General features: G+C 38.8%; 1 protein-coding gene and 1 pseudogene across 1 annotated transcript; one reads left to right on the top strand and one right to left on the bottom strand.

Annotated features, from left to right (window-relative positions):
* Nucleotides 1-82,628: 82,628 nt before the first annotated feature.
* Nucleotides 82,629-123,683, bottom strand: LOC129029973 (sulfotransferase 1C3-like). The gene is made up of 7 exons (XM_063649021.1): nucleotides 123,611-123,683; nucleotides 92,279-92,407; nucleotides 91,212-91,309; nucleotides 87,599-87,725; nucleotides 84,459-84,553; nucleotides 84,141-84,321; nucleotides 82,629-82,741 (listed from the first exon to the last, which is right to left on the bottom strand). The coding sequence occupies exons 2-7, from the start codon at nucleotides 92,394-92,396 to the stop codon at nucleotides 82,629-82,631; spliced, it is 732 nt and encodes a 243-aa protein (XP_063505091.1). The 5' UTR covers nucleotides 92,397-92,407; nucleotides 123,611-123,683.
* Nucleotides 123,684-129,674: 5,991 nt separating this feature from the next.
* LOC129029972 (small ribosomal subunit protein uS2-like) lies at nucleotides 129,675-130,546 on the top strand (annotated as a pseudogene).
* Nucleotides 130,547-144,179: the final 13,633 nt, after the last annotated feature.

The following is a 144,179-nucleotide window of genomic DNA, read 5'->3' as shown; positions in this document are numbered from 1 at the left end:
CCCCTACTGCCTCCTCTTTCCTCTTTAAATATAGAAGCCCCCAAACTCTCTCTGAAAAAAGCATGGACCACACGGCCAAACATGTTTTCTGTAGTTATGTGTCCATTTTTCTTGGCTTCATCCTTAACCTTGGCAAAATAAACTTCTAAGAAATGATTGAGACATGCCTCAGTCATTTTATTTGATTTACAAAACGTTAATTAGTCCAATTTAGCCATTCCACAATGCATGTATATTTCAAAACATTGCATCATACATGAGAAACATATACACATTTTACTTGTCTATTTAAAAATATAATTTAAAAAACACACTATTTTGCTTATTGATATTAATAGCACAATAGCTATTATTTGCAAAAGACTAATCTGTGATGAAGAGTTTGTAGAAATTCTTATTTTAATTTTTATCACTACAAAGAGTAGGTAGTTGTGTTGGAGATAAGGAATCTGAGGCTAGAGGGCTAAAGTCATTCACCTAGTAAGATACAAAGCTGAGACTTGACTTCTGTCCTGTCACCCTCTGGCGGTGAAGTTTTAACAGCTGTGTGGTGTCCCCTTCCCGTGGGATGCAGCTCCATCCTGCTGCAGCAGCATAACACAGTTGTACACCATAGCCATGCCTTTAGCACATTCCTTTAGCATCTCCTTCATTTTCTCAGGCAATCAGACAAAGATAACCGAGTTAGATTTCTGCTTTAGTGTTACATCAGGATCCAATACCCCCTGAAGAGGCATGAGTCATTCAATTCACAACTTACCTGAGTTTCATTTGGAGCCACCAATTCTGAAGACCTCAAAGCTATTTTGTATATGATTAATGAGGGTTAAATATCTCTCTCATTTTCCAGGTCCTGGTGGTGAGTAGACACTAGGGTGAGACTTTCTAAGCTGGCAAGGGGCTTACCTGGTATCTCAGAGGCCAGAAGGAGCAGCTTGCTGCCCTTAGTCAACGATGGTTCCTGGAAACCCAGAGCCAGTTCCAGGACACTATGCAAGAAAGAACACAGCAGGTGAGGATAGTGCTGACTGTCCAGAGCTTTTAAATCTGAGAGGAGGAGTGGGGTGGGTGTGTCAGGCTGGCATAAGGCCTGCCGTAGGTGGATGCCAGGGCAGGACTTTGCACCTGCTGCTGTGTTCTGCCTCCACTGGATCCTGATGTACCTACCAAGGTACAAATCTAGTCCTGGCTTTGCTCTCTGCAGATATCACAAAGTTGAGGATCCCTGCTCCCCTTCTGATATCAGCTACTCAGAATGTAAATGAACAGGTCAAACGTGAGGGAATAGAAACCAATAATCCATTTATTATCCCAGTGAGCCCATATTTGTACTGAAGGGCTTCCCAGACCAGCTCCCAGGTTGGGAACTTGCACAATTATTTCATCCTGTCCCCTCTAACCCTGTGGAAGACATAATCTACTGTGTCTTCACTGGATCAGTAGTTAACATTGATATAGAAGAAAGTTCGTTTTAGGAAAACACAAGGCCCATAATAATACCATGTATTGGCCGGGTGTGGTGGTTCACGCCTGTAATCCCAGCACTTTGGGAGGCTGAGGTGGGCAGATCATGAGGTCAGGATATCGAGACCATCCTTGCTAACACGGTGAAACCGCATCTCTACTAAAAATACAAAAAATTAGCTGGGTGTGGTGGTGGGTGCCTGTAGTCCCAGCTACTTGGGAAGCTGAGGCAGGAGAATGTCATGAACCTGGGAGGCAGAGGTTGCAGTGAGCCAAGATCATGCCACTGCACTCCAGCCTGGGAGACAGAGTGAGACTCCATCTCAAACTAACTAACTAACTAACTAAATAATAAAAATAATACCACATATCCTCCATGTCCTCCTGTGTGTGTGTGTGTGTGTTATTCTAGGGAAAGAATATTGGAGTTAGTGGACGCAGTGGGACACACTGTAGTTGTCAGTGGGTGTGGGCAGGGGAGAACAGTCTCCAGAGCTTCTGACCTTGCACCCCTCACCTGGTGCTTAATAAAATTTCCATCTGTTGAGCTGAACTAACGACTGGTTTTATTCTTCTCATTATACATACTGCTCAGTACCCTAGATTTAAGTAAATATTGGTACAGAATTCATTATTAAAATTCCATATGTTTGCATTTGTCTGTCCTCTGCTTTGCAAGACTCATAAACCTTTCCTAAACTGTAATTTCAGTTATACTTTTAAGACAAAGTCATGTCTTCTCAATCTCTTTCTAAACTCTTGTTCCTTATGAAGAAGCAATAGAGCATAGCCTTTTAGAGTGTAACTTTGAAGCCATGTGGCTAGGTTCCCTATTCTCTGGCAAGCTGGTTGTAAGGATCAAGTGACATAAATTACATAAGGCATGAGAACATTGCCCAGGACAAAGGATGCCAGGCATATGGTTGTTAACATCATGATTACTTCCAGCTGCTGAGCTGATGTCTTGTTGAAAACATAAAGGAGGTCTGTTTGTTGAAACTCCTGCTGGAGGAGGAAGATTAAGATGTTCCCTTCATAGTTGTCATTGCATATGCATGATTTAGAATATTCTGGCTGTGAAACATGACCACTCATGCTACAGGCCTTCTTTAAGGGGTGAACATATCAAAACAGGAACAATGTGAGTGTGAAAAGAGGTTCTGTTGATTACATCGATTGCCAAGTTACAAAGTGGGACTTTTCCAGCTAAAAGGACAGTCCCAGTCCAATTGGATCATTTGGTCACCCTGACCTGACAGACCTGCAGCCAATAGCAATTTTGATAATTGGCCCAGGGGCTGGTGTAAGCAGAACTGGGAGGTTTTCTTGGATAGAGTCCCCTTGCCTTGAACAGATGCTATAATTGTCACAAAAGCATCTCTGCATGCCCTGTTGTTTTGTGCTGCCTCTGGTCTCCTGTTGGAGGGAAGAACTACATGTGTTAAGACCCAAGACAGAGCACCTGGTCTACTTGCTTCTCTTTGTCCCTCTCTGGGGTTTCTTTTCACTCCACATATTTGACAATTTGATCCAATGTCTGTGTGGTCTCTCTTGTTAGGCTTTGGTCAATTTTAGTTTTTTTCCATTTTAACAACTTGAAAAAGCTGAGAAAAGTACCTGAGGTTTTCCATTCTGCTAGAACTTTTAGTTTAGGGCCCACTATTTAATTTTATGCTAATATAATCGACATCAGCATGTTGCCTTTACTTGAAAAAAATTATTATTTTCTCCATTTGTCCATGTCCTGCAAGCGTTTCTGGCCTCTTTTGTTTTGCTTCTGAACGTAATGAGAATGCATCTAGAGATTCCTATATGCTGCTTGCTATATGATTTTGGTTGAGACTCTTATCTATTCTAAACCAGAACTGAAAATCTAAATGTAAAAAAGAAAAAGGTAAATCTTTACCACTTTTGAACACAATTCAGGAAAATATCTTTATAACTATGAGGCTTGGCAGAACTTATTAAGTAAAATATAAAATTCACTATGTAATAAAATAAAAAATATGTATTTTTCTATATTAGTTTTGATAATCAAAAAACAAATATATTTGGAACATATATAATTCAGTCCCTGATACATAAGAATATTTTAGAAACAAAAAATGAAAATCATGAAAAAACATAAATACATGAACAAGCAATTCACAGAAAAAGAAAACCTGATGTCCAAATTACATATGGGAAAATGTCCAATAGCATGAGTTATCAAGGAAGTGAAAATGCTAAAAATATGAATTCTTCACCAGGCGCGGTGGCTTACTCCTGTAATCCCAGCACTTTGAGAGGCTGAGGCGGGTGGATCACAAGGTCAGGAGCTCAAGATCAGCCTGACCAACATGGTGAAACTCTGTCTCTACTAAAAATAAAAATGTTAGCTGGGCATGGAGGTGTGCTCCTGTAATCCCAGCTACTCAGGAACCTGAGGCAGGAGAATCACTTGAACTCAGAAGGCGTAGGTTGCAGTGAGCTGAGATTGTGCCACTGTACTCCAGCCTGGGCAACAGAGCGAGACTCTTCAAAAAAAAAAAAGTGAATTCTTTTAAATTATTTTAATTGGAAAAATCAACATGCTTATATAACAGCCAGGTATTGGTGAAGATCTCAGCAAGTAGAAACTTCCATAACTTATTATGAGATGATATTTCCTATTTGTTCTTGAGTTAGTTTTTTAATATTATGTGTCCTTGAATATTCCTATTTTACATATATTTTCAAACATACTGGCATGGTTTTCATTATAATAACCTGTCATTACTTTTACTGTTTGCGGGAATTGTATGATATTTGCCCCCTTTCATTGCTCACAATGTTTTATTTGTGCTTGGCATTTATCAGGTAATCTTACAAGACATTTTTCAATTCCATTAGTCATTCCAAGGAATCTGTTTTTTATTTTTGAGGGAAAAAGGGACCTCAAATATATCAATAATATTTCATATGTTTTAACATTTTATTTATATTGAAAGGTCTTTAAGAAATTTGATTCAAATAGTCACAATGGTGTTCTAATGTTAGGCATATTTGTATTACATCTACTTCTGTGCTTTATTTATTATATTTATCTCAAGATTTTTATTTCAGCCATCAGTCATGTGTTAATTAAGTCTCTGTGTGGTTATAACTCTAAGTTAACATGTCTGAAGATATTTCATTGATTTCCTTTCTATTAGAAAAAGCTGAAAGAATTAGCCTTTAACCTCCTTGTAATATTTAACTTTAAAAACAAAAAATTAAATGACTCCAACAGATTAACCTTAAAATACAATGGGGAGTCTTCATTTTTCTCAAACTTTCTGCTCAGTTAATGGTCTACAGAAGGGACTAAGGACTTTTACAGAAGGACTTTTAAGTTAGAAATAGGAATTTGAATCTCTTCATAAAGACAGTGGAAATATGGTGTTCAAATCTAACTATCCATTAGCTTTTGAGAAGGAATAATTTACTGGATCTCCAATACTTCTGTATTGAAAACTCAGATATTTCTCATAGATTCCTAAAACTTTACTCTTAATAATTATGTAATGTTTTGGAGAACAATTCATTATTCTTTCAATTTATTTTTTTCAACAAAATAAATTATGCAGTATAGACAATGTTAATTTTGTTAGAATCTTTGTCAATGTGTTTGACACTTAGAGGCTTACTACATAATCTTGTTATATATATAGATTCATTGTTGTGATGTAATCTGTAGAAATACAAATAATTGAAAAGTAGGCCATTTCAACTAGACTGTCCTCCTATTTTCAAAGGCATAATCTCTCATGAAAGATGGTCTGTGTTGATGGTGTCATCTGTCAAAATTTTCTGTCCCGTTTGAAGGTAGTGTCACCTGATAACATTTTTCAGTTGTTGGAAATGTCCTGAAACAGAACAACATATAAAAATGTACATAGCTCCAAACATTTATGAACCGAACATTGAGAACATACTGCATCTTTATCATACCCAAATAATAAATACACTTTACCCTTCTTTACCACATGGAAAATAGGATCTTTGTTCCATATCAGTGACTTTTTTTCTCCTCTAAATACTGTGAAACATTTTATAGTGTAATAGGGTTTTAGAAAAAATAAATCTAACTTTCATGATTTTTCCCAATGGAATACAATTCTGTAGAACGAGCGTGTGATGTGACATTCCTGATGCCAGTGGGGTGTTGTCATTTGTGTTGCCCCTCCCACCCCAAGCTTCACAATGGCTTTTCCCTCTGGGCCCTCTACTTGTCATTACCATTAGCTTTTTGAGGTATAATTGACAAATAAAAACTGCATATGTCAGATGTATAAAGTTTGATGTCTTGATAGAATATACACTGAAATAATCACCACTATCAAGATAATTAACATATCCATTACATCAGTCAGTTACCATTTTCTTTTTAATCTCCTTGTTGTGTGGTGAGATAAATCTTTTGCAAATTGTGAGTGTATAATACAGTATTATTAACTAAAGTTACCAAAATATACATTGAATTTCCAGAATATATTCATGTTGCATAACTGAAACTTTGTAACCTTTGTCCAAGATCTTCCCCTTTTCCTCTGACCCCTGGGAAACATCATTCCATTCTCTGCTTCTGTGAGTTTGACTATTTTAGAGTCTACTTATAAATTGTTCATGCAGTGTATTTGTCTGTTCTCATGCTGCTAATAAAGACATGCCTGAAACTGGGTAATTTATAAAGGGAAGAGATTTAATGCACTCACAGTTGCATATGGCTTGGGAGTCCTCAAAATCATGGTGGAAGGCAAAGGAGAAGAAAAGACAAGTCTTACAGTGTGGCAGGCAAGACAGCTTGTCCAGGGGAACTCTCATTTATAAAATCATCAGATCTCATGAGACTTATTCACTACCATGGGAACAGTATGGGGGAAACTGTCCCCATGATTTAATTATCTCCACCTGGCCTTGCCCTGGACACCTGAGGATTATTACAATTCAAAGTGAAATTGGGTGGGGAGGGGGAGGGACACAGCCAAACCATATTATTCTGCCCTTACCCTCCCAAATCAAATGTCCTCACAATTCAAGACAAATCCTGGCTTCCTAGCAGTCTCCCAAGCCTTAACTCACTTCATCATTAACTCAGAAGTCCATAGTCCAAGGCAAGTCCCTCCTAGAAGCCTGTAAAATCAAAAGCAAGTTAGTTACTGCCTAGGTACAATGGGGGTACAGGCATTGGGTAAATGCACCCATTCCAAATGGGAGAAATTGGCCAAAACGAAGGGGCCACAAGCCCCACACAAGACAGAAATCCAGCAGGACAATCATATCTTAAAGTTCCAAAATGATCTCCTTTGACTCCATGTCTCATATCCAAGTCACGCTGATGCGTGAGGTGGCTTCCCTTGACCTCTGGCAGCTCTGCCCCTGTGGCTTTGGAGCATACAGCACCTGTCCTGACTGCTTTCACTGGATGATGTTGAGTGTCTGTGACTTTTTCAGGTGCACAGTGCAAGCTGTCGGTGGATCTACCATTCTGGGGTCCGGAGGACAGTGACTCTCTTCTCACAGCTCCACTAGGCAGTGCCACAGTGGGGACTCTGTGTTGGGGCTCTGACCACACATATCTCTTCCACATTGCCCTAGCAGAGCTTCTCCATGAGGGCCCTGCCCCTGCAGCAAACTTCTGCTTGGACATCCAGTTGTTTCCACACATCCTTTGAAATCTAGGTGGAAGTTCTCAAATCTCAGTTCTTGACTTTTGTGCATCTGCAGACTCAACACCATGAAGATGCTTCCAAGGTTTGGGGGCTTGGGGCTTGCAACCCTTGAAGCAACAGCCTGAGCTCTATGATGGCCACTTTTAGCATGGATGGGATACAGGGCACCAAGTCCCAAAACTGCCCAAAGCAGCAAAACCCTGGGCCTGACCTATGAAACCATTTTTTCCTCTGAGGCTTCCCAGCTTGTGATGAGAGGGGCTGCTGTGAAGACCTCTGACAAGCCGTGGAGACATTTTCCCCATTGTATTTGTGGTTAATATTTGGCTCCTTGTTACTTATGCAAATTTCTGCAGCCCACTTGAATTTCTCCTCAGAAAATGGGTTTTTCTTTTCTATCACATCATCAGGCTACAAATTTTCCAAACTTTTGTGCTCTGCTTCCTTTTTAAACATAAGTAATTCCAAACTATATGAATACTTAAAACTATAGGTTATTATATTTGTCCCTGTGTTTGTTGTTACCAGATAACCTTATAGTTTTATACAGCTTCATGGTGCTGTCTACCACTCTTTTGTTTCAATTTCAAGGGCTCCCTTTATTATCTATTTCAGAGCAGGTGTAGTTGTAATAAACTCCCTCAGTTTTTATTTGGAAAAAGCTTTAATTTAGCTCTCATTTTTGAAGGTCAGTTTTGTTAGTCACAGTATTCTTGGTGACAATTTTTCTCTTTCAGGACTTGAAATATATCACCCAACCTCCTTCTGGCCTGGAGAGTTTCTGCTGAGAAATTGGGTGATAATCTTATAGAAGCTCCACTTATGCAACAAATTGTTTTCTCTTCCTACTTCCAAGATTCTCTCTTTTTCAGTTAGCTAGGAGGAATAAGTTCAAAATATCTATTGTACAATATGTTGACTATAGCTAATAACAACATATTGTATTTTTGAAAATCACAGTGAGTAAATCTAAACAGTTCTCAGCATAAAAATAAGTACATGTGGTAATGCACGTATTAACTCAATTTAGCAATTTCACAATGTATGCATTTTAAAAACAATGCTGTACAGAATAAATATATACCTTTTGTAAATTGTAAATAAATTTTAATAATAAAATAAAAACAAAAATTACAAATAAAAAAGATTCTCTCATTGTGTATGATGTTAGACAATTTAATTATAAAGTGTCCTGGTGTGGTTCTCTTTGGACTTACACTTGTTGAATATTCTACTCCTGGTTTGTTCACTGTTTTTACCATGAAGAAGTATTGAGTTCCTCAAATGTATCTTTTGAATTAATCAATATGGTTATATAGACTTTTTCCTCCATCATTCTATTAATGTGGAATATTAAATTGATTGATTTTCATATATTGAACACTGTCAAATCCTGGGATAAATCTCAGTTGGTCATGGTAAATAACTCTTTTTGCTATTTTGCTGGATTCAGTTTTACAGTATTTATAGAGGATTTTCCCACCTCTATTAATAAGAGATGTTAGTCTGTAGTTTTATTTTCTTATGATGTCTTTGTATCTTCAGCTCTGGAACACAGGAACTGAAGAAATATTTGTGTTTCTAGAAGGAAGAACCCTGAAACCTTGTGGTATTCTGGGGTATACAGTTCTTCTACAAAGAGAACATAGAGACATTTACTTGGGTGACTGTACATTAAGGGAAAGAGATTGCCTAGAGGAGGGGTGGCAAACTACAGACTGGGAGCAAAATCAAGCCAGACACCTGTCTTTGGACATAAAATTTTATTGGAACACAGCATTTCCATTCATTTACACATTGTCTATGACTGCCTTAATGCTACATTTGCAGAGTCCATAATTACAACTACAGTCTTATAATTTGAAAAACCTAGAATGTTCACCAACTAACATTTTACAAAATATGTTTGCTGACCCCTGATATTTGAGGACAGTTGGACATGAGTCTAAGCCAATATTGATACCCAAATACCAAAAGCATCATCATGGTCCCATGTTAGAGTGGGAGCTTATAGGGCTACATAATAATTAGAGTCCTGGGTGAATTCCAGCTACTTTGCAGACCCACCCAGCAGTTCTTTCCAAAGTCCCTGACTGTATAATTGGATTAATATACTTGATCATTGGAGTGGCTCCTTCATTGGGCCCTTGGCCTGTGAAGTAAGAGGGTCACGTGGAAGCTGCTGAAATTGCAACCCATATCAGCTACATAACAAATCAACAACAATATTGCATGTTTGCAGGGGGATGGAGTTGGGTGGAAGTGATGAGTGTCATTTTTTTGTTCCTTAAACTTGTGGTGGGATATGGAGTGGAGATGTCCTTATCATGTTTCCTCTTAACTCTTTAGTGCAGCCTCTTCACAAGTAAGCTGGATCCTGGGGGAGGACTGGAGATCACCTCAAGCAACGAATTAGCCACTCTGATGGCAGTGTCAGCTCCAGACACAGGGTTGTTGTTGGAGTTAATTTCATCAGTCGATTAGGCACATGGTGCACAGCACTGAATTTTTGAATATCCTCTTTTCTTTCCTGATCAGAAGTCTTATTGGAATTCATGTGGAAAGGACAATAGTTACTGAGAGTCTTGCCCTAGGATTATGATTACTCTATTTGGTGCTGTTATATAAGAGAACAAAGCCATCTGGTGCATCTGCAGAACACTATGCTGATCCATTTTGTCAAGACGTCATGCTGATGAGGCTGGATAAGTAAGAAGCCATGGAGGTCTTGGGAAGACACATGTACTCCAGAGGGTGGGTGCAGGAGTTAAACTCTGAGAACATTCAGGGACCTGTCACTGAAGTTTTGAGGTGTCCAGAAGTCAGGGGATTTGTAGCATGTTCCTTACAAAGTATTAGGCAAATTGTTGCATCCTGCATCTCCTACCACAAAGAAGGAAGCTGATCACCTGGATAAGTCCTTTGGAATCTGGAGGTGACGCATTCTACACCAGATGACTTAGACCATGGCCAGGTAGGAGCAGGTCCTGGGACACGAAAAGGCTCTGCAACAGGTTCATTCTGCAGTGGATCTTCCCTGCTAGTCAGTCTGTGAAACCTACACTCCCCATGGGGGTGTCAGTAGTGGGTGCACATGCAGTGGGAGAATCACAACACAGGCTCTGGGGATAGAGGTCATCCATGCCATCTGCAGCTAAAAATTCCCTCCCTTGGGACATAGTTCCTGGCATACTACTGGGCTCTGGTAAGGATGGAATGCCTGGCTGTAAGGGGCATGTGTCCATGCATCTGGAATTGAGCACTATGGGTCTGTCACATTCGAGAAGTCACAGTGAATAGACCACCCAGCATTCCTCTGAAAGTTCAAAGTAGTACATTCAAGGTCAGGGCTGTGATGATCCAGAGGTCACTATCTGAACAAAAGAAATCTCGGCTTAGGGCCTGTACTGAAACAGATTATAGAAGGGAGGGGAGGAGGACAGTTGCAACAGGGAGAACCCTAGGCATGAGATTGGCATGTGTCTCTAAGGTCAGCCAGAGTGGGGCTTTTAAGTAATAGAGAGGAGTAAGAAGGCTAGAAAAAATCAGGGGCTCAGGGACTGTGTGTCTTTGAAGTCAGCTAATATTTAAGAGGGTTTAGGAGGGGCCTTTCTGCATTCAGATGCTGTCTCAAGCTGAAGGTGGGCTGAAGTTCAGGGTACTCTGAAGAGAGAGGAGCTTAACTAAAATTTGATCAAGTAAAAGTTTGGTCAAGTATTTTGTACTGATTAATCTGTTGGGGAAAATAGCTCATGTATTCATTAATGAGACAAAGAATGAGAATTTGGAGGGTCTGTTTCTGGCCTTTTCCTAGGTAAACAAGGGGCTTATCCAGGAATTATATCTAAGTTACATGAGGAAGGACGGTTATTCCAGTAAGCCATTTTCCAGATAACAAGAGGTGAAGGGAATTCTTTAAATTTCCTTATACTCAGGATCACAGGGCCTGGTAAATTTCACCACTGTCAGCACACATAAGTAAGCTGCATGAGGAGAAGCCTCACTCTATGTCCATCTTTACGAATGCACCAGCAGCCCTGCCCCAGTGTGCACCTGTGACCATCTGCAAGGTCTGGTGGTGGAGAGGGGTTATGTGCAGCCAGCTGAGGGAGCAGAAAAAGCCCATTCTTGGTTTATGAATTATTCACCTCTGAAAGTAACAGCCAAAATGGTCAGTATCTGCTTAAAGCCACCTCAGAGCAGCCTTTAAGGACTAAACAGGAAAAGTTTCTTCACAATGGTCTAACTTGTCAGTACTGTACCTGTTTACTTACATTTTTTAGAAGGAACAGTGACATTAGATGAGACCATATCCAAATTGTTGGACATGACTTTGCTGGCTGGAATCAATAGTCACAGAAGGTGTGATGGTTTTGCATGGCATGTTAATGCCTACCACAAAACATCCACCACAGAGGAGGCACTGGACTACCCAGGAGACAAATGTCTGGGGTGGTTTACATTACTGAGCATTTGTCATCATCCACCCCATGCCAGAATCAGTGGGATAAGGATCGATGCTATGCTTGGGCCAATACCTTGGATGTCCACTGACCATCGCTGATATAGCTATTGCTTAGTATAAATGGCCAACCTACAAAGATTAGAGACCAATATTCCTGAAAAAGAACAACTGGACACTCGGTGGTCATTTGATTACAGCAGCCTCCTTTTATCCTTAAAGGGTCAGTGGTTCATTCCCACTGGGAAAGTGTCGATTTGTATTTTTTGCCCACAGAGCCTCAAAAAGCACCACTATCCAGGGGCATATGAAATGCCTGATCCACAGTCAGTCATGGATTCCATACAACCCAGCATGTTCCAGAAAATCCCCTAACAGTGACAGAAATATGGGGGATGCACCACTTAGAAGCAACCGGTCTCCTCGAGTCCTGGAATGGCCTGCTGAAGGCACAGCTGAAGCAGCAACTCAGAGGCAATGCCATGCAAGGGTTGGTGCCCTCTTTACTGATGCACTGTGTGCATAACATGAGAGAATTCCTCTTCATACCCAGGAGGAAGAACACCTGGTTTCCAGGAACCCAGGGTGGAAGCCGGAGTGGCCTCATCATCATCATACTCTGTATAAAGAGCATCAGAGTACATGGGTCTACTCCAAAAGCCACATTTGGACACAGCCATCCTAAGGCCTTTCCCCTAACAATGATGGAGCATTATGACAACCACAGATTCTGTGCCCCACTCTCTTATGCAGAATTTTACAGATTGAAGAAACTAAAGCTTAGAAAGGCAATGAACTTGCCAAGTGATATGATTTGGCTCTGTGTGCCCGCCCAAATCTTATCTTGAATTTCACGCCCATAATTCCCATGTGTTGTGGGGAGGGACTAGGTGGAAGATAATGGAATCATGGAGGTGATTTTCCCTGTACTGTTCTTCTGGTAGTGAATAAGTCTCATGAGATCTGATGGTTTTATAAGGAGTTTCCACTTTCACTTCTTTCTCATTCTCTCTTCCTGCCAATTGTAAGAAGTGCCTTTCACCTTCCACCATAATTGTGAGGCCTCCTCAGCCTTACGGAATTGTGAATCCATTAATTTACTTTTGTTTCCAGTCTCAGGTATGTCTTTATCAGCAATGTGAAAACAGACTAATACAGTAAATTTGTACCAGGAGTGGGGTGCTGATGAAAAAGTAACTGAAAATGTGGATACAACTTTCGAACTGGGTAGCAGGCAGAGGTTGGAACAGTTTGGAGAGCTTAGAAGAAGACAGGAAAAATGTGGGAAAGTTTGGAACTCCCTAGAGACTTGTCATTGGCTTTGACAAAAAATGCTGATAATAATATGGACAATGAAATCCAGGCTGAGGTGATCTCAGAAGGAGATGAGGAACTTGTTGGAAACTGGAGCAAAGGTGACTTTTATGTTTTAGCAAAGAGACTGGCAGCATATTGCCCCTGCCCTGGAGATTTGTGGAACTTTGAAATTGAGAAAGCTGACTTATGGTGTCTGGCAGAAGAAATTTCTAAGCAACAAAGCATTCAAGATGTGACTTGGGTGCTGTTAAAGGCATTCAGTTTTAAAAGGGAAACAGAGCATAAAGGTTTGGAAACTTTGCAGCCTGATGGTATAATAGAAAAGAAAATCCCATTATCTGAGGAGAAATTCAGGCTGCAGAAATTTGCATAAATAATGAGGAACTGAATGTTAATCACCAACACAATGGGGAAAGTGTCTCCAGGGCTTGTCAGAAGTCTTCATGGCAATCCCTCCCATCACAGACCCAGAAGCCTAGGAGGAAAAAATGGTTTTATTGGCTGGGCCCAGAGTCCCTCTGCTGTGTGCAGTCTAGGGACTTGGTACCCTATATCCCAGTTGCTCCAGTTATGACTAAAAGGGGCCAAGTTACCGCTCAGGTCATGGCTTTGGAGGGTGCAAGCCCCAAGCCTTGGCAACTTCCAGGCAATGTTGAGCATGTAGGTGCATAGAAGTCAAGAATTGAGGTTTGGGAACCTCCACCTAGATGACTGAGGATGTATGGAAACACCTAAATGCCCAGGCTGAAGTTTGCTGCAGGAGCAGAGCCCTCACGGAGAACCTCCAATAGGGCAGTGTGGAAGGGATATGTGGGGTCAAAATCCCTACACAGAGGAGTCCCACCACCGTCCTCCAGACCCCAGAATGGTAGATCCACCAACAGCTTGCACTGTGCACCTGGAAAAGCTGCAGACACTCAACAGCAGCCCATGAAAGCAGCCAGGAGGGAGGCTATACCCTACAAAGCCACAGGGGCAGAGCTGCTCAAGGCCTTGTGATCCCACCTTTTGTATCACCATGATGTAGATGTGAGACTTGGACTCAAAAGAGATCATTTTGGAGCTTTAAGATTTCACTGGCCCCCTGGATTTTTGATTTGCACGGGTCTATAGTCCTTTTGTTTTGGCCAATTTCTCTCATTTGGAATAGTTGTATTTACCCAATGCTTGCACCCCCATTGAATCTAGGAAGCAACTAACTTGCTTTTGATTTTACAGGCTCATAGGCAGAAGGGAATTGCCTTGTCTCAGAAGGGACTTTGGACTATGGACTTTTCAGTTAATGCTAAAATGAGTTAAGACATTGGGAAACTGTTGGGAAGGCATGATTGGTTTTGAAATGTGAGGACATGAGATTTGACAGGAGCTAGGGAAGGGAAAATATGGTTTGGATCTGTGTCTCCGCCCAAATCTCATCTTGAATTGTACTCCCATAATTCCCACATGTTATAGGATGGACCCAGTGGGAGATCATTGAATCATGGGGGCGGTTTCCCCCATACTGTTCTTGTGGTAGTAAATAAGTCTCACAAAAGCTGATGGTTTTATAAGGGGTTTCCACTTTCACTTCTTTCTCATTCTTTCTTGCTGCTGCCATGTAAGAGATGTCTTTCACCTTCCACCATGATTGTGAGGCCTCCCCAACCACGTGGAACTGTGAATCTATTAAGCCTATTTTTCTTCTCAGTCTCAGGTACGTCTTTATCAGGAGTGTAAAAATACACCAAGGTAACAAGACCAATATGTAACAGAGCCAAAGCTGACTTGGTCTGTCCCTCTCCAGAGTCACAGCTTTAAGTTACTATCAATACCATGTGTAGAACATTAGCAATCAGCTGACCAACTGTCCTGGTATGCTTGGGACTGATGGGTTTTCTGGGATTTAGGATTCTTAGTATTGAAACTGGGAAGGTTCTGCCAACCTTCCCAGGGATGAGTTGAGTCCCCAGCTTATAAAAATAATGTATAAAAATGGTAATAATTATTATCCTTAGTGAGTTTACCTCTACAAATTTTTGACCAGATTTATTAGAAGTAAACCTCAGAAAAGCAATTTCACATCACAGTTGTCATGGACATGACAACTTGGCCACTGAGGTAGGAGGTCCTGCAGAGATGGAGCTGAGAAAGAGATACAGGTTCCAGGTGGGGAGAAGTCCTGAAAACCTTGACAGAGCAGCTCTGGGGGCCATCCTTGGCAGAATCAAGTCAGGTAATGGGATGTTCTTCCTCAGAGGACCTAGGTCCATATGAAACATGAAGAGTGTGTGTCTGGCCTTGTGCTAGGTAAACAAAGGACTTATCCAGGAGTTATATCTAAGTCATATGGGGAAAGGTAGTTCTTTAGTAAGCCACTTCCCAGGTAACAAGAGGTGAGAGGAAAAGGAATGACCTAAAGGAGGTGACCTAGAAAAATAAAGATTTCTCCCCTCTGTGAGAATGGTTGCAGTCACAGCTCCCAGAAGTCCATCTTTCTGGATCAGTTCTATTTGCAAAATGATTTCCCTTCTCCTTCCATCAAATGATAGGAGCTCTTTCTCCATCTCCTGGAGACTGGTCTGGCCTATGGCTTGCTTTAGCTAATAGGATATGCTGGAAGGGGTGTGTGAGTGCTGGAATGGAGGGCTCAAAGGCCTTTTAGCTTTTGCTTAGAACCACTTACAATGCTGACATCAGCTTCCCATCAGCCTACAGGGAAGAAGCCCACAGTCACCTATGGGGGGATGGGATGCCCTAAGAGGAGAACTGAGATGCCATCACAAACAGCTGGCACCAGCATCCTAAAGTCTGAATGAGACCACCGTGGATCCCAGTCAGCTGCATGAGTGACTCCAGGTAGGGCCAACCAAACTGCCCATATTGCTAACTCACAGAATCATGAAAAAAATAGTAAATCATTTTAAGCCACTACATTCTGGGAATAGTTTTTTTAGTTCATGGAAGCCTCACTCGCTGGGGCATGTGAAGTTTCCAGTTATTAACCTACCATTTCTTAGCTTACAACCCACCCATCTGGGCTCTGCTTTGTGAGAGCAGAGCTGGGACGCTGCACTTGACATTATGCTTGCCAGCTGGCTCCCATCAGGCCCTGCCCACATGGGCATAGAGGGATATTGGGAGGATGAAGCAAGGGAGGACAGACTTTTTTCCAAACCTGTGAGTGAGAACCAACAATCTTGGTTACTTCAGCAGGAGTAGGGCCTTCCTGTAGCAGCAGTTGGACTCAGTGTGTGGGTTTTTCTATACATGCATACCTTCTTCCTGACCCTCCTTGGAGACATCAGCACCTTCACAGCCCTGGCTTGCTGTCCCAAGGGATTTTTCCTCTAAGCTTATAAATTTTAATAATTCAGCCCCTTTTTGTTCCAACAACCTTAGGTGCCGCAGGTGCTTCCTGCAGTTGCTACTTCCAGGTTACCCGAGTGCTTCATTTTCTTTTGCCTTCTGGTTCTTCAGTATCTAGTTAATATTTTTTACATTAAAATCCCCTATTAAAATATGGCTGCTGTGGTTTCTGTATCTTGGCTGCTCTGACTGGTACACTGTGTATGGTTAATCCATTATCATTCATGAGGGAGACTCATAACTTCATTAGGAAACTAAGTGAGGCTGGATGTTCAGAACCTTAAGGATGGGGCTCATACCAATTACAGAAACACTATAGGTAACATGGCCCAGGGCAGACAAGTGGCTTTCCTGGCTGCCTGCCTGCCTTCCTTCCACATAATATATTGAGAAAAGATGGGCTTTGGAGTCAGATATATTGGTTAAAAATTTTAAATCACTTACTTACTAGCATTAAGGCCTTGGGAAATTTATTTAACATGTTTACACTCTGTTACTCTCTCTCCCAGAAACTGCCTACTTTATCCCACTACACCCTTGGCAGCTTAGGAGGAGAACTATTAGTTGTATGTAATGTCAAGGAAAAACACACATCTCTGGATTTCCTTAATAAAGGAAAGGCTTTATTGTTTTGTTTTGTTTTGTTTTTGACATGGAGTCTTGCCCTGTCACCTGGGCTGGAGTGCAATGGCGTGATCTCAGCCTACTGCCACCTCCACCTACTGTGTTCAAATGATTCTCATGCCTCATCTCCTGAGTAGCTGGGATTACAGGCATCTGCCAACTTGCACGGCTAATTTTTGTATTTTTAGTAGAGATGGGGTTTCACTATATTGGTCATGCTGATCTTGAACTCCTGACATCAGAAGATCCGCCTGCCTCAGCCTTCTGAAGTGCTGGAATTACAGGCATGAGCTACCAGGCCTGTCCAAGGAAAGACTTCATTAAGGGGAGTTTTTGTAGTAGAGAGATGCTCAGAATCTATACCGGAACATCTCTTGGAATAGGTGGACGAACAAAGCTTTTATATGCCAAGACATGAGATAGTTGACTGTGGGAAGAAAAAAACTAAAATATGCTGAGGGGTCTTGATACTTAAGGAACTGTATCAAATGTTGGAATAACAGGAAAGCTGAGGTAGAGTATTCTTGTTTTCATTTAGGTACATGGGCAGAGGTTTGAATCTGAGACAGAGCAAAAAAAGTTATGAGGGAAGTTCATATAAAACTGAGGGCCAGCCAACATAGTCTAGCCAGTCTCAAGTTATGTCAAATGTAAATTTTGATCAGCCTTGTCAGTCTCTCCTCTGTTTCAATACAAGCTCAGAGAAACTGTCCCTGAACAACCAGGGATAAGGAAAATTTGAAGTTGGGCATGAGTGAGTGCAATAGTCTTCAGGGCCAGTTTCCTCAGTGTTATTCCTGGAATACCAGGGGAAATGTCTGTTGAGCGTCCTGGCAAAGGTGAGCTGTTTTAGGGTCATACAGAATAAGTATCTTAAAAGTGGAATTTCTAAAATGAAAAACATAAATATTAACATAAACGGTTGCATTAAAGTAAACAGCCAGGAGTTGAAGTGCAAGGGTATCCAGTCCAGCAGACTGCAACTGGTTTGCAAATGGAAATCTTTTGATTATGCACATTGCTTGTTGGGTTTCTTGAAGTGAGGAGTCTGCACTACGCTGTCCACAGTCTTGTTTACTTTTTATTTTTTCTGTAAAGCAAGTGTTTTACCAGACAGCCTTTGTAGCTCACACAGTGGTTTGTCTGGGGAGAAATCCAGCCCATGCACAGTCTGCAGTGGTTATGAGTACTTCCAGGTTCATTAAGTTACCAGGTCTCAACTCTCAGGACTTCTTCAGATCCTGGAGAAAAGGCCAGCTTCAAGGTAACCTAGATCCCTGATGGGAATCTGCACAGTCAAGTTTGAGTTCTCAGTGATGCCAAGTCAGGAGGGAGACAGAAAAATTGGAAATAGTGGTTTGGAGGCTTGGAAACAGATATTGAAGGAAACTGGAAAACCTGAAAACTTGGTCATGGTTGACAGTTTGTACAAGGTGACAGCTAGGAAGTAACACTGTTTTTTTGTTTTTGTTTTTCACAGTGGGAGAAGTCAAGACAGAATGTGATTATCCATCAATTATTTACAGTTTATAAAGACATGCAAAGTGGTTTGAAGATAATATGATCAGAATCTGATATCCCTGAAAGATGTTGTATGTTGAATTGTGTGCCCTAAAGACATGTTCAAATAGTAACCTCTGGGATCTGTAAACATCATGTTATTCAGAAGTAGTGTCTGTATTAGTCTGCTCATAAAATACAATAATCTGGGGGGTTTAAACAATAGAAATATATTTCTTACAGTTCTGGAGGCAGGGAAGTCCAAGCCACACTAAAGGTACTGTGCCTGCCTGCTAATGAATTCGGAAAGTTTAAAGATGAGGATGGATATGGAGATGATAAAAGGGAAGAGGGCAGCCCAGAGAGCAAATATATCCCCAAGCTCAAAGCATCATGAAGATACCTTCTTTGAGACAGTGTTCTAGACTCTGCAAAACTTAGGTCACAGACTTAAAAACTGAGCAATATTGGCCAGGTGCGGTGGCTCATGCCTGTAATCCCAGCACTTTGGGAGGCCAACGCGGGTGGATCATGAGGTCAGGAGATCAAGACCATCCTGGTAACATGGTGAAACCCCATCTCTACTAAATATACAAAAAAAATTAGTGGGATGTGGTGGCGGGCGCCTGCAGTCCAAGCTACTTGGGAGACTGAGGCAGGAGAATGGCATGAACCCGGGAGGTGGAGCTTGCAGTGAGCCAAGATCACACCACTGAACTCCAGCCTGGGCAACAGAGTGAGATTTCATCTCAAAATAAATAAATAAATAAATAAATAAAATAAAAATAAAATAAAAACTAAGACTAAAACCAAAACCAAAACCCTGAGCAATATTTACTTAGTAATTAGAAGGTCTATGCCCCACTCAGCTGATGAAATTGGCAAGACTTACAGGTTTGCTATGGTCAGAAGATGATCTTGCATTAGTTATTAGAACTGACTGATTAGCAGGTTCCCTGTTGCCTGAAGGAATGTCAATAAGAACACTATTCTAAGGTGATATTCATATTGATGTTTGAAAAGAAGGAAAATTTGGATCCAAGTCCAAAATCATCAGTGTTTTGTTGATTCTCATGAGGGCTTTCTTCCTGGCTTGCAGATGTCCACCTTCACACTGTGTCCTCACATGGCCTTCCTTGGTGTTTGCTTGTAAAGAGAGAGCACAGGCTCTCTGGTGTCTTTTCTTATAAGGACACTAATCCCATCAGATCAAGGGCCTACCCTTATGACCTCTTTTAACCTTAATCACTTTCTTCCTCCAACTATATCCCCACTGGGATTCAGAGCTTCAAAATATGAATTTGGTGGAAAGACTTGATTTAGTCTACAGTAAGATCTTTGTGGGATGTAATCAAGTTTCAATATAAAAAGAGGATATTTGGACATGAATGAACAGAGGGTCAAACAGGGGACACATACACACACACACACTCACACACACACACACATGCATGGCAGAAGCCCCAGGGACAATGGGCAGAGATGAGAGAGATGCATCTCACAAGCCAAGAAAGCCAAGGGTTGCTGGCAACCACCTAAAGCTAGAAAAAACACTGAAGCATTCTTTGTAAGTCTCATGGGGAGTACAGCCCTGCTGACACTTCAATTCCAGATCTAGCCCTCGCAACTCTGAGGAAATCAATTTAAACCACCAGTTCTGTAGTACCTTTGTTACAGCATCCCTTGGAAACCAATGTGAATGTGTTAGCATTTTTCTGTTAAAACACAACATTTATTTTTATAGTCACCCCACTCTTCCTTTTGATCAAAGGCAATCTTGAAGAAAAATCACTCTTGATCACAAAATAATAACATATGGCTGTTCTCATTAATTTTGCCTAATTATTTACACAGATACAGGAAGAAGGACTATTTGCTATATGGGCCTTTTAAAGTTTTCTTTGTAAAAAGTTTCCATAAGGAATCTTAGATTGAATTTTTAAAACCTTATAGAAAACCAAGCCATCAGAGAACAGGATTGCAACCCCTGCTTTTTTTTGCTTTCCATTTGCTTGGTAAATATTCCTGCACCTCTTTATTTTGAGCCCATGTGTGTCTTTGCACATGAGATGGGAATACAGAACACCAATGGGTTTTAACTTTTTATCTAATTTGCCATTCTGTGTCTTTTAATTGGGGCATTTGGCCCATTTAAATTTAAGGCTAATATTGTTATGTGTGAATTTGATCCTGTCATGATGCTACCTGTTTTTTTTGCCCATCAGTTGATGCAATTTCTTCATAGCCTCAATGGTCTTCACAATTTGGTATATTTTTGCAGTGGCTGGTACTGTTTTTTCCTTTCCATATTTAGTGCTTATTTCAGGAGCTCTTGTAAGGCAGGCCTGGTAGTGACATGATCTCTCAGCATTTGCTTGTCGGTAAAGGATTCTATTACTCCTTTGCTTATAAAGCTTAGTTTGGCTGGATATAAAATTCTGAGTTGAAAATTCTTTTCTTTAAGAATGTTGAATATTGGCCCCTACTCTCTTCTGGCTTATAGAGTTTCTGCAGAGAGATCCACTGTTAATTTGATGGGCTCCCCTTTGTGGGTAACCTGATCTTTCTCTCTGGCTGCCCTTAACATTTTTGCCTTCATTTCAAACTCGGTGAATCTGATGTTTATATTTCTTGGGGTTGCTCTTCTCGAGGAGTATCTTTGTGTTGCTCTCTGTATTTCCTGAATTTGAATGTTGGCCTGTCTTGCTTTGTTGAGGAAGTTCTCCTGGATAATATCCTGAAGAGTGTTTTCCAACTTGGTTCCATTCTCCTTGTCACTTTCAGGTAGAACAATCAAACATAGGTTTGGTCTTTTCACATAGTCCCATATTTCTTGGAGGCTTGTTTGTTCCTTTTCATTCCTTTTTTTCTAATGTTGTCTTCATGCTTTATTTCATTAAATTGATCTTCATTCTGTGACATCCTTTCTTGCACTCAATTGATTCAGCTATTGATACTTGTGTATGCTTCATGAAGTTCTCACGGTGTATTTTTCAGCTCCATCAGGTCATTTATGTTCTTCTCTAAGCTGGTTATTCTGGTTAGCAATTCATCTAACCTTTTTTCAAGGTTCTTAGCTTCCTTGCATTGGGTTAGAGCATGCTCCTTTAGCTCAGAGGAGTTTGTTATTACCCACCTTCTGAAGCTTACTTCTGTCAGTTTGTCAAACTCATTCTCCATCCAGTTTTGTTACCTTTGTGGCAAGGAGTTGTGATCCTTTGGAAGAGAAGAGGTGTTCTGGTTTTTGGAATTTTCAGTCTTTTTGCACTGGTTTTTCCTCATCTTTGTGGATTTATCTACCTTTGTTCTTTGACTTTGGTGACCTCTGGTTGGAGTTTTTGTGTGGATGTCCTTTTTGTTGGTGTTGATGCTATTCCTCTCTGTTTGTTAATTTTCTTTCTAACAATCAGGCCCCTTTGCTGCAGGTCTGCTGGAGTTTGCTGGAGGACCACTCCAGATCTTGTTTGCCTGGGTACCACAAGCACAGCAAACACAACAGAATCTTTGCAGAACAGCAAAGATTGCTGCCTATTCCTTCAGCTGGAAGCTTAATCCCAGAGGGGCACCAGCCAGATGCCAGCAAGAGGTCTCCTGTATGAGGTGTCTGTCAACTCCTGCTGGGAGATGTCTCCCAGTCAGGAGGCATGGGGGTCAGGGACCCACTTAAGAAGGCAGTCTGTCTCTTAGCAGAGCTCAAGCACTGTGCTTGCAGATCCACTGATCTCCTTCTGAGCTGGTAGGCAGGAATGTTTAAGTCTGCTGAAGTTGCATGCACAGCTGCCTTTCCCCCCAGGTGGTCTGTCCCAGGGAGTTGGGGTCTTATCTACAAGCCCCTGACGGGGGCTACTGCCTTTCTTTAAGAGATGCCCTGCCCAGAGAGGAGGAATCTAGAGAGGCAGTCTGGCCACAGCAGCTTTGCCAAGCTGTGATGGGCTCCGCCCAGTTCAACTTCCCAGTGGCTCTGTTTACACTGTAAGGGGAAAACCGCCTACTCAAGCCTCAGTAATGGCGATGTTCCTCCCCCCACCAAGCTCAAGCATCCCAGATTGACTTCAGACTGCTGTGCTGGCAGCGAGAATGTCAAGCCAGTGGATCTTAGCTTGCTGGGCTTTGGCTCCATGGGGGTGGGATCTGCTGAACTAGACCTCTTGGCTCCCTGGCTTCAGCCCCCTTTCAAGGGAAGTGAATGATTCTGTCTCACTGATGTTCCAGGCGCCACTGGAGTGTGTGTGTGTATATACATATTCCTGCAGCTAGCTGGTTGTCTGCCCAAAAGGCCATCCACTTTTGTGCTTGAAACCCAGAGCCCTGGTGGTGTAGGCACCCAGGGGAATCTCCTGGTCTGTGGGTTGTGAAGACCATGGAAAAAGCATAGTATCAGAGCCGGAATGCACCATCCCTCATGACACAGTCCCTCATGGCTTCCATTGGCTAGGGGAGGGAGTTCTCTGACCCCTTGTGCTTCCCGGGTGAGGCAACACCCTGCTTCAGCTCACCCTCCATGGGCTGCACCAACTGTCTAACCAATCCCAATGAGATGAGTCGGGTACCTCAGCTGGAAATGGAGAAATCACCCGCCTTCTGTGCTGATCTTGCTGGGAGCTGCAGACTGGAGCTCTTCCTATTCAGCCATCTTGCTAACCACCCCATTATACCAGACCCCAAACTCCTTGAACTGTTAAGTAACTTCAGCAAAGTGTCAGGATACAAAATCAATGTGCAAAAATCACAAGCATTCCTATACATGAATAATAGACAAACAGAGACCCAAATCATGGGTTAACTCCCATGCACAATTACTACAAAGAGAATAAAATACCTAGAAATATAACTTACAAGGAATGTGAAGAACCTCTTCAGGGAGAGCTACAAACCACTGCTCAAGGAAATAAGAGAAGACACAAACAAATGGGAAAACATTACATGCTCATGGATATGAAGAATCAATATCATGAAAATGCCCATAATGCCCAAAGTAATTTATAGATTCAATGCTATCCCCATCAAGCTACCAATGACTTTCTTCACAGAATTAGAAGAAACTACTTTAAATTTCATATGGAACCAAAAAAGCACTCATAAAGCCAAGACAATCCTAAGCAAAAAGAACAAAGCTGGAGGCATCACACTACCTGATTTCAAACTATGCTACAAGCCTACAGTAACAAAAACAGCATGGTACTGGTACCAAAACAGATATATAGACCAATTGAAAAGAACAGAGACTGCAGAAATAATGCCACACATCTATAACCATCTGATCTTTGACAAACCTGACAAAAACAAGTAATGGGGAAACGATTCCCTACTTAATAAATGGTGTTGGGAAAACTGGCTAGCCATATTCAGAAAACTGAAACTGGATTCCTTCCTTACACCATATACAAAAATTAACTCAAGATGGATTAAAGATGTAAATGTAAGACCTAAAACCATTAAAACTCTAGAAGAAGACCTCAGCAATACCATTCAGGACATAGGCATGGGCAAAGACTTCATGTCTAAAACACCAAAAGCAATGGCAACAAAAGCCAGAATTGACAAATGGGATCTAATTAAACTAAAGAGCTTCTGCAAAGCAAGAGAAACTATCATCAGAGTGGACAGGTAGCCTACAGAATTGTAGAAAATTTTTGCAATCTAACCATCATATTTGCAAAATAACCAAAGGGCTAATATCCAGAATCTACAAGGAACATAAACAAATTTACAAGAAAAAACAAACAACCCCATCAAAAAGTGGGTGAAAGATCTGAACAGACACTTCTCAAAAGAAGACATTTATGTGGCCAATAAACATATGAAAAAAGCTCATCATCTCTGATCATTAGAGCAATGCAAATCAAAACCACAATGAGATACCATGTCACGCCAGTTAGAACGGCAATCATTAAAAAGTCAGGAAACAACAGATGCTAGGGAGGATGTGGAGAAATAGAAACACTTTTTTTAAAAAATTATACTTTAAGTTTTAGGGTACATGTGCACAACGTGCAGGTTTGTTACATATGTATACATGTGCCATGTTGGTGTGCTGCACCCATCAACTTGTCATTTAACATTAGGTATATTTCCTAATGCTATCCCTCCCTCCTCCCCCCACCCCACAACAGGCCCCAGTGTGTAATGTTCCCCTTCCTGTGTCCATGTATTCTCATTGCTCAATTCCCACCTATGAGTGAGAATATGCGGTGTTTGGTGTTTTGTCTTTGGGATAGTTTGCTGAGAATGATGGTTTCGAGCTTCATCCATGTCCCTGCAAAGGACATGAACTCATCACTTTTTGTGGCTGCATAGTATTCCATGGTGTATATGTGCCACATTTTCTTAATGCAGTCTATCATTGTTGGACATTTGGGTTGGTTCCAAGTCTTTGCTATTGTGAATACTGCCGCAATAAACATACGTGTGCATGTGTCTTTATAGCAGCATGTTTTATAATCCTTTGGGTATATACCCAGTAATGGGATGGCTGGGTCAAATGCTATTTCTAGTTCTAGATCCCTGAGGAATCACCACACTGACTTCCACAATGGTTGAACTAGTCTACAGTCCCACCAACAGTGTAAAAGAGAAATAGGAACACTTTTGCACTGCTGGTGGGAGTGTAAATTAGTTCAACCATTGTGGAAGACAGTGTGGTGATTCATCAAGGATCTAGAACCAGAAATACCATTTGACCCAGCAATCCCATTACTGGGTATACACCCAAAGGATTTTAAATACTATAAACACACAGCACACATATGTTTATTGCAGCACTATTTACAATAGTGAAGACATAGAACCAACCAAAATGCCCATCAAAGATAGACTGGATAAAGAAAATGTGGCCCATATACACCATGGAATACTATGCAGCCATGAAAATGGATGTGTTTGGCCAGGCATGGTGGCTCATGCCTGTAATCTCAGCACTTTGGGAGGCCGAGGCGGGCAGATCATGAGGTTAGGAGTTTGAGACCAGCCTGGCCAACATGGTGAAAACCAGTCTTTACTAAAAATACAAAAAATTAGCTGGGCATGGTGGCACATGCCTGTAGTCCCAGCTACTCAGGAGGCTGAGGCAGAAGAATTACTTGAACCCAGGAGGTGGAGGTTGCAGTGAACCGAGATTGTGCCACTGTACTCCAGCCTGCTTGACAGAGTGAGACTCCCTCTCAAAAAAAATTTAAAAAATAAATAAAGGATGAGTTTGTTTCTTTTGCAGGGACATGGATGGAGCTGGAAACCATCATTCTCAGCAAACTAACTGAGGAACAGAAAACAAAACACCACATGTTCTCACTCATAAGTGGGAGTTGAGCAATGAGAACACATGGGCACAGGGAAGGGAACATCACACACCACGGCCTGTCAGGGGTTGGGGCCTAGGGGAGGAATAGCATTAGGATAAATCCCTAATATAGATGATGAGTTGATGGGTGCAGCAAACCACCATGGCAAGTGCATATCTATGTAACAATCCCACACGTTCTGCACATGTATCCCAGAACTTAAAGTATAATTAAAAAAAAGAAAAAGAAAACCAAGCCATCAGGTTTCTCCAGCAGGCACCTATAGTTCTTTGTGAATTCTTCTCTTTTGAAGAGTCCAAAATATGTTCAATTTCTCAAAAGTGCCAGGAAGTGATCTTTATTTCTTACCTACATGTTTGGGAACCTATAAGCCAGGTACGGTTTTCCCGAGAAGTCTTTATAAGCCCTGACTCTGTAAAGTCAACATTAGTTCCTTAAAAATGTCTGGGGATTTCTGAGTAAGTGACTATAATTTTAACATATGACATCTCAGGCAATGGCTTGATTGCGTAACCAATGTTTTAAATTATGTGCTATTAAAAAGGGCAGACTCCTACTAAATGTATATAAATAACTATATTGCCATGAAAGTAAGAATACTCAACAAGAATTTCTGAATTTCAGAAGTATCAGGCAGGGTGAGAAAGATAAATGTTTCATTTTTGTTAGCAAAATCATGTCTATTAAATTGTTTTGAGCCTGAGAGAAAAGATAAAGGCTTCCATGTATTTAGAAAGTGTAACAATAAAGCATCAACAATATTCCAAGGAAAGCCCACCATCATTCTTCATCAGTTCATTCAGTCCTATGTAATTAATTACTGTTCTGCTCATCTTGGGCTAGCAGTCTCATAAGCTTATCTGCTTCTCCAGTAGTGCTCTGCAAATCTTGACCCAGTCCACTGGCATAGTTTCAAATTTAACCAGACAATGCCATCAAATGCCTGTACCTATGAGTACCTGGTATAGTTATTTACCATGGAGTTTGAGGAAGTTCCTTTTTGTTGAAGATGAAGCACGCTGGCTTATAGGTGATTTGCAAGTCTTTTCATGGTAGCATCAGAGTAAAACACAAAACAAAACAATATGAAAACCTATCTGTAGATGAGGAAAGACTTAAAATGACTGTGATTACCTTACTGCTGACAATTTTCAGAGGGGAAATATCTGAGGAGAGTTCATTACAAAATAATGTAACTGCGAAGGAACTGTGTTTTTTTCTGTGGTGTGCAAAATAAAATTAATCTGATTTTTTTGATAAAATATCAGAACATAATCCTTACAGAGAAAAAATCTATTATAATCCTTAGACATACAATACCATGCATATTGCAATAGTATACCAAAAATATATCAAGATCTTCAAGTAAAGAGTTTCAATAAGTCTGGAGTAGGTCCTAAACATGTCTATATACGCACTGACTAAGTAATGTGAATCCCCAGTTGAAAAGATTTATACTTTTAATATTTGTCTCCATTATTTGGAATAATGTTCTTTTATACTGAACACATTTTTTTTTTTGTATTTTAAATACCATCACTTGGTTTCCCACCCTGGGCAATGAGAATTTACTTTTATTAACTTTTTGGCACACACACACACATGAACACACCACTTACCATCACATATCCGACCAAAATGATTCAATCATATTTTAAAAAAATCATGACTATTTACAAATTCTTCCAACCTGAAACACAAATGTGATCACCTTTCATTGTCTTTTTAGACTTTTGTTTTTCCTAGGGTTAATTATTGCTTCACCTTTTTTTTTTAATCTATTCACATTTCTAGGTATCTGTCAGTAATTCATTGTCAAACTCTCTGCCAGAACTCTAAGACTCTTATTAAAATTAAGCATACATCACACTTTATCAGTTCCACTTTTTAAGTTGAAGATATCCTTCATCTGTCTGTTTTTATCTGTATTGGGTTGCTCTCTAAGCCTGTTGAACAGATATCCTCCTGGAAATTTACCAAGCTTTTTTCTTGCATGCCTTTGTCTTTGCAGATGATTGACAGTTTAGCCAGTAGAATTCTAGGTGAGAAGTCATCATCATCTCATTGTCTTCTAACTTTCTGCATTAATGTTGAGAAGTCCTGCATTAGTCAGTTTCTTGATACTTATGTATGTTTTTGATATAAACATTTTTAGGGTCATTTATTATCTCTGGAGTTCTAAAACTGATTATTTACCTTAATAAGCCAGACACTCTGTGTCTTTCAGTCAGGACAATCATATCCTTCCGTGTCTTCTTGTATATTTTCTTTGATAGTTTCCTTTTACCTCATGGGTTTCTTTAGTGTTATGTTGAACATGATGAATTGATAATATCATTTTTTTAACTTTTCTTGTCTAATTTCCATATATTTGCCTTGTTGGTCTACTTTTGGGAAGTTTCCTTATTTTCTTTTTTTTTTATTTTTTATTTTTTCTTTTATTATTATTATTATCATTATTATACTTTAGGTTTTATGGTACATGTGCGCAATGTGCAGGTAAGTTACATATGTATACATGTGCCATGCTGGTGCGCTGCACCCACCAACTTGTCATCTAGCATTAGGTATATCTCCCATTGCTATCCCTCCCTCCTCCCCCCACCCCACAACAGTCCCCGAAGTGTGATGTTCCCCTTCCTGTGTCCATGTGTTCTCATTGTTCAATTCCCACCTATGAGTGAGAATATGTGGTGTTTGGTTTTTTGTTCTTGCGATAGTTTACTGAGAATGATGATTTCCAGTTTCATCCATGTCCCTACAAAGGACGTGAACTCATCATTTTTTATGGCTGCATAGTATTCCATGGTGTATATGTGCCACATTTTCTTAATCCAGTCTATCATTGTTGGACATTTGGGTTGGTTCCAAGTCTTTGCTATTGTGAATAATGCTGCAATAAACATACGTGTGCATGTGTCTTTATAGCAGCATGATTTATAGTCCTTTGGGTATATACCCAGTAATGGGATGGCTGGGTTGAATGGAATTTCTAGTTCTAGATCCCTGAGGAATCGCCACACTGACTTCCACAAGGGTTGAACTAGTTTACAGTCCCACCAACAGTGTAAAAGTGTTCCTATTTCTCCACATCCTCTCCAGCACCTGTTGTTTCCTGACTTTTTAATGATTGCCATTCTAACTGGTGTGAGATGGTATCTCATTGTGGTTTTGATTTGCATTTCTCTGATGGCCAGTGATGTTGAGCATTTTTTCATGTGTTTTTTGGCTGCATAAAGGTCTTCTTTTGAGAAGTGTCTGTTCATGTCCTTCGCCCACTTTTTGATGGGGTTGTTTGTTTTTTTCTTGTAAATTTGTTGGAGTTCATTGTAGATTCTGGATATTAGCCCTTTGTCAGATGAGTAGGTTGCGAAAATGTTCTCCCATTTTGTAGGTTGCCTGTTCACTCTGATGGTAGTTTCCTTTGCTGTGCAGAAGCTCTTTAGTTTAATTAGATCCCATTTGTCAATTTTGGCTTTCGTTGCCATTGCTTTTGGTGTTTTCGACATGAAGTCCTTGCCCATGCCTATGTCCTGAATGGTAATGCCTAGGTTTTCTTCTAGGGTTTTTATGGTTTTAGGTCTAACATTTAAGTCTTTAATCCATCTTGAATTGATTTTTGTATAAGGTGTAAGGAAGGGATCCAGTTTCAGCTTTGTACATATGGCTAGCCAGTTTTCCCAGCACCATTTATTAAATAGGGAATCCTTTCCCCATTTCTTGTTTTTGTCAGGTTTGTCAAAGATCAGATAGTTGTAGATATGTGGCATTATTTCTGACGGCTCTGTTCTGTTCCATTGATCTATATCTCTGTTTTGGTACCAGTACCATGCTGTTTTGGTTACTGTAGCCTTGTAGTATAGTTTGAAGTCAGGTAGTGTGATGCCTCCAGCTTTGTTCTTTTGGCTTAGGATTGACTTGGCGATGCGGGCTCTTTTTTGGTTCCATATGAACTTTAAAGTAGTTTTTTCCAATTCTGTGAAGAAAGTCATTGGTAGCTTGATGGGGATGGCATTGAATCTGTAAATTACCTTGGGAAGGATGGCCATTTTCATGATATTGATTCTTCCTACCCATGAGCATGGAATGTTCTTCCATTTGTTTGTATCCTCTTTTATTTCCTTGAGCAGTGGTTTGTAGTTCTCCTTGAAGAGGTCTTTCACATCCCTTGTAAGTTGGATTCCTAGGTATTTTATTCTCTTTGAAGCAATTGTGAATGGGAGTTCACTCATGATTTGGCTCTCTGTTTGTCTGTTATTGATGTATAAGAATGCTTGTGATTTTTGCACATTGATTTTGTATCCTGAGACTTTGCTGAAGTTGCTTATCAGCGTAAGGAGATTTTGGGCTGAGACAATGGGGTTTTCTAGATATACTATCATGTCATCTGCAAACAAGGACAATTTGACTTCCTCTTTTCCTAATTGAATACCCTTGATTTCCTTCTCCTGCCTAATTGCCCTGGCCAGAACTTCCAACACTATGTTGAATAGAAGTGGCGAGAGAGGGCATCCCTGTCTTGTGTCAGTTTTCAAAGGGAATGCTTCCAGTTTTTGCCCATTCAGTACGATATTGGCTGTGGGTTTGTCATAAATAGCTCTTATTATTTTGAGATACGTCCCATCAATTCCTAATTTATTGAGAGTTTTCAGCATGAAGGGTTGTTGAATTTTGTCAAAGGCCTTTTCTGCATCTATTGAGATAATCATGTGGTTTTTGTCTTTGGTTCTGTTTATATGCTGGATTACATTTATTGATTTGCGTATATTGAACCAGCCTTGCATCCCAGGGATGAAGCCCACTTGATCATGGTGGATAAGCTTTTTGATGTGCTGCTGGATTCTGTTTGCCAGTATCTTATTGAGGATTTTTGCATCAATGTTCATCAAGGATATTGGTCTAAAATTCTCTTTTTTTGCCAGGCTTTGGTATCAGGATGATGCTGGCCTCATAAAATGAGTTAGGGAGGATTCCCTCTTTTTCTATTGATTGGAATAGTTTCAGAAGGAATGGTACCAGCTCCTCCTTGTACCTCTGGTAGAATTCGGCTGTGAAACCATCTGGTCCTGGACTTTTTTTGGTTGGTAAGCTATTGATTATTGCCACAATTTCAGCTCCTGTTATTGGTCTATTCAGAGATTCAACTTCTTCCTGGACGGGAGGATATTCAAACCAAAGGCAAAGAAGTTGAAAACTTTGAAAAAAATTTAGAAGAATGTATAACTAGAATAACCAATACAGAGAAGTGCTTAAAGGAGCTGATGGAGCTGAAAACCAAGGCTCGAGAACTACGTGAAGAATGCAGAAGCCTCAGGAGCCGATGCAATCAAATGGAAGAAAGGGTATCAGCCCTGGAAGATGAAATGAATGAAATGAAGCAAGAAGGGAAGTTTAGAGAAAAAAGAATAACAAGAAATGAGCAAAGCCTCCAAGAAATGTGGGACTATGTGAAAAGACCAAATCTACGTCTGATTGGTGTACCTGAAAGTGACGGGGAGAATGGAAACAAGTTGGAAAACACTCTGCAGGATATTATGCAGGAGAACTTCCCCAATCTAGCAAGGCAGGCCAACATTCAGATTCAGGAAATACAGAGAACGCCACAAAGATACTCCTCGAGAAGAGCAACTCCAAGACACATAATTGTCAGATTCACCAAAGTTGAAATGAAGGAAAAAATGTTAAGGGCAGCCAGAGAGAACGGTCGGGTTACCATCAAAGGGAAGCCCATCAGACTAACAGCGGATCTCTCGGCAGAAACCCTGCAAGCCAGAAGAGAGTGGGGGCCAATATTCAACATGCTTAAAGAAAAGAATTTTCAACCCAGAATTTCATATCCTGCCAAACTAAGCTTCATAAATGAAGGAGAAATAAAATACTTTACAGACAAGCAAATGCTGAGAGATTTTGTCACCACCAGGCCTGCCCTAAAAGAGCTCCTGAAGGAAGCGCTAAACATGGAAAGGCACAACCGGTACCAGCCACTGCAAAATCATACCGAAATGTAAAGACCATCGAGACTAGGAAGAGACTGCATCAACTAACGAGAAAAATATCCAGCTAACATCATAATGACAGGATCAGATTCACACATAACAATATTAACTTTAAATGTAAATGGGCTAAATGCTCCAATTAAAAGACACAGACTGGCAAATTGGATAAAGACTCAAGACCCATCAGTGTGCTGTATTCAGGAAACCCATCTCACGTGCAGAGACACACATAGGCTCAAAATAAAAGGATGGAGGAAGATCTACTAAGCAAATGGAAAACAAAAAAAGGCAGGGGTTGCAATCCTAGTCTCTGATAAAACAGACTTTAAACCAACAAAGATCAAAAGAGACAAAGAAGGCCATTACATAATGGTAAAGGGATTAATTCAACAAGAAGAGCTAACTATCCTAAATATATATGCACCCAATACAGGAGCACCCAGATTCATAAAGCAAGTCCTGAGTGACCTACAAAGAGACTTAGACTCCCACACATTAATAATGGGAGACTTTAACACCCCACTGTCAACATTAGACAGATCAACGAGACAGAAAGTCAACAAGGATACCCAGGAATTGAACTCAGCTCTGCACCAAGCGGACCTAAGAGACATCTACAGAACTCTCCACCCCAAATCAACAGAATATACATTTTTTTCAGCACCACACCACACCTATTCCAAAATTGACCATATACTTGGAAGTAAAGCTCTCCTCAATAAATGTAAAAGAACAGAAATTGTAACAAACTGTCTCTCAGATCACAGTGCAATCAAGCTAGAACTCAGGATTAAGAAACTCACTCAAAACTGCTCAACTACGTGGAAACTGAACAACCTGCTCCTGAATGACTACTGGGTACATAACGAAATGAAGGCAGAAATAAAGATGTTCTTTGAAACCAACGAGAACCAAGACACAACATACCAGAATCTCTGGGATGCATTCAAAGCAGTGTGTAGAGGGAAATTTATAGCACTAAATGCCCACAAGAGAAAGCAGGAAAGATCCAAAATTGACACCCTAACATCACAATTAAAAGAACTAGAAAAGCAAGAGCAAACACATTCAAAAGCTAGCAGAAGGCAAGAAATAACTAAAATCAGAGCAGAACTGAAGGAAATAGAGACAAAAAAAACCCTTCAAAAAATAAATGAATCCAGGAGCTGGTTTTTTGAAAGGATCAACAAAATTGATAGACCGCTAGCAAGATTAATAAAGAGAAAAAGAGAGAAGAATCAAATAGATGCAATAAAAAATGATAAGGGGGATATCACCACCGATCCCACAGAAATACAAACTACCATCAGAGAATATTACAAACACCTCTATGCAAATAAACTAGAAAATCTAGAAGAAATGGATAAATTCCTCAACACATACACCCTCCCAAGTTTCCTTATTTTCATTCATTTTCTAAAATTTTTCTCCTAGCCTAGTTTTGAATTTTTAATTTCTGCTCTCCAAGTTTTAATTTCAAAGACACTTACTTTTTTATTCTCTAAATGCTTCATTTGAAATATTATCCCATTCTTAGGTGCCTGTGATGACAGGGAAGTACATTTCTTACTAAGATTAATTCATATTTCACTTTTGGAGGAGCTGCGGCAGTATCATGTAAGAGATATAAATTGATGATTCTCTAAACACAGCTCTCTCTTTTCAATATTGTTATTGGCTTTTTATCTCAGTGGAGAAGATGGTAACTTCTGTTGTGGTTTTAAGCATGCCTGCATGCGTACATTTGATCATTATTTACTGACTTAGCTAAGTAGTACAGCAAACATTTGCTCCTGGAATACTATCTAGTGGTGGGGAAATACAGATCCGACCTTGAAGTAGATCATGCTGTACTTGTATTCCTAGTAAGGGCTTTGTAAGCTTAAAAAGATTAAATACAGGAGGCCTTGGATGGCCTGAATAGAGACAAGAAATACATTGAAGGGGATGTTGTAGGGCTGTGAGTAATAATAAGCACTTTAGGAATCCCAGGGGTTTAGAGTTATGGGCTATAAAGGAAATGCCTGTCTCTCAAGACCTTAGGTAAAGAGGATCGAATGACACAGCTCAAACAAGACCAGTTTTGCCTAACTAAATTTTTTTCTGTATATCACCACAAGGAAACAAAAATGGATGACAATAGTGCTCTTTTATCCTTTGCTCATAAAGATTTTATTTTTATTATGCTATTTTCAGTCTCAAATTATTCATTTCCCAGTGAATTTCACAGCTAGTGCTGTTATTTAGAATGTTTTACATTAGCATTAATCTAATCTGTCCTTTTTTTCTTACACCAAGTCATCTCAAAACTTCTGAGAAATAAAAAAATCATTTTGTTAACAAAAGCTTTGGAAATTCTGAATCAAGTGTTACATGTAGGTGACCATGCCTTGAAGAAATATAGAAATCTAAGATGAATGGGCTGTCTACTTTTTCTCATTGCCTCACACTTTTTCCTTAAGGATCCGGAGATACAGAGTGGTGTACAGGAACTTTATGCTGTAGGACTGTGTTAATGTCAGCATTTAGAAATCAAAGTAATAACTCATAAGGTAAGCAAGCTGTAATGAATGGCTGCACTTGCTCAGATCAGGAAAATTGTAAATTTAGACCATTAGTTAGATAACCTGAAGAATGGGCATGCCACAAGTTGCCTCTCATTCTATAGCCCTTAAAACACTGGTCCCAACTAAATGCTTACAATCCTGTAACATTGTATGCAGGAATTTGTGTAGGTCCTCTTTACTGGTTGCTTAGTGTAACTAGCAACATGTAGTATCAATTTATTTCTAGAAAAGAGAACATCATAATATTGGACCTCATTTCTATCACACCAAGCACAAGCTTAGAGTTGAATAATAGAGCATTACCACTGGGATGGAGAATCGGGATTTAAGCCAAGATGATCTCTCATCCTCTGGACACAGGGCATGTTTCTGGGCTGTGTTCCAAAGCTATGTCTTGGTGATAGATTGTGAAACACATCACACTGAGCAGTTATGCATTCTGATAGTCCAGTATTAAAATTAAGAAAAAAATAAAAGGCACCGGCATTGTGATATTAACTTCCAGAACAATTTCATGCTACAGTCTATTACATATTTATGTAAAAGATAATATAAAATATATAAAGCTGCGGGATTTTTTTTCATATATGGCAAACATTGTCCTAAATGCTCAGACCCATGAAGATCATTTGATATTCCCACTTCCATTCCCTTCTTGCCTGTTGATCAGCATCCAGGAGACATGTTTTCTGTTAGTATTTGCATCCTCTGCATACGCAGAGCACAATGGTGATGCTTCCTTTTCGGCATCACACTCTGTGCATCATGGGAAATGAGAGTGGGTGCTGCTGGGAAGGAACACCTGGCAAATTGGGCCTACCTGTACTCCTCGGGAAGTGCAGTAACAGCTCAGCCCATGCTCCATTACAGTGATGAAAAGAGGACTGAGAACAGAAAGAGCCTGTATACACACACTTTGGGAAGACTTTCCTCTTTAAAGTTTTATTTTGTATGTTTAGTTTCTTCAGGATTTATTTTTGGTTTAAGCAGTTAATATTTTTCCTCCATAATTGCCCTGACAGGCTTTGGGAATAATAAAGAAACATTCCAATTGGGATCCTCTTTCTCACCAAAAGTTATGAATGTCAGAGAAGGGAGAAAAACTGCTTGACCTGATTGGGGCTAGAGGATAAACTCCTTTGCAAAGCCTTGTAACATTATATATTGTTTATGCTTATTCTCATATGTATCAATGTTATAAAAATCTAGGAAGAGGATACACATACCAATTTCAATGCCTTGTCTGGTCTACTTTTGGAGATTTCCTTAACTGTGGGGAAGTAAGAAGAAAAAAATCAACCAACGTGTTGCAGCCAGGACTTCAATTTGCTTGCAATATCTAATTTCTTTCTTAAAAAAACTGATGTAACTATGGAAAAGTGCTAACATTGTGTATTAGTTTGTTCTCACAAGGCATACCCAAGATTGGAGATTGGGTAATTTATAAAGGAAAGAGGTTTAATTGCCTCACAGTTACATATGGCTGGGGAGGCCTCACAGTCATGGTGGAAGACAAATGAGGAGCAAAGTTACATCTTACATGGTGGTGGGCAAGAGAGCTCGTGCAGTGAAACTCCCATTTATAAAACCACGAGATCTCATGAGACTTATTTACTACCATGAGAACAGTATGGGGTAGACCACCCCCATCATTCAATTATCTCCACCTGACCCCACCTTTGACATGTGGGGATTGTTACAATTCAAGGTGAGGTTTGGGTGGGGACATGAGCCAAACCATATCATTTCACTCCTGCCCCCTCCCAAATCTCATGTCCTCACATTTCAAAACCAATCATGCCTTCCAACAGTCTCTCAATGTTTTAACTCATTTCAGTATTAAGTCAAAAGTCCACAGTCTGAAGTCTCATCTGAGACAAGGCAAGTCCCTTCTGCCTATGAGCCTGTAAAACCAGTAGCAAGTTAATTATATCCTAGATGCAATGGACTTCAAAAGTCCACAGTCCAAAGTTTCATCTGAGACAAGGCAAGTCCCTTCTGCATATGAGTCTGTAAAACCAGTAGCAAGTTAATTATATCCTGGGTACAATGGGGGTACAGGCATTGGGTAAATACACCCATTCCAAATGAGAGAAATTGGCCAAAATGAAGGGGCTACATGTCCTATACAAGTCCAAATCTAATGAGGCAGTCAAATCTTAGACCACTGAAATGATCTCCTTAGCCTACATGTCTCACATCCTGGTCGTGCTAATGCAAGAGATGGGCTCTCATGGCCTTAGACAACTTAGGCCTTGTGGATTTTCAGGGTACAGCCCTTCTTCCAGCTGCTTTCACTGGCCCATGTTGAGTGTCTGCAGCTTTTTTAGGTGCACAGTGTAAGTTGTTTGTGGATCTACCTTTCTGGGGTCTAGAAGATGGTGGCCCTCTTCTTACAGCTCCACTGGGAAATGCTCTAGTGGGGACTCTGTGTGGGCTCCACTCCCATATTTCCCTTCTGCACTGCCCAAGGGGAGGTTCTCCATGAGGTCCCTTCCCCTGCAGCAAACTTCTGCCTGGACATTTAGGGGTTTCCATATATCCTCTGAAATCTAGGAGGAGGTTCCCAAACCTCAATTCTTGATTTCTGTCCACCCACAGGACCACAACACCACATGGAAGCTGCTAAGGCTTGTGGCTTGCACCCTCTGAATCCAAGGCCTAGCTGTACCTTGGCCCCTTTTAGCCACAGCTGGAGTGGCTGGGACACAGAGCATCAAGTCACTAGGCTGCACACAGCAGGGGAGTCTGGGCCCAGCCCACAAAACCATTTTTTTTCCTCCTAGGCCTCCAGACCTGTGATGGGAGGGGCTGCCACAAAGATCTCTGTCATGCCCTGGAGACATTTTCCCCATTGTCTTGGTGATTAACATTCTGCTCCTTGTTACTTATGCAAATTTCTACAGAAGGCTTGAATTTAACCCCAGAAAATGGGATTTTCTTTTCTATTGCATTGTCAGCCTGCAAATTTTTCCAACTTCTATGCTTTGCTTCCCTTTTACACAGAAGTTCCAATTCCTAACCATATCTTTGTAAATACATCAAATTAAATGCTTTAGCAGCATCCAAGTCATCTCTTGAATTCTTTGCTGCTTAGAACTTTTTTCCAACAGATGCCCTAAATCATCCTTCTCAAGTTTAAAGTTTCACAAATCTCCAGGGCAGGGGCAAAAAGCCATCAGTCTCTGCATAGCAAGAATGACCTTTATTCCAGTTTCTAACAAGTTCCTCCAACCTGAACTTTATTGTCCATATCACTATTAGCATTTTGATCAAAGTCATTCAACAAGTCTCTAGGAAGTTCCAAACTTTCCCACATTTTCCTATATTCTTCAGAGACCTCTGAACTGTTCCACCCTCTGCCTGTTACCCGGTTCCATAGTTGCTTCCACATTTTCAGGTATCTTTACAGCTGTGTCCAACTCTATGTGATGCCAATTTACTGTATTAATCCATTCTGATGATGCTAATAAAGACATACAATTCCACATGGCTGGGGACACCTCACAATTATGGTGGAAGGTGAAGGAGTAGCAAAGTCATATCCTTACATGGCAGCAGGCAAGAAAGCATATGCAGGGAAACTGCCCTTTATAAACCATTAGATCTTGTGAGACTTACTATCAGGAGAAATCGTGGGAGCATGTGAAAAACCTGCCCCCATGATTGAATTACCTCCAACCAGGTCCTTCCCATGACACGTGGAGATTATGGGAGCTACAGTTCAAGATAATATTTGGGTGGGCACACAGCCAAACAATATCAATATGGCTATACACCTCCCTTTTAGCAGCGCTTTCCCTGCATCCCATAAATTTTGGCATGTTGTCTTTTTATTTTCACTTGTCTCAAAGTATTTCCTAATTTCCCTTTTCACTTATTTTTTGACCCACTGATTGTTTAACATTTTGTTATTTAATTTTCATGTATCTTGCTATTCTAGTTTTCCTTTTGTTATTGCTTTTGTTTCATTCCATTGTGGCTGTAAATTATACTTAATAAGATTTAAAATTTGAAATTGTTGAGACTTGTTTTCTGGCCTAACATGTGATCTACCCTAGATAATTTTCCATGTTCACTTGATGAGAATACAGGTTCTATGTGTGTTAGGTCTAATTAGTATAGTGTGATGGTTAATACTGAGGGTCAACTAGATTGGATTGAAAGATGCAAAGTATTGATCCCAGTGTGTCTGTGAGGGTGTTGCCAAAGAAGATTAATATTTGAGTCAGTAGTCTGGGAAAGGTAAACTTTCCCTTAATCTGGGTGGGCACTGTCTAATCAGCTGCCAGCTTGGCTAGAATATAAAGCAGGCAGAAAAAAACATGAAAAGACTAGACTGGCCTAGCCTCCCAGCCTACATCTTTCTCCTGTGCTTGGTGCCTCCTGTCCTCAAACATCAGATTCCAAGTTCTTCAGTTTGGAGACTCAGACTGGCTTTCCTTGCTCTCAGCTCACAGATGGTCTATTGTAGGACCTTGTGATCATGTGAGTTAACACTTAATAAATTACCCATTATTTATATATTTATTCCATTAGTTCTGACCCTCTAGAGAATGTTGACTAATACAGATTTTGGTACCAGGAGGGGTTCTAGAGGAACAGAATATTAAGGATGGAGTTCTTTCATTGCTTTGGGGGTTTTTGGAGTTGGCTGCTTAATATGATTAGACCCCAGAAAGTTAAGGAATCCACTTCTAATAGTATGGAGAACACTGATAGTCCTTGGTGTGAACTGCTTAGAGAGTTATGCCAAATAAATGCATTTGACACTCCTGATTCACCACTCATGAGAGGCAAGGAGTTTAGTGACTCTATACATCATACCTTTGATCATATGTGGAGAACTGAAGAACACAACAGAGCTGGTTTGTTGTTTCTAAGTTCAGTGGACAAAGTGATGAGAGAAAATGATGAACTCAGGGATTCTAACTCCCAGCTTCAGAAGCAGATACCAAACCTCAAATCTGCTGAGATTGCCCTGAGTGAGAGTCTTATCTCCTGTAGAGAAAGAGCTCAAATTGTGGAAAAATGAACACAAGTTCTTATCATGTGAATGGCTGACCTACAATGAAAAGGTGCATGCACAGCCTCACCAAGTGTCTACTGTTAAAGTGAGGCCATTCATAGATTGGAGAAGAATGGTACCCTGCAACTTGGAATGGGGGCGTGTAGAATGACCCTGATGAAGCTGGGAACATTGAGTCTGTAAACTCTGATGAACCTTTTTTTTCCAAGAAGAAACAGTTTCCTCTTCCCCAGTAGTGGCAACAACCCCTCCCCGACCTATTCTGCCATCAGCCTTTCCACCTTTGAGAAGATAAACTCTGTGCTGCCTGAGGCAATAATGATGGCCTTCCGTGAGGCAGTTTCTGGCAAGATAATATTGATTCTCCTCAGGAACCACCCCCAACACCCCCATTTGCTTCTAGATGTATAACTAGACTAAAGTCCCAGCGTGCCCCTAGAAGTGAGGTTGAGAGTGTGAGGAGGTGTGCTGCACTTCAAAACTGTTTGAGTTTTCTGATTTTTACAAACAGAAATCTGGAGAACAGGCATTGGAATGGATATTAAGGGTGTGGGATAATGGTGGAAGGAACATAGAGTTGGATCAGGAATTTATTTATTTGGGCCCATTAAGTAGGGAATCTTCATTTTAATGTTGCAGCTTGGGAACTTAAAAAAAGTTCTAATAGTTTATTTGCTTGGTTAGCTGAAATGTGAATTAAAAGATGGCCCACTGCGAGTGAGCTGGTAATGCCTGATCCACCTTGGTTTAATGTAGTGGAAGGGATCTGAAGGCTTAGGGAAATTGGGATGGTAGAGTGGATTAGTCACTTTAGACCTACTCATCCCAGCTGGGAGGGTCCAGAAGATATACCCTTGACCAATGCCTTGCAAAATAGATTTGTGAAGGCAGCACCTGCACCTTTGAAGGGTCCTGTAATTGCTCTTTTCTGTATGTCAAATCTAACAGTGGGAAACACAGTCACTCAACTAAAAAATTTAAATACAATGGGAATAAGTGCATCCTGAGGTGGCAGGGGACTAAATAGTGGTACTCAACCATCAAAGGCAAGGTGGGGCTTGGCACAGTGGCTCACATCTGTAATCCCAGCACTTTGGGAGGCCAAGGTGGGCAGATCATGATGTCAGGAGATCAAGACCATCCTGTCTAACATGGTGAAACCCCATCTCTACTAAAAATACAAAAAATTAGTTCGGTGTGACGGCACTTGCCTGTAGTCCCAGCTACTCATGAGGCTGAGGCAGGAGAATCACTTGAATCCAGGGAGTGGAGGTTGCAGTGAGCTGAGACCACACCACTGCACTCCAACCTGGGTGACAGAGTGACACTCTGTCTCAAAAAAAAAGAAAAAGAAAAAAGAAAAAAGAAAAATGGCAAGGTGGTTGTAGTTACTGTAATGGACTGCAGAGGCAAAGCAGCAAACAGAATGGATAGACTCATGTAGATCTCTCACATTGGATAATTAATCATGGTGTCCCTAGAATTAAAATTGATAGGAAACCTACTGCATTCCTTTTTTTTCCTTTATTATTATTATTATTATTATACTTTAGACTCTATGGTACATGTGCACAATGTGCAAGTAAGTTACATATGTATACATGTGCCATGCTGGTGGGCTGCACCCACCAACTCGTCATCTAGCATTAGGTATATCTCCCAATGCTATCCCTCCACCCTCCCCCCACCCCACAACAGTCCCTACAGTGTGATGTTCCCCTTCCTGTGTCCATGTGTTCTCATTGTTCAATTCCCACCTATGAGTAAGAATATGCGGTGTTTGGTTTTTTGTTCTTGTGATAGTTTACTGAGAATGATGATTTCCAATTTCATCCATGTCCCTACAAAGGACATGAACTCATCATTTTTTATGGCTGCATAGTATTCCATGGTGTATATGTGCCACATTTTCTAAGCAGAAAACATCTAGGTCGAATGGACAGAAGAATAATTTTAATTATAAAACCAGAATCATGGCCCCTCAATCAGCTTCCAGACTTGAGTGAGTTTACAGACCCAGAACCCTTTGAATGAAGGGTAGACTGAGTACCCTTGAGGAAGAACCTCCCTACACTACCAACAATTTATGCTGTTAATCTTTCTCTCATCCTTCCTCCAAAAGACCTCCAGCCTTTTACCAGAGTAACTGTGAATTGGGGTAAGTGAAATTATCAGACATTTTGGGGACTACTGGACACTGACTCTGAGCTGATGTTGATTTCAGGGGACCCAAAATGTCATTGTGTCTTTAAGTTAAAGTAGGGACATCTGGAGATCAGGTAATTAATGGAGTTTTAGCACAGGTACAACTTACTGTGGGTCCAGTGTGTCCCTGAACTCATCCTGTGGTCATTTCCCCAGGGGAAGAATGCATAATTGGCATAGACATGATTAGCACTTGGCAGAAGCCTCCCATTGGCTCTTTGACTGGTAAGGTGAGAGCTATTATGGTGGGAAACACTGAATGGAAGCCATTAGAGCTGCCTCTACCTAGAAGAATAGTAAATCAAAAACAATATTGCATCCCTGGAGGGATTGCGGAGATTAGTGCCATCATCAAGGACTTGAAAGATGCAGGAGTGGTGATTCCCACCACATTCCCTTTTATCTCTCCCATTTGGCTTGTGCAGAAGACAGACAGATCTTGGAGAATGAGGGCATTATTGTAAGCTTAACTAAGTGGTGACTCTTGGCCTCTTACTGGGCTTTGGTGGAAACTGACCGTTTGACTATAGGTCATCAAGTTACCATGTAACCTGAACTGTCTTTCATGAACTGGGTGCTTTCTGACCAGTCTAGCCACAAAGTGGGTCATACACAGCAGCATTCCATCATCAGATGGAAGTTGTATATATGTGATCAGGCACTAGCAGGTCCTGAAAGCACAAGTAAATTACGTGAGTAAGTGGCTCAAATGCCCGTGGTCTTAACTCCTGCCACCCTGCCTTCTCTTCCCTAGCCTGCACCGATGGCCTCATGGGGATTTCCCTATGATCAGTTGACAGAGGAAGAGAAGACTAAAGCCTGGTTCACAGATGGTTCTGCACGATATGCAGGCACCACCAAAAAGTGGACAGCTGCTGCACTACCTACCCTTTCTAGGACATCCCTGAAGGACAACAGTGAAGGAAATCTTCCTAGTGGGCAGAACTTTGAGCAGTGTACTTGGTCGTGCACTTTGCATGGAAGGAGAAATGGCCACATGTGCAATTATATACAGATTCATGGCCTGTAGCCAATGGTTTGGCTGGATAGTCAGGGACTTGGAAGAAGCATAATTAGAAAATTGGTGACAGAGAAATTTGGCTAATAGGTTTGTGGATGAACCTCTATTAGTGGTAAAAAACTGCAAAGATATTTGATCTCATGTGAGTGCTCACCAATGGCTGACCTCAGCAGAGGAGGATTTAAATAATCAAGTGGATAGTATGACCCATTCTGTGGACACCACTCAGCCTCTTTCCCCAGCCACCTCTGTCATCTCCCAATGAGCCCATGAACAAAGTGGCCATAGTGTCAGGGATGGAGATTATGCATGGGTTCAGCAACATGGACTTCCACTCACCAAGGCTGACCTGGCTAAGGCCACTGCTGAGTGCCCAATTTGCCAGCAGCAGAGACCAACACTGAGCCCTCGATATGGCCCCATTCCTTGGGGTGATCAGCCAGCTACCTGGTGGCAGGTTGATTATATTGGAGCTCTTCCATCATGGAAAGGGCAGAGGTTTGTCCTCACTAGAACAGACACTTTCTCCAGATATTGGTTTGCGTATCCTGCATGCAGTGCTTCTGCCAAGACTACCATCTGTGGACTCACAGAATGCCTTATCTACTGTCATGGTATCCCACACAGCATTGTCTCTGACCAAGGCACTCACTTTATCACTAAAGAAGTGTGGCAGTGGGTTCATGCTCATGTAATTCACTGGTCTTACCATGTTCCCCACAATCCTGAAGCAGCTGGATTGATAGAATGGTGGAATGGCCTTTTTAAGTCACAATTACAATGTGAACTAGGTAACGATATTTTGGAAGGCTGGGGCAAAGTTGTGCAGAAGGCTGTGTATGCTCTGAATCAGCATCCAATATATGGTACTGTTTCTCCCAAAGCCAAGATTCACTGGTCCAGGAATCAAGGGGTGGAAGTGAAAGTGGCACCACTCACCATCACCCCTGGTGATCCACTAGCAAGATTTTTGCTTCCTATTTCGATGACATTACGTTCTTCTGGCCTAGAGGTCTTAGTCCCAGAGGGAGGAATGCTGCTACCAGGAGACACAACAATGATTTCTTTAAACTGGAAGTTAAGATTGCCACCTGGACACTTTGGGCTCCTTCTACCTTAAAGTCAACAGGCTAAGAAGAGAGTTACATTGTTGGATGGTGTGACTGACTCAGACTATCAAGATGAAATCAGTCTACTACTCCACAGTGGAGGTAAGGAAGAGTATGCATGGAATACATGAGATCTGTTATGGTATCTCTTAGTATTACCATGCCCTGTGATTAAGGTCAATGAGAAACTACAACAACAACTTATTCTAGACAGGAATAAAAATGTCCCAGAACCTTTAGGAATAAAGAGGTTTGGGTCACTCCACCAGGAAAAAAAAAAAACAAAAAATGTGACCTGCTGAGGTGCTTGCTGAAGGCAAAGGGAATACAAAATGGGTAGCAGAAGAAGGTAGTCATCAATACCAGCTAAGACCACATGACCAGCTGCAGAAATGATGACTGTAATTGTCATGAGTATTTCTTTCTTTTGTTAAAAACATGTTTGTGTATATATACACTTGTACTAAGAAAATATCTTCACTTTATTTCCTTTTTCGTTTACCATGTGACATAAGATTTATTGACTTCATATCAGCATGTAAGTATTTTTAACTTTGTATTTGGGTTGGAAATTAGTGCATTTCTGGTTATATGAAGGATAGTTGTATTATTTTAGGCATAATTTTTACTTTATTATTGCCTTTGTTTGAAAATTATGTATGCTCTCAGGAGATGTATATGGGTTCAAGTTGACAAGGAGTGGACTTGTGATGGTTAATACTGAGTGTCAACTTGATTGGATTGAAGGATGAAAAGTACTGATCCTGGGTGTGTCTGTGAGGGTGTTGCCAAAGGAGATGAATATTTGAGTCAGTGGGCCAGGATGGGCAGACCAACCCTTAATCTGGGTGGGCACAATCTAATGCCAGTGTAACTAGAATATATATAAAGCAGAAAAACATGAAAAGACTAGACTGGCCTAGCCTCCCAGCCTACATCTTTCTCTCCTGCTGGATGCTTCCTGTTCTTGAAGAGGAGGAACTTGAACTCCAAGTTCTTCAGTTTTGGGACTCAGACTGGCTTTTCTTGTTCCTCAGCTTGCAGGTGGCCTGTTGTGAGACCTTGTGATTCTGTCACTTAAGGTTTAATAAACTTCTCTCTCTCTCTCTCATACATGTATGTGTATATGTATACGTATATGTATATGTACACGTATACATATATGTATATGAAGTTCTGTCCCTCTAGAGAACCCTGACTAACACATACAGTGATATTCAAGTCTCCTACTTTCTTGTTGATCTTCTATTTAGTTGTCCCATTCATTATTGAAAGTGGGGTACTGAAGTCTCCTACTATTGTTTTGCTATATAGTCCTCCCTTCAATTCTGTCAATGTTTACTTAATTCATCTAGAAAATCTGAGATTTTGTGCAGAAAAACTTATAATTACTTTTGCTTTTTGGTAAATTAACCCTTTTATCATTATGTAAAATCTGATAACAATTTTTTATTTAAAGTCTATTTTGTCTGATATTAATATAGCCAATCTTGTTCTTTTGGTTATCATTTGCATGGAACATCAGTTTTCATCCTTTCACTTTTAGCCTGTGTTTGTCCTTTGATCTAATGTGGTTCTCTATATATTTTCTTTGTGGTTAATATTGCAATTATGCAAGACATCTTAAAGTCATAACATTATATTTCAAACTGATAACAACTTAGCTTCTGTACAGCTGCCCTCTCCAATTAATATTATCAATGACACAAATTACATCTTTATATATTGACAACCCAATAATATAAATGTATACTTTTATAAATAGTTTTTTCATTAAAATTCTATGAACCAAAATGACAACACTACAGATTACTATGTTCATCCATGTATTTGCCTCTACCCAAGGACCTTATATAATTATATGGCTTATGTTGCTATCTATTATTTCATTTCAACAAAAGGCTTTATTTCATATTTCTTTCATCTAGTGGTAATATTCTCCTGCAACTTTTGTTTATCTGGGAAACTCTTTATTTCTCTTTTATTTTTGGAGGTGAATTTTGCTGGATATAGTATTCTTGGTGACAGTTTTTCCCTTTCAGCAATATATCATTGCACTCTCTTCTGGCAAGAAGCGTTTCTGCAGGAAACTAGTTGATAACCTTATAGAAGCTCTCTATGTGTGGCAAATTGCTCTAATCTGGCTATTTCCAAGATTCTTTCATTGCTCACTTATCTAGGATGAATAAATTCCAGAGATCTTTGTACACCATGGTGACTATAATTAATAACAATATATTGTATTTCTGAAAATCACTGACTGTAACATATAAGGGTTCTCACTGCAAAAAATAAATATGTGAATCTATACACATGTTAAATTTTAGCCATTTGATAATGCATACATTTTAAAAACAGTTTTGTACACAGTAAATATCATTTTGTCAATTAACAATAAATTCATTAATTAGAAAATATAAAAATACCAAAAAAGATTCTCTCTTTGTGTATAATATTATAGAGTTTGAGTGTGATGTGTCTTGTGTTGTTCTCTTTGGATTTATACTTTCTAAATTTGTGTTCTTAGTTTGTTAAGTATTTTTATCATGAAAGATGTCAGATTTTCAAGTGTATTTTTTGCATTAAATGATATTGTCTCGTAGTTTTTGTCACCCTTTATTAGTATTCAGGTAGCGTATTACATTGATTGATTTTTATTTAACTATTCTTGAATCCTGGGCTAAGCTTCAGTTGGTTATGATATATGTGTGTATATATATATATATATATATATAAATTTTAACATTGTATTAGTCTGTTCTCACACTGCTAATAAAGATATACCTGAGCCTGGGTAATTTATAAAGGAAAGAGGTTTAATGCACTCACAGTTCCACATGGCTGGGGAGGCCTCACAAACGTGGTAGAAAGCAAAGGAGAAGAAAAGATGCATCTTACATAGTGCCAAGCAAGAGAGCATGTGTAGGAGAACTCCCTTTTTATAAAAACATCAGATCTCATGAGGCTTATTCACTATCATGAGAACAGCATGGGAAAAACCCACCCCTATGATTCAATTACCTCCCACTGGGTTCCTGCCATGACATGTAGGGATTATTACAATTCAAGGTGAGATTTGTGTGGAGATACAGAGCCATAGCATACAATTCCACTTCTGGCCCATCTGAAATCTCATGTCCTCACATTTCAAAATCAATCATGCTTCCCAACAGTCTCCCAGAGTCTTAACTCATTCCAGCAATAACCCAAAAGTCCAAGTCCAAAATCTCATCTGAGACAAGGCAAGTCCCTTCTGCCTATAAGCCTGTAAAATCAAAAGCAAGTAGGTACATCCTAGAAACAATGAGGGTACAGGCATTGGTAAATACAGTCATTCCAAATGAGAGAAATTGGGCAACATGAAGGGGCTACAGTCTTCATGCAAGTCCCAAATCCAGCGAGGCAGTCAAATCTTAAAGCTCCAAAATGATCTCCTTTGACTCAACATCTCACATCCAGGTAATGCTGATGCAAGAGGTAGGTTCCCATGGTCTTGGAAATCTCCACCCCTGTGGCTTTGCAGGGTACAGTCCCTCTCCTGACTGCTTTCATGGGCTGGTGTTGAGTGTCTAGCTTTTCCAGGTGCATGGTGCCAAGGTGTTTGTGGATCTACCATTCTGTGGTCTGGAGGATGGTGGCCCTCTTTTCACAGCTCCACTGGGCAGTGCCCCATTGGGGACTCTGTGTAGGAGCTCCACTACCACATTTATCATCCATATTGTCCTCGTTGAGGTTCTTTATGAGGGTTATGCCCCTGCAGCACACATCTGCCTAGACATCCAGGCATTTCCATACATCCTCTGAAAGCTAAGCAGAGGTTCCCAAATCTCAGTTTTTGATGTCTTTGCACCTGCAGGCACAACACCACATATAAGCTGCCAAAGCTTGGAGCTTGCACCCTCTGAAACAATGGCCTGAGCTCTATGTTGGCCCCTTTTAGCCACAGTTGGGATGTAGGGCACCAAGTCTCAAGACTGCACAAAGCAGCCAAGCCTTGGGCTTGGTCCACAAAACCATTTTTCCCTCATAGGCCTCCAGGCCTGTGATGAGAAGGGCTGCTGTGAAGATCTCTGAAACATCCTGGAGACATTTTCCCCATTGTTTTGGCAACTAATGTTTGGCTTCCCATTACTTATGCAAATTTCTACAGCAGACTTGACTTAAATTTCTCCCCAGAAAATGTTTTTTTCTTTTCTATTGCATCACCAGGCTGAAAATCTTCCAAACTTTTTTGCTGTGCTTCCCTTTTAAACAGAAGTAATTCCAAACCATATCTTTGTGAATACAGAAAACTGAATGCTTTTAATAGCACCCAAGTCACATCTTCACTTTGCTGCTTAGAAATTTCTTCCATCAGATGCCCTAAATCATCCCTCTCAAGTTTAAAGTTCCACAGATCTCTCAGGCAGGGGCAAAATGCCAGTAGTGTCTTTGCTAAAGCATAGCAAGAGTCATCTTTTCCCCAGTTCCCAATAAGTTCCTCATCTCCATCTGAGACTATCTCAACCTGAACTTCATTTTCCTTATCACTATCAGCATTTTGGTTGAAACCATTCAACAAGTCTCTAGGAAGTTCCATTCTTTGCCACATTTTTCTGTCTTCTTCTGAGCCTTACAAACTGTTCCAACCCATGCATGTTACCCAGTTACAAAGTTACATCCATATTTTCAGGTGTGTTTACAGCAGCACCCCACTCTACCAGTAACAATTTACTGTATTAATCTGTTCTCACACCACTAATGAAGACAGACCTGAGACTGGGTAATTCATAAAGGAAAGAGGTTTAATGGACTCAAATTCCACATGACTGGGAGGCCTCCCAATCATGGCAGAAGGTAAAGGAGAAGCAAAGGTTCATCTCTCATGGCAGCAATCAAGAGACCATGTGCAGGGGACTCCCCTTTATAAAACCAACAGATTTCATGAGACTTATTCACTATCATGAGAACAGCACAAGAACTTCCCCCCATCCCAACAACTCTGTGATTCAGTTACCTCCCACCAGGTCTTTTCCACAACATTGTGAGATTACATTTCAAGATAATATTTGGGTGAGGACATACAGCCAAACCATATCAAACATGATGCTGAATTCAATTTTTTAGTATTTTAGAAGATTTCTCCAACTATATTCATACGGGATGTTAGTCTGTATTTAATTTTCTCATGATGTCTTTATATGTTTATCTCTGGAACATAGTGACTGAAGAAGTAATTGTTTCTAGAAGACAGAACCCTGGAACCTTGCAGTATTCCAGGATATAGGATAGCTATGTAGTTCTTCATCAAAAAGAACTTAGAGTCACGTACTTGAGTGACTGAACACTAAAGAAAAGAGAATACCTAGAGCAGGGGACTACAGACTACAGACTGTGAGATAAATCAAGCTGGGCAACAGTTTTTGCAAATAAACTTTTATTGGAAAATGGCCAGGTACATTTATTTACATATTGCCTATGACTGCTTTCATGCTACAATGCAGAGCTCATAACTATAGCCAAAACCTTACAGTTTGAAAAGCCTGAAATATTTACTATCTAGCACTTTACTAAAAAATTGTTGACTCTGAACTAGACTTTTTGAGCATTATGGAACAAGGGTATAAGCTAACATTGATACTGGAAGACTGAAAGCATCATGATGGCCTGAGCAAGAGTTTATGGGGCTACATAATAACTAGAGTTCTGGCTGAGTTCTAGCTAAATTTTACAGATTTACCCAGTGGTTAGTCCTTTTCCCTGTCCCTGGCTGTATAATTGGATTGGTATTATTGGCCATTGGAGTAGCCCCCACATTGGGCCCTTGGCCTGTGAAGTAAGAAGGCCATGTGGCAGCTGCTGAATGGCCCTGATTCACCAAGATAGCAAATCAATAACAATGTTGCCCATTTGCAGTGGGCTGGGTTTGGATGGTGGAGATGAGTGCCATTTATAAAGTCCTTAAATGTGAAGTAGGTGTGGAGTGGAGGAGTCCCTTATGATTCTTTGTTTTAATTCTTCAGTGCAGACTCTTCACAAGCATGATGAATCCTAAAGGAGGACTGGAGACCACTGCAAGCTCAACCAAGTGGCTGCCCTGATGGCAACTGCAGGTCCACATACACTGTTATTGCAGGAGTGGAATCCTATAGCATTGGGCACATGGCATGCAGCACTGAATTGGAGAATATTCTCTTGCTTCTTCTGATCAGAACACAAGTCTTAATTGAATTTATGTGGAAAGCACAATATTTAGTGAAATTTTTGCCCCAGGATTGTTTACTCTATTTGGCTCTGTCATATAATATACAAAGTCAGCTGGTCCATTTGTATTTAGTGCAGGATATCACACTGATCCATTGGGTTAAGATGTCATACTGATTCAGCATGATAAGTAAGAAGCCATGATGGTCTGGGGAAGACACACACACTCCAGAGGGTGAATGGAAGAAGACAAACTCTGAGGAGATTCAGGGAGCTACTATTTCTATGTTTTTATGGGTACAGAGGTCAGGGGAATGCTGGAACATTCCCTACAATATATGAGGCAAATTGTTGTTGCATCCTACATCTTCTACTATGAACAAGGAAGCTTATCACTTGGACAGCCCCTTTGGGATCTGGAGATGACACTCCATATTCTACACCAGGTGACTTGGAACATGGTCAGCTGTCATTGTGCCCTCAGGCAGGAAAGGCTCTGCAACTTGTCCATTCTGCAGTGGCTGATGCCCTGCTCCTTCGTCTGTAAAATCTGACACTGTGGTGTTGGGAGGGTCAGTAGTGACACAGATGCATTGGAAGGATCACACAGATGCTCTGGGGATTGGAGGTGGTCCATGCCATTTGCAGCAGGGAAGTCTCTAGCTTTGGAAACAGCTCCTGGCATGCTAGTACACCCTGGTGAGTGTGGAATTCCTGGGCACAGGGTTCATATGATCACCCATCTGGAACTCAGCACTAGGGAGTGGGTCTGTCACACTCATCAAGTCACAGTGGAAGGGCCCTGCAACATCCCTTTGAAAGTTGGAAATCATACATTAAAGGTCAGAGTTTTGCAGAACAAGAAGGCACTATCTAATTATTACAATTTCAGGATTAGATAAGGAGAGACTCTACTCAAACAGATTATACAAAGAAGGGGAGAAGCACTACAGCAACAGGGAGAACTCTAGGTATGAGTTTGGTAAGCATATCAAAGGCCAGCCAAAGAGGGCCTGTTCTGTTATAAGGAGGAGTAACAAGGTTAGAAAGAATCTTGCTGGGAGGAGCTCAGAGTCTGTGTCTCTTTTAGTCCAGCTGATACTTAGGAGGGTTAAAGAGGCACCATTTTGTATTCAGATGCTGACTCAGGCTGATGGTAGGCCAAAGTTCAGAGTGGTCTCAGGAGAGAGGAGCTTAACTAAAACTTGGTGAAGTCAAAGTTTGGTCAAGCATTTTGTTCCGATTAATCAGTTGGCACAAAGATCTCAACTAATCATTCATAAGATTAAGAATTTAGAGAACGTGCGTCTGGCCTTGCTCTAGATAAATAAGGAGCTTATCCCAGAGTCCTCTCTAAATCATACGTGGAAGGGTGTTTCTGTTCAGTAAACTATTTTCTAGAGAAACAAAGGATGTGGGGATTTCTTGTAAACTACCTGTAGTCAGGTTCACAGTGCCCTGGTAAACTCCACCACTGTTAGCTCACATGAGTAAGCTACTTGAGGAGGAGCCCCACCCTACATACATCCCTATGGTTGCACAAGCAGCCCTACTCCAGCTTGCACTTGTGGCCATCTGCAGATTGGGGCTGTGGACAGAGGATTCTGTGAAACCAGCTGAAGGAGGAGAAGTCCATGCTTGGGTTATGAATTATTCACCTCCAAATGTGGATATCAGCCAAAATGGTCAGTGGCTGCTTAGTCACACTAAGAGTAGCCATTAAGGACTGGACAAGAAAAGTTTCTTCCCAACGATCTAAACTGCGATATTGCACCTGTTCTTTTACATCCTTTAGAAGGAATAATGACTCCAAGAGAGATTATATTTAAATTCCTGGGCATGATCTGACTGGCTGGAAGCAGGCATGGTATGAGGTATGAAGAATTTTGCATGGTATATTAATGCCCATCACATAACATCCATCATGGAAGAGGCACTGGACTGTCCAAGAGACAGATACCTATGCAAGCTGACGTTACTGAGCATTTGCGGTAAGCCACACCGTGCATGGCACAAAGATCGCTGAATTCAGTGTGGCAGAGATGGACACTATGCTTGGGACAACAGCTTGGATGTCCACTGCCTATGGCAGATCTGGGTATCACATCTTCTGAATGGCCAGCCTGCAAAGAAAAGAGTCCAATATTTCTAGAGGAGTAAAATTGGTCTCTTGGTGGTCAGTTGATGATGCTGGCAACTTTCCATTGCATAATATGGTGATTATAATTAGTAACAATGCAGTCCATTCTTGGGCATTGCCACGAGTAGTTATTTGTTCTCATGAAAAAAAGTTTGTGAGGTAGTGCATGTATATTAATTTGCTTAATCGATCCATTCCACCAAATATTTCAAAATATCATGCTCTATATAACAAATATGTGCAGTTTTTATTTGTCAATTACAATTAATTTAAAAAATAATTAATGCTTTACATTTTCTTTATCAGGCTGTGTGATCACATTTTAAGTCTTAGGTGATCTTTACAGATTAACATCAGCTAATCAATACAGAAAAGATGACAGAAGCAAAAGTGTTACAAAGTGAGGCTAAAAACTTTTGTATAAAATGTTGAGAGGAAACAGTATACTCATACCATTTTAAAGTATCTGTCTACAGATTGCAAAGGGGAAATATTCCTTCATAATGAAGCAAACTGGGGGTGATCACCTTCACCAGGTCTTCTAAATTAGAATTCCTGATTGCAGGACCATGTTGCATTATGTGGTCGCTGCTGTGATCCAATCAGGTATCAATAGCCTGAACTGTGGGGTATTCCAGTAAGGATGTTTGTGTTAGCCCATTAAGAGTTGCTATAGAGGAATATTTAAGGCTAAATAATTTATACAAAAAAGAGGTTTATTTGGCTCATAGTTCTGCAGGCTGTATAAGAAGCATGGTGCCAGCATGTGCTTCTGGTGGGGGCCTCAGTAAGCCTTCAGTCATGATAGAAGATGAAGGGCAGCTGGCCTCTCACACAGAAAGAACTGGAAGAAGGGTAGGAAGAGTGGTTCCAGGCTTTATTAGGTAACCTGCTTTCATATGAACTTACTCATTAATATGAGGAGGGCGGCAAGCCATTCATGAAGGATCTGCCCCATGACTCAAATATCTCTCACTAGGCCCTGCTTTCAACACTGGGGATCAAATTTCAACATAAATTTTGGAGGCGACAAATATCAAAGCCAAATCAAAGTTTAACTTCAATTTAAGCATGAAGGAATAATAAGATACATCCAGAATGTAGAATGTTCTGTGAGACAACTGGCCTAGATTCTTCAAAAGATTCAATATCATGGAGACATAAACAAAAGGAAGCAAGATGGTTTGGGCTTGGAGGACTGTTCTCAATTAGAAGAGACTAGAAGGACTCCACCAAATGCAATGCAAACATTTCATGGATCATGAATTGGGGAAAAAAAGGCTTTATGTATTAGGCTTTTTTTTTGAATTGCTATAAAGAAATACCTGAGGCTGGGTAATTTATAAAGAAAAGAGGTTTAATGGGCTAATGATTCTCTATACAGTACAAGAAGCATGGTGCCAGCATCTGCTTCTACTGAGGGCCTCAGGAAACTGCCATTAATGGCAGAAGGTGAAGAGGGAGCAGGCATTTCAGATGGTGAGAGCAGGAGCAAGAGAGAGAGGAAGATGATGACACACATTTTTAAACAATCAGATCTTACATGAACTCACTCATTAACAAAGGGATAGTACTAAGCAATTCATGAGGGATCTGCCTCCATGATCCCAACACCCCCTACCAGATTCCACCTCCAATATTGGAAGTCACTTTTCAACATAATATTTAGAGGGGACAAACATTCAAACCATATCACTTTGGAAGATATTATTGAGACAGTTGGGGAAAATGGAACACAGATGGTATATTTTCTGGTGTTATAATAAGACACAAGAATGTCATTATTCTTAGGAGATAGCAAGTGAAGTGTGTATGGGTGAGTGTTACTGTTGACATCAAGTTACACAGAGATGGCTCAGTGAAATAGAATATATTTACATATGTGTACATGCACATATGCATATACAGTGACTGCACATGCATATATGTATATGCAGTGCTTATACATGCACATATGCATATATAGCACATATGATTGAACATATACATATGCATACATGCATACATAATAAGGTGCATATACACATATGCATAACCAGTGCATATACATGTACATATGGACATATGCATGTATGCTGTCTGTACTTGTACACATGCTTATACATGCACATATGGATGCACAGTGCATAGGAATGCACATATAAATATAAAGTGCCTACACCTGCACCTATGCATACACAGTATGCTTACATGCACCTATGCATATTCATTGCCTATACATGCACCTAAGCACAACCAGTGCCTATACATGTACCTATGCATAAACAACATGTCCTATATAAGCACCTATGCATAAAAGGGTGTATATATGCCTATACATTTTATATATGTATATAGAACCCATACATGCACCTATGCATAAACAGTGCCTATACATGCATCTGTATATAAACAGGGTCTATAAATGCACCTGTGCATATATTGGCCATATGGATGTGCCTATGCATAAACTGTGCCTATACAAGTGCCTATGCATAAACAGAGCTTATAGATGTGCCTAGGCATATAGGGACCTATACATGAACCTATGCTTATTTTTGGCTTATAAATATACCTATGCATTTATGTGGCCTATATATATGCCTATGCCTATACAGGGCCCATACATGTGAATATGCTAATACAGGGCCTATACATGCTCCTATGCTTATACAAGGCCTATACATGCTCATATGCATATACAGTGCCTATGCATGTACCTATGCATATATGGGGCCCATACATGCAACTATGCATATAGAGTACACATACGTGCACCTGTGCATACACAGTACATACACATGCACACATGCTTACATGCAGAGGGGAAGGAACATGCAGCAAAATACAAGTAGGTGAATCTAGGAGAGTATTCACATGTATTCTTTGAACTGCTTTTCAACTTTTCTGTAGGTTTAAAATTATCTTAAGAAAAAAATGAGAGAAAAAAAGACTCATTCATTTGTCAGAATGATGTGAATGTGGATGGCCAACACACATGATAGCCAGCTTATGGTTTCATAATCTCAGCAAGAATTGTTCTCCTCCCTCCCATACCCATGCTGGTAGGGGAGCTGTGTTCTGCCCCTCTTCTCAGGGTGTGCTTTTCCTGGATTTGGTCTCTTTCAGAACCCTGCTTCTGTGGTACTGGGCTTTGCGTCATGGCCACAGACCATCTGGCTGTCAGAAGGAGAGCACTCCTGTCCCCTGGGGAGTTTTCATTTTCCTTTCATTTATCTGGATTTCCCTTACAGTTTTGCTAGTTCAGCAACACATTTGAGAGGACAAGATTTAGAAAAAAAAATTATCTGGCTTTTAAGAAAGACGTTCTGCACAATGAGAACACACGGACACAGGGAGGGGAACATCACACACCAGGGCCTATTGGGGGGTGGGAAGCTGGGGGAGGGATAGCATTAGGAGAGATACCTAATGTAAATGACGAGTTGATGGGTGCAGCAAACCAACACGGCACATGTATACCTATGTAACAAACCTGCGCATTCTGCACATGTATCCCAGAAGTTAAAGTAGAAAAAAAAAAAAAAAAGTCTTTCCATAGTTAAAGGCTTGTTGAGCTTATTTACTCTTCCATACTCATTATTCTGTTTTTGGTTATGTCTAACCTATATTATAAAATATTAATGGCTTATATGTTCATACTCTGTTACCTGAAGTTCTAGGAGGTCTTAATATGCTACAAATTACTTCTGCTGATTTTTCTGAGTGGGGTTTTAATTTTGGATGATGAGTGCACTTTCCAGAATGTTTGTCACGATCCTCTGTAGACTGGTTGAGGGCTTCTCTCTCCAGAAAGGTTCTGAACCTGCCCCTACCAAGTGGTCTAAGAACATTACTAACTTGTGATTTATTTTTGCGTTGATTTATTGGGATTGCTGGGACATACGGGTCATATAATTTGGCCCGTTTCACGGGCCCACACTTAAAAATCCCAAGGGGAGTCTTTTGTTTACCCACAGCCCAGGATGGCCCTGTCGAGCTTCTCCAGGGTCTCCCTGATGGAGACCAGTTCTTTCCATAGACTTTTGAAGAATCCAAGTTTGTATTAGGGCTATTTGATTCCACCTCTCCTCACTAGAGTGGCTCAGTTTCTCCTCTCCTGACCATCCAGGCATGAAAATGCAGCAGTGGGCACTCACCATCTCTTGAAAACCTGCCTGCCATGCTGGGACCCGGGCTGCAGTTTCTTCCTTCTGGGCACCATGGAATGCCTTTTCCTCCCTCCATGCTCAGCTCCAAATTTAACAGAATGTTTATTGTCTGTAGCTAAAAATCTTGGTGTTTATATTGAAAGGTTTTCCTGTAATCTGGTGTGTTTTGTTATCAGAACTGGAAGTTTCTTAATCTATTATTTTTGGCTTAAGTGAAAAAAATCTATTTATTCTGTAAATTAGCAGAAAGAACCTCCTTAAAGACATGTTTTCAACTTTTTAAAGCCCTTACACCTAGACAAGAAATAAGGAACACTTAAAATATTTTTAAAATTATTTATTTTTTAAATTTTGTAGATACATAGTAGCCATATATATTTATGGGGTATGTGAGATGGTTTGATTGTGGCATGCAATATATACTAATCATATCATGGAGAATGGGGTATCCATGATCTCAAGCATTTACCATTTGTGTTATAAACAATCCAATTACACTCTTTTATTCATTTTAAAATGTACAATTAAGTTATTATTGACTATGGTCACACTGTTGTGTAATCAAATAGTAGGTCATACTTATTCTTTATATATTTTGGACCCACTAATCATCCCCAGATCTTCCCCAGACCCTTTTCCAGACTCTGGTACCATCCTTCTACTCTCTAGTCCATGGGTTCAATTGTTTTGATTTTTTAGATCCCACTAATAAGTGAGAACATGTGATGTTTGTGTTTCTATGTCCAGCTTACTTCACTTAACATAATGATCTCCGCTTCCATTCATGTTGTTGCAAATGACAGGATCTTATTCTTTTTTATGGGTGATTAATACTCCATCACATATATGTACCACGTTTTCTTCATCCATTCATTTGTTGATGGACACTTAGGTTGCTTCCAAATCTTAGCTGTTGTGAAAAGTGCTGTAAAAAACATGAGAGTGCAGGTATCTTTCAATATATTGACTTCCTTCATTTTGAGTATATACCCAGCAGTGGGATTGCTAGATCATATGGTAGCTCCATTTTTAGTTTTTGGAAGAATGTCCAAAATGTTCTCCACAGTGTTTCCACTAACTTAGGGTCCCACCAATAGAGGAGGGTCCCTTTTCTCCACATCCTCACCAGCATTCATTATTGCCTGTTTTTTTTTATATAAGCCATTTTAACTGCAGTGAGATGACATATCTCATTGTAGTTTTGATTTTTATTTATCTGATGATAAATAATGCTGAGCACTTTTTCATATGCCTGTTTGCCATTTGTATATCTTCTTTTGAGAAATGTTTGTTCAGATCTTGTCCAGTTTTGGTTGGATTATTAGATTTTTTTCCCTGAGGATTTATTTGAGATCCTTTTATATTCTGGTTATTAATCCCTTGTCAGGTAAGTAGTTTGAAAATGTTTTCTTCTATTCTGTGAATTGTCTCTTCACTTTGTTAATTGTTTCCTTTGCTGCACAGAAGCTTTTTAATTTGATGTGATCCCATTTGTCCATTGTCGCTTTGCTTGCCTTTGCTTGTGAGGTATTAGCCAAGAAATCTTTGCCCAGACCAAAGTTGTGGAAATTTTCCTGAAGTTTATTTTGTAATAGTTTGATAGTTTGAGGTCTTAGGTTGAAACTTTTACTCCATTTTTATTTGATTTTTGTTCATGGTGAGAGATAGGGTATAGTTTCATTTTTCTGCATCTGAAGTTCCAGTTTTTCCAACACCATTTATTGAACAGACTGTCTTTTTCCTAGTGTATGTTTTTGGCACCTGTGTCAATTATGAGTTTAACATAAGTGTGTGAATTTTTTTCTGGGTACTCTGTTATGTTTCATTGGTCTATGTGATTGTTTATACTCCAGCACCATGCTGCTTCAGTTACTATAGCTCTGTAATATATTTCAAGTCAAGCAATGTGCTTCCTCCAGTTTTGTTCCTTTTGCTTAGGATAGTTTTGGCTATTCTGGGTCTTTTGTGGTTTTATAGATATTTTATGATTGTAGTTTCTATTTCTGTGAAGAATCTCTTTGGTACTTTATTTTATTTTATTTATTTATTTATTTATTTATTTTTCTTTATTTTATTTTATTATTATTGTACTTTAAGTTTTAGGATACACGTGCACAATGTGCAGGTTAGTTACATATGTATACATGTGCCATGCTGGTGTGCTGCACCCATTAACTCGTCATTTAGCATTAGGTATATCTCCTAAAGCTATCCCTCCCCCCTCCCCCCACCCCACAACTGTACCCAGAGTGTGATGTTCCCCTTCCTGTGTCCATGTGTTCTCATTGTTCAATTCCCATCTGTGAGTGAGAATATGCGGTGTTTGGTTTTTTGTTCTTGCGATAGTTTACTGAGAATAATGATTTCCAATTTCATCCATGTCCCTACAAAGGACATGAACTCATCATTTTTTATGGCTGCATAGTATTCCATGGTGTATATGTGCCACATTTTCTTAATCCAGTCTATCATTGTTGGACATTTGGGTGGGTTCCAAGTCTTTGCTATTGTGAATAGTGCCGCAATAAACATACATGTGCATGTGTCTTTATAGCAGCATGATTTATAATCCTTTGGGTATATAATCAGTAATGGGATTGCTGGGTCAAATGGTATTTCCAGTTCCAGATCCCTGAGGAATTGCCACACTGACTTCCACAATGGTTGAACTAGTTTACAGTCCCACCAACAGTGTAAAAGTGTTCCTATTTCTCCACATCCTCTCCAGCACCTGTTGTTTCCTGACTTTTTAATGATTGCCATTCTAACTGGTGTGAGATGGTATCTCATTGTGGTTTTGATTTGCATTTCTCTGATGGCCAGTGATGGTGAGCATTTTTTCATGTATTTTTTGGCTGCATAAAGGTCTTCTTTTGAGAAGTGTCTGTTCATGTCCTTTGCCCACTTTTTGATGGGGTTGTTTGTTTTTTTCTTGTAAATTTGTTGGAGTTCATTGTAGATTCTGGATATTAGGCCTTTGTCAAATAAGTAGGTTGCGAACATTTTCTCGCATTTTGTAGGTTGCCTGTTCAGTCTGATGGTAGTTTCTTTTGCTGTGCAGAAGCTCTTGAGTTTAATCAGATCCCATTTGTCAATTTTGGCTTTTGCTGCCATTGCTTTTGATGTTTTCGACATGAAGTCCTTGCCCATGCCTATGTCCTGAATGGTAATGCCTAGGTTTTCTTCTAGGGTTTTTATGGTTTTAGGTCTAACGTTTAAGTCTTTAATCCATCTTGAATTAATTTTTGTATAAGGTGTAAGGAAGGGATCCAGTTTCAGCTTTCTACATGTGGCTAGCCAGTTTTCCCAGCATCATTTATTAAATAAGGAGTCCTTTCCCCATTGCTTGTTTTTGTCAGGTTTGTCCAAGATCAGATAGTTGTAGATATGCAGCATTATTTCTGAGGGCTCTGTTCTGTTCCATTGATCTATATCTCTGTTTTGGTACCAGTACCATGCTGTTTTGGTTACTGTAGCCTTGTAGTATAGTTTGAAGTCAGGTAGCGTGATGCCTCCAGCTTTGTTCTTTTGGCTTAGGATTGACTTGGCGATGTGGCTCTTTTTTGGTTCCATATGAACTTTAAAGTAGTTTTTTCCAATTATGTGAAGAAAGTCATTGGTAGCTTGATGGGGATGGCATTGAATCTATAAATTACTTTGGGCAGTATGGCCATTTTCATGATATTGATTCTTCTTACCCATGAGCGTGGAATGTTCTTCCATTTCTTTGTATCCTCTTTTATTTCCTTGAGCAGTGGTTTGTTGTTCTCCTTGAAGAGGTCCTTCACATCCCTTGTAAGTTGGATTCCTAGGTATTTTATTCTCTTTGAAGCAATTGTGAATGGGAGTTCACTCATGATTTGGCTCTCTGTTTGTCTGTTATTGGTGTATAAGAATGCTTGTGATTTTTGTACATTGATTTTGTATCCTGAGACTTTGCTGAAGTTGCTTATCAGCTTAAGGAGATTTTGGGCTGAGACAATGGGGTTTTCTAGATATACAGTCATGTCGTCTGCAAACAGGGACATTTTGACTTCCTCTTTTCCTAATTGAATATCCATTATTTCCTTCTCCTGCCTAATTGCCCTGGCCAGAACTTCCAACACTATGTTGAATAGGAGTGGTGAGACAAGGCATACCTGTCTTGTGCCAGTTTTCAAAGGGAATGCTTCCAGTTTTTGCCCATTCAGTATGATATCAGCTGTGGGTTTGTCATAGATTGCTCTTATTATTTTGAGATACATCCCGTCAATACCTAATTTATTGAGAGTTTTTAGCATGAAGTGTTGTTGAATTTTGTCAAAGGCCTTTTCTGCATCTATTGAGATAATCATGTAGTTTTTGTCTTTGGTTCTGTTTATATGCTGGATTACATTTATTGATTTGCATATATTGAACCAGCCTTGCATCCCAGGGATGAAGCCCACTTGATCATGGTGGATAAGCTTTTTGATGTGCTGCTGGATTTGGTTTGCCAGTATTTTATTGAGGATTTTTGCATCAATGTTCATCAAGGATATTGGTCTAAAATTCTCTTTTGTGGTTGTGTCTCTGCCCAGCTTTGGTATCAGGATGATGCTGGCCTCATAAAATGAGTTAGGGAGCATTCTGTATTTTTCTATTGATTGGAATAGTTTCAGAAGGAATGGTACCAGTTCCTCCTTTTACCTCTGGTAGAATTCGGCTGTGAATCCATCTGGTCCTGGACTCTTTTTGGTTGGTAAGCTATTGATTATTGCCACAATTTCAGAGCCTGTTATTGGTCTATTCAGAGATTCAACTTCTTCCTGGTTTAGTCTTGGGCAAGTGTATGTGTTGAGGAATTTATTCATTTCTTCTAGATTTTCTAGTTTATTTGCATAGAGGTGTTTGTAGTATTCTCTGATGGTAGTTTGTATTTCTGTGGGATTGGTGGTGATGTTCCCTTTCTCATTTTTTATTGCATCTATTTGATTCTTCTCTCTTTTCTCCTTTATTAGTCTTGCTAGCAGTCTATCAATTTTGTTGATCCTTTCAAAAAACCAGCTCCTGGCTTCATTAATTTTTTTGAAGGGTTTTTTGTGTCTCTATTTCCTTCAGTTCTGCTCTGATTTTAGTTATTTCTTGCCTTCTGCTAGCTTCTGAATGTGTTTGCTCTTGCTTTTCTAGTTCTTTTAATTGTGATGTGAGGGTGTCAATTTTTGATCTTTCCTGCTTTTTCTTGTGGGCATTTAGTGGTATAAATTTCCCTCTACACACTGCTTTGAATGTGTCCCAGAGATTCTGGTATGTTGTGTCTTTGTTCTCGTTGGTTTCAAAGAACATCTTTATTTCTGCCTTCATTTCGTTATGTACCCAGTAGTCTTTCAGGAGCAGGTTGTTCAGTTTCCATGTAGTTGAGCGGTTTTGAGTGAGTTTCTTAAACCTGAGTTCTAGTTTGATTGCACTGTGGTCTGAGAGGCAGTTTGTTATAATTTGTGATCTTTTACATTTGCTGAGGAGAGCTTTACTTCCAACTATGTGGTCAATTTTGGAATAAGTGTGGTGTGGTGCTGAAAAAAATGTATATTCTGTTGATTTGGAGTGGAGAGTTCTGTAGATGTCTATTAGGTCTGCTTGGTGTAGAGCTGAGTTCAATTCCTGGGTATCCTTGTTAACTTTCTGTCTCATTGATCTGTCTAATGTTGACAGTGGGGTGTTAAAGTCTCCCATTATTATTGTGTGGGAGTCTAAGTCTCTTTGTAGGTCACTCGGGACTTGCTTTATGAATCTGGGTGCTCCTGTATTGGGTGCATATATATTTAGGATAGTTAGTTCCTCTTGTTGAATTGATCCCTTTACCATTATGTAATAGGTCTTTGGTATTTTAATAGGGATTGCATTGACTCTGTAAATTGTTTTGGGTAGTATTGTCATTTTAACAATGGTGATTCTTTCAAACCATAAACATGGAATATCTTTCCATTTTTTGCATCTTCTTCAATTCCTCATTGGTGTTTTATAGCTTTCATTGTGGAGATATTTCATTTCTTTTGTTAATTGCCATATATTCAATTTTATAAGTGGCTATTAGAAATGGGATTAATTTTTTATTTCTTTTTTAGGTTGTTTTTATTTTTGGCATAAAGAAATGCTACTGATTTTTGTATACTAATTTTGTATCCCTTAACTTTGCTGAATTTGTTTATTGGTCCTCATAGTTTTGCTATGGATTATTTAGGTTTTTCTACATCTAAGATAATATAGTTTGTGAACAAGGATCATTTGACTTCTTCCATTTCAATTTGAATGCCTTTATTTCTTTCTTTTTTCTGATTTCTCTATCTAAGATTTCTCATCCTATGTTGAGTAAAAGTGGTGATCCTGAGCATCCTTGTTGTGTTCCAGATCTTAGAGGAAAAGCTTTCAGTATTTCCCCATTTGGTAGGATACTGGTGCTAGGTCTGTTGTATATGGCTTTTATTATGTTGAGGTACACTCCTTCTATACTCAGTTTTTTTTCATGATTTTCTCCATGAAGGGATGTTGAATTTCACCAAAAGCTTTCTCGGCATCAATAGAAATGATCATATGGGTTTTTTTCCTTCATTCTGTTGGTATGGTGTATCACATTAGTTGATTGGTATATGTTGAACCATCCCTGCACCAAAGAGATAAATCCCTCTTGGTAATGATGAATGATCCTTCTAATGCGTTGTTGCATTTGGTTTTCTAGTATTTTGTTGAGGTTTTGGCATCAATATTTATCAGAGATATTGGCCTGTAGTTTTCCTTCTTTGATGTGTCTTTGATTTTGAATTAAGATAATACTGGCCTCATAGAATAAGTTTGAAAGTATCCCACCTCTATTTTTTAGAATAGTTTGAGTAGGATTGGTATTAGTTCTTCTATAAATGTTTGATAGAATTTAACAGTGAAGCCACTGGATCATGGGTGTTTCTTTACCTGGAATGTTTTTATGGTTTCAATCTCATTACTGGTTTGTTCAGGCTTTGCAATTCTTCCTGATTCAATCTTCTTGGCCATATGCATTTAGGAATTTGTCCATTTCTTTCAGATTTTCCAACTTATTGGTACATAGTTTCTCATAGCAGCCACCAATGATTCCTTCAGTATCAACTGTAATGTCTCCTTTTGTATTTCTGACCTTATTTATTTGTATGTTCTTTTTTTCTTAGTTAGTCTGGCTAAAGGTTTGTCAATTTTGTTTAACTTTTTTTGAAAAAGTAGTTCTTGGATAAAATGTTCTGTAAATATCTGTTAGATCCATTTGGTCTATAGTTCAGATTAAGTCTGATATTTCTTTGTTGTTTTTCTGTCTGGACAATCTTTCAAATGATAAAACTGTTGAAGTCTCCAGCTATTATCATATTGGGACTTATCTCTCTATTTAGCTCTAATATTATATCCTTTATATATCTGGGTGCTCCAGTGTTGTGTGCATATATATTTGCAGTTGTTATGTCTTCTTGCTGAATTGACTCCTTTCTTGTATAGTGATGTTATTTGTCTGTTTGTAGAGTTTTTGTCTTGAAATCTATTTTGCCTGATATAAGTATAACAACTTCTCGTTTTTCTGGTTTCCATTGGCAGGGAATACCCTTTTCTACCCCTTTATTTTTAGTCTATGTGTGTCTTTACAGGTCAAGTGTGTTTCTTGTAGTCAACAGAACAATGGGTCTTGTTTTTTCATTGATTCAGCCAGTCTATGTCTTTTTTTTTTTTTTTTTGACAGAGTGTCTCTCTGTCGCCCAGGCTGGAGTGCAGTGGCACAATCTCAGCTCACTGCAAGCTCCACCTCCCAGGTTCATGCCATTCTCCTGCCTCAGCCTCCTGAGTAGCTGGGACTAAAGTTGTCTGCCACTATGCCTGGCTAATTTTTTTGTGTGTGTGCGTTTTTAGTAGAGAAGGGGTTTCACCATGTTAGCCAGGATGATTTCAATCTCCTGACCTTGTGATCTGCCCACCTTGGCCTCCCAAAGTGGTGGGATTACAGGTGTGAGCCACCACACCTGGCCCAGTCTATGTCTTTTGATTGGAGAATTTAGTCTATTTACATTCAGTGTTATTATTGAGACGTAAAGACTTGCTTCTGCCATTTTGTTATTTTTTTTTAGTTGTTTTGTGGTCTTCTCTTCCTCCTTTTTTTCTTTCCTGTTTTTCTCTTGTGAAGGTAATTTTTTCTGGTGATATGACTTAACTTTTTGCTTTAAATTTTTGGTATATCCATTGTATGTTTTTCAGTTTGAGGTTACCCTGAGGCTTGTAAATATTATCTTATAACCCATTATTTTAACCTGATAACAAGTTAATTCTATTTGCATGAACAAACAAGAAAAAAGAAAACTAATAAAAACTCTATGCTTTAACTTCATCCCCCTGTTTTTAAACTTTGTGTTGTTTCTAATTATATCTATATTTGTTTCTATTTATATTTATTTCAAATATAAATCTATTTATTTCTATTTATATTTTATTGTATTGACTATGTCTTGAAAAGTTGTTGTAGTATTATTTTTTATTGGTTCACCATTTAATCTTCCTACTTAGGATAAGAGTAGTTTGTGCACCACAATTACAGTGTCATGATATTCTGTGTTCTTCTGTGTAATTATTATTAGCAGTGAGTTTCATACCTTCAGGTGATTATTTATTGCTCATGAATATTCTTTTCTTTCTGACTGAAGAACTCCCTGTAACATTCCTTGAAGGACAGGTCTGGTATTGATGAAATCCCTCAGCTTTTTTTGTCTGGGTAAGTCTTTATTTCTCCTTTATGTTTGCAGAATATTTTTCAGTGGATATACTATTCTAGGTTAAAAGTTTTTTCCTTTATCACTTTAAATATGTCACGCCACTGTCTTGTGGCCTGTGAGGTTTCTCCTGAAAATCTGGTGCCAGATGTATTGGAACTTTATTTTATGTTCTTTCTTTCTTTTCTTTTGCTGCTTTTATAATCTTTACTTTGTCCTTGACCTTTGGGAGCTTGATTATTAAATGCCTTTATATAGTCTTATTTGGGTTAAATCTAATTGGTGTTTTAGAAACCTCTTGTATGTGGAAATGGACATCTAACAAAGTTCTCCATTATTATACATTTGAATAAACTTTCTACCCTTGCTTTTTCTCTACCTCCTTTATAAGGTCAATAACTTTTAGATTTGCCCTTTTGAGGCCATTTTCTAGGTCCTGTAAGTGTGGTTCATTGTTTTTCTTTTTTTTTTTTCTTTTTTTTATTATTATACTTTAGGTTTTAGGGTACATGTGCACAATGTGCAGGTTAGTTACATATGTATACATGTGCCATGCTGGTGTGCTGCACCCATTAACTCGTCATTTAGCATTAGGTATATCTCCTAATGCTATCCCTTCCCCCCTTCCCCCACCCCACAACAGTCCCCAGAGTGTGATGTTCCACCTCCTTTGTCCATGTGTTCTCATTGTTCAATTCCCAGCTATGAGTGAGAACATGCGGTGTTTGGTTTTTTGTCCTTGAGATAGTTTACTGAGAATGATGATTTCCAATTTCATCCATGTCCCTACAAAGGACATGAACTCATCATTTTTTATGGCTGCATAGTATTCCATGGTGTATATGTGCCACATTTTCTTAATCCAGTCTATCATTGTTGGACATTTGGGTTGGTTCCATAAAAAAGGTAGTAGATACATGTGCTTAAATGGAATTTGTGGTGCTCTTTTCTATCATGTTCTCATTCTGAAGCTGGTCAAATTTTACTTTGCACAGCTGCCTTACATCTGTTTAATCTAGCTTGTTCAGATTAGAAAAATTTATATATTTCAAACATGTCTTCTTTTTCCTTTTTTTTTTTTTTTTGGGACGGAGTCTCATTCTGTCGCCAAGGCTGGAGTGCAATGGCGTGATCTTGGCTCACTGCAACCTCTGCCTCTGGGTTCAAGCAATTCTCCTGCCTCTCAGCCTCCTGAGTAGCTGGGATTACAAGTGCGTGCCACCATGTCCAGCTAATTTTTGTACTTTTAGTAGAGAAAGGGTTTCACCACGTTGGTCAGGCTGGTCTCGAACTCCTGATCTCATGATGTCTTGTTTTTTAATGGTGCCATTAATCACTTGGAGCAAATAGTGACTTATTTGGAATATTTAGAAGTGGTTCTAACCAATTTTTTAAAAGAAATTATCAATATAATTTTAAAAATTGCCCTATTCCCGTTCCTTGCTTGGCTGAACAAAATAGTGTATAAAGACTTCCTTTTTTTTTCTTTTTATTATTATTATTATTATTATTATACTTTAGGCTCTATGGTACATGTGCACAATGTGCAGGTAAGTTACATATGTATACATGTGCCATGCTGGTTCATTGTTTTTCATTCTTTTTTCTTTTGTCTCCTCTCACTGTATATTTTCAAATAGCCTATTTTCAAGCTCACTAATTCTTCTGCTTGATTAATTTTGCTATTAAGCCTCTGATGCATTCTTCAGTATGGCAATTGGATTTTTTCAGCTCCAGAATTTACGCTACTTAAAAAATTATATATATTTATTTGTTAAATTTATCCGATAGAATTCTGAATTCTTTCTCTGTGTTTTCTTGAATTTCTTTGAATTTCCTCAACATAGCTATTTTGAATTCTGTTTCTGAGAGATCACATATCTCTGTTTCTCCAGGCTTGGTCCCTGGTGCCTTATTTAGTTCATTTAGTGAGGTCATGTTTTCCTGCATGGTGTTGATGCTAGTAGATGTCCTTTGGTGTCTGAGCATTGGAGATTCTGGTATTTATTGTAATCTTTACTATCTGGGGTTCTTTTTTACTTATCTTTCTTGGGAAGACTTTCCATATATTTTAAAGGACTTTCTAGTTTTTTGAAAGGGTGCTGTGATCTAAGCTGTATCTTTTCTAGCACCTAGCCCCTCCCCCACCAAGTTCAGTAATGTTATGGTTCTTGCATACTTGTAGAAGTACTGCCTTGATAACTATGGACAAAATCTGGGAGAATTTTCTGAACTACCAGGCAGTGACTCTTGTTCTCTTCCCTTACTCTCTCCCAAACCAATGGAGTCTTTTTCTGTTCTGAGCCACCTAAAGCTGGGTGTTGAGTGACACAAGCATCCCTGTGGCCACCACCACTTGTACTGCACAGGGTCAGACCTGAAGCCAACACAGACGTAGGTCTTGCCTAAGGCCTGCTGTAACTGCTTCCTGGCTACTGCCTACATTTGCTCAAGGCCCTGGAACTCTACAATCAGCAGGTGGCAAAGCCGGCCAAATCTGTCTCCTTTCCTTTAGGGCAGTGGATTCTCCTAGGCCCAAGGAGGGTCCAGAGGTGCTGTCTAAGAGTCAGAAACTAGAGTAAAAAACCTTAGAGGTCTAACTGGTTCTCTACTGTACTGAGGCTGAGTTGGCACTCAAATCACAATGTCCAGTCTTTTCCACTCTTCCCATATCTTTCCAAACACAGAGGGACCCATTGCATAGCTATTGTCACCAGAGTACACAGGGTGTGCTGCCAGACTACCGCTTATGTTCCCTTAAGGCCCAAGGGCTCTTATGTTAGCTTGTGGTGAATGCTGCCTGGCCTGGGACTCACACTTCAGGGCAGTGGGCTCCCCTCTGTCCCAGAGCACATTCAGAAATGCCATCCAAGAGTCAAGTCCTGGAATCAGGGATCCCAAGAACCTACATGGTACTCTACCACCTTGTGGCCATGCTGGTACTTAAGGTGAAAGACAAAGTCCCCTTTACTTTTCCTTCTGTTTTTCTGAAGCAGAAGGAATTGTGCCACATTGCCACTAGGGCTGGTTATGTGCTGATTCTCATCTGAAGCCAGCAAGTCTCAGAAGCTCAACCAAGGCCCTCGATGTAGTACCTGGGTATCACTACTAGGTATTCAGGGTGCAAGTGCTCTTCAGTTAGCAGGTGATGAATGCTGTCAGAACTGGATCCTTTCCTTCAAGGCATACAGTTCGCTTCTGGCCCATGATATGCCTATAAATGTCTGGGAGCTAGGGCCTGGAATAGGGGTCTCTTGTCTCTGACTTGTGCACTATCCTCCTGTGCCTGGGCTGGTATCCAAAATGTAAGACACAGTCCTCCCAACTCTTCCCTCTTCTCTCCTCAAGCAGAAGGAAGGGGTCCCCTTTGGAGCCACAAGCTGGCATGTGGGCTTTCAAGAGGGGTGATGCTCCTTGGCTGCCCTAGTTGGTGTCTCAGTATATCCTGTCTCCATGCTCTCAGTCCACTGTCTCTGAGCCTTGTTCAGTGTCTCTGGGCCTAGATCAGCACTGGACTCCCCTAAAAATTGAAGTCCTTATGGCATAGACTGACTTTCAAATTTACTGAGAGGGAGAGTGCTGTAGACCTGGGTGGTGAGGTTTGCAGGCATTAAAGTTCAAACTGCTGGAATCAGCAATTCCCCTCTGGCTAGGGCTAGTTTAAATGCTCCCTCCATGCACAGGTGTCAGCTGAGTTTGGTTTGGTTTTCCTTTCTGCTCTGATAGGACAGCACTGAGTTCAATGCCTCACAATTCCTGTGTTCTCCTTCCTCCAGTGCCCAGAGAGCTATCCACACCTTGCATTGGGTTGGGGAGGGTGGCATTGCTGATTCAGAACAGTTTTTTTTCTATCTCTTCAGTGCCTCTTTCAGTGACATGAAGTTAAAACCAGGTAGTATGAGTGCTTACCTGATTTTTTGTTCTTATGAAGGTGTTTTTTTTCCTGTGTATATAGTTGTTAATTTGGTGTCCTTGTGCTTGTGGGAGAGACCATTGTTGGAGCCTTCCATCCCACTATCTTTCTCTGCTCTCCTCCTAAATAATTATTTTTAATGATTAAATTTAGTACTTATGTAAAATATATAAAATTGTAGATCCTGTCTCTTAAAAAGATTAAACAAATTTTTAAAATATGTGAAACTAATATATTTCCTCAAAATTTTCCCTGTTGATCTGTTTATTTATTCCTATGCCAACATCATAATTACTCTGGCTTTATAATTTGTTTTAATAACTAGAAAGAATACAACACCTCCCAGCTTCCTTAAAAATTGTTGATATTATCAATTATATGGATTTCTATATAAAACAAAATACCTTAACATAATTTTAGTATAATTTGGCTGTAAATTGGCTTTACATTAATTTATGTATGAATTTCAGAAGAATTGACATTTTTATATTGTTAAAGCTGGGATTGCTACAAGTTCAATTTTGCCTCTTTATTTGTGTAAAACAGCAGGCAAAGGCAGGAGTTGCTATGGTGGCAGAGGCTGCCCACGTTTATCATGAGGGGATGGAGTTGGTGTCACATAATGGGGGCTGGGAAGAATATGTCTGGAGCTGGGAGATTTACTGGGGCCCCTCTTGGTGCCTCCATTTCTAGTATTAACAATAAATAGGAAATTGCAACAACCACAGCCTGAAAAGACAAGGTCAACAGGGAGCTCAGACTCTTGAGGGAGGCAGGTCTGTGTTACTGTGCTGTGCAGGCACCATCACTCAGCAGAAGTTAGGAGGAACTTGAGGAGCAGCAGAAGAGGGAGAGTAGAAAGATTTATTATGTGCTAGGGAAAAACAGCAGCAACAGAGGCTGTAGCTAGTTCCATTAACTATCTTGAGGGCCAAGATTTTTTTTTAAATGTCTAGAAATTGCTGCTGACCCTGATGAATGAAAAGGCAGGGTCAACTTTACCTGGAATACAGGTGGTTCTCTGCTGCAAAGGGGCTTGTAGTAGACACTGGTGAGCACCCAGTTCTTTGTGTTCTGCTAACAACTTCCATTGTGGGTGTCTTGTGTCTGAGGGCATTTTCTGGAAAGCTGCTTTACCTATAGTAGTGTCAGGTTGGAAGTTCCCCAGAAATTATTCTCACTAGAAGTAACCCTCAGGTAGTGATGACTTATGAACCCTACCTCTTTAACCCTTCTGTATGAAAATCTCAAAGCATGTGTTTTGCAAGGTTCCCCAGAATTTCTTTGCAGGATTCAAATTTTGTTGCCTTCTATGGAGCTGGTTGAGTTTCACTCTCTCCCTTTCTTGTTTCAAATCATGTACCCATTTCTCTGCTGGGGCTCTCCTCACCTCTCAGATAAACCAATCACAGGCAACTTCCTGTCTTATAGAAGGATTCTTGGCACACCCAAATGAGGTTGTTTATGTCCAAAGAAAATATAAGTAACTAAAAACTATTAGAACTAATGAAGGAGGTTGGTATTGTAGTCACTATATACACATATACATCTTATTGTGTGCATGTTCACGTATATGTGTGTGTGCATGTGTATGTGTGTGTCTATAAGCACACATACACACACAAAAATGCATAAATAACCAAATCATTTTCCTTCATGTTAACACTAAAGGGAAGAGTTGGAAAATAGAAAGAGGAAAGATCACTTATATGATGACAACAAAAATTCAAAATAAAATGTTAAGAAAAATGTTTATATAAATACAAAACATATTATTAGAATAAAACTTTTTACAAAATGTAAATATATGATAATATTCCATGTTTCTGAAAATAAAGATTTACTGTTGTAAATCAATTAGTATACTAACTGACTAAAATAGGAATAGAGAATTATATAATTTCAATCAAGTTGTGATTGTATAAAATCTTGATGAACATTCCAAAATTCATATGAGGGAATAATTTTTATAAGTATCATCTTGAAAAAGAAAAATAAAGGAAGAGAAGATTTATTCTATTTAAAGGTTGACATTGTCATTGATAAGCAGCTTTGTGGAAGACAATGTATGTATTCCCAGCTTTACAAAGAATGAAAATAGAACTGCAAATTGGTGTGAAATAAGGGGTTTAGGAATGTTATTGGGAATATTGGAAAAAATATTACCTGGATATCTACATAATAAGAAGTGGATTGAGTATTTCGTCCACAAATACTCAAAGAGATGGAGAAATGTTTTCTTAATGTTGAAATAAATACTAAAAGCCCTAAAAGAAGATGATTTTAGAATCTGATTTTAAATTCTGCAAATTAGAAAAAAGAAAATTATTTGCATGATAATATGTAGAATAAACGAAGTTAAAATATAAAGAAAATTAGGTGAAATTAAATGTATTCACACTGATAAATATAATATGTTAACATATTTGTACTGTGTAAATCAATATAAAAAAGAGGACCATCTCCAAAGGGTAGAGGTAACAGATATGAACAGGCAAATTCCTCACACACACTTGCACACACATGCACAGAAACTCCAAAGCAGGAATGGTGCACAATAATACCAGCAGAACAAAGAATATACACACAAAACAAAAATGAGTAAATATTTTTGACTTTCAGATTAGCAAAAATTAAATAACATTGGTAATATTAATTTCTGGGAATGGTATGGGAAAACTGGTGTTGTCATTTGCTTCTCATGGGAGGCCATGTGGCAGGCCAGGTTTCACTAATACAGGCCTCCATCAAAACTGTCTCAGTATTCAATGAGTGTTTAAGTTAAACATTAAAAGCTAAAAAAAGCCAGTGCCCTTATACAAAGGCTGGAATGTAACAAAAGCCTGTGAATAGTTTTGTCTAGGCCTTTCCTGGGCCTTAAAGAATGACAAAATAAAGAAGGAATTCTTAACAGTAACCATTTAGGATTATACAAGTTTTACTGGGGTTCTGAAGAAACTCCCCAGGCCTCCACAAACAAGTTTATTGGAGATCTGAAGAAACTTCCCAAATCTCAGTGATTTAGCAGGAGACAAAATAAGGGTAATCCTCCCAGCACCTAGACCCATTTAAATTAAGCAAAATTCCTGAGGCTCCAGAAGAAGGTCTTCAGGACTCAAACCTTACTTATAAATTAAAAGAAGTTCATTACTTAAGTCTTTAGATGAATGCACACTTTCATGTAGACATATAGCTTAGAAGGTATATAAGCTCTGAAAAACTTTGTAATTTTGAGTTGGTCTGGTGATGAATTCCAGGCCCTCTGAATGTAACCGGTTACAGAAATAAAAACTCTCTTCCTCCCCAGTTCATCTGCATCTCTTTATTATGCCAGTGAAATAGCAGCCCAGCCCTCCAGTTTGATCCAGGAACAAATTCAGTGAGCCAGCCAGAAGAGACTGGGATGGTGCTGTGTTCAGTGGCCAGCAGCTTGCTATGAGACAGTCTTCAGGAGGATCCCAGCAGCTGTCAGTGAAATTTTCCAGGAACCCTCTCAAAGGCTGTCCCATGCACAAAATCGCATGCCCCTTTCACTACTGGGGAAGAACAGATACCAGGTACAGACAAGCTCAAAAAGTGAGTTAACCATATCATATGCTGGGAGACTATTGTTTTCCTGTCTGGGCTTGTTAAGCCATTTGTCTGGTACCACCAAGGGAAACAATAAGGCTCATCCATACACCCACTTTGCATTTTGGTTGAGATCCAGTTTTGAGTTGGTTTTGAGTCTGTTTTGCCTGAGTGCACTCCCCCTTGTGTTTGCCTGAAATTTGTCTCCACTTGTTTATGTATCTGTCTTATTCCTTTTAATGCCATGTAAACTTGAAAATGGGAAGTATTGGGTCCATTCCTGCTGAGAAGCCTCCTGGAAGGAAAAATAATTTTTTTAGGAGCTCAATGGTTAACAGTCAGGTTAATTAAAAGCTAACATCCAACATTTGTATATGTATGTGTTCATGTTTGTATTTAAAAGACTTTCATGTTTTTATTTTCATTTATTTCTCTCCTAGGACCTTGTCTTTTTAAGCAAAGGCTTTTTTTCTTCTCAGTTGACTGAATTCTGTTTTCTTCATTAATAGCCATTGCAACAGAAGCTACTGTAGGGTTTTTAAGAAAAAAAGTGTAATTTAGACACTTAGAAATGTCTTCATTTGGAAAAAACTTTTTAAAAAAATTGCAGTGTAAAAGCATCACATGGTCTCACCTCATAATAATTCTCCCTTTTTGGAAACCCAGGATTTGGTGTGCGCTCTGCCCAGGGCTCAACAATCCAGTTAAAAAATAGGAAAAATGTGGAAGGAAGGGATCCAGTTTCAGCTTTCTACATATGGCTAGCCAGTTTTCCCAGCACCATTTATTAAACAGGGAATCCTTTCTCCATTGCTTGTTTTTCTCAGGTTTGTGAAAGATCAGATAGTTGTAGATATGCGGCATTATTTCTGAGGGCTCTGTATTGTTCCATTGATCTATATCTCTGTTTTGGTACCAGTACCATGCTGTTTTGGTTACTGTAGCCTTGTAGTATAGTTTGAAGTCAGTTAGTGTGATGCCTCCAGCCTTGTTCTTTTGGCTTAGGATTGACTTGGCGATGCGGGCTCTTTTTTGGGCAAGAAAAAAAAACCAAACACCACATATTCTCACTCATAGGTGGGAACTGAGCAATGAGAACACATGGACACAGGAAGGGGAACATCACACTCTGGGGACTGTTGTGGGCTAGGGGGAGGGGGAGAGGGAGGGACAGCAATGGGAGATATAGCTAATGCTAGATGACGAGTTAGTGGGTGCAGCACAGCAGCATGGCACATGTCTACATATGTAACTAACCTGCACATTGCGCACATGTACCCTAAAACCTAAAGTATAATAATAATAAATAAATAAATAAATAAATAAATAAGTAGGAAAAAGTGCCACTGCACTCCAGCCTGGGCGACACAGTGAGACTCTGTCTAAAAAAAAGAAAAGGAAAAAGGTCTTATGATTCTATAAAATGTACTTCTATTGGATTGCCTAATACATCTGTATATTTATGTCTTGTGTACACCATGTTTCACTACTGAAAAATATGAGTTCTAATTAATTGGCTCAAAAAAATAAAAGCACTTAAATACTTTAACAGAGAAAAATAAAAGACTAGTCAAATGTTTTTGAAGTTTATGTAGCTTAACTAAAATCTTTAATAAATAAGCTAGCTTTAAAATTTATTGGTAAAGGCCGGGCATGGTGGCTCAGGCCTGTAATCCCAGCACTTTGGGAGACCAAGGCGGGTGGATCACGAGGTCAGGAGATCGAGACCATCCTGACTAACACGGTGAAACCCCGTCTCTACTACAAATACAAAAAATTAGCTGGGTGTGGTGGCAGACGCCTGTAGTCCCAGCTACTCAGGAGGCTGAGGCAGGAGAATGGCATGAACCCGGGAGGTGGAGGTTGCAGTGAGACAAGATCATGCCACTGCACTCCAGCCTGGGCTACAGAATGAGACTTCATCTCAAAAATCAAAAACAAACCAACAAAAACAAACAAAAAATGTTATTGGTAAAGTAATATTAGAATGTCTTAAGGGTTGCCAGCATACGTTTTTGTTTGCATTCATTGATCAAGCAATTTCATACTTATGTCTGCCAAATATTATAAGGTGTCAAAATGTGACATAGAGGCTACAAAACTATAACTTAGCCCAAAACAGAATAATCTTTGCTTGTGTAATTTTTAATAAATGAAACATTAATATTGGCTTAATGAAGATAGCTATATCTTGAAATACCCTAACTTCTAATTTTGTGGCCTTAGACAGTCTAGTACACAGACATAAAGAAAGTTTGTCCTGGGAAAAGACTGTTATCATCTTTGTTTCTAAGCTAAACCACAAACTAAGTTAATAAACAGGAATAGCTTGGAAGTTAGAAGCAAGATGGAGTCAGTTAGGTCAGATCATTTTCACTGTCTCGATTATAGTTTTGCAATGGCGGTTTCAGAATTTTGAATGATGACTATCCGTTTTCATAAATATTCTAGGTAAATGGTTAAAATAAATAATTAAATGAGTGTAATGAGATAAATGCTCATAAAGAAACTTGTCATAATTTAGAATCTAAGGTTATATTAAACAACATATATTTCATTATGTGTGTATTTTCCAATAAAAATATATTGTAGGAAAACATTCTTTCTAAAAATTGTGTCCTTTTTAAAGAGTAACTAATTTTTGTCTAATTCAAAGCTTATTTAAAGGTTCTATATAAAACAAGGTAAAAGAAACCAGGACATAAAAGAGATATAAAGAAAGTAATAAAAATAAAGACAGTTTTAAAGATTATTGGTAAAATAAAAACAACTTAAAAAATGTAAACATTTGGTCTAAATTATCCAGGTCAAATATTAGATTTGCTAAGTGCTTTAGGTCATAAACTGCTTCTTTGACTTAAAAATTGTTCCCTTTATTTTGCAGTGTTAAATTCTAGATAAGGCCTGGGGACATGTTAAATTAGCCAAGCCTCTTAGCTATGCAAAAAGTCATTAAAGAAAAGAGAATGTATATAAAAAGAGATCTTGTATGGTAAATTCTTCTCCTAAAGTAAAATAACTGGTTCCTTAAAGAGAGGGATGTTTAGGACAAGTCAGAAAGTCAAGTCATGTCAAAGACTGTGTAAGTTGTGAAAGGGTTTATGAAAGGGAATTTATGCAAGAAATATTGTACAATTTAAAGGTGGTTAGGCCTCCTAAATGCCTTATGAAATGCTACTATGACTCTTAGCTGTACAAGTTGCTTGCTTTCAGCTAGGTAAGGTCTGGGACACATGGAGTTAGATGCTGTAATAAGTCAGACCTTATCTGTACTTTTATCTAGGTCCCAGGCTCCACCCCTAGTACATAATTGAAATCCCATAAATACCAAGGTTTTCATCAAAAGTAAAGGTGGCTAAGAGTTAACAGTGTAGTGTGTATTTATGACTATTAAAGAAACAGTTTACACGCAAGGTGTATAAGGAAAGTAAAATATAGTTTTGGTAAAAAGATCATAAAGAGGCATGAGAATATGGATTTTTGCCTAGATTAAAGATTAAAAGGTTGTTTTAAGTTGGATAAAATAAAAAAAAGGTGTACGCAAGTTGTGGAAGGTTAATTGTAAAGGAAATTCTGTGTGTAAACATATTGGCTAAAGTTAAAGGGTATCATCCAGTTTTTCTATAAATTGAGCATTAAAATAAAAGCACAATGGGTTTCTCTGAGAGCACTAACCAGCTCTTTAACAAAAATTGTAAAGGGCTGTAAAAAGTCTATACAAATCTTACCTTATGGTCGAACATTAAAATTGTGTAAATACGTCTATAAGGATTTATTGAGAATTGGGTTTAACATTAATAGTACACTAACATAAAGGTGAAATTTGGCTTATTTGGTATGAAAATTATACAGGAAACATTGTCAAATATAAAAGGAAGTTTGGCTTTCTTTGGGCTATATTTGTATAAATATGTTATTTGTATGTGTTCCAAAGTTATGGGAAACTCCTATAATTCTGATCTTAGTGTACGTTATTAGTGATAATTATAATTGTTATGTTAAAATTATTGTGTGCTGCAGAGATAACAGGTTTCCTTGTCAATTGTGTCTTTAACTATGGCTACCCTAAAACTTTTTGTCACCCATAAACAATTGTTGTCTTGTTTCAGTACTCTTTAGAAGGTGGTTTTATAATCAGCTATAAAGCTCTAACAGGGGTAATGCAGGTTTCTGATAATTGTGGACATTGTGACATCAGAATAGAGGAAAAACATTCAGGACTTGTGAAGAGCAAAAATGTTCATTAATATCAAGCAGGACAGGAATGAACTGGATGAACTGAGCTAAAAGGAAACTGGAGTGATCTTTTTGACATTTTGCTTAAAGTATTGCTAATCTTTTGTTTGCTTTTCAAACACAAAGAAACTTTTCTTTTGAGCTGTTGACAACTTTGCACAATTTAGCATACTCTCATGAACAACATTTGGAGCATACTTGTTTCTCTACCTGATTTTCTCCAGAATTTGGAAACTATCTGTGAGTATTCTTAAGTTACGGCAATATAGTCATTTGCACAAGTGCAATAAAATGTGTTTTCTTTTGTAACAGAACACAATTGAAAATACTGGTTTTTTTTGTTTTTTTTTGTTTTTTTTACCACGTCTTTGATTGGAATGGCATGCTTTCCTTTAAGGAATCAAACTTGACTTATGGAGTCAATAAAGCCCTTGGAAAACTGGCCTCATATTTTGTGTACACAGTCCCTGTACAGGGTTTCTGACCTGTGATAAGTAAAGAATGTCACTTTCTTGCAGACCAGGAACCCCAAGTTATCTTGGAACCTCAAGAGGAGAGGAATTCACCAAATGCATAGGTATTTAATGGTACAAATCCATAGCTGGGCTTGTCTTTAAAAGGTCTTATCTCAGATGCCTTCTATGAACAAAGTTTCATCAAAGCCAATTTAAAAGGCCTATGTGAAAAATAATTATTCCTGATGGACTTTATACTAATAATCTGGCTAAGTATAATAAAGCAAACCAGTCCTACCATAATTTGTCATTTAATAAAAATGGAAAACTGGAGAGAGGAAAATTATGTTTCAAAATTATAGTACACCTATTGTTAAATTCCAGTCTTGCCTAATGTTTTTCAGTTTTTATTATTTTCTACAGTTTGGATTAAATTCTAATTTTTCTGGGTACAACTCTCCAAAGCAATGTTTTCCATTTTTTTCTTTTTCTTTTCCTTTTTCCCCATTTTTCCTAACTGGAAATCACTGAAACCTGAGTTGTGCTTTCTTAAAGCCCTGTGAACTGAAGACTAAATGTTTCAGCAGGTGCTGCCTCTAAGCCCCTGAAACAAAGAGTGCTACTGGGAACAAATAGACCTCCCCTATTCCAATGCTGCGTTCAGTGTCCCATAAAAATGACACTCACTCAGCAGGAAGTAGCTACAAATATTACAATGCCCCATATCCCTACAATTCTCATGATACATAAATATACTAGCATGATAGAAATTATGCACAAATTGACAGTGGGGACTGTGGCAGGCAGGTTTCATTAATGCAGGCCTCCATCACAATTGTTTCAGTATTCAATGAGTGATTAAGTTGAATATTAAAAGCTGAAAAAAACCAATGCCCTTATACAAAGGCTGGAATGTAACAACAGCCCATCCAGAGTTTTGCCTAGGCCTTTCTTAGGCCTTAAAGCATGATCAAATAATGAAGGAGTTCTTAACGGTACAAATTAGAATTATATAAGTTTTACTGGGGCTCTGAAGAAACTCCCCAGGCCTCCACAAACAAGTTTATTGGAGGTCTGAAGGAACTCCACAAACCTCAGTGGTTTAACAGGAGACAAGATAACGGTGATCACCCCAGCACCTAGAGACCCATTTAAATTAAGGAAACTTCATGAGGCTCCAGAAGAAGGTCTTCAGGACTCATATCTTAGTTATAAATTAAAAGAAGTTAATCACTCATGTCTTTAGATGAATGCACACTTACATGTAGACATATACCTTAGAAGGTATATAAGCTCTGAAAAACTTTGTAATTTTGAGTTGGTCTGGTGATAATTTCCAGGCCTTCTGCCTGTAACCGGTTACAGAAATAAAAACTCTCTTCCTCCCCCGTTCATCTGCAACTTGCTATTGGACCATGAGAAATAGCAGCCCGACCTTCAGTTTGGTCCAGAAACAGTCACATTGGGGAAAGTTCTAGGGGAGGCCATGGGGCACACAATATCTGTCAACTGTCTGAATCTCAGCAGCCTATAGCCAAAATGTGACTCTAGAGGATGAAGAGTAAGTTCACATCCTCCTTGTAGAAATACACAGCAACTCTGTTTGTACATTTTATGAGCTTTCATCAAGGCATTCTCAACCCTTCACAATTCTTAACATTAGATAGCCAAAATGCTTTGCCCAAAACACATGACTCCATCTTCTGCACCAGGACTCTCAGCCTCATACCCCTTAATACCTGCAAGGGCAGGCAGGTATCATCCACTGCATGAAGGAAATAACCTTTGTATTGTTGGTCATCAATACTCTGAGTCCAAGGGTAGCACAAAAACCGTTTTTATTGATAGCATTCTATTGCTTTTCAATTAGTGGAAAATCATTTCTTAGTAGGAAAATGAAGTTTGCTTTTCCTTTATTCTGCCTTCTCCTCTGTGAGCTCTACTTTGGACTCTGATAGTACCTGGGGCCCAGAGCTCTCTACTCATTATGGATTCTCATGTCTCCAATTGCAAACACAGTAGCCCTGTGAACCAATCTGTCAGTGCATTGACAAGGCAGGGGTTGTCAATGAATATCTTTCTTGCTATACCTTTGAAGAATACTAGAGGCGGCTAGAGCCCAGTCAGCCATAAAGTTAGGCACTAGGCTCTTGGCCCTGACGTGAGGTGCACAGAGATGACATAATGGGAATAGTTTTCAACATCTATTTTATTCCGTGCTTCAGAGGACCTCCTTTAATCTTTGATTTTGGTCCATGTTTTTAAGAAAAGCAACTGAAAAGGTCGTAATACCGTCCCTCAGAAGAAAGGAACAGCACTAAGTAATCGAGAAAATGCCTCCTCTTGAAATGGATATAGAGATGGAAACAAGATATAAGAAGGATTGAGAATCATATAATACAGGAGCTTAAACACCTATGCGCAATGATAAAGAGGGTAATATTAGAGCGCTTGGAAAATACCAGGAAGTTGAGAGAGTTAACAGAAGGGCACACGCTGGATTGGCCACAAAATCGAATTTCTGAAGTAAGTGCAAAATGACAAATTGTCACAGAATACAGAGAAAAGGGGAAAAGAAATTAAGATAAGAGGAGAAAAAGAGAGACCTAGAGGGCCGGTCCAGGAGATACAATCTATGCATAATAGGAATACCTGCAACTGAGGACAGAGCAAGTGGAGCTGAAACAATAATTAAGGATCTAATTGAAGAAAATTTTCCAGAATAGAAGAACGAACTAGATCTACAAATGGAAAAGGCTCACAGGATACCTTTAAAACTTAATGAAAAGAAAGCAACGTATAGACATATCCTGGTGATGTTTTTGAATTTCAAAGACAAAACATTTTACAAGCATCCAGTCAGAGAAAGCAGGTTACTTACAAAGGGGCAAAAGTCAGGCTGAACTCAGATTTTTCTCCTGCAATTCTAAATGCCAGAAGACAGTGGAAAAATATCTAGAGTGTTAAGGGAAAATAATTTTGAGCCAACAATTACATACTCTGCCAAGTTATCATTTCTTTACAAAGGAAACTGGAAGACATTCTTAGATATACAGGGGTTAGGAAAGTATATCAACCAAGAAACTTCCCTGAAAATTTTGCTGAAGGATTTTGCTGCAGCTAACAGAGAACCTGAATTAAAATAAGAATAGGGAGGCAATTGTATGAAAGAATTAATGGTATACATTAAAACTAGTTAAGGAGCATTAAGTTTAAATTGTTACGTATACGGCATTAAAACTAAATACAAAAATAGAAACATAAGCTGGGTATAAAATTTCAGTTTACATTTAAACTGGAAGGGCATACCACATGTTCAATAATTGGACAAATACTGTTTTATTTTTAGCATGTAGTATTGTAGATACAAATATGCATGTTCTTAAGCTAAACCCAAGTAAAAGGGCTTTGTCACTGTAGATTTGTCAAATAACAGCATTCTAAATGTAAAATCTGACAAAATTGGAAAACAGTACAGTTTTATTTCCCTTATTTTTAAGTATAGCAGAAAAAAATAACAAGTTTGTCCATAATGTTACTAATGATACTGTAAAGAAACTTCCAAATCACTGGTTTGGGAGGGGGTGGATACATCCTCATTTTCTGTACATGATGCATGGGGAAAAACAGTAGTTACTGCATCATATAATTCATCTAAGTAAATTTGACATAGAAATAAGTGTTAACTACCAAATTAGAATATATACATTCCAATGTTTGGAAAAGAAGTGGTAAAAAAAAACATAGCAAAAGAAAAATAGCAAAAAGACATTAAAATTAGCAAAAAGTAGACTGACGGTACAGATGACCTATCAACTGGTTAAATAGCCCTATTACAATTGAAATTGGGTCAAAAATCAATCTCTAACCTGAGACACATTTGTATAAAACAAAGGATCAGAGAGTTTAAAGATAATGGAAACTATAAATCATAGAAATAGCAACATTTTTATTAAACAAAATGCATAAGACATTTTATGTAAAACATACAATATAGGATGTAACACTTAACAAACTATATGGTAAATAATATGACATTAATATATAAAAGATATGTTCCAGATCTTGATGTGGGTGATAGTTTTACTTATGTATATCGATATACATCTATTTAAAAACATGTACATTTAAATTGGTGCATTTTATGTATTTAAAATGTATTGAGTAATCCTTCTGTATGTATTATTAAAGAGAATATAGCAAAAAAAAATACTAGAGGAAATCTCTTCTCTGGATCACCAAATAAATATGAGAATGGTATTTCAGGTGGTTGGGTTACCTGGCTGGATGGAGGCAGTGGGGTGATGCCTGATGGGGAAACTTCACCTCAGGGTCCCCTCTGGACTGGCTTAGATCCTCCCATCTTCATCCTCTCTGCTTCCTTACAGCAGGATTTAGGGACTAGATGCTCTCTTTTCTTAAAATCTCATCATCTATTCTTTACCTTTGAGTTTGTCTTCCATCCAGTTGGCTAGAGAATAGGATGTCATTTCCCCTTTGTCTGGGGTAACAATAGCACTGCTTTGTCACTACAATAAGGTAGAGACAATGATCACAACCACAGAGAGTTTACTTTGCTCTGTGCCTTTGAAGCTCTGTATATTGTTCCTGATTCCTTTTCAAGATGTTAATTGAAATATCTTTGTACATTTCTTTAATTTTATTACTGAGTTTAAGTCTTTCCAAATTTCCCCCCTTTGTGATATGTTCCATGTTGTCTTCTCTGAGGCCATCTGCCGTGCTGGCACCTGCCCACTCGCTAAGGCCACCCAGGACACTCTGTTCTTATAAGACAATTGTAGTTGGTCATATAAAAAGCCAGGTCTTCACTGGTGCATGGTTGAAGCACTAAATTTATATTAAATCTGAGGTCATACTTATTGTTAGAGTGATGCAACAGAGACTCTTTATTAAGAGAATGGCCATGCATAGTTATTAAGAGAATGGCAATGCATAGTCATGATGCATTTGTCCCAGATCTCAATTTATAGATTAGATACATAAAGCATTTTATTTATATTATGGGAAGATTTTTTTCAGGGGTACTCACTGCCTGATTTCTCTAACTCAAACTCTTTTGATTAAGAAAACTAGTTACAAGCCAAATTTAGAAGAGTAATCATTTTCCAACTGATATTTTGCAGTAGTGATTTATTTTTATATCATTCTATTACATAAATGGTGACTCTGAAACCTATTTATCAGCTCTTTTCTCTTGGAAGTTATTATTTATACATAAAAGTGTAGAATGTTCACTCCAAGGTGTTTCATTTTCTCTTAATAATGGGACTTCTAATACCTATGCATGATTTTCTTGTGAAATCTACTTGGGATCACACATGGGAATGCATGATGCAATTGTTTGTTTTTGCTTTATCTGTCATCCCCAATAAAACATATCTGTACTTAAAAAAAAAAAAACACAGGTTGGCAGACTCTGCTATTTCTTTTATTTTATTTACTGAAATTAGCTGGTGTGTTGATATTTTAAATGATGTTTTAATATTTTAGCAGACTAGGCACACTAAATGAGACAGACTGAAGCTCATAAGCACCACATTCAGTCACAGTTCCTTGCTCAACAGAATAAAAGGCAAAATAGTTGGCTTAGTCTCTCTCTTATTTTGTTGTTGTTCCTCTCAGATCTCTAGGCAGAAGTTCAGTGTGGACCCTGCCATCTTCTTCTCATAATGCTTATCAAAGTTCTCGTTCATAGCCACAGTAAAATGGTTCTTCCAGTCTCCAGGCCTCCCTGTAGGACATCAAAGTTTGTGACAGACTCTGCACCCATTCCAACTAACCTTTCTATAGTGAATGGTTCCTAAGTCTACCCACGTGATTTTCCCATGAGGGAGGGTCCCTCAGTCCCACTCCCCCTGGTCTTCCCACTATGAATGGTCCCTCATTTCCACTCCACTTGGCTTTCTTACCACAAGGCACACAGCATCCTTATATTCCTTCCTCAAATGCTGCAGGCCCCACTGAGGTGCCCCACTGTGCTGAATCTTCTGCTCCAGGGTACACTCCTGGCTCTAGTGTACCCAACCCAAAGTCTACAGCTGGTTACCATCATGCACTTCCTGGGGGACATCATGTCGTATTTTCCCAGGGACAGTGAAAGACTTTACAAGATGTCAGTAACCTCATTGGAGAAGATATTTGTTGTTGGGTACCGGAAGTGACATTTACATACTAGTGATCTTCTGCAAACTATTGTACCTTGTCAGCCCAACAAATGCTGTACTAATGAATTGTTTCTCTGAATTATCCTAGTACTTTATTTCTACTGGTTTCCTACCCTTTGACAAGAAGACTCATCTGAAATACTTGACAATAATGTCAAATTCTAGATTCCAACTGGCAACTAGTTAATTGGAATGTTCAGGAATGGGGTCACTATTTTTAAAGGTAATTTTGATACAGTCAGGAGAACTGGTATTAGGGAATTCCTAGTATAGCCTCCACTTTACTTTCTTGTTTATAACTTTTTGCAGCTATTTGTGCATGTATCTAGAATGTTAGCTTCTTGAGGACAGAAATAATGTTCATTTACGCATACATTCACACAACAGGCCTTTATGGAGTTTTTTTGAGGTATGAGTCTCTATACTAGGTTCTAGTGGAACAAAACTGAACACAGCATTCTCTTCAGGACACTCTATCATCTTATTTTGGAGACAGACATGAATACCAATAGTTACAAATCTAAGTACTAAGTGCTTAGCTAGGGTTTTGAACTACAGGGATAGACTAAAGATGAGTGTTCAAAGCTGCTCAGAGGATGCATGAGCCTTCAAGGGGAAGTTCATGGTTGAGCTGGGTATTCTAATCAAAGTGACCAGCACCAACAGCATCACCTGAGTACTTGAGAGAAAGGCAAATTTGAGGGCTACTCCTGGACCTATGGAATCAGTATCTCAGAGCAGAGACCAGCAATCAAAGCTTTAGCAAGGTCTGCAGGGGTTCTAATGTGACTAAAGTTTCAGAACCACTGACATTGGCTTTCAGCAAACAGGCAGGGTGAAGGCAGCAGAGGTTCAAAATTTAACTGAAATGAGTCACTTCTTCCTGAAAATTAGGTTGAAAATTATTTTAGCCTACAGGGCAGAAAATTTTTTAGAATTGAGTTCAGTGAAAGAAATGCCACCGACCTTTCCTCATGAATTTTGAGATGGAGTGATTGAATATGTGAGACGGTATCGCAGTTTGGTTGGCCATTGGATTATACTTCATTACATCAAATGAGGTATGGTGGATGATCTTGTTTATAACATCATCTGACAAAGTTTTCTCCAAGAATTCCAACACCTTGTGGATCTCCTGTTTTGGATTCTGACCATGGAAGTAAAAGGCATGGTGAAGAGGGAGGAAAGAAGAAGATCTTGGCCAATTAAACCGACACCTTGTTTAACAGAATAACATTGTCAGGAGGGTTTCTGGGGCTGACTCTAAGTCTCAGTGCCACTTACCTTTTTAATATCCTCATAGAAGAGATAGAGGATCTGGTCCGTGTCTTTTGCAGCCCACCATCCTTTCACATGGTCAAACCAGGACCCATAAGCAACTGGAAAACATCAGAACTCTGTTAGTTCCCATTACCGGGACAAAACCAAAGGCTATAAAATAAATTAGCTCTCCTTTGAAATAGGCTTCTGTAACTTTCATTTTGGTTCCTTAATGAAGTGGAAATAATTTTCTACTAATAAAATTTGTCTATATTTATGGTGTAAAGCAGAGATTTATGGTACACGTTTGTAATATGTGACTTTGCACACATTGACTATATCTTGTGACATGCCTTAAAACATTAGGCAATAAAATACTTCCCCTGTTCCGAGTAAACAGTGTTTACTTTCAGACTCAACTAATTCACGCTATCAGATTCAGGGGTAGGGTCCTCCTGCTGCTTTCCCTGCATAGCTGTGCTATGCAGTTTGCAAGTTCCTGTTTGGAAAGCGATGCAGCAGCAGCAGAAAGAGAGGTGCCCTAGAGGAGAACTTCTATTTCCAGCTGAGGCTACATCTATGTGGTAAACTCGGGATGCATTTTCTTTTCACCAGTTGGTAAGAGAATGAGTGGACATGAGTTAGCCAGTGACATATTTTATCCCAGGGATGTTTTAGTGTCCCTGATAGGTTGTAACTTCTGGCAGCTTCCTGGCTTGGTTCTGGGCAGTCATTATAAACACAGGAGCTCTCTCTTTATTCAGGGTGAGCTATGTTGCAAGCATTGTGCTGAGTGGACGTGAAGATTTGTCTGGAGGATGATGGAAAACATTCTCCAGAGGAAAATGACCACAGACCAAGTGAGCAAGTGTGTGAAATGCTCTCTTTTGAATCACGACAAACAAAGATGTAAGTTTGCAGTGACTTGAAGTTTGGCATGTGTCATGGTGACTGGCATCTGTGTCAGCCAGGTTCTCCAGAGAAACAGAGCAATAGGCAAATCCAGAGGAGAATATATTAGTTCTTCCTTATGCACAGGGGATATATCACATGACCCCCAGCAGATGCCTGAAACCACAGATAGTACCAATTTATATTATAATAGTGTGTATGTTTTTTCCTACACATACATGTGTATGTTAGTTTAATTTATATATTAGGCACTGTGAGTGAATTACAACAAAACTAATAATAAAACAGAGCTTTTATAACAATATTCTCTAATACATTCACATCTATGTGAATGTAATCTGCCTCTCTCTATCCTTTCTCTTGAAATACTGTAATATTTTTGGAATGGGGTTGATTGTGGGTGACTGAAACTGCAGAAAGGGAAACCAAGTATAAAGGGGACTCATCCATGTATATTTATGTGTGTGCATGTTTTATATATGTGCATAATATATATGTGTACACATATAATTTATTTTAAGCAATGTCTATGTAATATGTATTTATAGATAAATGTACATATATAATGTATATTATGTATAGATGTTTTATTTAAAGGAATTGGCTCCTGCAATTGTGAGTCTTGGCATGTTTTAAATCTGTAGGGGATGCTGGAAAATCAGGCAAGATTCGATATAACAGCCTTGAGGCAGAATCCTTTCTTTTGGAAACCTGAGTTTTTTTTTTTCTCTTAAGACCTTCAGGTGATTGCATAAAGACCACCCATATTATTAATACTTAACATTATCTCTTTTTCTTAAAGTCAACTGATTATAGATGTAAATCAGAACTACACAATTGGCACTTTCACAGAAACAATAGGATTGTTGTTTGATTAAATAAGTAGGTGTCACAATCCAGCCAAGTTGACACAAAAAAATGTAAGAAAATGCAGGCCTTGGGAAAAAATCATATAAAAAAAGAAGCTGGGATCCTCTCTTCCTCTGCTTCCTCCTACTTTTCCTGCTCTCAAAACTTCTCTGCATAAATATTGGAAATCTATTCACCTGGAGTCCTATGTAGATTTGTTATTTTTCTTATGTCCATCTGTCAGTCCGTTTTAATTTATGTTTCTAGAGAAAATGTTCTAATGAGGTTATCTCTCTTGATTCACTGGAGAGACATGCTTGATGGAAATTATTATTTATTGACTTTTCCACAGATATCTGTTTTTATTCAGGTCATGTTGTGGAAGTCACTTCATTTTGATTTTTCTTTTTCCTCAAAAGAATATGAATATGAATATGTCAGGACTGGTTATAATGAAGCTCAGGTCTATAACACACTTGCTCAGGGATAGTTAGGTTGCTCAAGGACTGGGAGCACTCAGCCTCACAACTCACCCACTTGGCTTATGGAAGTTTTAATTATTTGAGAGACGTTAATGAAATGGTGGAGACACCATGTAATTTTTGTCCATTTGTCTAGGTTCTGCTCACTGCAGTTATAATGAAATATTATAATCATGCTTCTGCATTAATGCTCATAAAAATATGTAAAGATTATCCTTACATCCTAAATCACTTTATGTAGCCATCTTGTCTTTCTTCTGTCTAGAGATTGTTGTTTTCATGAGATATTCTTCTTCTGTGAAGGGTTTGAGATCCTTGCCAATCTGATTTGACACCTGGTCAAATCTAGTCAATTGCTATTTTGAAAAGTGTGGTCCTAATTTGTTCACTGCTTCTCTGGAAGGTGTGATCTTGTTAGTAAGTGGATGAGAGGTCATGGCTGCTAATTCTAATGTGAGGTTCCTGCAGGTGAACAGGTCTAAGATTGTGCACTATGACCTATGGGAAAGGCTCTTTGTGGCTGTGCAGTGTATGACTTTTGTAACTAGACGTGGTGGCCTGGACATCCAATAACACTGCTAGACCAAATGGCAGGAGATCAACTCATGCCTTCCCCACTGCCAGGTCTTCCCATGGGAAATGTTGCCTCTTCTTATTTTGAAGTTGATTGTTTGAAACTCAAGTCAAGGATTTGGGGCTTTTTACCTTTGTCCCAAAACTTATGACCCCAGTTGACTTCAATTTACATTTGTATTCAATTTTGGAAAAATAGCTCTTCTACCTGGCGTCTCCAGTCCTAGATCATCAAGATAGGACCTCCTCAATCAGGATGGCCTTTTGTAATTTTCTCCTCCTGTTTACAGAGGTGCTTATTGTTAGAGTCTTCTGAAAGAGGGTACCAAAAAATCAGTTTGAACTCACCTTTTCCTGATATGAATTTCTCATAAAATTCTTCTAAATTCTGAGGATCAGGCACAAAGGAAGCCATCCTATGAAAGTGGTAGTAGGACACCAGGCAATCCTTGGGATTTCTGGCCACATAGACAATCTGAAATCAAGGAGAGGGAAGGAAGCCATGGAGAGAAAAATAGATTGACATGAAATACTCTAAGTGAGTGTTTCAATACAATGGTAACTATATCCTATAAGTTTATAGCATTAGATACATTAGTTATCAATTAAAACATTAAACAAAAGAGCCTTTTTGACTCTGCAACCCTGATAGCCATGGAGAACACAAAGACAAATGAGAATGCCCCACTTCAGAGTGGTTATGAGGAACCACTCTTCCTGGTTATGCAGGAAATGAACACATTGTTAGGACAGCACTGTCAATCATGGTTGGAATATGATGTGATATGCTGAGTAGTCATGAAGCCAGTGACAAAGCATTCCTGGGCATTCAGGGAACGGGCCATGAAATGGTGAGTTTCAGCTGTGTCTGAGTGAGTTGAAAGAAATTTTCCAGATTCACAGCAGGGGAAAGACTAGAGAGTGAGAAAACATTTTGGTGCATGCCATCTCATTTGGCTCTTATTAGGATTAGTGTTAGGTAAGGAGAGAACAGGTGTTATCCTTCAATAGAAGAAGTAAATGACCTTCAGAGAATTGGAAAGACTCCCACTAATTCATGCTTAGTACATGAGTGGGTCATGCCTGGTCACAAAAATTGGGACACTGAGTCCAGAGCTAGTTCCATGATATTTGTATGAGACTCACATGGAGGAATGTTTCAAACAGTGGTTTTCAAAGATTAGAGTGATTTTGTTGATGATATATATCTCACATTGTTAGCACAGAGGGGCATGGTGATGTGACCATTGGCAATTCAGTGTTGTTCAGTCTACGAATGCAGAACAGAGATGTTAACCCTTCCTATGTGCCAGACACTGTTTAGCTTGACAAATTGGGCATGATCAAGTCCCTGCCTGTCAGGAGCTCACAGTCTGATCAGTGAGGTAAGAAGAGAGAAAATTATAACTCAATGTGGTGAACAAAATGATGAGGCAAACACCTGCACAGATTCACCAATATAGATACATGAAACCCACACAGCCATGGGGACAGAGAAGCTTCCTATAGGAGGTCTCTATGAAAAGACTGGAAGAACAAGTAGGAATTATGCAAGTAAAGATGAGGAGATGTGTGAGTCAGGTGGGAGCACATGGAAAGTGTGTGGATGCTTCATGTGTGAAAGGACCTGCAGGATTTCAGGAGGACTGTAGTGAGGATCAGGTATGGGAAGACCCTGGGGAGGAGATGGAGCAGGGTACAGACTGTCAAGGGCATGGAAGTCATATAGAGGATATGGAGGCGTCTTCATCCACCTGTGGAAGTGTTTATAGTAGGGAAATGCCTTAGTCAGATTTGTGTCTTAGGAAGAATAGAGGTTACAGAGAGGAGGGGTTGGAGGGGGCAGGTCTAGAGGCAGGCCGACAAAGTGAGAGGCAAAAGATAGCAGTGAGCTGACTTGGGTACAGTTGGTAGTGATGCAGTGTAGTGCACAGATTAGAAGGATGGGAAGAATGAACTGGACTTTGTGACAGATCAGACACAGAGGTGAGGGGGATAAAAATGAGGACAGGTTTGAGCTTAGTCTACTGAGTAGATTATGGAGGTGTGGAAGCCTTGACAAGGAGCAGATTCTATACTTCTGCGTCTGAGGCCAGGAGAGCATCTTCCAGTACTTTGGCAGGGCAAAGCAACAGGATTTTATTTTTAAATGTGTTTCTCTTTCTACATATGGCTAGCCAGTTTTCCCAGCACCGTTTATTAAATAGGGAATCCTTTCCCCATTTCTTGTTTTTGTCAGGTTTGTCAAAGATCAGATACTTGTAGATATGTGGCATTATTTCTGACGGCTCTGTTCTGTTCCATTGATCTATATCTCTGTTTTGGTACCAGTACCATGCTGTTTTGGTTACTGTAGCCTTGTAGTATAGTTTGAAGTCAGGTAGTGTGATGCCTCCAGCTTTGTTCTTTTGGCTTAGGATTGACTTGGCGATGCGGGCTCTTTTTTGGTTCCATATGAACTTTAAAGTAGTTTAAATCAATTCAAGATGGATTAAAGACTTAAATGTTAGACCTAAAACCATAAAAACCCTAGAAGAAAACCTAGGCATTACCATTCAGGACATAGGCATGGGCAAGGACTTCATGTCTAAAACACCAAAAGCAATGGCAACAAAAGCCAAAATTGACAAATGGGATCTAATTAAACTCAAGAGCTTCTGCACAGCAAAAGAAACTACCATCAGAGTGAACAGGCAACCTACAAAATGGGAGAAAATTTTCGCAACCTACTCATCTGACAAAGGGCTAATATCCAGAATCTACAATGAACTCCAACAAATTTACAAGAAAAAAACAAACAACCCCATCAAAAAGTGGGCAAAGGACATGAACAGACACTTCTCAAAAGAAGACATTGATGCAGCCAAAAAACACATGAAAAAATGCTCACCATCACTGGCTATCAGAGAAATGCAAATCAAAACCACAATGAGATACCATCTCACACCAGTTAGAATGGCAATCATTAAAAAGTCAGGAAACAACAGGTGCTGGAGAGGATGTGGAGAAATAGGAACACTTTTACACTGTTGGTGGGACTGTAAACTAGTTCAACCCTTGTGGAAGTCAGTGTGGCGATTCCTCAGGGATCTAGAACTAGAAATTCCATTCGACCCAGCCATCCCATTACTGGGTATATACCCAAAGGACTATAAATCATGCTGCTATAAAGACACATGCACACGTATGTTTATTGTCGCATTATTCACAATAGCAAAGACTTGGAACCAACCCAAATGTCCAACAATGATAGACTGGATTAAGAAAATGTGGCACATATACACCATGGAATACTATGCAGCCATAAAAAATGATGAGTTCACGTCCTTTGTAGGGACATGGATGAAATTGGAAATCATCATTCTCAGTAAACTATCGCAAGAACAAAAAACCAAACACCGCATATTCTCACTCATAGGTGGGAATTGAACAATGAGAACACATGGACACAGGAAGGGGAACATCACACTCTGGGGACTGTTGTGGGGTGGGGGGAGTGGGGAGGGATAGCATTGGGAGATATACCTAATGCTAGATGACGAGTTGGTGGGTGCAGCGCACCAGCATGGCACATGTATACATATGTAACTTACCTGCACATTGTGCACATGTACCATAAAACCTAAAGTATAATAATAATAATAATAAAAGAAAAAAAATGTGTTTCTCTTTATTTTACTCCCAATCTGCTCTCTGATTTGTAGCAGCACAGATTCAATTTTGGAAAATTTGACCAAGAATTTTTCATGAAATAGGATTAGAGGAAAAAGAATTTTGGAAAACACGGATGTTTGCAGATTTCAAATTTATGTAATCCTTGATTTTAAGTACTTCCTCTAAGAAAAATAGCAAATTACATTTTGTAAAATATTTTTCAAAGTATATTATTTTAAAAATTATCTTCAGTTGTATAGTTTATATCACCAGGCTAAGAGAAGTTTGAAAATCCCACTCTTTTTACCTTGCAGTTTTCTTTCCAGATAGACGGTGGAATCAGATGTGAAGGGAGATGTGTTTTTATCAGTCTTGGTGAGGACATTTGAAGAGCAATCTCCAAATCTAGCAAGAAACAATTTGTATTCTTTATTTATTCTTGCCACTACACTCTGCCAAAATACTTGAATTCCATTTGTATCTTTGTCTAAAGAGTGATTATATTTTGTTTTATATTCATTGGAAATAGTAATTTTTTTTCCAGAAGGACATACAAAGCATCCAGTCCTGCCTAACCTTCTAGGAAACTTTTGCTTATTTGCTCTTATTCTCTCAGCTTTTAGACTTTCAGTTAAGCTCTTTCTCACCCTCAATGAATTCTGGGAATGTTTATGATATATCATTATTCTTTTCCTTTCTCTTTTTGTCTCTCTTTCATTTCTCAGAAATCACACCCATCCTTTTACAATAGGCTGTCATTCTTGGAAAATCTTTGAATTTACATTTGTGTCTTAATCTAAAGAGTGGTTTAATTTATTTTCACTTTTTTTTCATGGAAGACAATAGCTGTCTATCCCAAATACATGCAAAGGATTTTTCCTTCTGAAAGCCTTCTAAGAGGTCTGTCTTTATTTCATGTTACTCACCAGGTTTTACACTCTGAAGAAACCTTTTTAGCTCCCACAATTAATTCTGGGAATGTCCATGGTATATCCCCCCTACTTCTCCTCCTTTTTAATCAGAAATCACACCTGTCCTTTTACAATAGGTGATTGCTGATTTCTGGCCTTTCTACTGATTCAAACATATGAAGGAGAATACAAAGGAGAGGGAGTGTTCTTTATCATAACATTGGGAAGTAGAAATATGAGAAAGAGAATGAAAATCTTATTGGGAAGCTAAAGGCCACCAGCTAAGAACAGGAAGAAGCCCTGAAGACCCAATCTAGGGTTTGACTCGTTGGCCTGTGATCAATTTCACCTCATGAAAGACATGGGCTACCTCTGGCTACCATGGAAGCTCTGTCAAAGATAGTACACATTGCTCTGGAATCTTGAAGTGACAGTACTTTCTGTTTTGGTGCTTATTACTCACCTGATTTTTCTTTATGGGGAAATTTCAGTTCAAGGAAAGGATGTCTATGTAGAGAAGGGACTCTTTTGCATTTCTCCACATCGCCATCATTTTGAATCATGTCTAAAATTTCTTGCATCCAATGTGTCCCTGAAAATATTTGAAATAGTTCTTTAATTTTAGTCAACTGAACTTTCATTTTAAGCTATTGAGTATTTTGAAGAAAGGCAGCAACATGAGAGCACTTTAAAATTAGATCAATGTTGTCAAGGCAAAAATGAAAACTTTTGTGTTGTACCTGCATCTGTCTATCTATCTATCTATCTGTCTGTCTATCTATCTATCATCTCTCTATGTATCTATCTATGTATCTATGCATGTATGTATGTATGTATGTCTCTATCAATCAATCATCTTTTTAGTATTTAATTTCTCAACTATCATGTTTGAGTGAACAATTTCCATGTTTCCTGTATTATGACACTTCATGCCTAAAAATGCTGTATCTCCCAATATGACATTCTCTTATCATGGTTACTCAATATTTCTCATCACATCTAGTTTATAATAAATCCTTAATAACATGAGATACTCAAACTACATTAACTTTTTAAAAATTGTGTCATAATGTTATTAATCACTTTTTCCCAATTAAGATGCATTGGCTGCATTACTTTTGCTGCCCTTTTTGTCTCAGCTTAGAATCATCCTTCCATATTTTTTCTTCATGACACTGATTTTTGTTCTACTTTCACATTGATTTTTGAACAGATCAGCCAGTTGCCCTGTAGTACTCCACACATTCTTGATTTGTCTGATTATTTCTTCACAGTATATTTTTGTTCCTCTGTTTCCTCTATTTGCCATAAACTGGAATCCAGGTCTTGGTTAGGTTCTGGTGAACATTTTTGGCGGATTTCTCAGGCAATGCTTGGTACTTCTTGTACCATGACAAGATGTACATATGTCTGATTGCCTCACTGCTAGTGATACTACTGTTCACCATCCAGTTTTGTAGGTGACCACCAGGTCACTCATTGTTAAGGTCCATATTTCCATTTGGTTTTAGGAATGAAACTGTATAGTGACATTTCAGTACCATGTGACCAGCCAGTTACTCTCAGATTTTATCTAATTATTTTAGGATTCATACATTAATGATCCTACTTTAATTTTTATTGTGGGTTTCAAATTGTTTATTTTCTAATCTCATCACTTCTCTATTTATTAGGTAGCTCTTCATATAAAGAGCTTTCCCTCATAAATTAGGGAAGAACTACAATTCTTCTAAATTCTTTTTCTTAACTAATTCTTTTTAGTCTAAGAGATGAATAATAGTTATCTTTAACCATAATACATAAGTTTTTCTGTCTTTTTCTTTTTTTCATCATTATGGAATCATGTTTTTTGAAATAAACTTCAGTGTGGTAAAAATTACACAGAACAGAATGTACCTATTATAAATGTAGAGTTTAATGAAATTTGACAAATGTATGTAGCCATTACCATAGTCAAGAGTAGAACCTTGTGTCTACTGCAATCAGTCATTCCTTTCCTCACTTTTGACTCCATGAAACTGCTGATCTATTTTTTTGTCAATATAAATTAGATTTACACATTGTTGAAATTCATATAAATGAAACCATACAGTATGTCCTCATGTGTCTGAATTTTTTCACACACCCTCTTTATTTTGGGATTCATTTATGTTCCTGTATATATCTGTAGTTCTTTTTATTACTGAGAACAGCTCAATTTTATGGATAAGCAATGATTTGGTTTTTCATTTATATGATAATAAAAATTAGGTTTTCTTCAGTGTTGGGCTATTTTTGAATAAGTCTGCTATAATATTTGTGTACAAGTTTTTTGATGAACACAGATTTTTATTTTGGGGGTGGGGGTGAATCTCTAGGATTGGAATTGCTGGGTTGTGTGTTAGGTGCATGTTTAGTTTTATAAGAAACCATTGAGCATTAATACCATGTTACATCCTCCCCAACAGTGCATGGGAATTTCAGTTGCTCCGTGTCCTTATCAACACTTGGTATTTTCAGGTTTTTAGTCATTTGAAGTGGTGTGTAGTGGTATTTCATGATAGTATTAAGTCACATTTTCTCATGATAAATGATGTAGAGTATCTTGTTTTGTGTTTATTGCTTAATAGTGGAGCTTTTTCGGTGATAAGTTTTTACATCTTTTGCCCACTTTAACACATGCTTTTTGTTTTTTTGTTTTCAGTTGTAACAGTTCTTTATACCTTTTGGCCAGATATATGTATTATGAATATTTTCTCTCCAACTGTGTCGCATATTTTTATTTTTTTAACTGGGTCTTTAGACTTTGATGAAGTCTAATTTATATTGAACTTAGACCAAAATAAAGCTTGGAACAGAAGAAAGAATTAAAAAAATACTGCTGTAAACTTTTTACATAACACACAAAATAATATAATATTAGTTAAACATAGAATATGATAAGATAGAGATGCATACTGTAAACCCTAGGGTACCTGTTAGTAAAATAAAACCAAGAGGTATTACCAGAAATGGCAAATGGAATTCTAAAAAACAGTCAATCCAAAAAAGGCAGGAAAAGAGTAACAAAGGAATAAAGGTGGAAATATAGAAAATAAATAGTAAGGTGGTAGATTTACAGTCAATTTTGCAGATAATTGTAGACTAGTTCCCAATTATTTGCAAAGGTATATTTCAACACCCACATTGAATGCTTGAAATTAGATTGTACCATTTTATACACTATGTGTTATATATAACTATGATGAAATTTAATCATAAATTAGAAATGGTAAGAGATTAACAACAAATAACAATAAAATATAATCTTTATAGAAAAGTGCAGCATCACTAATCTTACACTTTAGGACCATTATTACATAAAATGAGGGTGCTCAAGAGCACAAGTCCTATAATACTATGACAGTCAATCTAATATACTAGATAACTACTAAGCTACTAATGAGCAGGTGACATAGAAGCCAGGCAAAGGAATGAGTCACATCCCAGGAGGGATGGAGATGGTGACCCAAAATTTCATTATGCTACTCAAGGCAACATGTGATTTAAAATGTATGAATTGTTTTTGAAATTTTTGATTTTATGTTTTCAGACCACAACTAGCTACAGATAACTGAAACCACAGAATGGAAAACTGTGAATAAATGAGAACTATTTTATTAAATAAAATTTTACAAGCAACCCCAATTAGAGTGTACATTACACATAAACCATGATAGGCTGAAAGTAAAAGAATAGAAAAATATGTACCATACAAATAATAAATATAAACTAGTTGGAATAACTATATTATAAGGGAACAAGTATTTTACTAAGGATAAGGAGAAACATTTCAAAATGATGAAAAGGTTAATTCATCAAGGCAAAATATTCTTGCATGTGTGCATACTTAAATAACAAGGCTTCCACATACATAAAGCAAATATGTAAAAGTTAAAAGGAGAAATAGACAAGTTAATAATTATAATTAAATATTTCAATACTTCTGATTCAGTAATTGTTAGAATAAGTAGAAAAAATAAGTACAAATTTTGAAGACCTTAACCATATTATCAGCCAGCTTGACCTAAAGATATTTTTAGAACACTCAAACATCCTACTCTACCCAACAGTACCAGAACCCACATTCTTTTCAAGTGCATATGAAACTTTTAAAACTATAAACCATGAGATGGGATTTAAACAAAAATTCTCAAATAAATCTAAGACAATTGGAATTATACAGAACATGCTATTTGAATACAATTGGAATTAAATTAGAAATCAACAACAAATATATTCACAATTATTTAGAAATTAAGCAATATAATTCTAAATAACATATGACTGTAAAGGATATTAAAAAATACCATGAATGGAATGATAATAAAAACAGCCTATTACAATTTGTGAGAAGAAGTTAAAGTAGCACTTGAAGAGAGATTTTTTAAACGAATTTTATGCATTTTATATATGCAGGTATGTTTATGCATATGTAGGTATATGAAAGATCTACAATAAATAGTCTAAAGTTTCAACATACCAACATTAAAAAGTAGAGGAAATTAAGCTCAAATTGGGAACCTCCTCTACCTGATAAGGGACACCTCTAAAAAATCCACATTTTTTAATAATGTAATGGAAACATCATAGATTTCTAAAATACTAAGGAGCTTAATAAAAAAACTCACTTAACCTGCTAAGGAAATTTAGTGAGGTCACAATAAGATATGCAGTCAATATACAAAACTCTATTATCTTTCAACATTCCAGCAACACACAATTGGAACATGACATTTAAAAAATACCACTGATAAAATAAATAGCACCTGAAAACATGAAATATTCAGAAATAGATTTAACAAAGCTGTGGACGATTTGAAAGTGAAAACACTACGAGAGAAGTTGTATAAGAATTAAATAAATAAGGAAGCATACCATATCTATCGATCAAAAGAATCAACATTTTTAAGATATCAGCTGTTTCAAAATTAATCTATAAATTCAATTCAATCTCAATCACAAACTGACAAATTGATTCCAAGATTTATATGAAAATATAATTGTCATTAGAAGCCAATATTTTTGATAGAAAGAGTAAAGTGATGGGGTTTATATGGGTTGATTTCATGACATTTAAATCAGCTTCAGCATTCAAAAGACTGTGATATTGTTGTAAGGATAGACATAAAGAATTGACACTTACTTAGTGCCACATGCAAAAAAGTCAAAGTGCAATGCATCAGACCTGAAAAAATTAAAATTAAATCTATAAAACTACGGAAGTATAGATAGGAGAATAGCTTCAAACTTTAGGTTAGGCAACAATAATTTGGGGAAAAAATGGAAAGCTCTACCCTTTATGGTTTGCATTTAATGTAAGTTTGCACATATGTTATAAACTCTGTAACATGTTATCCTTTAAGAAATTTAAGAATGAGAAAAATTGTCTATAATATTCTCTCATGTTATTATTATTTCTGACATTCCTTATTCCTTTGTGTAACAGGTCTATATTTCATTACTATCATTTTCTGTTACACTGAAGAAATTTCTTTAACATAACTTATTTATTTATTTTTAGAGCAGCTATGCTGGCAACACATTCTCTCAGCTTTTCTCTATCTGAGAAAAAGTGTATGACCTTTATTTTTAAGTAACATTTTAAAATATAATTTTTACTGGGTATATGGAATTCTAGGTTGAAAAGTTTGTGGTAACAAATTACCACACATCTAATAAGTTAAAACAACACCTGAATATTAGGTCACAGTTTCTGTAGGTTAGAAGTTGGGCTTAACATGGCTGGTGCTCTGTAGGGTCTCACTAGGCTAAAATCAAGCTATCAGCTAGGGCTGCCATTCTCATCTGGGACTTCAGGGTGTTTTGCCAAGCTCCTAGATGCCAACAGAATTCAGTTGCTTGTGGCTGCAGTATTGAGATAACTGTTTCATTGATACTTTCTCTTCTCATCTTTTAGTCTATAATCATGCATTAAACTTTTGTTATGCTTTAAATTTCTCAGACTTTCTGCTCTGCCACATCTCTCTGACTTCCTCTTTGCTTTGAAGAGTTCATGTGATTCCACTGAGTCCATCCAGATAGTCCAAGATAATCTCCCTAGTTTAATATCAGCTGATTAGTTACTTTAATAGCAGCTGCAAAATCTCTTTGGGAATGTAATATGAAATAACTGTAGATGTAATAACAGAGGACTAATGTCATGGGGACCACAATTCTGCCCGTCATATCCTGATTGGAGCACAGAAGTCTCTCAACTTTGTATAATCTCTAGGAATTATATGACTAATAGTTTTCTGTTAGTTCCTTGACTAATCTTATGGAGCTGGGCTCTATGCAAGTGCAGTCTACCATTCAACAATAGACTAAAAGAGTCTTCTCTAAAGATATCTAAAGATATTTATTTGTGTAGTTCATTTTCTCTGGTGCTCTACCCTGCAAATAACAGCCACTTCAACCTCTCAGAACTCCTATATCTGGCTCTTGAACTCAATGAGTTTGTTATGACTCTTTCTTTTGCTCCCTATAACTAAACCCTGTTCAGAAAGCATCTTCAGACTGAAGTCTGAGACAATTGTTATCCAAGGTCAGAAACCAGTGGTTTAATATATTTTGTCCAGCTTTCCTTTTGATTATCACCGGAGTACACATCCAATCTTGTCTCTTCAGCATGGCTGAACAGGAGGTTTTTATTTAATGTTCTCCCAATCAGTTAGAAGTCATTCTTTTGGATGCTCAAACTGTGCCAAATGTGGCCATTGTGAGCCCTTTCCCATTGGTTCTTGTATCCTTCTACGTGTCCCCATTAATTTTTTCTGGTTATTTTGTGTGCTTTATTTTTTACAGATATTTAATAAAAACAAACAATTCTGGGAATATATACTGATCACTTACTCCTTCAAAAAGAAGATGCAGTACATTCACCTTGCATATTCTATTCCCAAGAGGGGGATCAACAATTCTCCTAATAGCTGTGGTTCCTTCTAACGGAGAATGACCTATCAAAAATGACCTCTGGGCATTAGGTGTGCCCATTGTTACTAGGATGTATTCCAGTCTAGGAATTTTTAGAGAAGAATTAGAAATCTAAGGCATTTTAAATCAAGGTCAATCATTGGGCTTCCCCAAATGACATTTATTTGGTAAAGAACAGGAAATTCGTGACTGACATCCTCCAAGAAGTTTAGAGGATTAGAAAATCAATTTGTGTTTAATATCTGGGATAATAGATTAATATTTGGAGTATGACATGTTTTTAGCAGGCTGCCTTGAGGGTTGATGTTTAAAAAGGCCATATGTTTTTCAATTTATTGACCTTATATTTGATGTATGCTATGGGTTCTGGAATGGGAGCATTATCTGCCCTACTCCCAAGGCATTTAAAAATCTTTTCTGTTATCTTCAAAGAGTGCTGTTGGAAATTGTTGCCCTAAGGATCAGGAATGCTAAATGTCCTGCAACACCAAAGAACAGATCTCCATAATGTGGAATTGTTTCTCTCCAAATCCCAATCATGCTTCATTGATCAATACAGATTATGCAATAATTTCACATGAAAATATTGAATATTTTTATGTTCTGAAACACTTACCTGACTTTGGGTAAGTTGCCAGGATAAGATCATCAGGTCTGGCTGGGAAATTATAGATTTTATCCCACGATTCTTTTGAAAATACTGGCAAAGGGACTCCATCTACTTCCAGGATGTTAAATAATTCTGGCTTTTTTTCCATAGTGGGAGCATTTTTCTCAGTCTTCGCTATTGAGAATCTGGGATGGGTATGATTGACTCTAATTAAAATTTTTTAAAATGTTGTTTCATGGCTCATAATATGGGTTATTATCTTACTGCCATTGATTAGAATAATATAAAGTAAGTGAAAGCTAACATAAACATGCAAACAATTTACTCTAAGTAACTTAATTATTTAATCTTCATAGCAACCACATAAAATAGGTATTTTTCCTCTTTTTTCTAGATGTGGAAACTTAAGTCATTATAAGTTTAAGTAATTTGATAAAAGTAAAATAATCAATACCTGTTGGTGCTGAGATTTATAACCAAATAGTCTTTTTTCTATGCATGACCTAACAACTGTATTACCTGTTAATAGGAAATATAATGGGTTATGTGTCATATATTGCTTCATTGTCTTCAAGATATTATTTTGTACAATTAGAAGCAAGACCATTACATTGAAGAAAACTCAAAGCAATGGTTTTAAGGAACATTCTATACTCTATTTTCTTGAATAGTTTTCACAGGGAAAATCTTCAAACAACATAGTTTTATGTAGTTTTTTTTCATTCATGGAATCATTTTTGAAATATCAGCCATGAGTTACAGCATAAAAAACTCTCATGTACCCATGTACCCCAAAACTCTCATGTCTACTAACTCTGGAAAGTTGGAATTAAGTTGGGGTATGATATGGTTTGGCTGTGTCCCCACTCAAATCTCATCTTGAATTCCCATGTGTTGTGGGAGGGACCCAGTGGGAGGTAACTGGATTGTGGGGACTGGTCTTTCCCATGGAGTTCTCATGGTGGTGGAGAGGTCTCCTGAGATCTGATGGCTTTATAAGGGGGAGTTCCCTGCACAAGCTCTTTTTTTCTTTGCCTGCTGCCATTTATATAAGATATGACTTGCTGCTCCTTGTCTTATGCCATGACTGTGAGACTTCCCCCGCCACATGGAAACTTAAGTCTGTTACACCTCTTTATTTTTTAAATTGCCCAGTCTCAGATATGTCTTTATCAGCAGCATGAAAAGGGACAAATACAAAAAATTTGTACTAATAGAGTGGGGTGCTGCTGTAAATAACTGAAAATGTAAACTTGACTTTGGAACTGGGTAACAGGCAGAGGTTGGACCAGTTTGGAGGGTCAGAAGAAGACAGGAAAAATGTGGGAAAGTTTGGAACTCCCTAGAGACTTGTTGAATGTCCTTTACAAAAATGCCAATAATGATATGGACAATGAAATCCAGTCTGATGTGGTCTCAGATGGGGATGAGAAACTTGTTGGGAACTGAAGTAAAGGTCACTTTTGGTATGGTTTAGCAAAGAGAATGGCGGCATTTTGCCCGTCCCAAAAATCTGTGGAACTTTGAACTTGAGAAAGATGATTTAGGGTATCTGGTGGAATAAATTTCTGAACATCAAAGAATTCAAATGTGACTTGGTTGCTGTTAATGGCATTCAGTTTTATAAAGGAAGCAGAGCATAAAAGTTTGGAAAATTTGCAGCCTGACAATGCAATAGAAAAGAAAATCTCACTTTTGTGGGAGAAATTCAAGCCAGCTGTGTAAATCTGCATAAGTAATGAGGAACTGAATGTTAATCTCCAAGACAATGAGAAAAATGTCTCCAGGGCATGTCAAAAGTCTTCATGGCAGGCCCTCCCATCACAGGCCTGGAGGCCTGGGAGGAAAAAATGGTTTTGTGGACTGGGCCAAGGGTCCTGTGTTGCATGCAGCCTAGGGTCTTGGTGCTCTGCTTCCCAACTGCTCCAGCCATGGCTGAAAGGAGCCAACACAGAGCTCAGACCATGGCTTCATGGGGTTTAAGCCTCAAGCTTTGGAAGTTTCCACATGGTGTTGATCCTGTGGGTGCATAGAAGTAAAGAAATGAGGTTTGGGAACTTCTGCCTAGATTTCAGAAGATGTATGGAAACACATGGATGCCCAGGCAGAAGTTTGTTGCAAGGGGTGAGCCCTCAGGGAGAACCTCTGCTAGAGCAGTGCAGAAGGGAAATGTGGGATCAGAGCTATCACACAGACCACTGGGGCACTGACTAGTGGTGCTGTGAGAAGCGGGCCACCACTGTTCTCCAGACGCCAAAATGGTAGATCCATTGACAGCTTGCACTATGCACCTGGAAAAGCTGCAGATGCTCAAGGCCAGCCCATGAAAGCAGCCAGTAGGGAGGCTGTACCCTGCAAAGTCACAGGGTTGGAGCTGCCCAAGACTGTGGGATCCCACCTCTTGCATCAGCATGACCTGGAAGTGAGACATAGAGTCAAAGGAGATCATTTTGGAGCTTTAAGATATGACTGCCCCACTGGATTTAGGACTTGCATGGGGCCTGTAGCCCCTTTGTTTTGGCCAATTTCTCCCATTTGGAATGGGTGTATTTACCAAATGCCCGTACCTACATTGTATCTAGGAAGTAACTAACCTTCTTTTCATTTTACAGGATTATAGGCAAAAGGGATTTGCCTTGTTTCAGATGACACTTTAGACTGTGGACTTTTGAGTTAATACTGAAATGAGTTAAGACTTTGGGGTCTATTGGGAAGGCATGATTGGTTTTGAAATGTGAGGACATAAAATTTGGGAGGGGCCAGAGGTGGAATGATATTGTTTGGCTCTGTCTCCACCCAAATCCCATTCTGAATTTCCACATGTTGTGGGAGAGACCTGGTGTAATGTAACTGCATCATGTGGGCAGGTCTTTCCCATGGAATTCTTGTGATGCTGGGTAGGTCTAAGTAGATCTAATGGTATTATAAGGGGGCATTCTCCTGCACAAGCTCTTTATTTCTTTGTTTCCTGCCATCTATATAAGACATAACTTGCTCCTCCTTGCCTTCCGCCATGATTGTGAGGCTTCCCAGCCATGTGGGATCATAAGTGGATGTTAAACCTCCTTCTTTTATAATTTGCCGGGAGTATGTCTTTATCAGCAGCATGAAAATGGACTAATACAGTAAATATGTGGAATATTTAATCTTTCTGTACACATTGAGGCTCTTTGTCCCATTTGGAAGGAGAAAAGGAAGCCTTTCAGAATCAGACATGTATTAGTTTGCAGAAAAGAACTTATGCATTGAGATTAAAGAAGTATTTAGGGTGAGAGTGACATAATAAATGCAAAATTTGTACAATTAAAGGCATTAAAGGCATTGTAAAATGCCTTTAATGTAGTTGACATTGAATAAATGTAAATCCCTCATTCTTCATTGTGAGAGAAAATAATAAACATATGTCAAAATATCCAGAGAAATGTATATCTTTAGTTTTTTAATCAGTGTTCTTAAAAAAGTAGTTTCCATGGGGACATGAACTTGAGGGCTTTCTGGAAATAGTGAAATAGGTTTCTTTCTTGCAGAATGTCTTTGATCATTGAATTCATCAGTTGGGATTTTGAATCCTTAAAAAAGGAATGAAGTTGGTAGCACTTCCAAGTCCTGTAAGTTTTTTATTTTTAAAAAATAGAGTTTTCATAGACTTGGAATTCTTGAAAATATACTCTGGGTAATTCTGACCGTGTGAATATGCAAAAGCAGTGGATGGCTGCAGTGCCCAGGTGGCCTCCTGGCCCCATACTGAAACAACCTTTTGTCTTGTATTCAATCCATTCCAAAGAAATATGCATAATTTCACTTACTTTGTGCACTAGAACTAGGTGGAGTGACTTGTTATGTGTTTCATTTCAAGGTGCACAGTCTCTTTTTCCATGAATGTGGTATTTGCGATGCTTAGCCATTTTTCAAAGCAGAACCAAGTGTCAGTTTTGCTTTATTTTGCATTTCCCGAGTTGGGAATGCAAAATAAAATTTTTCTTTCCACCATTACTCTAGGAACTCTCCTTCATCAATTATAAGGCTAAATCCACCAGAGAATATACATTAAGCAGAATAAAGAGAATGTATGCAGCCCACCTATGCTCAGATCCTAGAAGTTTGGGTTCCTGCCTGTGTCCCATATTTGCAGTCCTGCCCAGGTGGTCTCATTGGCAGGCAAAACTTGCCCTGGAAGCATCTTTGAACAGATGCTTAAGATTACCCATCAATTCTCCTTCAATATCATAGGCAATGTTTATCTGCTCACATGGGCAAACTTGTGAAGCAATTTGTTGCTTGAATAATGGCTATCATCTAGGGTAATATAATAGTAAAACACATGAGGGTCTTCTAATTGGACAATTATTTCATAGGAGTTCCCCTGAAGTCAGGTAATCTTTGTTTAAAAATATTTGGAAGATGTGGACTTCCCCAAATCATAGTTCTCCTATTAACATAGATATTCATACTTCTCTTATTGTTGGTTGGCAGGTTTGGGCTCCATCAATTAATTTAACCATTTGAACTAATTTAATTTATGGGAGAAATTTAAATTTCAAAGGTTAATTGAAGTTTGTGACACCATAGTCAGTTTGGAATATTTTGGAGTTAATTATTTTTTCAAAGTAAACATCACCAAGCAAAATTAAATCAGATGATTGAAGGAAGTCTCTGTTCCTAACAGAGGTTGAGTAACCATTGGATTTCTCTTCAGATAAAAATGAAGTTTGCTTGGTTAAAGTGTTACTGAAATGAACAATGAGGGTAATAATTTAGGCCTTGAGTAAAATAATATTTCAAAGGAGTTTAGATCACCAGCTGAAATTGGTATAAATTTCTGTCAAGAGAAATTTCTTTTGAGGAATCTAATAGAAGATGTCAGTCACTGAAAATATGAGTGTAAAAGAAACAAGGGCATAATTAGATGAGTGTCCCACCTTATTACAAGGCCTCATTCCTTGGAGCAAACAAATACTTCAAATGGTGGATGTCACTAATACCTGTGTACTGGCATATAAATCTTAGCCTGTAGCTTTTCAGCTAGATCCTTTACAAGGAACTCAGCTTTTTGTCTTAGTTTCCTCAGATCCCATTCATTAGATAGAAAGAGACTTCTTAGAACTACATAATCTGAATTACCAGATACAATGAATGTTTTGGAATGTGATCCTCTTAAATTCACAAATTGCAACTGCTGTTGCCATAGAGGACATCAAATTATTGACTAATGAAGAATCACAAAAACTCTTAAAGGTAGTACCTGATCAATTGTGGTCAAAGTCATACACTGATATTGGAAAAAATATCTTAGTTGTCCCAGTCAAAATGCAAATGGACTCAGTAAAAACTTTTCCAAACTTTAACCAATAGTCTTTAAAACAAGAAGATTTAGAAGGAGTTCTATAGTTTTTAACTATATAAAAATAAATCTACTTATCTCCTGTATAAGCCCATGTAATACTTCAATATTTCCCTTAAAGAAATCAAATGATAGAAGATGGAGGTTTGTACAGGATCTGAGAGCAATTAACAACATAGTCTCTCCTCTGTATCCAGTAGTTCCAAACTCGTATTTGTGGCAGACTGCCATTTCTACCTAAGGCAAATTGTTTTCTGTAATGGACTTATGCAGTGTATTCTGTAGAATTCCTGTGGATAGACAGACACGTCTCTTTGCTTTCATTAGGGAAGACAGACAACACACATGTAAAGTCATGCCTCAGAAATGCACTGAGAGCCCAACTTACTTTTCACAAATATTAAAAGTAGATCTCTATGATATCGACTTTCTTAGGAAATCCATTTTGAAACAATATGTAGATGATTTGCATCTCTGCTCAGAGGGTTGGCAAGTATATATAGAAGATGAAATTCACTTGTTATGATAGCCTCAAAGGGACAAAAGGTCTCAGAAAAAAAAAATCTTCAGTGTTTTAAAAAGCAAATAAGATATTTGGGTCATCTAATATCAAAGGAAGATTTTTTTTATGCACTTGGAGAGGATAAAAGGAATATTGGCCTTCACTTTTCCCTGCGCTAAGAAGCAACTAAGAGGATTTGGGGGACTGGTATGATACTTGTAGAAATTGGATTCCAGTTTTGTTTTTTTTTAAACTCAATCTTTATACACTTTTTGAAAATAAGGCAAGCTGGACCCTCTGGAATGCACTGAGAAAAATTAGTTAACATTGGAAGAGATGTCTCCATTTGGAATAATAATTGGCAGACATATGTATCTGTTCCCAGAACACTGTAACTCCTTAATTCAAAGGGAGGCATATTGCTTTATTGTTTTCATGTTGTGAAACAATTAACTAAAAATTGCAACCTAGTGAAAGATGATTTTCTTAGTGGATTTCCAGGAAACAAAGGATTCAAGGCCCTCCATCTTCAACCAGGAGATTTTGTCTACTGGAAACATCTTTTAAAAGACTCTCTTGAGGCCAGGCATGGAGGCTCAGGCCTGTAACCCCAGCACTTTGGGAAACTGAGGTGGGTGGATCATTTGAGGTCAGGATTTTGAGAGCAGCCTGACCCACATGGTGAAACTCTGTCGCTGTGAAAATACAAAAAAATTAGCCAGGCATGGTGGCTCATGTCTGTAGTCCCAGCTACTTGGGATGCTGAGGCAAAAGAATCAATTGAACCTGGGTGGCAGAGGTTGCAGTGAGCCAACATGGTACCACTGCATTCCAGCCTGGGTGTCAGAGAGACACCCCATCTCAAAAAAAGAAAAAAGAATCTCTTGAAACAAAATGAAAGAGCCCTTACCAAGTGCTTCTTACTAATCCTTGTGCTATTAATTTAGAAGGAATAGACTCTGGGATCCACATTTCTCATCAAGAGAAGACTCCATTTCCTGAGTGTACTATTTCCCCAGAAGGTGACCTCAGACTCATAATAAGTCGACACCAGGTTGATAAGAAAACAATATCTGATGGATATAGCTAAAACCGAAGACTGTACTAGGCCTACATCTGAACGAATGCTTACTATTAACAATTTTTAATATATTTGAAAGATTTTCCTTTACAAACTCCCACTACAGCTCTTTCCTTTCATACTTTCTTGCATGCATTGGTTTTACTATTACTAGCTGTTGCACACAAAGCTAGTGTTTCTGCAATGGGCCTAGTATTAAACAGCAATGGTCCCACCATTACACTAATAGATTATAAAAAGATGCTTATTGGGTATGTAATCTCATACCCCTTTCTAGTAGTTCTGGCCTCCCATGGTGGCTATCTCCTCTCAAAGACAAGATTGGATAGAATATCAGAAATATATCCATGTTTCTTAAAAGTAGTCATTGGTGCTTGACACTAGTATGACTAAGAATAATATACATCTTCAGCCTATTAATAACACTTTATAGAATAAAGGGCATGGGAAGATCTTCTTGGTAAAAGAAACGAGTTCATTAGCTTTAACACAGTCGCTGCCCCAGCTTTGAGATGGAATGACAATGTCTCAATTGAAAGATAAGATAATTAAATTTCAAAATGGTTTAACACAAATTTGGGGTAGTCTCATCTAGCTTACCCACTGCTTTGGTCAGCTCTGTCAGCTTGCTCCTTTACATTGCGAATAGAGAAATCATACCAAAGATACTTGGCCCAGTAGCAGTAGAGATATGGGACAGACACCCAAATAATGATATATCCACACAACTATATTACAAAGTACTGATTGGCATGCAACAACAACTGAGTATTTATTGGTTTGCTCCAGATGAAATACCTTGGCTATGTGGCACTAGTTTAAGGCCACAATTGCCCCCATGATGATTAGAACAGCATTCCTTGGGTTGGGTTATATGTGGGCACATGCTTGATTAGGTTGTATACTATCAAAACCTGCAACTTTTGTCTCATTTACAATCTCATTGGGTTCATTCTGTGTTCACTGATATGATCACTTGGCTTCCATCTTTGTACCTTAACTAGGTATTGAGGCTGTCATTTGACAAAGCTCTAACCCATTATACACAAAGCACCCTAAATGATAGCCATATGTATATTTCAGTATTAAATAATGAAGTGGCTCTTATAAGGCATTATTACAGAACCATATTACTTTAGACATGCTCACTGCAGCCCAGGTGGAAACCTGCTCTACCATAAAAACTGAAGCTTGTGTCTATATCTCAGATGAATCAAATAACATCATTAAATTAGTGGCTGATACAAAAACCCAAATAACTAAATTCTCAGATCCAACACACTCTCCAAACAACTGGTGGGGGACTTGTTTTGGACATTGGCAGTGAAAGCTATTACCTATTCTAAGAATTACATCATCATTCATTGTGTTTTGTCCTGTTTTTTTCAACACTGTTGTTGATATTTGTTTGCAATTGAGTCAAAGCACAACTGAAAAGGTGAGAATAATGGTGGCTCAAATAATTGTTTTGATTGAAGAGGTAGTCAAGTAGCCTGAATCAGGTTCCAGGATCACTTCTCCCTTGTTTGCTTTATAATTTGGCCTCGGTACTTTCCAGTTATGTCTCCCTAGATGGGATATAAATTCCTAGGAATTAGCCTTCCTCATGATGTGGGATTTTTACCTAAATATACAAGCTATATACATGATTCTTCTCCAATGCTTTCTCCAAAAGATTTTGAAGAAAAAATGGAAATGTAAAAGAAAATAATATTTCAGGACTCTCAATTTATTATGCCAAGAGGTAAGTTACTCTCTGGATGCTGAGTCATATAGCAGGTTTGCTACTTGGCTTCTTAACTTGTAGATTAGTTATCTTCTTCATTATTCTTGTTCTGTATATTTCTAGGAAGAAGTAGAGACCAGACCTCCACACTTCCAATTACTAATCTTTGTTATAACTGTCTCTTTCATTGTCCTGTACTAGATGGTGCCCAAGACTCCATGACTGCTGCATTTATATTGTAGAATGTTAAATATACCATTCTCAAAAGAAAAAGAATACCTTGACTAATCAATTCATTGTAACTATGCATTAAGCTTTACATACGAAGATGTTGGAATTCTGTTAAGCTTCCCTAAACTTTGTCTACATAAATGATCCCAAACATCTATGCTTCACAACTCTGACTTCCATTCTTTGGAATCTGTGCTTACTGGGCAGCTTGTTCTGAAAATTTGCACTTGAATAAACTCTTTTTAAACTAGATTCTACACTTTTCACTACTTTAGATTGACCAGTTTAATACAGGTGGATCTGGAATCATGATTTCCATGCTCTGCTTTCCCTATTCCTTTTGGAAAATGGGGAAAACGTGAAAAGGAAAGAAAATCTCATAATCCCAAAGTCACTGAGACAAAAGAAAGAGTCAGTCAAAGGGAAATAGGTCACACAAACTTCCCTCCCGTTTTGTTCCTGAGCAGATAGTTACATACTTCCTTCACATTTTCCACAGAAGAAAATTCCCAGGGCAGAGCCAAGATAGCCAAATAGGAGTAGCTCCAGTCTACAGCTCCCAGCGTGAGTGATGCAGAAGACAGGTGATTTCTGCATTTCCAACTGAGGTACCAGGTTCATCTCACTGGGGAGTGTTGGAAAGTGGGTGCAGGACAGTGGGTGCAGTGCACTGAGCATAAGCCGAAGCAGGGCAAGGCATCACCTCACCCAGGAAGTGGAAGTGGTCAGGGAATTCCCTTTCCTAATCAAAGAAAGGGGTGACAGATGGCACCTGGAAAATCGGGTCACTCGCACCCTAATACTGCACTTTTCCAACAATCTTAGCAAACGGTTCACCAGGAGATTATATCCTGTGCCTGGCTCAGAGGGTCCTATGCCCATGCAGCCTCACTCATTGCTAGCAGAGCAGTCTGAGATCAAACTGCAAGGTGGTAGCGAGGCTGGGGGAGGGGTGCCCACCATTGCCAAGGCTTGAGCGGGTAAACAAAGCAGCCAGGAATCTCGAACTGGGTGGAGCCCACCGCAGCTCAAGGAGGCCTGCCTGCCTCTTTAGACTCCACCTCTGGGGGCAGGGCACAGCCAAAAAAAAAGGCAGCAGAATCCTCTGCAGGTTTAAATGTCCCTGTCTGATAGCCTTGAAGAGAGTAGTGGTTCTCCCATCACGCAGCTGGACATCTGAAAATGGAGAGATTGCCTCCTCAAGTGGGTCCCTGACCCCCAAGTAGCCTAACTGGGAGGCACCCCCCAGTAGGGGCAGACTGACACCTCACACGGCCAGGTACTCCTATGAGACAAAACTTCCAGAGGAACGATCAGGCAGCAACATCTGCTGTTCACCAATATCCGCTGTTCTGTAGCCTCTGCTGCTGATACCCAGGAAAACAGGGTCTGGAGTGGACCTCCAGAAAACTCCAACAGACCTGATGCTGAGGGTCCTGTTTGTTAGAAGGAAAACTAACAAACAGAAAGGACATCCACACCAAAGCCCCCATCTGCATGTCACCATCATCAAAGACCAAAGGTAGACAAAACCACAAAGATGGGGAAAAAACAGAGCAGAAAAACTGGAAACTCTAAAAATCAGAGTTCCTCTCCTCCTCCAAAGGAACGCAGCTCCTCACCAGCAATGGGACAAAGCTGGGTGAAGAATGACTTTGACGAGTTGAGAGAAGAAGGCTTTAGACTATCAAACTATTCTGAACTAAAGAAGGAAGTTCAAACCCATGGCAAAGAAGTTAAAAACCTTGAAAAAAAATTAGATGAATGGCTAACTAGAATAACCAATGCAGAGAAGTCCTTAAAGGACCTGATGGAGCTGAAAACCAAGGCATGAGCAGTATGTGATGAATGCACAAGTCTCAGTAGCCGATTCGATCAGCTGGAAGAAAGGGTATCAGTGATGGAAGATGAAATGAATGAAATGAAATGAGAAGAGAAGTTTAGAGAAAAAAGAATAAAAAGAAATGAACAAAGCCTCCAAGAAATATGGGACTATGTGAAAAGATGAAATCTATGTCTGATTGGTGTACCTGAAAGTGACAGAGAGAATGGAACCAAATTGGAAAACACTCTGCAGGATATTATCCAGGAGAAATTCCCTAATCTAGCAAGGCAGGCCAATATTCAAATTCAGGAAATACAGAGAACACCACAAAGATACCCCTTGAGAAGAACAACTCCAAGACACATAATTGTCAGATTCATCAAAGATGAAATGAAGGAAAAAATGTTAAGGGCAGCCAGAGAGAAAGGTCAGGTTACCCACAAAGGGAAGTTCATCAGACTAACAGCTGATCTCTCGGCAGAAACTCTACAAGCCAAAAGAGAGTGGGGGCCAATATTCAACATTCTTAAAGAAAAGAATTTTCAAACCAGAATCTCATATCCAGCCAAACTAAGCTTCATAAGTGAAGGAGAAATAAAATACTTTACAGACAAGCAAATGCTGAGAGATTTTGTCACCATCAGGCCTGCCCTAAAAGAGCTCCTGAAGTAAGCACTAAACATGGAAAGGAACAACTGGTACCAGCCACTGCAAAAACATGCCAAATTGCAAAGACCATCGAGGCTAGGAAGAAACTGCATCAACTAACGAGCAAAATAACCAGCTAACATCATAATGACAGGATCAAATTCACACATAACAATGCTAACCTTAAATGTAAATGGACTAAATGCTCCAATTAAAAGACACAGACTGGCGAATTGGATAAAGAGTCAAGACCCATCAGTGTGCTGTATTCAGGAAACCCATCTCACATGCAGAGACACACATAGGCTCAAAACAAAGGGATGGAGGAAGATCTATCAAGCAAATGGAAAACAAAAAAGGGTAGGGGTTGCAATCCTAGTATCTGATAAAACAGACTTTAAACCAACAAAGAGCGAAAGAGACAAAGAAGGCCATTACATACTGGTAAAAGGATCAATTCAATGAGAAGAGCTAACTATCCTAAATATATATGCACCCAATACAGGAGCACCCAGATTCATAAGGCAAGTCATTAGAGACCTACAAAGAGACTAATACTCCCACACAATAATAATGGGAGACTTTTAACACCCCACTGTCAACATTAGACAGATCAACGAGACAGAAAGTTAACAAGGATATCCCGGAATTGAACTCAGCTCTGGACCAAGCAGACCTGATAGACATCTACAGAACTCTCCACCCCAAATCAACAGAATATACATTCTTCTCAGCACCACACCACACTTATTCCAAAATTGACCACATAGTTGGAAGTAAAGCATGCTCAGCAAATGTAAAAGAACAGAAATTATAACAAACTGTCTCTCAGACCACAGTGCAAACTAGAACTCAGGATTAAGAAACTCACTCAAAACGGCTCAACAACATGGAAACTGAACAACCTGCTCCTGAATGACTACTGGGTACATAATGAAATGAAAGCAGAAATAAAGATGTTCTTTGAAACCAATGAGAACAAAGACATAACATACCAGAATCTCTGGGACACTTTCAAAGCAGTGTGTAGAGGGAAATTTATAGCACTAAATGCCCACAGGGAAAGCAGGAAAGAACTAAAATTGAAACCCTAACGTCACAATTAAAAGAAATAGAGAAGCAAGAGCAAACACATTCAAAAGCTAGCAGAAGGCAAGAGATAACTAAGATCAGAGCAGAACTGAAGGAAATAGAGACACAAAAAACCCTTCAAAAAAATCAATGAATCCAGGAGGTGGCATTTTGAAAAGATCAACAAAATTGATAGACCACTAGCAAGACTAATAAAGAGAAAAGAGAGAAGAATCAAATAGATACAATAAAAAACGATAAAGGGGATATCACCACTGATCCCACAGAAATACAAACTACCATGAAAGAATACTATAAACACCTCTATACAAATAAACTAGAAAATCTAGAATAAATGGATAAATTCCTCAACACATACATCCTCCCAAGACTAAACCAGGAAGAAGTTGAATCTCTGAATAGACCAATAACAGGTTGTGAAATTGAGGCAATAATTAATAGCTTACCAACCAAAAAAGTCCAGGACCAGATGGATTCACAGCCGAATTCTACCAGAGGTACAAGGAGGAGCTGGTATCATTCCTTCTGAAACTATTCCAATCAATAGAAAAAGAGGGAATCCTCTCTAACTCATTTTATGAGGCCAGCATCATCCTGATACCAAAGCCTGGCAGAGACACAACAAAAAAAGAGAATTTTAGACCAATATCCCTGATGAACATCAATGCAAAAATCATCAATAAAATACTGGCAAACCGAATCAAGCAGCACATTAAGAAACTTATCCACCATGATGAACTGTGCTTCATCCCTGGGATGCAAGACTGGTTCAACATACACAAATCAATAAACATAATCCAGCATATAAACAGAAACAATGACAAAAACCACCTGATTATCTCAATAGATGCAGAAAAGGCCTTTGACAAAATTCAACAATGCTTCATGCTAAAAACTCTCAATATGATGGGACGTATCTCAAAATAATAAGAGCTACCTATGACAAACCCACAGCCAATATCATACTGAATGGGCAAAAACCGGAAGCATGCCCTTTGAAAACAGGCACAAGACAGGGATGCCCTCTCTCACCATTCCTATTCAACACAGTGTTGGAAGTTCTGGCCAGGGCAATCAGGCAGGAGAAGGAAATAAAGGGTATTCAATTAGGAAAAGAGGAAGTCAAATTGTCCCTGTTTGCAGATGACATGATTGTATATCTAGAAAACCCTATCGTCTCAGCTCAAAATCTCTCTAAGCTGATATGCAACTTCAGGAAAGCCTCAGGATACAAAATCAAAGTGCAAAAATCACAAGCATTCTTATACACCAATAACAGACAAATAGAGAGCCAAATCATGAGTGAACTCCCATTCACAATTGCTTCAAAGAGAATAAAATACTTAGGAATCCAACTTACAAGGGACGTGAAGGACCTCTTCAAGGAGAACTACAAACCACAGCTCAATGAAATAAAAGAGGATACAAAGAAATGGAAGAACATTCCATGCTCATGGGTAAGAAGAATCAATATCGTGAAAATGGCCATACTGCCAAGGTAATTTATAGATTCAATGCCATCCCCATCAAGCTACCAATGACTTTCTTCACAGAATTGGAAAAAACTATTTTGAAGTTCATATGGAACCAAAAAAGAGCCTGCATTTCCAAGACAATCCTAAGCCAAAAGAACAAAGCTGGAGGCATCATGGTACCCGTCTTGAAACTATACTACAAGGCTAAAGTAACCAAAACAGCATGGTACTGGTACCAAAACAGAGATATAGATCAATGGAACAGAACAGAGCCCTGAGAAATAATGCCACATATCTACAATCATCTGATCTTTGACAAACCTGAGAAAAACAAGCAATGGGGAAAGGATTCCCTATTTAATAAATGGTGCTGGGAAAACTGGCTAGCCATATGTAGTAAGCTGAAACTGGATCCCTTCCTCACACTTTATACAGAAATTTATTCAATATGGATTAAAGACTTAAAGGTTAGACCTAAAACCATAAAAACCCTATGAGAAAACCTAGGCAATACCATTCAGGACATAGGCATGGGCAAGGACTTCATGTCTAAAACACCAAAAGCAATGGCAACAAAAGCCAAAATTGACAAATGGGATCTAATTAAATGAAAAAGCTTCTGCACAGCAAAAGAAACTACCATCAGAGTGAACAGGCAACCTACAGAATGGGAGAAAATTGTTGCAATCTACTCATCTGACAAAGGGCTAATATCCAGAATCTACAATGAACTCAAACAAATCTACAAGAAAAAAACAAGCAGCCCCATCAAAAAGTGGGCAAAGGATATGAACAGACACTTCTCAAAAGAAGACATTTATGCAGCCAAAAGACACATGAAAAAATGCTCATCATCACTGGCCATCAGAGAAATGCAAATCAAAACCACAATGAGATAACATCTCACGCCAGTTAGAATGGCGATCATTAAAATGTCAGGAAACAACAGGTGCTGGAGAGGATGTGGAGAAATAGGAACATTTTTACACTGTTGGTGGGACTGTAAACTAGTTCAACCATTGTGGAAGTCAGCGTGGTGATTCCTCAGGGATCTGGAACTAGAAATACCATTTGACCCAGCAATCCCATTACTGGTTATATACCCAAAGGATTATAAATCATGCTGCTATAAAGACACATGCACATGTATGTTTATTGTGGCACTATTCACAATAGCAAAGACTTGGACCCAACCAAAATATCCAACAATGATAGACTGGATTAAGAAAATGTGGCACATATACACCATGGAATACTATGCAGCCATAAAAAGTGATGAGTTCATGTCCTTTTTACGGACATGGATGAAGCTGGAAACCATCATTCTCAGCAAACTATTGCAAGCACAAAAAACCAAACACCACATGTTCTCACTCATAGGTGGGAATTGAACAATGAGAACACATGGACACAGGAAGGGGAACATCACACACCGGGGCCTGTTGTGCAGTGGGGGGAGGGGGAGGGATAACATTAGGATTTATACCTAGTGTTTAATGATCAGTTGATGGGTGCAGCACACCAAAATGGCACATGTATACATATGTAACTAACCTGCATGTTGTGCACATGTACCCTAAAACTTAAAGTATGAAAAAAAAAAAAGAAAGAAAATTCCCAGTGGTCTCCAATATCTTAACCCTAAGGCAGTTCTGTTGAAATTCACCCTGAAAATGTAAATTGAGTGTTGCCTTCACAGGCAAAGGACATAACTGAGTCATCCTTCCACTCATCTGAAACAAATGCATATGTGGCTGCTCCCTACACTCCATAATTATTTTATTTACTCATCATTTTATTCACCGATTTTACTTATGTAAAAAGGCAGATTCATGAAATGACTGCATCATTGACTATTCTGCCACCTGCTTCTTTCACTTGAAAAATGTGGATTCAGAGAAACTAATCAAAAGACTCAATGGAATGCAACTCTTGCTTCTTTTATCTACTCTTCATTTTTCTCTTTTTGCCCTGCTGCCTGCTGTTTTCTCTTTAAATACTGAAGCCCCAAAACCCTTTCTGGTAAAGCATGGACCACAGGGCAACAGGTGTTTCCTGTGGTTATATGTCCCTTTTTCCTAGATGCATCCTTAACCTTAGCAAAATAAACTTCTAAGAAATAATTGGGTGGTGGAGGGTTCCTCTCTCGACTTTGGAGCCTGCCTCCATCTGACTTTGTACAGGGGAGCTTCTTTCCTCTGTCTTCTCCCTTCTTTCTTGCCTATTTAAACTCTCTGCTCCTTAAAACCACCCCACGTGTGTCTGTGTCATTTTATCTAATTCATGTGAGGGAAGAGCCCTGGTGTTCCTCCACTCATTGGAGCAGTATCATTTTGGTGCCTTGGTCAGGAAAGGGAATTCATTTATCAGGCTGGCAAGCATGGAGCTGATCTCAACTTCAAATCTGTCTTTTAATCTCAAGGCTCTCTTCCAGCTATCCTGTCACCAAACGTTCTTTCTCTTTTTATCTGTGGTCTCTTACCCCTCCTCTGTGTGTCTAGTGTTCAGGAATCTTTACATTTCAGGGAAACAGGTCTGTTAGAAAAGATCATGAATCACAGCAGGCAGTAACTCAGTAAATGTCTCTGTATGATTTCTCTGGCAAGCACATGATATTTCTAAGCCACCTAGTGGAAAAAAAAATCCTCTACATGAGGCACACTCTCTCTTTTTTCACAGTGACAGCACAGCCTCCTTTCACACTGTTAGAAATAGGCTCTAGGCATCTTCTGGGAACGGGAATTTTCTGCCTTTAGCAGTTAGCAGTAAAATGTCTTCTATAGCCAAATTTTAGTCTTGATATTGTCCTATTGGCAGGAAAATTGCCATTCATTTCCTGCATTCCTTTAAGGCACCTATTCTGTCTCCTCTTCAGACAGTGCTTAATTAGTAAAGAGATTCTAAGTCCAAAAGTTAACCAGAACCCTTTTTCTATGGGAAAATGCTTTGGCATAGGCCATCATAGCAGGATATAGAGTTCAATCTAGCATGACCCTTCCCTTAAAGGGGCCTTGCCCAATTATGTGATTTTTCTTGAAATTCATTTCTTTTTTTGGAAGGCACACAGGTCACACAAGTCTAGGAAGTCAAAGGGAAATAAAAGTCAGAAGACTAAGACTGCTTGTGGACAGTGTGACTAAGGCCCAAAATTTACTTCCTCTGGAGCCATGACTTCAAGGGTCATGTCTGCAGTCATGGGTGGCACATTTAAATGGGTGCCAGGATTCAGGAGCCAAAGAGAGAAAATAGTTGGGGAATGCTCTTTACTGTTTTCATCTCCATCCTGGATCACTTACCAAAAGGAAGGAGACTAAAAGGATGCTTTTATTCTCACTTCTCTTTCTGGATGGGTAACAGATCATCTTCAACATGCAGTCCCCTGGAGTGTATTTTAAAGCACCGTTAATTTTTCAACCTTGAAAGTTTTAAGAAAAAGTGGCTTATTTTCTTTTGCACAAGAGTATGGCCTTTTTACTAGACCTTTGCAAGTGTTGCAAAATCAACCCAGCTCTTTTAGCAATCCTATCAGGCAGGCCCAAAGAGAATATTTCCCCAAAATTAGAAAAGTAAGGTCCCGGGGAACCATCTGAGGATTCCCTTATTTGGGGGCCTTTCAAGTTCCCTTCTCATTTCAGGACTTTAGACAAGTAAAGGCAGACTTAGGCCAATTTTCTGACCACCCTGATAGCTATATAGAAGCTTTCAAAAATTCAAGTCAGTTATTTGCCCTCTCATGGAGGAAAGTTATGCTGCTCGTAAGCCGAACCCTAACTTCAGCTAAAATAGGCAGCTCTGCAAGCAGAAGAGAATTTTAGAAATAAGTAATATGTCTCCTATAGTGTGCAAAAACAGAAAAGAAAAAAATAGGGAAGGCAAAAAAATAGGAAAAACACCATTCCCAATAGGAAAAGAAGCAATAACTCATAACAACCGTAATTGGAACCCCTTTATATGGTATTTTTTCTTCTTTCTTGGTTTATAATGCCTTCTATCTATTTTATAATGTTCCCTTAACCTGGGAAAAGTTAATTTTCCAAACCTTAAAATGCTTGGCTTAGAGTTCAGCTAGGGGGATGGGAACCCAGAAGCGTGATATGCTGGCAAAAGGGTAAAAATTTCTTATCTGTTCGGCTTTTGGCTTCTCCCTCCCTGTGCAAGCCAGTAAACAGGATAATAAGGATCATTGTTTATATTCTCTGTGAATTTATAATTAATGAAAAAGGATTTTTGAGGTTGATCTTAAGCTGTAGACAATTTTGTGTGCTTTGCATTCTTTCTGTATGGTTCTGTCAAAGAAAGGATATCTTGGGTTAGGATGCAGGCCCAGGACCCCACAAGCCTGCTGTTCAAGCCAGCCCAACATAAAAGTAACAAACTTGGCTACAGGCCTCCATCTTGTTTCATGTCCTTGGATACATGACCTGTAAGTACATGGCAATAATACATATTACTCTCCACCATTTTACAGTGGTAGCTATCTTCTTGTGCTAAGTCAGTTCTTAGGGGCCAAAAAATCATATAAGCCAGTTTGTCAATCTGGGTGGTGCCTGCTGATTCATCAAAGGCAGAGTTTACAAAATATCTTAAGCACTGATCTTGAAAGCAGTTTAGGGAGGGTCAAAATCTCATAGTCTCTAGCTGCATGACTCCTAAGCGATGGTTCCAAGACTTCTGGCTATTTTCCCGGTCTTGTCCCCAGGCAAGAGGGAAGTATATCTTAAGAATGAGCCATTACCATCTTTGCTTTAAAGTATGAACTGTAAAGCAGGTTCTTCCCAAAAGTGGTGAAGCCTATGCCCAGGGATGGACAAGGGCAGCTTGGGTGCTGGAAACAAAATGGAGCTGTTTGGGTCAGATCTCTTTCACTGTCTCAATTACAATTTTGCAATGATAGTTTCTAAAGCCGCTTACCCTCCTTTGAAAATGCCTTGCACACTCACGGTTAAATCATAACCTAATTAAGGCTCATTGGTTTCACCTGTAAGTTTACTTTTTATAAAATTGAAAAGTCAAAAATCTTAACTGCTTGGCATGGCTAAAGTCGAGTAAAAAGGGATTTAAAAGGATTTTCTTAAAGAGTGCTCAGCTTAATTAAAAATGGATATTCTTTGAGTAATTATGAATGCTTTTGTGGAAACAAAACCTTTTGTTAAAATGAAGAGCTAATAAAAAATGGATATTCAAGTTACAGGTATATTTAAAAGTTTTTCTGAAAAAGCCTTTTTTCTTCTCAGTCGACTGAATTATTTTTCTCTATTTTTTGTCTTACCACCCCTAATGCATGCATGAGAGGCCCAAAGATAACTTCTGGTAGCATGGGACTCCTTGGGAAAAACAGAGGAGGTGCCACAGACCCTGTTTTGGGAAAATAAAAAGCCATCTGTTTTTCCTATGAAATCTCCAAAATTAAAAGTAGATAGTTTCCTCTCAAAATCAAAGGCTCTGTTCTGTTATGTATTGTGTTATACACTGCTTATGTTTTGGGGGTTTCACATTACTTCACATTATGAGAGAGATTTGCTGTTTAATAACCAGGTAGAAAATACACTGTAAGAGATGGCTAGTAGTAGTAATAAATCAGAGAAGCATGCTCTTGGCCACCTGAAAGATATGAAAACATCCCCACCCTCCACTAAAAAATAAGACTCCTATGGGCGATGGGCTAATTGCCTTCAGCTGTGTCTTCTTATTAGGCACTAAAAAATGCATGGTACCTGACCCGGCTCCACCCTAAAGCCAGTAATCCAATTAAAAACTGGAAAATGAAAAATCTTAATAAGTGCTGAATCTTCTGTCTGTGCTGCTATATATGTATTGTATGTAATGTCTGTAAAAAGAGCTGTAATTGATTGTCTTAAAGAAAAATAATCACTTAAATCAAATATGTTTTTAGTTCATATGGCTTTAAGAAATAAAAATACTCGTAAGGATTATTAGTAGAATGCAAGTGTCGTCAAAATGCAAATAGGTGGTCTGAATCACGTAACTTAGGTACCAGGGTTGCCAAATGTTCCCAGGTTGTATATTGCCTGCTTTACAGATAGGTAAGGCCTGGGACACATGGAGCTAGATACTGAAAAGTCAAGCTTTATTTGCATTTCTGTCTGGGTCCTAGGATCCACACCTGGTATATAATTAAAATCACTTACTAACTAGGTTTTCCAGTGATTTCTTTTTTTTTTTTTTTTTTTGAGATGGAGTCTGGCTTTGTCACCCAGGCTGACGTGCAGTGGTGCAATCTCTACTCAGTGCAAGCTCTGCCTCCCAGGCTCACGCCATTCTCCTGCCTCAGCCTCCTGAGTAGCTGGGACTACAGGCACCCACCACCATGCCCAGCTTATTTTTTGTATTTTTACTAGAGATGGGGTTTCACCATATTAGCCAGTATGGTCTCAATCTCCTGATCTCATGATCCACCCGCCTTGGCCTCCCAAAGTGCTGGGATTACAGGCATGAGCCACCACACCCGGCCCCAGTCATGTTTTTAACTATAACTATCCTGGAAATTTTGTCATTCGCAGACAATTGTTGTCTTGCTTTGTTCCTCAAATATCAAGCAAGACAAGAGTTAACTAAGTGGACTGCACTCAGAAAATTAAAGCAAGATTTTTAACTTTTGCTTGGAATATTGCTGATCATGTTTTGTTTTGTAGCATCAAGGAAACTTATTTTTAACTATTTATGGCCTTTAATAATTGAGTAAGTTACACTACTGTGAACCAAAGTTGGAGTATGTTTGTTTTTCTCTGCCTGGTTCCTCTAGAATTAGGAGACTATCTATGAGTACTCTTAACTTGTGGCAATATAGTTGTTTGCATCAGTGCAATAATAATCCATTTTTCTTTGTCCACAGGATGCAATTGGAAAAACTGGTTATTTTACATATGCTTTGACTGAAAGGGTGTGTTTCCCTTTGAGGAATCAAGCTTGACATGAAGGTCCAATAAAGGCTCTTGGGGAGAACTGGCCTCATACCTTGTCTACACAGTGTGGCACAGGGTTCCTTACTTCTGGTCAGTCAAGAACATCACTTTCTAACAAGTCTGGGAACTCCATGTTCATCTTGGGACCTCCACGTTTATCTTGGGACCTCAAGAAACAGATTGACACAACTCAGAGGTATTGGAGGATACAAACCCATGGGTGGGCTCAGCTTTAAAGGTCTTATTTGAAATTCCTTGTGGAACAGAGTTTCACAAAGCCAATCCAAAAGACCTATGTAGAAATAACCATTCTTGCTGCACATTATGCAAATAATCAGGCCAAGTATAAGACTAAAGTGTATTCTATCCACAGCACACGTGGTCCTATCATAATTTGTTTTTTACCAGAAATGAGGACTGGAGAGAGAAATTGTGCTCCAAATGTCATCATACCTTTGTCATTAAATCCTAGTCTCTTTCATTGTTTTTATGCTTTTTGCCTACATTTTAGACGAACCTTGCTTATTCCTGTGAATCAAGTGGTATCTCCTGCAGCTTGGAAGAAACAAAAAGGGATGGGTAATGTAAGAATCTGAATCAATATGCTAATTCTGGGCAATGATCCTGCAAATTCTGAAAGGTAATAAAAGTAAGTAGGGTGCCCATAACCTGGAGGTTTATTTTATTTTATTATTATTATACTTTAAGTTTTAGGGTACATGTGCACAACGTGCAAGTTTGTTACATATGTATACATGTGCCATGCTTGTGTGCTGCACCCATTAACTCGCCATTTAGCATTAGGTATATCTCCTAATGCTATCCCTCCCCACTCCCCCCACCCCACAACAGTCCCCAGAGTGTGATGGTCCCCTTCCTGTGTCCATGTGTTCTTATTGTTCAATTCCCATCTATGAGTGAGAAGATGCGGTGTTTGGTTTTTTGTCCTTGTGATAGTTTACTGAGAATGATGATTTCCAATTTCATCCATGTCCCTACAAAGGACATGAACTCATCATTTTTTATGGCTGCATAGTATTCCATGGTGTATATGGGCCACATTTTCTTAATCCAGTCTATCATTGTTGGACATTTGGGTTGGTTCCAAGTCTTTGCTATTGTGAATAGTGCCGCAATAAACATACATGTGCATGTGTCTTTATAGCAGCATGATTTATAATCCTTTGGGTATATACCCAGTAATAGGATGGCTGGGTGAAACGGTATTTCTAGTTCCAGATCCCTGAGGAATTGCCACACTGACTTCCACAATGGTTGAACTGGTATACAGTCCCACCAACAGTGTAAAAGTGTTCCTATTTCTCCCCATCCTCTCCAGCACCTGTTGTTTCCTGACTTTTTAGTGACCGTCATTCTAACTGGTGTGAGATGGTATCTCATTGTGGTTTTGATTTGCATTTCTCTGATGGCCAGTGATAATGAGCATTTTTTCATGTGTCTTTTGGCTACATAAATGTCTTCTTTTGATAAGTGTCTGTTCATATCCTTCACCCTTTGTTTGGGAAAATAAAACCAAGGAAGTCCATAAACCCCCAAAGGGAAATTCTATATTTTTGTAAGTAAAATTTTAGATGGAAATTATCTATTCCACCACACTTATGGTAATTGCTATATTCACTCTACTATTTGCAATAGGGTTACAGGTATTTAAAGATCAAATCAAAATTATTGAGAAGCTCAGGGAAAATGCAGGCTTCAGCCTCAGGTGGCTACAATCCCTCTTTTAATGAATTCCAGTCCTCTTTGTGAAATTGGTTAACTTTTTTATTTAGCCCTCTCTTGCTTATATGTCTTGTACTAATATTTGGACCCTGTATACTCAATAGTATAATTCGAATTTTTTCTTCTCACCTACAAGCAATCAAACTCCAAATGGTGCCACAAACTGAAACATGCATAGATGCGCCATTCTTCTGAGAATCCTAGGATCATGCACAGGAGGACCCCTAGCTGCTGTTTCCCATTCGATGCCCCTTTTCAGCAGGGAGTAGCCAGAAAGAGTCATTGACCAAAACCTCCTAACAGCAGGTGTGGTGAGATCTCCACAGAGGGGAGTGTTATAGGAGTTATTGAGGAATAATTTTAGGCAGATAGAGAGGAAAAGGGGTCCTTGGAAAATTTTTGTCTCTTTTAGAGCTGCTCCAGAAATGTTTATTGCCTTGCAGGAAAACCATGGCTCTTAGAGCCAGGCTAGCAACCTTTGATATGCAAACGCTGGCTGGGTCCACCAACATGAGGATTCCCACCATTGTCCTCTTGCCCTTGCCTCACATGTGCCTGTCAGCATGATCACCTCCATGTATCCCCACGTGTGTAGAACATCATGGCACCCTGAATTTGCATATTGAAAGGCTAGGGTGGGAGCGCGAGTTTTTTTGTGGGTTATGTGAATGACATGCCTGGTCAAACTAATCCGTTGAGCCCTGTGGAAATCAGACACCACTTCCTCCAACTTCCTCATATAACTGACTGGTATCCACTACTTGTGGGGTCTCCTCTCTCAACATTGGAGCTCCCCTCAATCCACTCTGTCTCTATACAGGGGAGCTTCTTCCTTATTTCTTCTCTCCTCTTTCTTGCCTATTAAACTCTCCACTCCTTAAAACCACACACACACAAAATAAATGATTGGGACATGACTTAGTAATTTTCTTTGATTTATAATACATTAATTAGTTCAATTTAGCCATTCCACAATATATCCATATTCTAAAACATTGCATTGCACATGAGAAATATATAAAATTTTTTGTTGTCAATTAAAAAATAAATTTAAAAAAATCATGATATTTTGCTTATTGGTATTAACAACACAATATCTGTAATTCATGAAAGATTAATCTGTTATGAAGTTTGCAGAAATTCTTATTTTAATTTTTGTAACTTTAAGTAGGTAATTATGTTGGAGATCGTGAATCTGAGGCTTAGAGGGCTAAAGTCATTCACCTAATAAGAAACAAACCTGAGACTTTTCTCCTGGCCCATCACCCTCTGAAGGTAATCGTTTCAACAGCTATGCAGTGTCTGCTTCCCATGGGTTGCGGCTCTAATCTGCTGCAGCAGCATAACACAATTGTACATGACAGACATGTGTTTAGCTTCTCCTTCATTCTCTCAGCCCATCAGGGAAAGATATCTAAGTAGAGTTAGATTTCTGCTTCTGTGTTACCTCAGGATCCAACACCTTCTGAAGATGCATGAGGCATTCAGCTCACGACTTACCTGAGTTTTACTTGGAGCCACAAAATCTGAAGACCCCAAAGCAATTTTTTATATGGTTAACAAGGGTTGAATATCCCTACCCTTTTCTAGGGACTGGTGGTCATCAGACACTAGGATGAGAGTCTCTAAGCAGGCGAGGCTTACCTGGTATCTCAGGCACCAGAGGAAGCAGCTTGCTGCCTTTAGTCAAACCGGTTCCTGGAAACCCAGCGACACGTTCAGCTCCAGGACACTGTGCAAGCAAGAGCACAGCAGGTGAGGATGGTGCTGACTGTCCAGAGCTTATAAACCTGGGAAGATGGGTGGGTTGGGTGTGTCAGGCTGGGGTAAGGCTTGCAGTAGGGGGATGCCAGGGCAGGGCTTTGCACCTGCTGCTGTGTTCTGCCTCCACTGGATCCTGATGTACTCCCCAAGGTACAAATCTAGTCCTGGCTTGGCTCTCTGCAGATACCACAAAGTTGAGGGTCCCTGCTCCCCTTTTGATACCAGCTACTCAGAATGTAAATGAACAGGTCCAACATGAGGGTCTTTAAGCAATTTGATAAAAACATAATTTATTATTCTCCCTATTCTTTTCAGCAAAATAAATTATGTAGTATAGACAATGTTAATTTTGTTAGAATCTTTGTCAATGTATTTGACACTTAGAGGCTTACTACAAAATCCTGTTGTGTATATAGATTTATTATTCTAATCTAATCTATAGAAATACAAATAATTTAGAAATAGATGATTCCAAATAGACTGTCCTCATAGTTTCAAAGTCATAGTCTCTCATGCAAGATTGTCCATATTAACAGTGCTGTCTGGCAACATTATCTGTCCCTTTTGAGGGTAGTGTCATCTGATAACATTTCTGAGTCATTGGAAATTTCCTGAAACAGAACAGCATACAGAAAGGTACATAGCTCCAAAGATTTGTTAATTGAACATTGAGAACATTCTGTTCCTATATTTATACTGGAGGTCTTCCCAGACCAGCTCTCAGGACGGAAACTTGCACAATTATTTCATCCTGTTCCCTTTGAACCTGTAGAAAACATATTCTACTGCCTCTTCACTGAATCCATAGTTAAAATTGGTGTAGAAGAAAGTTCATTTTAGGAAACCACAAGGCCTATAATAAAACCATGAAACCTCCATGTTTCCCTCTGTGTGTGTGTGTGTGTGTGTGTGTGTGTGTGTGTGTGTGTGTGTATATTTTAGAGCAAGAATGTCGGGGTTAGTGGATGCAGTGGGACACATTGTGGTTGTCAGTGGGTGTGGGCAGTGGAGAACAGTCTCCAGAGCTTCTGATCTTACACCCCTCACCTGGTGCTTAATAAAATTTCCATCTGTTGAGCTGATCTAACTATTGATTTTACTGTTCTCATTATACATAGTAACACTCAGTATACAGGAATTAAGTAAATATTGTACAGAGTTCATTGTTAAAATTCCATATGTTTACATTGTCTGTCCTCTGTTTTGCAAGACTCCCAGAGACCATTCCCAAACTACAATTTCAGGAATACTTTTCAGACAAAGTTATTGCTTTTTAATCTCTTTCTAAACTTTTGTTCCTGATGATTGAGCAGTGAAACACAGACACTTAGAGCATGACTTTGAAGCCATATGGCTGTGTTCTCCATTATCTGGCAAGCTGGTTTTAAGAATCATGTGATGTAAATTATGTAAAGCATCAGAACAGTACCCAAGACAAAGGATGCCAGGCAAGTGGTGGTTCATATCATGATTACTCTTGGCTGCTGAGCTGATGTCTTGCAGAAAACCTAAATGAGGTCTGTTTGTGAAAACTCCTGGTAGAGGAGGAGGATTAAAATGCTCCCTTTATAGTTGCCATTACATATGCTGATTTAGAATATTCTCACTGTGAAACATGACCACTCCTGCTACAGACCTTCTTTAAGGGGTGAACATATCAAAACAGGAAAAATGTGAGTGTGAAAAGAGGTTCTGTTGATTATATTGACTGTCAAGGTAAGAAGTGGGAGTTTTCCAGCTAAAAGGACAGTCCCAGTCCAATTGGATCATTTGGTCACCCTGTCATGACAGACCTGAAGCCAATAACAATTTTGATAATTGTCTCAGGGGCTGGAGTATGAAGAACTGGGAGGTTTTCTTGGATAGAGTCCCCTTGCCTTAACAGATGCTGTAATAGTCACAAAACCATCTCTGCATGCCCTGTTGTTATGTGCTGTCTCTGGTCTCCTTTTGGAGGGAAGAACTGCATGTGTTAAGCCCCGAGGGCAGAGCACCTGGTCTACTAGCAGCATCTCTTTGTCTCTCCATGTGGTTTCTTTTCACTGCACATATTTGACAATTTGATCCCATGTCTATGTGGTCTCTTTTGTTAGGTTTTAGTAAGTTTTTGCCTTTTTCCATTTTAACAACTTCAAAAGGCTTAGAATTGTACCTGAGGTTTCCACCTTGCTAGAATTTCTAGTTTAGGGCCCACTATTTATCTTTTTCTTTTTATGAAAAAAAATCATTTTTGTGAGACTGAGTCTTGCTCTGTCACTAAGGCTGAAGTGCAGTGGTGTGATTTCAGCCCACTGCAACCTCCACCTCCTGGGGTCAAGTGATTCTTCTGCCTCAGCCTCCTGAATACCTGGGACTACAGGCACATGCCACCACACCTGGCTAATTTTTGTATTTGCAGTAGAGATGGAGTTTCATCATATTGGCCAGGCTGGTCTCAAATTCCTGAGCTTGTGATCCACCCACCTTGGCCTCCCAATGTGTTGGGATTACAGGCATGAGCCACTGCACCCAGCCCCTCTATTTATCTTTACATCAATATAACCAAGATCAGCATGTTGTCTTTCCTGGAAAAAATTATTATTTTCTCATTTTCCCCATGTCCTGTAAGCATTTCTGGCCTCTTCTCTTTTGATTCTGATCTTAATGTGAATGCGTCTAGAGATTCCTATATGCTGCTTGCTATATGATTTTGGTTGAGACTCCTATTAGGTAAATCTAATCCAAAACAGAAATGAAATCTAAGTATAAAAAAAGTAAATCTTTACCACTTTTGGACACAAAAATCTGTTTCTTACTATGAGGCTTGGCAGAATTTATTAATAAAATATAAAATTTCCATGTAATAAAAGAAAAAATATTCTTCTATATTAGTTTTGATAATCAAAAAACAAATATTTGGAACATACATACATAAATAAGTATCCATAATATATAAAATTATTTTATAAATCAAAAATATAAGCTAAGCAAAAAATCAAATAGCAATTCACAGAAAAGGAAATCCTGATGTCCAAATAACATATGGGAAAATGTCAAATAGCATGAGATTTCAAGGAAATGAAAATGTTAAAAATGTGAATTCTTTTAAATTATTTTAGTTGGAAAAATTGACACACTTCTATAACTGCCAGGTATTGGTGAACATCATGCTGTGGGAATAAAGGAGGACCAGAGAGATGACAGGGTGAAACAGGAGGATGTTACTGAGAGCACTCAGAGCCAGTGGATTAACATCCAAAAACTGGCCCCAGAACAAAGAAAGCACTTGACTTTTATACACACTTCTAAAAGGGTATGGGCTAGCTTGAAACAAGCTTACAATGGCGTGAAGCATAGTGCTGCAAAAGCAAGAATACAGAGGCAGGACAAAGGCAGTTAATCAAATTGTGATAGTTTCATAAATCAGGATTACATGCAACTCTTGCTATGTAGTCTAGATGGCTGTTATCTAGGCTTGCTCTAGTGCTTTGTATGGGCTTATCTCATAATGTTCGCTATGGCACCTAGATGGCTGTAGCCCAGGCCTGTTCAGGCATGTCTTATAACCTTCAATGTGCTGCTTAGATAAAACAGAATACTTGAAGTTACTAGTTACAGAAAACAGGAATCTATAAACTCATAAGTTTACTCATATCATAGGAGAAAGGAAAATTTGTTTTCATTTCCCTATGTTGAGGGAGTGCTGGAGAGTCTCTAGAGCACATTCCTTTAAGCCCTGGCTTCTTTGACAATGTTATCAAGACTTTGCCTGGGTCCGGGCTTTGCCTGTTATTGTCTTTGGGATGAGTCAGCCTAATATAGAAGACTTGTTTTTCTTTTCTGTTTTTTTTTTTATTTTGTTTTACTTTACTTCTTTTATTTCCTGCCTCAATTGGGGCAAATGGAAATTTCCATAACTTAACAGAAGATGATATTTTCAATCAGTTCTTGAGTTAGTTTTGAAAAATTATATTTTCTTGGAATTTTTCCATTTTGCATATATTTTCAAATATACTGGCATAGCTTCCATGATAACATTGTTTTATTACATTGATTGTTTGCAGGAATTTATGATATCCCCCCTTCTTATTACTGGCAATATTTTGTTTGTGTTTGGCATTTATCAGTTAGTCTTACAAGATATTTTACAATTCCACTAGTCATTCCAAAGAGTCTGTTTTTGATTTTTGAGGAAAAAAGAGAACTTAACTATGTCAATAACATTTCTTTTTTTTTAAATTATTATTTTTCTTCAAGTTTTAGGGTACATGTGCACAACGTGCAGGTTAGTTACAGATGTATACATGTGCCATGCTTGTGTGCTGCACCCATTAACTCGCCATTTAGCATTAGGTATATCTCCTAATGCTATCCCTCCCCACTCCCCCCACCCCACAACAGTCCCCAGAGTGTGATGGTCCCCTTCCTGTGTCCATGTGTTCTTATTGTTCAATTCCCATCTATGAGTGAGAAGATGCGGTGTTTGGTTTTTTGTCCTTGTGATAGTTTACTGAGAATGATGATTTCCAATTTCATCCATGTCCCTACAAAGGACATGAACTCATCATTTTTTATGGCTGCATAGTATTCCATGGTGTATATGGGCCACATTTTCTTAATCCAGTCTATCATTGTTGGACATTTGGGTTGGTTCCAACTCTTTGCTATTGTGAATAGTGCTGCAATAAACATACGTGAGCATGTGTCTTTATAGCAGCATGATTTATAGTCCTTTGGGTATATACCCAGTAATGGATGGCTGGGTCAAATGGTATTTCTAGTTCCAGATCCCTGAGGAATTGCCACACTGACTTCCACAATGGTTAAACTAGTTAACAGTCCCACCAACAGTGTAAAAGTGTTCCTATTTCTCCACATCCTCTCCAGCACCTGTTGTTTCCTGACTTTTTAATGATCACCATTCTAACTGGTGTGAGATAGTATCTCATTGTGGTTTTGATTTACATTTCTCTGATGGCCAGTGATGGTGAGCATTTTTTCGTGTGTCTTTTGGCTGCATAAATGTCTTCTTTTGAGAAGTGTCTGTTCATATCCTTCACCCACTTTTTGATGGGGTTGTTTTTTTCTTGTCAATTTGTTTGAGTTCATTGTAGATTCTGGATATTAGCCCTTTGTCAGATGAGTAGGTTCCAAAAATTTTCTCACATTTTGTAGGTTGCCTGTTCACTCTGATGGTAGCTTCTTTTGCTGTGCAGAAGCTCTTTAGTTTAATTAGATCCCATTTGTCAATTTTGGCTTTTGTTGGCATTGCTTTTGGTGTTTTCGACATGAAGTCCTTGCCCATGCCTATGTCCTGAATGGTATTGCCTAGGTTTTCTTCTAGGGTTTTTATGGTTTTAGGTCTAATGTTTAAGTCTTTAATCCATCTTGAATTAATTTTTGTATAAGGTGTAAAGAAGGGATCCAGTTTCAGCTTTCTACATATGGCTAGCCAGTTTTCCCAGCACCATTTATTAAATAGGGAATCCTTTACCCATTGCTTGTTTTTCTCAGGTTTGCCAAAGATCAGATAGTTGTAGATATGTGGCATTATTTCTGAGGGCTCTGTTCTGTTCCATTGATCTATATCTCTGTTTTGGTACCAGTACCATGCTGTTTTGGTTACTGTAGCCTTGTAGTATAGTTTGAAGTCAGGTAGCGTGATGCCTCCAGCTTTTTCCTTTTGCCTTAGGATTGACTTGGCAATGCAGGCTTAAACCAACAAGAACAAATACACAATGTACCAGAATCTCTGGGACACATTCAAAGCAGTGTGTAGAGGGAAATTTATAGCACTAAATGCCCACAAGAGAAAGGAGGAAAGATCCAAAATTGACACCCTAACATCACAATTAAAAGAACTAGAAAAGCACCCTTTCTGTGCCATCTGCAGAGGGGTCCATACGGCGTTGTTCTGGATTCCTCTCGTATCTTAAAGGGAAACTTTCACAATGTCCGGGCCCTTGATGTCCTGCAAATGGAGGAGGAGGATGTCGTTAAGTTCCTTGCAGCAGGAACCCACTTAGGTGGCATCAATCTTGACTTCCAGATGGAACAGTACATCTACAAAAGCAAAAGTGATGGCATCTATGTCATAAATCTGAAGAGGACCTGGGAGAATCTTCTGCTGGCAGCTCATGCTATTGTTGCCATTGAAAATCCTGCTGATGTCAGTGTTATATCCTCCATGAATACTGGCCAGAGGGCTGTGCTGAAGTTTGCTGCTGCCATGGAGCCACTCCAATTGCTGGCTGCTTCACTCCTGGAACATTCACTAACCAGATCCAGGCAGCCTTCCGGGAGCCATGGCTTCTTGTGGTTACTGACCCCAGGGCTGACCGCCAGCCTCTCATGGAGGCATCTTATGTTAACCTCCCTACCATTGCGCTGTGTAACACAGATTCTCCTCTGTGATATGTGGACATTGCCATCCCATGCAACAACAAGGGAGCTCTCTCAGTGGGTTTGATGTGGTGGGTACTGGCTCGGGAAGTTCTGCCCATTTGTGGCACCATTTCCTGTGAACACCCATGGGAGGTCATCCCTGATCTGTACTTCTACAGAGATCCTGAAGAGATTGAAAAAGAAGAGCAGGCTGCTGCTGAAAAGGCAGTGCCTAAGGAGGAATTTCAGGGTGAATGGACTGCTCCAGCTCCTGAGTTCACTGCTACTCAGCCTGAGGTTGCAGAGTGGTCTGAAGGTGTACAGGTGCCCTCTGTGCCTATTCAGCAGTTCCCTACTGAAGACTGGAGCGCTCAGCCTGCAACGGAAGACTGGTCTCCAGCTGCCACTGCTCAGTCCACTGAATGGGTAGGAGCAACCACTGACTGGTCTTAAGCTGTTCTTGCTCAGGCTCTTAAGCAACATGGAAAAATGGTTGATGGAAAATAAACGTCAGTTTCTAAAAAAAAAAAAAAAAACTAGAAAAGCAAGAGCAAACACATTCAAAACCTAGCAGAAGGCAAGAAATAACTAAAATCAGAGCAGAACTCAAGGAAATAGAGACAAAAAAACCCTTCAAAAATTAATGAATCCAGGAGCTGGTTTTTTGAAAGGATCAACAAAATTGATAGACCGCTAGCAAGACTAATAAAGAAAAAAAGAAGAATCAAATAGACACAATAAAAAATGATAAAGGGGATAACACCACCGATCACACAGAAATACAAACTACCATCACAGAATACTACAAACACCTCTACGCAAATAAACTACAAAATCTAGAAGAAATGGATAAATTCCTCAACACATACACTCACTCAAGACTAAACCAGGAAGAATTTGAATCTCTGAATAGACCAATAACAGGCTCTGAAATTGTGGCAATAAGCAATAGCTTATCAACCAAAAAGAGTCCAGGACCAGATGGATTCACAGCCAAATTCTACCAGAGGTACAAGGAGGAACTGCTACCATTCTTTCTGAAACTATTCCAATCAATAGAAAAAGAGAGAATCCTCCCTAACTCATTTTATGAGGCCAGCATCATCCTGATACCAAAGCCTGGCAGAGACACAACCAAAAAAGAGAATTTTAGACCAATATCCTTGATGAACATTGATGCAAAAATCCTCAATAAAATACTGGCAAACCGAATCCAGCAGCACATCAAAAAACTTATCCACCATGATCAAGTGGGCTTCATCCCTGGGATGCAAGGCTGGTTCAATATATGCAAATCAATAAATGTAATCCAGCATATAAACAGAACCAAAGACAAAAACCACGATTGTCTCAATAGATGCAGAAAAGGCCTTTGACAAAATTCAACAATGCTTCATGCTAAAAACTCTCAATAAATTAGGTATTGATGGAACGTATCTCAAAATAATAAGAGCTACCTATGACAAACCCACAGCCGATATCATACTGAATGGGCAAAAACTGGAAGCATTCCCTTTGAAAACTGGCACAAGACAGGGATGCCCTCTCTCACCACTCCTATTCAACATAGTGTTGGAAGTTCTGGCCAGGGCAATTAGGCAGCAGAGGGAAATAAAGGGTATTCAATTAGGAAAGAGGAAATCAAATTGTCCCTGTTTGCAGATGACATGATTGTATATCTAGAAAACCCCATTGTCTCAGCCCAAAATCTCCTTAAGCTGATAAGCAACTTCAGCAAAGTCTCAGGATACAAAATCAATGTACAAAAATCACAAGCATCCTTATACACCAATAACAGACAGACAGCCAAATCATGAGCGAACTCCCATTCACAATTGCTTCAAAGAGAATAAAATACTTAGGAATCCAACTTACAAGGGACATGAAGGACCTCTTCAAGGAGAACTACAAACCACTGCTCAATGAAATAAAAGAGGATACAAACAAATGGAAGAACATTCCATGGTCATGGGTAGGAAGAATCAATATCATGAAAATGGCCATACTGCCCTAGGTAATTTATAGATTCAGTGCCATCCCAGTCAAGCTACCAATGACTTTCTTCACAGAATTGGAAAAACATTTCATATATTTGAACATGTTATTTATTTTGAGAGGTCTTTATACAATTTGATAAAAGTATAATTTATTATTCTTCCTATTCTTTTCAGCAAAATAAATTATGTAGTATAGACAATGTTAATTTTGTTAGAATCTTTGTCAATGTATTTGACACTTAGAGGCTTACTACAAAATCCTGTTGTGTATATAGATTTATTATTCTAATCTAATCTATAGAAATATAAATAATTGAGAAATAGATGATTCCAAATAGACTGTCCTCATAGTTTCAAAGTCATAGTCTCTCATGCAAGATTGTCCATATTAACAGTGTTGTCTGTCAACATTATCTGTCCCTTTTGAGGGTAATGTCATCTGATAACATTTCTGAGTTATTGGAAATTTCCTGAAACAGAACAGCATACAGAAAGTTACATAGCTCCAAAGATTTGTTAATTGAACATTGAGAACTTTGTGTACCTTTATCTTACCAAATAGGAAACAGACTTTACCCTTCTTTACCACATGGAAATTAGCACCCCAAGCTTCACAATGGCCTTTCCCTCTGTGCCCTCTAGTAGTCATCACCACAAGTTAGCTGAACACCTTATAGTAAAAATAAAATAGACATGGGGATGATATGGGTCTTCTTTATTTTCTTAAAAAACATTTAAAGTTTTCCATAAGCTTTGGGGTGTAGCAACTTTTGAACAAACTATGAGAAGCAAAAAGATATTGATCATAAGCAACAACATGTATTTTTTCAGGAATCGTGTTTACTTTTTCTAGGATATATTTTGTCATCTTTTCTCCTTTAACTTTTATTTTTTTTAATTGAAAGTTTTAAATGTAAAACTTTTAAAAATTATAATAAAAATAGAAAATTTATTTAAAATCTTAAAATTGAAATTAATATAATATAAAATTAACCATTTTAAGGTATGCATTTTGGTTGCATTTAGTACCTTCCACCATCACCTCTAGCTCATATTAGAAAATGTTTTCACCCTTAAAGAAAGTGCCATTCCCATGAAGCTCTCCCTCTTCACCCCTCCTCTCACAGCACCTGGTAACTGCCAACCTTCTTTATGCCTCTACAGAATCAGTCAAATTATCTGGGATGTTTCATCCAATATGTAACCTTTCGTGTTATGGCACTTTAATTTTTTTATGGCTGAAAAACATTTCTTCGTATGCATGTGCCATATTTTGTTTATTCATTCATCCATTGGCAGGAATGTGGGTTGTTTACAGCTGGTGGTCATTGTGAGTAATGCTGCTGTGAACAGTCCATTTGTGCTTAAGTATTTGAGAACTATTTTTCAATTCAGTTGGGTATATACCTAGGAATAGAGTTGTTGAGTCTTATGTTAATTTTTTGGTTAAAAAAGTCACAAAGAAATGTGCCATCTTAACCATTTTTAAGTGTACAGTGTAATTCCCATTTTCTTTCTCTTTCCAGTTCCTAGAAACCACAATTTTAACTTCTGATTCTATGAATTTGTCTACTTTAGATACATTATAGAAATAGAATGATACCATATTTGTCATTTTAGGACTGACCTATTTCCTTTAGAGTAACCTCCTCATGGCTCATTCGCATAAATATGTGATAGGATTATTTCTTTTTAAAACTGAAAAATAATCTATCTTGTATGCATAACAGATGTTGCTTCTCTGTTCATTCCTTCATAGGCATTTGGGTTCTTTGCAACATTTGGTTATTGTGAATAATCCTGCTTTGAAAATGGGTGGAAAATATCTCTTTAAGACCCTGCTTTTAATTATTTTGAGAACCTTCTTTCCAATTCTAACCAGAAATGGGATTGCTGAAGCATATAGTAGTTTAATTTTCAACTTTTTGAGGAGCCATTTTTTGTTTTGGGTTTTGTTTTTATAGTTGCCATCCCTACTGAGGGTGAGGTGATATCTCATTGTTTTGCTTGACATTGAGTATATTTTCTTATGCTCGTTGGCTATTTGTATTCATTTTGGAGAAATGTCTATTCAAGTCCCTTGTCTGTTTTGTAATTGGGTTGTTGGATTTATTTGTAGGACTCCTTTATGTATTTTGGATAGTAACTCCTTATGACATATATAATTCACAGATATTTTCTCCCATGCTTTTTCACTCAGTTGAATATAACCTTTGATAGACAAATGATTTTAAGTTTGATGTAGTTCCATTTGCTTATTTTTTTTCATTGACTGTGCTTTTAGTGTCATATCCAAGAAATCCTTGCCAAAGTCAGTATCATGAGTATTCCCCCTTATGTTTGTTTCTAGGTGTTTTACAGTTTTAGGTCTTCCATTTAGGTCTTTATTACTTTAGCTTTTCTGAGGTATAATTGACAAATTAAAACTGCATATATTTAAGATGTATAAAAGTTGATGTCTTGATAGAATATACACTGAAATCATCACCACTATCAAGATAATTAATATATCCATTACATCAGATAGATACCATTTACTTATTTCTTTCTTTGTTGTGTGTGAGAATGACCTTTCACAAATTTTGAGTATGTAATACAGTATTATTAACTAAAGTTACACACTATACATTGGATTTCCAGAAGATTCATGCTGCATATCTGAAATTTTGCAACCTTTGTCCAAGATCTTCCCATTTTCCTTTCCTTCCACTGCTGACAAACATCATTCTGTTCTCTGCTTCTATGAGTTTCACTATTTTAGACTCTACATATAAATAGTTCATGCAGTGTATTAGTCTGTTCTCGCACTGCTAATAAAGACATACCAGAGGCTGCATAATTTATAAAGAAAAGAGGTTTAATGGCTTATAGTTTCATATAGCTAGGAGGCCTCACAATCATGGTGGAAGGCAAACAAGAAAAAGCTTTAATTTCTCCTTCATGTTTGAAAGTTAGTTTTGCTAGGCACAGTATTGTTGATGACAATTTTTCTCTTTCAGGACTTGGAATATATCACCCCACCTCCTTCTGGCCTGGAAAGTTTCTGCTGAGTAATTGGATGATAATCTTAAGGAAGCCCTTCATATGCAGCAAATTTTTTTGTCTTGCTACTTCCAAGATTATCGCTTTTTCAGTTAGCAAGGAAAAGTAAGTTCAAGAGATCTATTGTACAATATGTATCACAGCTAATAATAATATATTGTATTTTTGAAAATCACTGACAGTAAATTTTAAGGGTTCTCACCACACACACAAAAATAATAAATATATGCACGTATGGTAATGCACATATTAAAAAACTCAATTTAGCAATTCCATGATGTATTCATTTTTAAAACATAATGTTGTACACTATAAATATATACCTTTTTTGTCAATTAAAAATAAATTAATTTTAAAAATAAAATAAAAACAAAAGTTACAAATGAAAAAAGATTCTCCCATTGTGAATGGTGTTAGACAGTTCAATTATATTGTGTCATCATGTGGTTCTGTTTGGATTTATACTTGCTGAATATTCTATTCCTAGTTACTTCAGTGTTTCTATCATGAAGAGATACTCAGCTTCTCACATGTATCTTTTCAATTAGTCAATATGATTATGTAGTTGTTCTCATCCATTATTCTATTGATGTGGAATATTACACTGATTGATTTTCATTTATTGAACCTCTCTCAAATCCTGGAATAAATCTCAGTTGGTCATGGTATATAATTCTTTTTACAATTCTGCTAGATTCTTTTCTAGTATTTGTAGAGGATTTTTCCATCTATATTCATATGGGATATTAGTGTGTAGTTTTATATTGTCATGATGTCTTTGTGTCTTCATCTCTGGAACACAGTGATTGAAGAAATATTTGTGTTGCTAGGAGAAAGGACTTTGAAACCTTGAAGTATTCTGTGGTATCCTGTGTGTACACACTTCTTGTTCAAAGAGAACTTAGAGACATTTACTTGGATGACTTGACATTAAGGGGAAGAGATTGCCTAGAGCAGTGGGCAGCACACTGTGGACTGAGAACCAAATCAAACCAGGCACCTGTTTTTGCAAATAAAGTTTTATTGGAACACAGTAATCTCCATTCATTTACACATTGTCTATGGCTAATATCGTGCTACAGTTGCAGAGTCCATAATTGCAACTAAGACGTTATGATTTGCAAAACCTAAACTATTCACCAACTGACATTTTATAAAATATGTTTGCTGACCCTCGACCTTTTGAACACAGTTGGACATGGGTCTAAGATGACATTGATACCCAAAGAGCCAAAGCATCATCATGGCCCCCTGTTAAACTGGGAGCTTATAGGGTTATGTAATAATTAGTATCCTGGGTGAATCCCAGCTAAATTCTGCAGACCAACCCAGCAGTTCTCTTCCCAGTTCCTGACTGGATAATTCGATTAATATACTTGACCATTGGGGTAGCTCCTGCATTGGGCCCTTAGCCTGTCAAGTAAGAAGGACATGTGGAACAACCTGAAACTGCCACCCAAATCACCTACATAGCAAATCAATAACAGTATTGCATGCTCGTAGGGGGCTGGAGTTGTGTTGAAGAGATGACTGTCATTTTAAAAGTCCTTAAGCTTGCGATGGGATGCAGAATGGTGGCAGTTTTTATCACGTTTCCCTTGAACTCTTCAGTGCAGCCTCTTTAGTAGCAAGCCGTATCCTGAAGGAGAACTGGAGATTACCTCATGCAAACAAGTTGCCGCTCTGATGGCAGCTCCAGCTCCAGACACAGAGTTGATTTTAGAATCGATTCCAACAGCCAATTGAGCACATGGTGCACAGCCCTGAGATGTTGAATATACCCTTCTCTTCTGATCAGAACAGAAGTCTTATTGGAATTCATGTGGAAAGGACAATAGTTCCTACTAGTCTTGCCCTAGAATTATGTTTACTCTACTTGGCCCTGTTATATAAGGGAATGAAGCCATTTGGTGCATCTGCAAAACACTGTGCTGATCAACTTTGTCGAGACCTCATGCTGATTGGGCTGGGTAAGCAAGAAGCCATGGAGGTCTTGGGAAGACACATGCACTCCAGAGGGTGGATGCAGGAGCTAAACTCTGAGATGATTCAGGGACATGTCACCTCAATAAGGTTTTGAGGTATCCAGAAGTCAGGGGATTTGTAGAATGTTTCTTACAGAGTTCAAACAAATTTTTATTGCATCTTGCATCTCTTGCCACAAAGAAGGAAGTTGATCACATGGACAGGTCCTTTGGGATCTGGAGATGACACCTTCTACACCAGATGACTTAGACCATGGGTAGCTAGGAGCAGGTCTTTGGGACAGGAAAGGGCTCTGCAGTAGGTTCATTCTGTAGTGGATGCTTCCCTGGTCTGTGAAACCTACACTCCCCATGGGGGTGTCAGCAGTGAGTGCACGGGCAATGGGAGAATCACAACACAGGCTCTGGGGAGAGAGGTAGTCCATGCCATCTGCAGCTGAAAAATCCGCCCCCACCCCTTGGGACATAGTTCCTGGCATAGTACTGGGCCCAGGTAAACTTGGAATATCTGGCCATAGGGTGCATGTGTCCATGCATTTGAAATTAAGCACTATGAACCTGTCACATTTACGAAGTTACAGTGAATAGGCCATCCAGTATTCCTTTGGAGGTTGGAAATGGTACATTCAAGGTCAGGGCTGTGAGTAACCAGCAGTCACTATCCAATTAAAACAAATCTGGGCATAGAGCCTCTATTCAAACAGATTGTAGGAGGGAGGGGAGAAGGACTGTTGCAACAGGGAGGACCCTAGACATGAGATTGGCAAGTGTCTCTAAGGTCAGCCAGAGGGGAGCTTTTTTACAGAGAGGAGTAAGGAGGCTAGAAAAAAAAAAAAAGGACTGCAACAGGGGCTCAGGGATTGTGTATCTTTGAGACCAGCTGATACTTAGGAGGGTTAAGGAGGCACCATTCTGCATTGAAGTGCTAAGCTAGGCTGACGGTGGGCTGAAGAGATGAGGAGAAAATAGGAGGTGACTTAAAGGAATAAAAGGTCTCCCACCTGTGAGAATGGTTGCAGTCACGGCTCCTAGGAGTCTACCTTCCTGGATCACTTCTATTTGCAAAATGATTTTCCTTCCCCTTTGCTCAAATGATAAATGCTCTTTCTCCATATCCTTGAGACTGGAGTTGCCTGTGGCTTGCTTTATCTGATAGGATGTGCTGGAGAGGTGTGTGAGCTGGAGGCCTCAAAGGCCTTGCAGCTTCTGCTTAGAACCTCTTACAATGCCAACATCAGCTCCCCATCAGCCTCCTGGGAAGAAGCCCAGTAGCCCCAATGGGAGCATGAGAGGCTCTAGGAGAAGAATTGAGACACCATCGGCAACAGCTGGCACCAGCATTCCAAAGTCTGAATGAGGCCACCTTGGATCCCAATCAGCTGCATGAGTGACCCCAGGTGAGGCCAACAGAACTGCCCGTATTGCCAACTCTCAGAATCATGATAAAATATAGTAAATAATTGTAAGCCACTACATTCTGGTAATAGTTTGTATAGTTCATTGAAGGCTCACCCATTGCGGAATGTGAAGGTGCCAGTTATTAACCTATCATTTCCTAGCTTCCAAACCACCCATCTGCTCTGCTTTGTGAGGTCGGAGCTAGGACTCTGCACTTTACATTATGTTTCCCAGGTGGCTCCAATAAGGCCCTGCCCACACAGGCAGAGAGGGATATTGGGAGGCTGGAGCAAAGAGGACAGACTCTCTTCCATACTTGTGAGTGATACCCAAAAATCTTGGTCACTGCATCGAGTAGGGCCTTCCTGTAGCAGCAGTTAGACTGAGTGGGTGGGTTTGTCAATAAGTGCACGCTTTCCTCATGGCCCTACTCGGAGAGGTCAGCACCTGCCCAGCACAGGGTTACTGTCCCAGGGGACTTTTCCTTTAAGATTCACATTTTAATAATTCAGCTCCCTCTTTTTGTTCTACCAGCCTTAGGTGTGGCAGCTGCTTCTTGCAGTTGCTACTTTTAGAGGACCCCTGAGTTTTATTTTATTTTGCTTTCTGATTCTTCAACATCTAGTTACCATCTTTTACATCAAAATCCCTCTGTTAAAATACTGCTGCTGTGGTTTCTGTTTCCTGGCTGCTCAGACTGATACAGTGATTATGGTTAATTCATTATTTGTGAGGGAGACTCACAACTTCATTTGGAAACTCAGTGAGACAGGCTGCTCAAAAGCTTAATGATGGGGCTCATACCAATTACAGAAACACTATAGGTAATATGGCCCAGGGAAAGACAAGCTGCCTGCCTGCCTGCCTTCCTTCCTTCCTTCCTTTCTCATAATGTATTGAGAAAAGATGGGCTATCGAGTTAGATATATTAATTAAAAATTCTAAATCCTAAATCAATTACTTATTAGCATTGTAGCCTTGGGAACATTATTTAACATGTTCACATTCTGTTACTCCTTTCCCCAGAAACTGCCCACTCTATCCCAGTACACACTTAGCAGCTTAGGAAGATAACTATTAGTTGCATTTACTGTCAAGGAAGCACAGACACATCTCTGGATTTTCTTAATGAAGAAAATACTTTATTAAGAGCAGTTGGTGCAACAGAGAAATGCTCAAGGTCCATGCCAGAACATCTCTTGGAATAGGTGGTCAAGCTAAGCTTTTACATGCAAAGACACGAGATCGATGACTGTGGGAAGAGAAAAACTAAAAAATGCTGAGGGGTCTTGATACTTAAGGAACTGTGTCAAATGTTGCAATAACAGGAAGGTAGGGAATGTTCATTTTCATTTAAGTACATAGGCAGAGGTTTGTCCCTGAGATAGAGCAAAAAAAATTATAATGAGGGAAGTTCATATAAAACAGAGGCCAGCCATCACAGTATATCCACCCTCAAGTTATGTCAAATGTAGTTTGATCAGCTTTGTCAGTCTTTCCTCTTTTTTAATACAGGCTCAGATAAACTGTCCCTGAGCAACTCAGGGATAAGGGAAATTAGAAGTTGTAGATGGCTGAGGGCAATAGTCTTCAGGGCCAGAGTTTCCTGAGCGTTGTCTCTGGAAAACCAGTGGAAACGTCTGTTGAGCATGCTAGCAATGGTGAGCTGTTTTAGGTCCCTAAGATGAGGCATTTTAGAAGTGGAATGCCTAAAGTGAAAAACATAAATATAGCATAAAATGTTGTATTAAAGTAAACAGCCAGGAGTTGAACCCTAAGGGTATCCAGTCTACCAGATCCCAGGGGTCTGTGGATGGAAATCTTTGGATTATACACATTGCTTGTTGAGTTTCTTGACGTGAAGAGCCAATGCTCTGGGTGATGTTGTCCACAGTATGGTTTCCTTTTTTCAAAAAAAGCAAGTGTTTCACCACACAGTCTTGGGAGCTCACACAGTGGATTGTCTGTGGGTGAATCCAGCACATTCTTAAGTGGTTTTCATTTTTTCCAGGTTCAGTAAGTTGTCAGGCTTCAACTCTCAGGACTTCTTCAGATCTTGGGGAAAAGGCCAGCTTTGGGGTATCCTAGAACCTTGATAGAGATCTGTGAGGGCAGGCTGTGGTTCTCAGTAATGCTGAGTCAGGAGGGAGAGAGAAAAATTTAAAATATTGGTCTGGAGGGTTGGAAACAGATATTGTAGGAAACTGGAAGTCCTGAAAACTTGGTAAAGCTTGACAGTGTGTACAAGGTGACAGGTAGAAAATAACACTGTCTTTTGTTTTCACAGTAGGAGAAATCAAGAGAGTTTGCTTATCCATCAATTATTTACAGTTTTTAAACATATTCAAAGTAGCTTAAAGATAATGAATATGATCAGAATCTGATATCCCTGAAGGATGTTGTGGGTTGAATTGTGTGCCCCAAGAAACATGTTCAAATCCTAACCTCTGGTGACTGTAAACATCATCCTATTTGGAAGTAGTGTCTGTATTAGTCTGCACTAAAATACAATATTCTGGTGTGTTTAAACAACAGAAATGTACTTCTTACAGTTCTTGAGGAAGGGAAGTCCAAGCCACATTAAAGTTACTGTGCCTACCTGCTAAGGAGTTCAGAAAGTTCAAAAAGCAGTATGGATAAGGAGATGATAAAAGGGAAGAGGGCAGCCCAAAGATCATCTATATCCCCAAGCTGATAGTATCATGAAGATACCTACTTTGCGACAGTGTTGTATTGATTCTGCAAACTTATCTCACAGACTTAAAAAAAAAAACGGAGCAATATTATTCAGTAATTAGGAGGTCTATGCCCCACTGAGTCAGAGAAAACAGCAAGCTTGATAGGTTTGCTATGGTCAGAAGATGATCTTGCATCAGTTATTGGAACTGACTAGTTAGCAGATTCCCTTTTCCCTGAAGGAACCCTAATAAGAACATAATTCTAAGCTGATATTCATCGATGTTTGAAAAGAAGGAAAATTTGGATCCAAGTCCAAGTTAGGAAACCCGAAATCATCAGTGTTTCTTTAATCCTCGTGAGGGCTTTTCTCCTGGCTTACAGATGTTCACCTTCATGCTGTGTCCTCACATGGCCTTTCCTTGGTGTGTGCTTGTGAAGAGAGAACACAGGGTCTCTGGTGTCATTTCTTAGATGGTCACTAATCCCATTAGACCAAGGGCCAACGTTATGACCCCTTTTACCCTTAATCACTTTCTTCCTCCAAATGTAGCTTCACTGGTATTTAGAGCTTCAAAGTATGAATTTGATGGGGGGACATGATTTAGTTTACAATTGGGTCTTTGCAGGATGTAATCAAGTTAAATGGGACCATATGAATTAGAATGGGCCATAATTCAATGATTAGTGTCCTTAAAATAAGAGGATATTTGGACACAAATGCACAGAAGGTCAAACAGGGTACACACACACACACACACACACACGGGGTGGAAGGCCGTGTGATGATGGGCAGAGATGAGAGTGATACGTCTCACAAGTCAAACTAGCCAAGGGTTACTGACCACCATGTGAAGCTAGAAGAGGCGCTGAAGCATTCTTCCCAAGTCTCAAGGGGAGCACAGACCTGCTGACACAATTTCAGATTTCTAGCCCTCAGAGCTGCCAGGGAATAAATTTAAGCCACTCACTTTGTAGTACTTGTTACAGCATCCCTAGGAAATGAATGCAAATTTGTTAGAGTCTTCTATTAAAAGACAACATTTATGCCTACAGTCACCCCCATACCTCCATTTGATCAAAGGCAATCTCAAAGAAAGATCATTCTTGACCACAAACTAATAACCCATGGCAGGTCTCATTAGATTTGGCCTCAGTATTTCACAGATACAGGAGAAAGGACAATTTGCCATATAGGACTTTTGAAGTGTTTTTTTGTTTTTTGTAGGAAGTTTCCATAAGGAATCTTAGATTAGACTTTTAAACCTTCTTGAAAACCAAGCCATTACACTTCACCAGCAGTACTTCTAGTTTTTGGGTGAATTCTTCTCTTCTCAAGGACATAAAATATGTTAAATTTCTTCAAATTGCCAGGAAATGATCTCCATTTTTTACCTATGTATTTGGGAATTTATAAGTCATGTACGGCTTTTCCAAGAGGGCTTTGAATGTACTGACTTTATCAAGTCAACATTAGTTCCTTAAAAACGTCTGGTCATACCTGAGTAAGTGACTATCATTTTAAAATATAATGTCTCAGGCAAGGCCTTGAACCAATGTTTTAAGTTATATCCTGTTAACCAGAACAGACTCCTATTAAATGTATGTAAATAACTATATTGCCATGAAAATAAAAATTTCTGGGTTCTGCAAGGGTCAGGCAGGGGGAAAATGATAAATGTTTCATTTTTGTTAGCAAAATCAAAGTCCATTAAATTGTTATGTTATAGATGACCTACAAAAACAGATAAAAGTTTCCTTGTATTTACAAAGTGCTACAATAAAGCATCAGCAATATTCTAAGCAAGCCCACAATCATTCTTCATCTGTTCATTCAGTCCTATGTAATTAATTACTGATCTGCTCATCTTGGGTTAGCAGTCTCATAAACTCATCTGCTTCTTGACTAATGTTCTGGAAATCTTAACCCAGTCCACTCTATAGTTTCAAATTTTTCCAGATGATGCCATCAAATGCCTGTGCCTGTGAGTACCTGGTATAGTTATTTACATTGGAGCTCTGAGAAAGTTCTTTTTTGTTGAAGATGAAGACTCTGGCTTGCAGGTGATTTGCAAGTGTTTTCAGGGAAGCATCAGAGTAAAAACAAAACAAAACAAAACAAAAAACCCATCTGTAATGACAAAGACTTAAAGTGACTGTGATTACCTTACTGCTGACAATTTTCAAAGGTGAAATATCTGAGGAGAGTTCATTACAAAATAATGTAACTGAGAAGGAAGTGTGTTTTTTTTCCTGTGGCATGCAAAATAAAATAAAATTAATCTAAATTTTTGAGATAAAATATCTAAACATAATCCTTACAGAGAAATATCTTATTATAATCCTGAGACTCACTTTACCATTCATATTTTAATAGTATTCCAAAAGTATACCAAGATCATCAAGTAAAGAGTATCAGTAAGTCTGGAGAAGGTCTTAAACATGTCTATATTAATAATCCTCAATGAGTAAGTAATGCAGGTTCCCAGTTGGAAAGATTTGTACCTTTATCATTTGTCTCCATCATTTGGAATAATATTCTTTTCTACCTAGGAGATAATTTTTTATATTTTAAATACCATCACTAGGTTTCCCATTCTGGGCAACTGTACAGTAATTTGCTTCTGTTAACTGTACAGTAAATAGAATGCAATGTACTTATTAACTGTATAAGCACGCACAAACACAGATACACACACACACACACAGACACACACACACACACACCACTTCCTTTCCCATATCCTACTGAAAGAATTCAATCTTATTTTAAGGAATCATGACTATTTACAGAGTCTTCCTACCTAAACCAAAAAGAAAAATATCACCTTTCATTGTCTTTTTAGACTTTTGTTTTTCCGAGAGGTAATTATTGCTTCACTTTCTTTTTATCTATTCACATTTCTATGTGTCTATCACTAATTCATTACCAAACTCTCTGCCAGAACTCTAAGACTCTTATTAAAATTAAGCACACTTCACACTTTA

The sequence above is a fragment of the Pongo pygmaeus genome, chromosome 12 (genome assembly GCF_028885625.2).
Source record: "Pongo pygmaeus isolate AG05252 chromosome 12, NHGRI_mPonPyg2-v2.0_pri, whole genome shotgun sequence".
Lineage (NCBI taxonomy): Eukaryota > Metazoa > Chordata > Mammalia > Primates > Hominidae > Pongo > Pongo pygmaeus.
The sequence above is the reverse complement of the archived record's forward strand: the minus strand, read 5'-3'. Positions and strand labels throughout refer to the sequence as shown.

Coding starts and splice junctions, on each gene's coding strand:
- LOC129029973 (XM_063649021.1), bottom strand. CDS start 92,396: ATGCAAGAAATTTTAGACATGATTCAAAATGATGGCGATGTGGAGAAA. Junction 91,310..92,278: donor TCCCCATAAAGAAAAATCAG/GTGAGTAATAAG, acceptor GTTTCTTGCTAG/ATTTGGAGATTGCTCTTCAA. Junction 84,554..87,598: donor GAAATTCATATCAGGAAAAG/GTGAGTTCAAAC, acceptor GATGTTTTCCAG/TTGCTTATGGGTCCTGGTTT.